This window comes from Lagenorhynchus albirostris, chromosome 1 (assembly GCF_949774975.1).
Source record: "Lagenorhynchus albirostris chromosome 1, mLagAlb1.1, whole genome shotgun sequence".
Taxonomy (NCBI): domain Eukaryota; kingdom Metazoa; phylum Chordata; class Mammalia; order Artiodactyla; family Delphinidae; genus Lagenorhynchus; species Lagenorhynchus albirostris.
Genome location: NC_083095.1, coordinates 148,415,519 through 148,559,697, shown reverse-complemented (window position 1 = coordinate 148,559,697; position 144,179 = coordinate 148,415,519). Strand labels below are relative to the sequence as shown.

At 41.5% G+C, this 144,179-nt stretch overlaps 1 long non-coding RNA gene across 4 annotated transcripts; it reads left to right on the top strand.

Moving 5' to 3' along the window:
- The first annotated feature begins 54,990 nt into the window (after nt 1-54,990).
- LOC132524132 (uncharacterized) lies at nt 54,991-135,130 on the top strand. 4 transcript variants are annotated; one of them, XR_009541803.1, is made up of 6 exons: nt 54,991-55,199; nt 74,713-74,938; nt 85,398-85,470; nt 120,214-120,386; nt 121,396-121,763; nt 125,695-127,726. It is a non-coding gene; the product is annotated as an uncharacterized LOC132524132 (long non-coding RNA). The 4 variants fall into 4 exon arrangements; XR_009541804.1 differs by lacking the exons at nt 85,398-85,470; nt 125,695-127,726 and adding an exon at nt 134,737-135,130 and having other exon boundaries at nt 121,396-121,438; XR_009541801.1 differs by lacking the exon at nt 85,398-85,470.
- Nucleotides 135,131-144,179: the final 9,049 nt, after the last annotated feature.

Genomic DNA, 144,179 nt, shown 5'->3' with positions numbered 1-144,179 from the left:
TGTAAGTTATAAACCAAACTAGCAAACTATTAAAACTCTATCCTACTTTAACAAATATACCTTCATGATGACCTGGAAGGCTAGGTTCAGGTTTAGAGTTCTCAGACTCTTTGTATTTGCATATCGGAACATGGTGGCACAGGGAATAATGGTCACTGGCCTAACTACCCCTTTTCCTCTCACCCTAATTTTCATCCTATGCTACAAGGAGCCTGAGTGTCCACATGTAGATGACCCAGCCCACAAACCCAAGCTTCATTCATACTTTCTTCTGATACTGTGAACACCCTCTGGGCCTATTGGCATGGTCACACTGGCAATGTGGTCTACACTTAGGACAACAGAACTGGGAAAGATGCTCACATTTGCCATGGATGTGAGTTTGGGGCTCTTTAGACAAGGAACTCAGGTTCCCAGGTACCCAGAGTATGGTCCAGAAACAGAATGGAGGGTTCAGGCTCCAGGCTGCATGTTGCCTTGGCCCCATAGACTCCTTGCTCTGGGCTACCTCCATCCATGTCCTTCCATGGGATTATGGATTTGTGTTCTGAATCCTCCATTTGTGTTGTTAGCAAAGCATCTAAATACTAAGATTCAGCTTATTTGTGGGAAGATTCATACCTGCCTTACCTTTCAGAGTTGCTCTGATGATCAATTCATTTATTACGTATGACAACACATTTTAAATCCTCCAGCTCTATACAGTCTGATGGGATTGTTATCCTTTATTAGCGCTTCGCTGGCTGTTGCACCAAGGAATGGTTTGTGGTGGGATTTGCTCATGCCCTGATATTCTCTCCAAAGGTAAGATACTTTTCCTAGCTTCCTGTGCTCTTCTACAGATCTATTTCTCAAATATTAAAAAAATCTACTAAAAACTATTGTCTTTCAGTATCTTCCAAACTGTTTGGGGGAACGAGTTTCATCCATCAGTTACCTATCCATTGTGTGTAAGGTTTCTAATCACCGGGATGTTGATAGGATCTTCCTGGTTACGATCTCTTCTCAACCTCAGAGGGAACCATGGTTAACTCAGGATTTGGTAGGGTCATCCAAAAGGATTAGTGGCGAATAAATGAACTCACACTCTAGATGGATTACATATATTTACTAATGGCTAATTAAATCAGATTACATAAAATATTGGTATAGTTACAGCATGGGTATAGTAAAACTGATGATTCTTCCTCAGAAGGTTGATAATGGAGCCACATGTGTCCAAGGGAATGTCTCTCTCATGGTCTGTTTTCTTTTGTCATTTTGTTCAATGTCTTTTTAAATTGGTGTTATAATTACATACAGCAAAATACAGTTTGATGAGTTTTGCTAAACCCATGTAACCAATCAAGATATAGAACATTTCCATCACCCCAGACAAAGATTTCTCAACCTCTGCACTACCGACATGTGGGGTTGGGTCATCCTTTGTTGTGGGTAGCTGTCCTGTGCATTGTAGGATAGTTAATAGCTTCTGTGCAATAGACGCCAGAACAGGACAATCAAAATAAAATGCCTCCAGACATTGATGAATGTTCCCTGGGAGACTAAATCACCCCGAGTTGGAACTGCCATAGAATGTTGCTTTCTGGTCCTTTTCAGTCAATCCCCCTCCCACCCAGAGGTATCTACTTTCTGATTTCTATCTCTATAGATTAGTTTTTCCTGTCTTTGAACCTAACGTAAATAAAAGCACACAGTATCTACTCTTTTGTATCTGGCATCTTTTGCTCAACATTACGTCCATGAGATTCATCTTTGTCGTTGTGCATATTAGTTCCATTAGATCAGTATACTGTGGGGTGTTATCTGTTCTGCTGTTAATGGACATTTGGGCTGTCTCCAGTGTTTTTTTTTTTTTTTTTCTTTTTTTTGCGGTATGCGGGCCTCTCACTGTTGTGGCCTCTCCCGTTGCGGAGCACAGGCTCCAGACGCGCAGGCTCAGCAGCCATGGCTCATGGACCCAGCCTCTCCGCGGCATGTGGGATCTTCCCGGACCGGAGCACGAACCCACGTCCCCTGCATCGGCAGGCGGATTCTCAACCACTGCGCCACCAGGGAAGCCCTTGTCTCCAGTGTTTGGCTGTTCTGAACAACACAGCTGTGAACATTCTTGTACAAGTTCTTTGTGTAAACATATGCTTTCATATCTCTTGGGTAAATACCCAAGTCATAGGGTAGGTGAATAACTCTGTGAGAAACCGCCAAACTGTTTTCCAAAATGGTTATATCATTTTACATTCCCACCACATCCTCCCCAGGACTTGGTGTCATCTGTCTTTGTAATGGTAGCCATTCTTGTGGGTGTGTAAATGTCATCACTGTGGTTCTAATTTGCATTTCCCTAATGACTAATGATACTGAGTGTCTTTTATTTTGTTTATTTCAAATACACATATCTGACAAAGGACTGGCACTTAGAATCTACAAACAACTCAGAAATAAATAATAAAAGGACAATGCACCCAATGAAAATGGGCAAAGGACCTGAACAGACACTTCACAAAAGCAGATAATATGAATATCATTATCTTTCTTTTGTATCTTTTTCCGACGCATGCTTGTCGCTTCTGCATTGGACGTTGCTCTATGTATAACAACAGTGCTTAGCACATGCCACACATGTTTCTATGCCCTTGACAATGTTAACTCACTTATTCCTCAATATTAACCTATTTAAATCTCAAAGTAACTTTATAAGGTATAATTATCCCCATTTTACAGAGAAGGAAACTGAGACATAGGGAGGCTAGGTTACTTGTCAAAAATGAGAGCTACTCAATAGACAATCCAGAGTCCAGCCCAGACAGCCTGGCTTCAAGCTCTTAACGACTACCTGTGCTTCTCTCTACAAAATGGATGCTACAAGGGATCTCAATCTCTCTGCTGCAATTTTTCAAAATAATTTTTCAAAATTTTATAAGTCCAGGGATATTGCTGATTGCTGTTATGTAAATTTTCATAGAGGTGGTACCTTGGGAGTTAGGACTTTGATGCCCCCAGTGAGTAAGAAGGCATTTTTCAAGTCCCTTCTAACTGAGTTGAATCTTGTGGTACTAAGAAAAACTTTGTAGTCTTGTTTCAGGAAAAAAAGAAAAAAAGAAAAAAAAAAAAAAAAAAAGAGGAGACCTTCTGGTCTGAGGGCTTCCCAGAAAATATTTGTCCACTCTTAACTCAGAACATTTTCCTCCATGGCATTTCCTATTATCCCTATAAATCCCTTTCCCCTCCTCCCACTGTGTCAGCAGTAGTGATCGAGGTTATAATCTACCTTGGTGTAGCAAAATTCTGGCTCACCTGGGCTTTCTGCCTTACTGTTGTTTCATACCTATTGCATGGCTGACCCAAGTACCATTTTACTTGAAATTACTGCCACTTCCCTAATTAACAGAAAAAGATGTCATAAGACTCATTAATATTCTTATTCTTTTGAATTTGCCTCATTTTTAATACAGCACTATTAAAAATTGCACTTAGGAAAGACTATTATAAATACACAGACATATGTTTGTGTATAATCACAACTAGTATTCATAAAAGTGCAGGGAAATTTATTTAGCCAACTAATCCAACAAACATTTATTATTTACTAGGTGCCAGGTACACCTAGTGTTTCACCTGGGGAGAAACGAATGGAGTATAATTTAGCTCCTGATATCAAGATGGTAGAAACATGTGGTCAGATATATTAAATGTCGATTACCATTGTGTTTCACATGTTCTTTAATGATGAGGGAGGTGGCAAGAAGAGCTTCCCAGTGGGTGTGGTGGCAGTAGCCCTTCATGACACAGATCTCCGGCTGGCCCACTCTGTGCCAGCAGAGGAACTGGACAATGAGGCCCTGGTTGGATTTAGAATGATGACAGATGGGCAGGTGTGAGGCAGCACCACCGGTACAGGGAAGAGCACAGTTAAAGACCAGGAGCGAGGTGCCCCATTTGTTTTACCACAGGGTGAGAGTTAGTGGGATCTGAGACTGGGGTTGAGTGTGTGGAGGGCCCTGAGTGTCCCTGGGCAAAGGGACATTCCAAGGTGAACATACGCAGACCACTTCTACTGTTTTCAGATGGAAGGGGGGTGAGAAGTGGAAATAGGTCTTGCACATCCTCCAGGGTCAACTTTTTCTGAGGCCACATGTGAATATTACAAACCCTTGAAAATTTCAAGGGTTTGTAATATTAAAATTAATATTAAATGTTAATTTAATATTAAATTAATTAAAATATTAAATTGTAACACCAGCTACAATACTTACAATGGAGAGCCTCTCCAAATAGTTATATTCTCTAGCAATCAAGAAAAAAAATGGAGAAGTTTTTCAGTGTCCTTCTGCTGACACAGTCTCTGGCCTAATTTTTGGTTTTTCTTTGAATATTTTGGAGAAAGTGTTGGCATCTAAGATTTTTCAAAAAACAGATGTTGCCTTGCCAATGGATATGGTCCAGGAATTGGTTTTGTGTTCAGGACCGCGTCCAAAAGTACCTAGATTTCCCAGGAGCCTGGGAAAGGCAAGTTGATTTGGTGGAAGATGTAAAAATTTAATAAAAGGAAGTGTACCTTGGAGTAATTGGTGATCCCAAATTATGCACTGAAACAATTCCCTCCGTCCTGAAGGGCCAGGTCTTGCCATGTCAAATAGCCTAGGTGTTGGCTTCATACACCATATCATTTTTAGTCACAGGCCACTGCAATCTAAAGGGACATTGAGGGAATTCCCTCAAGTATCATGATACAAAGAGAAGGATTATGGTGGCAAAACTGTACTCTCCAACCTCTACACGAAGAGGCTCAGTGGAGAACTTGGTGCCTCTTAAGACGAGACTCCTTGTTAAATACTCTGAGCTGCTTCTTCCAAGACTGTGTTGAGTGAAAGCACAATCTGGTAGGTGGCACTTTCCCTCTACCCAAGCAGAGAGTTCATTGGATAAAATGCTCCATTCTCCCCATTTATCCATGGAATGAGGCAACCCACACATTTCATTGACTCACAGCACAAGCACTCACCACTATGGGTAAAGCACTGTGGTGGTCACCGAGGGCTCAAAGACACATATAGCGTGAACTCTATTCATGGAGGTCACATTTTGGAGTTGTAGGAGAGACATGCATCCATAACCGCATACAAGACTTACCAACGTGGTGTGAACTAAGTGCTATGAGCCCAGAGGGCCTGAGACGATACAATTCAGCTGAGGGTGCTAGGAAATGCTTCCATGTTGAATTGACACTTGGGCTTGGATTTGGATTTGCCAGATGGAGAAGAAGGAAAGTTCTAGGTAGAGGGCACTTCCCATCTGTGAGAGGACGCAAAGGTATCCCCAAGTTTGGGTGACATGAATGGGGAGTCAGGGAGAGCTGAAAGATGAAGTTGGAAAGGTTGCCTGGGGCCAAATTGTCAGAGGTCTTGTCCTCTATGAAAGAGGATTTAGCCCCTATCTGGCGAGTCTTGGGGTGACGTTGAACATGCTATGCTGGGAAGTATGATGAGGGCAGTGTTTTGCATAGACTGGCAGCAGAGTGGAGGGGGCTTGGACTCATGGCAGGAGCTGGGGATAAGAAATTACTCTGGAAAGGTACTTAAGTAGTGATCCAATGTCCGTGTTACGTGGTGTGAAGAGCATGGGCTCTGACCTCTAGTTTCTTTGGTTTGAATCCCGGCTCTGCCACTTACTATCTGCATATTCTTGGGCAAGTTACCTAGCCTCTCTGTGCCTTGGTTTCTTTATCTATGAAATGGGGATAATAGCAGTGACTAGAGTAGCACTTCTCAAACTGGAACTTGAACTCACTGTCTTGTTAAAATACACATTCTGATTTTGTTGGCCCTCGGAGGAGCCCGAGATGCTTATTATCTCTCATGAGCTCCCAGATGGTGGTGATGCTGCTGATTCACAGATCACACTTTGAGTAGCAAGGCTTTCAACGGTTGTTTTGAAGATTATATGAGTAAATACATGTCAGGAACACAAGAGCAGCATCTAGTGTAATAAGAGGTAGCCATTATTATGATCCACAAGATGATGAAAAACCATGTCTCAGTTATTACTTTACAAGTGCTTTATCCACTAGAAAGTTCTCTAAAGACAATTATTTGGCATCTAGGCTCCCTTTCTGGCCAGCTCCCTGTAGAGGGCTGGAGAGGGAATCCAAGCCCCCAACAATGATGGGTGATACAATTCAGTGACAAGAAAACTTGCCCCATGGTTGACAAATACGTCACTACAGCTCCTCCAGGGTCCCTGTGAAGTTAGAGAGCCTTTCCTCTCTGAGTAGGATGTGGGATTTCTGTGTGCAAAGAGCTCCAGGAAGAGATGGGTTGATGGTTGAGGACCCCTCAAGCTCTAGGGTTTGGGCTCAAGAGACTGAGGACATTGAGTGGCTTCTACCCCTTTCCTTTGCAGGAATTTTTAGCTATAGCTTCCACTGGGTTTAGGAAGGTCTACCTGTTGGCTTTCTCTTAGAGTAGGGAGGACCACGGGTGAAAAAACACGTGCTTGAATTTTGCAGAGAGGTTAGAGAAATGGGCGAATGAGACTGGATAACAAAGAACAAACCAGTCAAAGAAACTTCATAAATATTTAAATTTTATTTTCAAAAATGAGGAGGTTTTGGCAAGCAAAAAAAAGTTCTAATTTGATGTCTCCCCACCTCCCCAAAGCATCTCCATCCCCATGCTCCCTGCTCTTCCTTTGGCTGTGAAGAGTAAGCTCCCTACGGGGAGGGAAGAGTGGTTCTCCAGTGATGAACTTCAACAAAGAGCTATCTCAAGCATTACTTTAAAAGCCCTTATATGAGGACAGACGTTTTACTTTACGTGGAAATTCTACAATGTGTAGACACTTGATTCTTTGTGAAAAGCCAGAGCAGCTGAAAAGAAAAGGAAAAATCTCACTAAAAAACCTACAAATGGGTCTAGAGATTCACGTCACGGTTCATTTCTGTATGGCATTTCTGATACATGTAAGGAAAAGGGAGATAGGAATTACCTGGGTTTGAAGCTTGGCTTATTTTTCAATATCTCATTGGACATCCGTGGTTTCTTAGCTGTGTTACTAATGTCCTAATGTGTTCCTAATGTGCCTGGCACCTTCTGGGCACTCCAAAAATGTTTGTTGAATGAATGGATGGATGAATAGTCAGAACTTCACAAGCAGCATCTTGTTTAGGGAAAACGCTGTTTACCTTTGAAGGATAATTTTTATTTCTGCTTTCTCTAAGAAGCCGTTTTCATTTTCTCTGAGCAACCTGGCTAGATTTGGTATGAACTCCAACCCCACATTGCAACCAGAGTAATTAAGGCAACTCTCCCCTGTATATACCAGCCACCGTGTCAAGTGCTTTAAACACGATTCCAGTCCTAATTAAAAAACGTGAAAAATTTTCCTGTTTTATAGGCCAAGAATCAGGCCCAGGGATTTTATGTTCCTTACTCAAGGCTAGCAATTGGCAGGTTCAGTGGACCACCCCCCACCCCAGTTCAGATCTGGATGATTCCAGAACTCAAGAAACGCTTGGAGCATTTGTGTGGAGTTATAGGTAGACTGCAAACTCCTGGAAGACAGGTGCTTTGCTGCTGATTTTGTTACTCCATTGCTCCTTATCCAGTCCTCTGAGCAGACTGCATAGAGAGGAAGAAGGGCCTTCAGTGCCCGGGAAGTTATCTTTTGTTCTGTGTATATAGTTTACACTTGCGATTTGAGGAAGGCAACTTTTCCATTTCAGCCTCATGTAGACTCTATGTTTCCTGTGCCCCGTGCAACCAGACACAGAGCCCAAGGGGGCATTTGTGTTCCAGCTTGTCCTTGTGAGAACACTTTCCATAATGGAATTTGTCTTTCTTGCCATTCTCCCACGAGATAAGTAACACACTTGAAGGAGAAAGTGCTAACGAAGAGTTTAAGGAAGACTTGGAGAAACTCAACTTCTTCTCTCCTGGCTGAAACTTGATTAGAGTGTGGAAAATAGTTCCCTATAGAAAGAAACATAACACGGCAAGAGGGCTGGCTAAGGCTGCCTTGCTTGTTTTTTGTTTAAAATATCTTTGCTACCTCTATTTTCCTCCTTGTGTTATTGCATTCCTCAGTTTATTTCCACACACTTCATTATTATAGGCAGAACTTGACCATCAGGTCCGCCCTCTTTTCCTCTGCCTTTGTTCTCCTCTCACCCACTTCGTCTCTCACAAAACCACTCTGTTAAGGATCCCGACTCAATTTCCAGCCTTTCCTTCTTGCAACTCCCTCCTCTTTTTTCTCCCATGATCTTTCTGGTTGTGCCTCTGCTTCTCTGCTCTTCTGTGTCAACCTCCTTGTCCTCTAAGAGATGGACTTCTCCAGAATTCCAGCCTCAGTGCCCTGGTCACCCTTTTCTCCTAGGCTTATCTCATACGTGCCCATGATGCTTATTAGCCAGTAAGCTGATTTCCCCAAACATATTCCTGACTGCTTGCCTGGGCCCTAGCCCTGTATCTCCAGGTGCTTTCCACCCAGCTGGACACTTTCAGTTGGCACATCAAACTCAGCGCCTCCCCCACCCTCCACCAAATCAATTAATGGTCTTCACCCTTCAAGTCTTCTTGTTTGTCTGAGTCCTTTAGTTCTGTGTGTGGTACCACTGCTTACTATTTCCCAAAGTCAATTACCTAATTAAAATATGTCTCAAATATTTGTTAGTCATCTACAGACCAGCAGTTTGAAAACGTGTGTGCTCTTTGGAGGGAGAGGGGTCCCACCATCCCTGCCCTCAAGGAACTCACAGTCTAGGAGGGGAGGCAAACATGCCAGCCCACATGGATGGAATTTCAGGACCTGCCTTGAGGACCAGAGCATGGCCTGACCAGGAAGGCAAAGGTTCACTTTGTCCAGGCAAAGCCTCTTGGAGGGTCATTGTACATGGACTGAGGGTTTCACGGCAGTTGGCTGGATTGAAGTTTGCGAGCCCAGTTTCCAGCGTTGGTGGAGACTCTACAGAATTTCAAGTGTCCCTTCCCACGCAGAGGTTTGTGTGATGGGCGACACCAGGGGACTGCGATTTGGCTCACCAAGAAAGGAATGAGTGGAGAGTAGAAAGAAAGAAAGAGCCAGTTTCATTTCTGAATTTTTTTCCCTCTTGATATAGATCTCCTGCTTCAGGAGGATAGTTTTTCGTTTTGTTTTGTTTTTTATTTTTTTTAAACTATTGAGCTCCTCTGAGCTCAGAGGGAGCTGCTGGGGGTCAAATTTACCACTTCTGGTAACCTAATGGCACCTTTGAAATAGACATTTCTGTGGGTGAAACTTTCGTGTACTTCTCTGTTTATTAGATCCAGAAGATCATGTATCTGATTTTCCTTAAAAAAAAAAAATCAGCTTCTTTTCCAAGGGAGGCCTCCAGAGGACTCGAAGACCAAGCCTCCCATTTTACAGACAAGGACGCTGAGGCCCGTTCACACGGTGTCCTTTGCTCGCATGTGGCCAGTGATAGGACAAAACCGGGGCTCGGAAGGCGGCTTCCGCAATTCCCCACCGAGATGACTTTTTGTGGCTGGGCAGGTCACTAAGTGCACCCAGCACCTGCTGTATGCCAGGCCCTGGACCTCTGGTGGTGGGTGGGATGGTCCACAGGGTGGGGCTCTCCTGCCTGGTCTAGCTAAGAGGGGAGGTGGGAAAGCACCTAAGTAACCAAAACCCAGGGCAGAGGGAGGTAGGGTCTGAGAGAAAATCAGCGCGGGTTATGTGTACCCAGAGGAGCAAATAGCTTCTCCTTGTAAGGGAAGCTTCTGGACCATTAAGAGGCCCCTTTGAGCCCTTACCGTAAACTCTGTGTAGGTCGAGCAAGGAACATATCTGATTCTTATACCACCCCTGTAAATTACAGAACACTTTTGCCTTACAGAAGAAGAAACTGAGACACAGAGTGCAGCCTTATGGTTAATTAGCTGCAAAACTGAGGTGCAAAACTGAGGTTCAATCCTAAAACCCACCCCTCCCCCTGTGAGCACTTTGCTCTCTCTGAAGGAGGGAGGACTGAGTGGGCCTGGTCTCCTACACCTCCCATCTTCCTTCTACTTCCCTCTTTCTCGAGAAAGTTCTCACACGTCACCTCAAGTCACCCCTTCCTTCCTGTTTTCACCTGGCTTCCGCCCAGGTGACTGGCCACACTATTTCTCCCTTTGCTACCTCTGCCTGCAATGATCAAAGACCACTGAGACTTCCCGTGGGCCAAATCTCTGAGGCCTTTCCTACATCCTCAGACTCTTTGATTTCTCACCAGCGCTCCATCCTGTTGGCTCCCCCTTTCTCGACGCCCTACCGGCGACTTCCGCGGCACCCCTCCACACTGCAGTCCTCGGTGGGCAGGGCACTCGGCAATCTCCAGGCTGCTTTCACCTCCATCACAATGCAGGTGAACTCCCATCTCTGAACTCCCTTCCTGGTTTCACCAGTTGGGCTACGTTACTGGATTCAGATCACCCGTTCTGTCCCGGACGGATCAGACTGGAGTGGACTTTTGATCCCAGGGGCGTCAGGAATCTGTCTGGTGGCCACAGGTGCCCAGAGCCTCTCACTGGATAATCTGATTTGAAGAATACAGAAGCTGTAGCCAAATACTGCTGTGTGCTGCAGAGACTGCACCCAGGGCAGAAAGAGTAGCCGTGAGTAAACACAGATTGGCCACACAGAAGGGAGTTGACATTCTGGGCAAAGGAGGAGCCCCTAAGAAGCCCTGCAAGCCCAGGGTGGGAAAGATGGAGCTGCGGAGACCGCTTTTCCAGTTTCTGTTCTCTGTTCTGTGATAGCCTCCTTTCTGCATAAAAGGAAGCCCTCTTTCACCAGTGGCTGGCTTTGTTTTCTTTTTACATTACTGAGCTAAACCCTAATAAAGGCACAGAGTGCCTTTGCCTGGTGATTCTTCCCAGCACACTGAATGCTCTGTATGCCCCAGCGCAGGGCAGGGCTGGCTGCTCCGTATTCTGCAGACCTCCCCATACGGAGACCCAGTATCATCAGAAAAGCGTCATCAGCACATAGTTACTTGGCCTGACTATTCCATGTAGGCATGAGGAGGCAATCGTGTCTCAGAGGGGACCTTCTTATTTTCCCCATCATTCTAGAAAAATGAGGCACAGTGTGTGCAAGACCCTTGTGCAGGGTGGCCGGCAGGAGGTCTTCCACCTGGATGGCCAGAGAGATGCTTTCCCAAAGTTTATTGTTGCTGAGCAGGGAGAGACCTGGCTGGGGTCTGGCCAGGCAGCCAGGGCAGCCAGGACAGGGCCTGCTGGCAGAGCCAGGAAGCTGGGCAAAAAAGCAGCCTCTAGGGACTGTTTTGTATCATTTGGAAATGAAGATAGGGAGGGAGATGGCTTCCAGATGCAGGCTCCTTACACTTTAGAGGAGATCAACCCTTGAGGCTCCACCCCATGCTCAGGGGTGACAGCCCACGCTTCACTCCGAGACAGCAGCCTTGTCTGACTGTTGTGTACTGAGAGGGGTGGGGGGAGGAGAGGAGAACCGCCCGCCCCCCCACCCACCCAGGAGCCCAGGCTGTGCCAGGGGCAGAGATGAGAGACCAAGCTGGTACTAGAGGCACACCACGCCTCTGGTAGTCGGGAAATCAGACTGAGGGGGAGGGTGGAGGGAGGAAGACCCTGGGAACGATTGCCAAGACAGCCAGGACAGTGAATTGGGAAAAAGTTCTAAGCGGAAAATATCCCAAGGGAGGACTGGTGACCAACATCTCTGTCCCAGTGAGGAGGTCAGAGCCCTTGAGTTTCCTGGAGGCTTGGATGGAGCAGACTAGAGGGAAACCCTTAAGGTACCGTTGGAAAAGTGGAACTGAGAAAGGGAGCACATGCAGCGTGGGGAGCTGGGAGGAGGTGGGGGGCAGGTCTTTGAACTTTCTGGCTCTATCTTCAGGATTCTGACGTAAACTTCCAACCTGTAACACCTTCGCTGGATGCCTCCATCCGAATTAAAAAAAACACAACAAAACAGGAAACACATTGAAAACTCTTGAGGTCTGTGATTCCTAGCCTGATAGGCATCCTTGAATGCTGGGCAGAAACCATCACGCTCGTGTGTCAGAATCATTTGGAACTGGCATCTCACGGTTTTAATCCAAATGAAGCAATGAAAGCCTTTGCTTGAATTTTTAAGATGCTGACATTCCCCTAGTATCATGTGAATTTGCTTCCTAAACCCTTTTCAGAGCTAGGGTTACAGTCCTTATAATTTTCTGCATAAACAGTCTTGTCCCCGTTGCAAAAGGCTGCAGCAAGTTGGAATGGTGCTTTAATGAGCTGGTTGCAACAAAGCCTGCATTGCTCAAACTTCCTTCGTTCCTCTCCTCGCTGCAAAGAGACAGCTGCTGATTGTACACTGTTCTGTACCTTAGAGAAGGCAAAAGGGGATTGAGTCCTTCAAATGTCTCTCACTATTAAATCTAACTTGTCTATCTCTGAAATATTCTGATCAGCCCAAACCTTAAGCCTTGAGCAGACACCTTTACGTAGCTCATAGCAAATAGCAGAGATTTGGGAAAGGGATGTTCATTCCTAAACCTCCCTCCCTGCCCTCCGGGATTATGGCTCCTCTTGCGTACCTGCTAATTCAGAGGGGGTTGCTGCTAACTGGGTTGAGTCAGCCCCCGTGAGATGGAGAGATTTTCCGTACATGATCCTGCTCCTGCCTCCATTCGTTCACCATCAGACTGTGAGTTACTTGGGGCCAGGGACCACGGTCAGATCCACTTCCCCTATCCCTACCCCAGGCCCCTGATGAGTACTCAATAAATGGTGGTGGAATAAAAATCCCACAGGGTTTGGGTTTGAAGCTCCGGTTTCTTGCTTCAGAGCATACACGTTTTTGAATCTACAGCTTTAAAGTGAAGAGCAGCCTTTGGCCTTGACCATGGGGCACGGAGATGCCATGCTCCGCCACCACGGTGTCTCTGAGGACCACCATGTGGGGAGGAGGAAGCCAGGCTGAGTCCCCATTTGGATGAGGTGATGGAAGGGTTCTCACTGGAGATGATCAAGACCCCCTACCCTGTAATTTACGTTAGAGGAAAAGGGACCCAGAGTTTGTGATTTTCTTTTTCTTTTTCCCTCAGGTACTCTGGCAAAGATCCCTAACTTCCCACACAGCGCGGAGTGCTTTTGTACCCTAAGCCTTGCATGCTGTACAGAGAAACATCCAGGCTGGAGAGTTCCTCCTTTTCCAAGCTCTTTTGTTTACACCTACGGTTTCATCACCTTCTTTCCTTCAGAGCAAGAAGAGAGACATGGGATCTTTGAGCACTCGTCGTCAGGCCCTGAGGGTTTGAGTGGATTCCTCCCTTTGGCCCATCTGGATGTAAAAACAATCCTGAGAGTCCTGTCTGGCAGAGTGCTCTGGGGGAAAGCAGCATGAGTTCTCTTCTAGAAAGGCTGCCACACGTGCCTGGCTCAAGAGGACCCCGAATCCGAAGGCTGACCTTTTTCCCTAGGGCTCAGACCTTGAGCTGAGCTCTGATTGTCTGCTACAGTTACCACAGCCTCTGCTGCTTGCTTTGAGGACTTCTTACCATTTGATAGGAAACACTTCTGTAGAGCCCTCCCTTTAAGTGGGCAGAAGGAAGGCTCTAGGTAGTGGGTGTTTTGTGACGAGATGCTGCAGGTGAGACCTCTAGCATTAGACCACAGAGATCCAGGCTTTATCAGAGGACCAATGCTCACCATCAAAGTCAAGTTCATAGGCAAAGACACATAAAGCCCCACTCTTATGATATTTTGCTTTGGAAAGAGCAGGTCATGAACAGAGACATAAGGATGGGGGTGCAGCAGCATTGGGGGTTGGGACTCCTCCTGAAGTCACTTCATTCTGCCTCTACCTTCCCCTGTCCTATTGTTGCCCCACCTTCAATTACCAAACAGTACCTCTGTCAATGACTTGGGTCCCAGGGTCATTGGACCTGGAGGCCATCCCAGAGTTGGGTGGCCAGAGCCAGAACCAGTCAGGAAGAGGAAGGGCTGGCTTCTTGGGAAAAGTGGAGGCCAGCGGAGACTCCACTTTCTTGGAGGAACCACTATGTCCGTATTACGACAAATCATGCCAGTGGATCAGCTCTGGGAGACGTGGGCCTGAAATATTCATGGACTGAAGAGCCCCTTTCTACTCCCATTACCCTCAAGGCAAAAACGAGAGCACTGATAAACCATGAGATGAAAACACAGAAACAAGTACAGGAAAGGCCACAGTACGTCCCCCCCACCCCTGCCTTCTGCCAGAGCATTCTGGATGGTAGGCGAAAATATTTATGGATTCAGTTTTATAGATATGATTCTTTATCCACTGCCCCCCTCATACACTTCCAAGTTAAAGTCCTCATACTTTCTATAATATAAAATGGTACTTAGTCCATACCACATACTCAGGAAACAAGCACTTGATTTGCTAAACTAAGCCCAGTTAAGGTTTAAGACTTAAAATGTGAGTACAGCCCCCATCCTTGCTCCTAATTCCAGAGTTTCTCTACTGGTGCGATGAGCAATTTGAATTCTCAGAAGGCCCTTCTGTAAATTCTCACAAGTAAGCATGATGCTTAATCAGTGTTTGTGGATGAAAGTGTGAGGAATTAAGGAGATTTTTTTTTTTCTGGAGTGACTAGAGGATTTATTTCAACTTGACCTTTAGAAGAATGTATCATTTAGATATATAAGAGAAACTGTATGAGAGACCCCATCTGATTACTAAAATTCCTGTTGTGTCCTGGGTTGCAAACACATAAATGGATTTTGAAAGATGACTGAGAAGGGAGAATGTCAAGAGCAAGGACCTGCAACCTTCTAGAAAGAATGGTTGGTCTGGGGCTCTGGCCCTGGCGGGAAATGTCACGATGCCTTTGGGAATGGTCCCTTGCCCAAGGCTGAGTGCTTCTCGGGGCAGTGGGGCCTGGGTGGGGTGTGGATCTATGCCAAGGAAAATAAGAGTATCGGAGTGATGAGCAGGGCCGATGTCAGCCTTCTTACTTCACATCTTATGAAAGAAGAAAGCAGAGAAAAGTGGAGAAGATGGGAGGGAAGGAAGGGGAGAGATTCACCCAAAAATGAGTAGGAAAAAGGAGTGAGGAATGGAACATGCAGCTTCAGAGGAAGGTTTCTGCGGAGTCCTCCACTGGAGGAAGGAGGCTCAAAGGATCCCTGAGAGAGAAAACTCTGGCCATTCGGGGCATGGGAGACAACATGCCCTCCGCTGGATTCTGAGGTCAGGGATGGTCTCTGTTATGAAAAGGATTTTATGGGGGGAAACGGGGTTGAGATCTGAAAGATCCGGTCCTCCACCTGGCGGGGGGACAGTGGGCAGAGGCTGGTGCCCAGACGTGCCTAGGCTGTGGTGCCAACTGACTGTTGTCCTGGGGATGCTGGGGAGGGGACAGCGCCCATCCCCCCCACCCCGCCTCCAGGAGCAGGACCTGACCTGCCCTTCCTTCCCCTCGCGCCCACTTCTCCCTGTTCGTTCCCCTCCCACCAGAGCTGCGGGCACCCTGGGCTCAGACGCAGTTCACCCCACAGTCTTATAAACGATGGGGAGAGAGGGAAGGAGAATAGGGAGGCTCAGGGAAGACAGCCATGGGGAGAGATGTGGCTGAGCCCTGCCCACGCCCAGCCTGGCCTCCAGGAGACTTTGCTGGGAGCGGAGACGCCCCAAAAGGCAGTGCAGCAGCCGGCCTCCTGCAGCCTCCCCAGGGGGACGTGGCCAGTGCAGAGGGACCTCTCTGATCAGCTGAGATTCTGTATTCCTTAAAAGAAGGCTGGGAGACATGCTTCATTTCCTTGAGCATCACAGCTGAGTCCAGTTCATTTTGGGGTAACATAGAGTGAGGCCAATCCCAGTTCGGAAAGGAGGAGGGACAGAGGAACAGAGAGCCACTGTCTCCTCATGAGAAGAGCTAAGTCTTTTCAACCTCTGTGCTCTCTTGCTCACAATTTCTAGGACTGAGAGCCCAGTCCGTGAATGCTTGCCCAGGGCCCGGGCTGGGAAGGGCTATGCCCTGGTTGCTTTAGGGGACCTCGGAGTTCAGCTGTGAATGGACACATGATATCCCAAGGAGTCTGTTTCCTTAGGATGTGGCAGCTTCTGGTATGTGTAAGCTGGGGAACATGAGCCGGATGCTTAGAGGAAGAGGAACGAGGTTCCATGGGTTAGATTTAGGGGTCAATGAGGTGAGGCTGTCAGAAGCTTACTATGATGTGTATGACCTTGGGCTGTGTGGGGCTAGGGCAGGGGAGCCACTGGAGAGCTTATCCTGAGATGCTCGGGGGATTATAGGGTAGGAAGTATTTTTAGGATGTCAGAGCCAACTGGTAAGTAGAAGCAAATAGGACAAGCAGGGGCAGGTGTCCTATCAAGCACTTGCATTCTCATCCACAAGCTGTCGTGTTTGCATTTCTCAGATTCTCTTTTCCAAACCATTGGTAATTCCCTCCATCTTTAATCCATTTCAATATGGGTTTCCCGTTGCCTGTTTTGCTATCAGGGAGTCCATTCTGTACTAGGTGAGACATGTTTGTCTTCCGGATGAATCTCACCGGAGTTTCTCAAGTTCTGAACAGCCAAGTAGGAGTATTAATTAGAATTACATAACCAAAGAGTATTTGGATGAGTTTCCATCATCATCATTGACTTCGTTACCTCTCCAATTACTCCTGCTTCTTTTTATGATTTTGAGAATTTCTTTGCTTTAAGCAAATCCCTTCGGTTTGGAGATGAGTAAATTATCTAGTATTTAACATCTTTATTTGCAAACTTATAGAGTAGAACTCAATATATTATCCAGCTGTTTCACAAGCTTATAGGAATGCATTTTGGGGGGTAAATTTATCTTATTTTACTTTCTTCTCATATATCAGTTCCAAGCCTTGCTGGGCCTATGTTATTTAGAGAAAGCATGCTGAGAGATGAGCTAGAAGGTAGTTTCTGGTCCGCATTCTGTCTCCTTCTCCCTTTGTGACTTTTGGGAAGCCATTTAATCGTCCTATGCCTCAGTTTTCCATTTGCGAAATGGGATAGCAATCTACGTCTTCTACCTCAACATATAGATATGGTTTGGAGAATTATGCACATATATATACATAAACACAACAAAACTGTGCCAAGGTCCCTCTGTCATCAGTGAAACCATGACTTAACCTTTAGTAAGTTTCTGTGCCTGAGATGCCTGACGTTTTCTTCTCCGTAATTGATGTCGAGCCAAGAGAAAGAACAGGGACTCTGGTAGTGATGGATTTGGTGCCTGACCCCCCCTGTGGCTTGGTATCCCCTATGAATACATATATACTCATCTTTGCCTACGATGTGCACATTGGACACGTCCTAACCTTCTGCATTTGGCCATTGTTGTGGTCTTGCCATTGGCTGCCTGTGCTTTTGCCTTCAGCATACTGACCAGAACAATTCAACACAAACTCCAAAAATAAACATTGGCCATGACCTCCAAGAGCATGTGTGATTCGATGCGTGCCTGCCTCTCCAGCCTCATTTCTTCCAGGTCTGTCTGAGCTCCTGACCCCTGGCCCACTGTTGGCATCTTAAATCTGCCAAGTTTTTTTCTGCACTTAAGCACTGCTTCTGCAGTTCCTTCTACCTAAAACACCATCGTCCTACCCATTGGGTAATTCTCACTCATCTTTCATTTTTCAGCTCCATCGGACTTAGAGAAGCTCTACACCTGGATCAGGATTTAAGCACTCACAGTGCCCTGCTGGGCTCCTTTAAAGCACCTATCATCACAGAGAAGTATTTTAGAGTTACTTGTCATCGCCATCCTTCTCTTCCCGATTACATTCCTAATGTCCAGCACATAATAGGTGCTCAATAAGTATTTGTTGAATGAATGAATGAATGAATGGGTTTAGTATTTGACACTTGATGCTAGAGGATGCACCTGGACTTGATTTTGTCCTGATTCACAGTGAACACCCTTTGCAAAACACCAGCTCGGAGACAGAGGCAGCCATGACTGCTGCCCATTGAGTGAAGAGTTTGGGAGCCTTTTCTCCAGGGCAGGCTCCCAGCAGATCCCAGAGAGGTCAATTTGACTTCTGGTCCACTGGCCATTTTGGGTCCTCACCCCTTCAGGTGCCCTTGCCCTTCAGCTCTTCTCTGATCCTCGTAGGCCCCTCTGTCTGCATCCCTGCTCTCCTGTCTGCAGGGCCTGTAGGGGCCTTCCCCTCTCTGAAATCCTTTCTGGGGTGTCTATGCCCTTCTCTGGTCTGTGAATCCTGCCCTGCCCTGAGCCTTTGCTTCAACTGTTGCCTTCAACTGCCATCAGACTGTTCTTTCCTTAAAATTCTAAGGGGTTGGTGCCCTGGTTCTGCAGCTGGGTGGATGAGACCTCGGGCTCAGGACGCAGGCTCTCACCCGCTGAGAAGGCTGGGTCTTTAGCAAGCAGTCGCCACACAGCAGCTCACGGCGATTGGATTTCCTAACCAAAGGCTTACTCAAGTTTTCCAGGCACTCAGGGCCACCTGCCTGGTCCCTCTGTGGCAGTTTTACAACCTTACTGGACTCTCCCTACCTGCTGAGAAGAACCCTCTTGTGGGTTCATTGACGGGCCCAGCGGAGGGAAGGTGGGAGCCAAAGGACTTCCTGCCACCTCACGTGGCCCAGCCCCGCAGGCAACTCTGATCCCAGCTGCGGCTGCCACTTGTTGTACTGCCCCAAAGTAGCTCCTGCCCCAAGTTTCCAACTAATCACTCCTGCTTCTTCACTCTCAGGATGGCCAGGCCGTGGAGGAGGAGGGCAGGCTAGCCTTGGGCTCAAAGAGATAGTGGAAAGGTGTTGCGTACCGTAGCTTCCCCTGGGGTCACAAATGCGTTCAGCTCTAAGAAATATGAACTTGTGCCTTCTCTCCTCACCACTGCTCTCTTCTGGGCTTCTGTCTCGAGTGGGAAAGTTGGGGCTCCATCTCTGATTTGATTTGTCTTTAATAAAGCCCTTATGTTTTGCTCCTGGGAGCTAGACGCCCATCCAAGCAGAGCTGGCTTTGGGCCGCAGGGCTTCTTCTGGCCATTTGTTGTACTCCTGGAACAAGTCACAATTTGTTCTTTCCTCATTCATTCGTTCATTCCTTCACCCATTTATTCATTTAATATCTATTGAATACCTATGTGCCAGGCATTAGCTATGTACTGGGGATACACAAAGTGTCAGGCAAACAGAAATGGACTTTGACTTGAGAGAGCTCCCAGTCTAAGGGGCCACCTGTGTGATGGGAACAGGATGTGTGGGGCACCTGGCTGGAGGGAGCTGTGTGAGCTAATGGTGTGAGCAGAGGCTGGGAAAGGATGCCTAAATGCTAATGAGAACTGGTAGACCAGGTTTAGAATTTTAGTTTTGATCATAGAAGCCTTGAAGTACCGTTGAAGGATTTTAAGCAGAGGAGAGAAATGATCACATTTGGGTTTTTTTTTTTTTCCAAAGAAGGCACTAGTTGTGTGGAACACAAGTTAGAAGAAGGCAGGAGTGGAGGTCAGTCATGAGGCCCATTGGGCAAGGCTGGTAGCTGGGATTGGAGGGGCTTGGGGAGCAAAGGTTGGAAATGTTACCCAGAGGTGGAAAGTGGCAGCCCATGGGTGTGGATTGCACATGGGGCTGGTGAATGGTGATCACTCAACAGTAAGCAAATACAGGAGGAGAGCTCATCTGAAGGAGATGATTGTGAGTGAGGTCTGGGGCATGCTGAGTTGAGGTGACCTTGAAAGGACAGGACATTCAGGTATGGAATTTGTGCGAGAGATCTGACATGTAGATAGAAATTGGTGAATATCTGCTTATAGGTAATACCTCCATGGGCATTGGGGAGCTTGCCAAGGTGAAAGACTAGAAAAGTACGGGGGCCTTAGGGGAATGCAAGAGGATCTCTCAAATGAGGCTGAGGAGGAATGGCCAGAGAAGGAGGGACCCCAGGAAAGAGTATCTTTGCTGCTCTCCACAACCATTCACCTTGGAAGATGATTTCATCACAAACACATCTCCATCATCCTGAATGTGAGATGTAGGAAGAAGAGTGGGAAACACTGCTCATGTCCTCTGGGAAAGGCAGGGAGGCACTCTTCAAGTACAGGGCAGGAGGACCAAGAAAGGCTCTGGCAAGCTCCATTAGATCTGGTGGCACAGTGAGAGGCATGAAGAAGCTGATGGAAGTTCGAGGTTGGGTGGCAGCATTTTCTCTATCTACAGGTCCATGGGCTGTGAGTCAGGGACATTATAAAGAAAGGAAACAAGGAGGCCAAGGGACAGGAGATGGGGAGGCTCTTTGGGGAGGTTGTCGGGATTAAGAAACTTAATTTGGGGAGGGTGGTCTGGAGGGAGAACAAGGCTAGCTCTGACCACCAGTCTCTAAGAAGTACCAGCTTCCATGGTCTGTTGGGTCTTAAGAGAGGCAGAAGGTCTTTTCTTTTCCTGGCATAGGCATGTTTCTTAGAGAAGCAAGAAACAGAAGCAGTTTGTCACTATAAAAGGTAAGAGAACAGTCAGAGGGGAGGAGAAGATAGAATATCCTCTTTTTGAGGTCCCGAGATCCCTGAAGGAAACAGGTCAGGGTCACAGGACTCTGATTTCAAATTTATGCAGGTTCCGAGAAAAATCTCTGAAGCCCACACAGGCTCTCTGTCCCTCTCCCTGCCTCACCCCTCTGCCTTTTTAGAGCTCCTCAGGACATTCATGGGGTCCAGAGAAAAGGGGTCATGGAGAGACAGGCCGCTCGAGAGGCTGGGAAGGGTCAAAGCTGGTCACAAGTCAAGACAACCTCAGCAAATAGAGGCAGCCCATCAGATCCCCTCCACCACTCCCTGGGCCAGCATGCCATGTCTCGGGGCATGCAGGCCCCCACTCAGACCATTGGGTCCAGCCGCCATTTTGTGCCTGGAATTCTAGACACTCCACAACTGAAGCCCCACCACGTGGAGGCAGGGAAGTCCTGCCAAGTTGCTGGCTTGAGGCCATGGCCTCAGAAGGAGGTGGGAACAGTGAGGGAGGGGGAAGAATGGGGTAGAAAGAACACTTTCAGACCCCCTTTGGGGTGTGGCTTCCTCATGCCCTCAAGGCAAGACATATGTGGGGGCAAAGAAATAGATTTTTAGGGGGGAACAGGAGACTCAACCTGTGACTCCATGCTGCTCAAAAAGTAGGTGTTGCAAGTTCATGATTGAATAGTATTGATAAGATTTGGTTTCAGGCTTACATGTGAGGATGAGTATGGAGAATTTTTTTCCCCAAGAATGCTTATTAGAGTGGGATGGATACAGAATTAGGAGTCAGAGGACCACAATTACATATTTGAGTCTTCCATATGCTGGGACCAGTGCTGGGGGCTGAGACTTCTTTGGCCATCAAGAGAGAGATGGTACCTGCATTAACAGAGCTGATGACAGTTGGGAGACAGGCAAAAAATTTTTTTTTAATAATTACAAAATATGATTAACACTGTGAAGGGGAAAAAAAAAACTTAATGGGAATAAATAAGATGAAGGTTACCTAACTTTAGGTCATGGAAATCTTCTCTGATAGGGTGACAATGAAGCCAGTTATTGGCCACCCAAAAACTGGGGTGTGGCTGTTTGGGAGATGGCGAGAACCTTCTGGGAAGAAAATGATTTCCTGTCCCAATTAGGTGATCTTAGGCACCTCTGTGAGCACTGATTTCTACCTTTGTAAAATGAGGATAATCCTACCTGTCCAGCTGACCACACAGAGCTGGGGTGGGAATGAAAGGAAATGATGTGAGAGAATTCTGTTAATCCCAGACAGATGGGCAAAAAAAAGTCTATGAGGAAAGAACTGACTGATAAATTTCTCTCACTTTTTCTATTCATTAAATTTGCTTCCCCTGTAGAACATGGCTGTAATATAGGGTGGTATCTCTGGGAGGGGCAGTGGCTGAATGTCATGTTGAGGAGAAATGACCTTGGAGTCATGAATAGCAGTGTGAGCAGGTGAGGTTGTCCAAGAGAGACAAAGTTGATTCTCTGGACAGGAGATGGCGGAGCTGAGGCTTGCATGATGTAGGGGAGATTCCAGGTTTTTGTAAAGCTGAAAGGCTGATGAAAATGTTAGTGTGGGAGCACTGGTACATACTTCAGTGTTCAGTAAACACCAACCCTTCTGGGACCCTTCCTGGGCGAAGGTCACGGTTAGTGTTAATCTTTGCCAAGCCCCTATTTAGTTTCAGAAGCAGAAAGGCAGACGTGCTTTTCCCTGGGTGCTCTGAAGGAGATGATTGTGAGTGAGGTGATTGTGAGTGAGATGATTGTGACTTCCATCTGGTAGATCATCATCAAGTGTCTGGTGAATTGAAGGACACGCCAAAGATGAGAAGCATCCGAGGAAAGGCCTGCCAGGCTGCCCTGCAATCCTTCGCCTGCAAAGGAGTATGTGGGGTCAAGATCAAAACTCTTCTGCTGGTTTGCAAAAACATCTTCCTTCACATGCACAGTGAAACAAGATAAGTGCTAGAAATGAATGAATCCAGGAATGGCCCTCCTCTGGGGAGAAGGCCAGTCTCCCTGGGTTGGACAGTGAGCCATTGGCCACTGCCATGATTCCTCTGTTTGGTCAGAAACCCATGGACCGTGCCACGCTGCTGATTATGTCAGAGAGTCACTGGGAACTTTGGTGACCACCCAGCCACCGCCTACAGTTTCTGAATGGTGTTCTCTGTGTGAGTGTTATTGTATTGGTGATTTTGAGAAACCTTAGGGAGAAAGAAACATCAGCTGGTTGGTGAGAGTGTTGCTTACAGCAGGATGGAGCAAAGGTCATATCCCAAGAAAGACATTTTCTCAGCTACATGTTCATCTCAAAAGACTGAAGAACTACAGGATTCTAGCCAAGGGGCTTTCAGGTGACCTTCAGGTGAGAGGGTAGAGAGGGACCCATTTGAAAGCAAGGAGGTGGGAAGACAGAAGGTTTGTTTCATCCAGGAGGGGAAGGTCAAAAGGAGAGGCGACTGACTTCTGCTATGCCATGGGGTTCAGGTTTTCTACTGTCTGTCTGGGGCTCTTTCCCTCCTGAGTCTGGGCCCCATGTCCAGGGGCACTTCCAAAGGGGTCCTTGGAAGGCACCTTCTCAAGATAAGCAGGCTTTTAACTTTGGGAATTGTAAATGTTAATTTTTATGAATGACCTAGCGCAGGTGAAGAGGAAGGGATACAGAAGTGTAGAAAGGCCCAAGGGAAACTAAGAGCTCTGAACAAGAGGGGGAGTTGAGTCAAGAGAGATGCAAGAGTCCGGAGGAGTAGATTCCCGATGTCAGGAAGAAGGAAGCCAAATGTATGAGCTGAATGACTTAGATTGGCAACAGTGATCACAAGGAGGTCCAGGGAAGAGTTTATCTCTGCCTCTTGCAGAGGTGGGGGAGGCCGGGGGCCAGCGGAGAGCTGTTTGGGCTTGTAGAGGAGCAGGGGAGGACAGTGGGCCCAGATGTGAAGGGGTTGGCCATTGCCTGTTTTTCACGTTTCTCCTTCCCCACCAACAGCGCCCGCCAGCAGTTGGTGGGTAGGCTCTGGACGCAGCAGGAACTGCTGTCGATAGAGGGATCCACTGCATCTCGTCGAAGGAAGACGTCCCATTGCCAAGTGGCCAGTTCTTCCCAAACGAATCGCATTTGACACAGTTCCAATCAGCATTGCAATGGGAGGTTTTTGAACTTGGAATGATATTTCCAATATTGATTTGGAAGAATTTATTTGGGAAGAACAAGTAAAATTCGCCCAGAAAAAAAGTACACGAGCACGTAAAAGCTTGTATTGTTAGATTTTAAAGCATATTTTGCATCTGAAATCATTTCAACAGTACAAAGCTGGTGGCCAAATGACAAGAAAGTCAAGATACGGGTTTATTTTTGCCTTACCTGCTTTTAGAGGAGTGGGTGTTGTCATTTAGAACTTTGAATGATAGAAGGTGCATCACTGTTGGGAACAAAGCAAGGAAGGTGCCCCATTCACTGCCACCATGGTGCAAAGGCTGGGACGAGGGGGGCACCAGCCAACGGCCACGTTGTTCCCTCTCCGGCCACTGGTTCCCCATAGTTTTATGTCCTGTCACACTGTGTTCAGCTGCTTAGCCATCTTCCTTTTGGTCTTGAATGCTTTTTCTACCTGGAACCCTGAGATGTGTCAGAGCTCTGTGCATACTTACTAGAAGGTGCTCTTGATCTCCTTTAAAGATATGAAGAAAAGGGGGAAGGAAGGTTGTGCGAAGCCTCTGACAGAAGGCAGTGCTGTGGGAGCGGATGCAGCTAATGGGGACGGCCTTCCTGTTTTCTGAGCATCATCTGTGCACATCTCCGAACACCACCGTGGTCACTCTGTAGACTACAGATGCAGGCCTTTGCCTTTGAGTATATCAAGCAAGTAATTTTCCTGAATCAATGTGGCATTCCAAGTCAGGAAGTAAAGCATAAATCATGCAATTATTCATCCAGAAATCACCCAATTATTGTTTTTTTCAATGGGTAATTACCGAGTGCCTGTGTTGGGGGTGCAGGCCAGGCATTGTTCTGGGTGGTAACAACCTGCATGTGAACAAAACAAATGAAGTCTTGGCTGTCCCGGGGAGCTGGGAGTTCCTGGGGAAGGGGAGACACATTGAGCAAACAGTATAGCACTTGACAGGGGGCTGCAGAAATGCACAAAAGCAAATCTGGCCAGGAAGCCCCAAACTGATGGATGTGGGTGTTGGTCACAGAAGACCTCTTGGATAAGCTGGCATTTGGGCAGTGGCCTGAAGAAGTGTGGGTCCATGCCCTGGGGCTATCGAGGGAAGAATGTTCCAGAACATGGGTGCAGCAAATGCAGAGGTGCAGCTGGCGGGCTGGCTACCCAAAGTGGATCAGTTTTTACGTGACCTCCTCTGTACAGCAAAATTATTGTCAGTAATAATGTAATAATTAGGAATCATCTTTTTTTAATTGAAGTATAGTTGAGTTACAATATTAGGTAAGTTTCAGGTGTACAGCAAAATGATTCTGTTATATATATCTGTATATATATGTAGACATCTATAGTCTTTTAAAAATTCTTTTCCATTATAGTTGATTACAAGATATTAAATATAGTTCCCCCTACTGTACAGTAAATCCTTATGTATTTTATATATAGTAGTGTGCATCTGTTAATTCCATACTCCCAATTTAAGGAATCATTTTCTCAATTCATTTTTGAATGAATGAATTCATTCATTCAGTTTAAGAGTATACATTTCAATTTTAAAGATAAAATTTGATTTCAGTGTAATATTGCATAATGAACTTACTGTATACATTGGTCCTTACAAAAACACTGCCCCTTAGAGAATCACACTGTGTTCATTGTTTACATTTTAAACACAAACGATTCCAAGTGGACAGAGAGAATGGACAGAATGTAGACACTGAGGTTCTAATTTTTGACTTGATAATCATTGTGTATTTTGAATCTACTGCTTAAAACTCAAACTTAGGGATATGCAGGGCTATAAGGAATGGAGACACGAACTGCACAAAAGCAAGCTCAGATGATTCTAAACCATTATGAACCCAACTCTCAAAACACACGTAGATGAGCCCATGTTGACATAGACTTAAAATATATTTCTTTTTGTGTGTGCATGTGTGTGTATGTATATGTACCTTCCTTCCTGTCTGCCTCCCCAACCTCAAAAAATGTGCTTAGTCCCAGCATTTGCCATTTTTATCCTGGCTTTCCCTTCTCCTCCTCAATACAGATGTATAGATTTTCCTCAATCAGTTCAGTAGCTGAAATTAGATTAAGTTAGGTAGCTCCCAGCTCACTTCCTAGCTTGTGGCAGGCCCTTTGATACTGCCATAAGATGTCCTCTCAGACCTGTATTTCTATTGCTCTGATTAGATGAATGAAAAATTGGTCTTCATCGTTAGCATCTGTCTGAGTTTTCTTGTGTTTGACTCTCCCATGGAATTTTACTGGTAGGGGATCTATTTCCATGCCACATTCTCCAGTCATTCACCCACCCTGCACTCTTGTGTACTGGGAATTTCAGTGGCCTGATGGAGTAGCAAGACGAACAGAGGTGATGGGGTTAGAGTACCACCGTGGTCACATCAAGGGCATCAACCATGCAGTGGAGAGACAGACTTCCAGTGTTCAGTTTGGATGGATCCCAGCTCTCTGACTGGGTAGCCCTGCAGGGAGGTGGGGGAGATGAAGTTGTTTCTACTTTCTTTAAAGAAGGTAGGCAGCGTTAGCTCATGTGGTTGAAAATGAGGCAGCTTTGGTTGTTTTCACTAAACTAATCTTGAGAGCTGGCAGAAATTTCTAAATGTCACTCAGTTGACCAAAAGATTGCTTCTCGGTCATAGTGTGTGTGTCTTCATGTTCATCTTTACTTGTTTTGGGAATCTAGTAGGTGAACAGGAGTGTATGCCTTTGCTGTTTTCAACAGAAGGTCTGGGGTACCTCACCAAATCATTTTCTTGAACCTTAGTTTAGTGCTTCTGCCAGGGAGAAGGTGGAGGAAGGTGAAGTGAAGAGGAACTTTATTGTCTCTTTATAGCATTGCAGTTGACAGAGAAGACGGCACCCAGGAGTGTCACCCCTCAGTTTGCTCACAGGGGGCGGTATGACTCCAATCCAGTGAGTCAACCTCCGGAATGGGGTGGCCTTTTCCAGGAGTATGACTGATAATGCCCACCTGTCCTTTAAACGCCCACCTGTCCCCCTAGTGTTGGCAGCCTGTGCCTCGAGACTGTTGTGATTGCTCTGTTCCTATAATGTGTCTAATTGTTGTTGGCTTTTCAACGAAGGGTTTATAGGCAAGGGGTCTGTTTGCTTAAGAGTTGAACGTTATCTGATTTGGGATAAGCCAACCAGGCTGACAGAACTTGCCTCGACCTCTAGGTGGATCCTTGCATTACCAGGTGTGTATACCCTGAGAAAATAGCCCCGAGTCTCCTGGTTTTCTGACCCAGCCTACTTAAAAAAAAAAATGTTTTGACTCTAGAAAAACGTGTTTATAAATGTGTGTTCTGAAAAGGAGACTTTGATAGCCAACGGAAGCCACTCTGTCCCAGGGCCTCAGACAGAGCGGCAGTGTGAAGTGAGCCTTAACTGAAGCGCTCCACTCCTGCCAAGCCAGGAGAGCTCAGCTTGTCTGTCAGCCCGAGGGAAAGCAGTCTTGTTTACTGCTCTTTATTTTTTACTCATGGCCTCTTGTCCACTGGGTGATAGGAAAGACACCAACTTGGGTTTGACGTTATTTACTTTTTAAGATCCTAATTATTCTCCATCTGGTGCTGTTTATGGAAGGGAAGAGGCCTCGGATAAGCACAGCTGGGGAAGAGATGTCCCTGCCCTGCTGCTCTGTTATTTTGCTCACTTTCTACCAGCAACAAGGACTCTCCTTGATCAGAAGAGTGAAAGGAAATGTGAAGACCAGATGTCTCTTCCCCCTTTCCAGTCAAGTCTTCAGATTTGGGTGGAGACAGATGAACGACAGGATCCAGATCTTCCCACCCTGAAAGATTCTGAAGGAGTCCCTAGAACTCACAGCCTCTCCTTTAAATGCCCACCTGTCCATCTCCTCCAGCTGCACGCCAATGCTAATCATGTCACATTGCCCAACTGAAGAATCAAAAGGAAAATTCAGGTATTTGTGATCTCAGATGGGGAAGGAAATCAGAGAAGTCCTTACACCCAATATCCTGTTTTTCACAGACTAATCTGAGGTCTGGTCACCTGCATGACATACCTGTGTCTTTTAAGTGATCAACATAGGTCTATAGGTAATGTGTAGGAAACACGTCTTGTTGCAAAGGACAATGATTTCTTTTCTTCATGGCCAGGGATATATGAAGTTAGGATCAGAAGTCTCTGGGCCTTTAAAAACCATTCTGTTTTAAAAAAAATAGATGTGGTGTATATATATTTACATATAATGGAATAATACTCAGCCATAAAAAAGAATGAAATAATGCCATTCGCAGCAACATGGTTGGACCTAGAGATTATCATACTAAGTGAAGTGAGTCAGACAAAGATAAATGATGTCACTTTTATGTGGAATCTACAATATGATACAAATGAACTTACTTACAGAACAGACAGACTCACAGACACAGAAAACAAACATACCAAACGGGGAGCGGAGGGTGGGATAAATTGGGAGTATGGGATTAACAGATGCACGCTACCATATATAAAACAGATAAACAACGAGGTCCTACTGTATAGCACAGGGAGCTATAGTCAATATCTTGTAATAACCTATAAGGGGAAAGAATCTGAAGTTGTGGTCATGAGTGTTTCTCTGCGGGAGAAGCCACTTATGTGGCAAGTTGGGAGGAAAGTACCATTGAAATGAAGGTCATTTGGTGATGAAGCTGGACATCTGTTTCCACTAGGAGAGGCTTATAAAATGCTAAGGAACCTCTTTCATGAGGAATGCAGGAATTCCAGAGGCAGGCTTCCCTAACAGTCTTACAAAGGTGAGGGTAAGGGGAAACGGTCTGTTGCAACGGGAGCCAGTGGGGGACATAGGAAGGACGTAACACTGTGGAGGTGGGGGGAGTATGGCAGCCCCACAGGTGCTGGGGTCAGGAGTTTTCTGAGAAAGCACATTTGAGGCTGTTGTATTGGGAGCCTGGGGTTTCTCAGAACAGGTACAGTTACAGTTTTAAGTGCTCTGCACCTCAGCCTGAGCACCAAACGCATGACTCTCAAAGGGACTGTTTGACGTATGTGCTTCTCACCTCACTTCCTGACCTGGTCTAACACAACTTTCAAGGGGCCTCCTCTAGCTCATGGTCAAGGATGAAGACAATGGGTACGTCACGCCTGAAGAGACCACCACGAAAAAGTGGGGAAACGGCTGATCTACAACCGGTTAGGTGACTCTTAACCCTCTCATCTATATCAAGGGTATAAATGAGTCAGCACAGAGATTTTGAAGACAAGTTTTTTGAGAAGGAGATTTTGGAAAAGAACTTTGCTGTGAACCCTGTATTGCCTCATGTAGAGCAAGGAGTGTGTATGTGTCTGTGTGTGAGTGTGTGTGTCTATATGTATGCGTGTGTGTCTGTGAGTGTGTGTGCCTGTGTGTGTGTGTCTGTGTGTGAGTGTATGTATCTGTGTGTGTGTGTGCATGGGATGGGTGGTGTTGATTCTTCTTCTTTTACTTCAAGTCAACAAAACCATGTAGAAAACTTGGCATCTGTCACTTTCAGTAAGGAGCATAGTGGCCTGGTGCCTGGCTCCTTCTCAACCAAAGGACAAGAACTGAGCTAGTCAGGTGTGGCTGGATGAGCTGACAGCAAGAGGGCTGCTTTGTATGCGTGGTGCTTCTAGAGACAAAGCAAGTGTTTCTCTGGACCAGAGGTGGACCCTGTGTGAAACCGAATGCAAGGTTATCTAAGGACCTGTTCAAAAGGACCTACTGTGAAGGTAACTGGAACTCAATGGAGAGAAGCTGAAGGTGTTCATTGCTGGATTCTTGGGAATTACAGAATGAATAAGTGGTCATCTGGAAAAGCCAAGTATCTGAACCCATAAAACAAAGTGAAAGATTCCTAGCGATGGTTCAGAGATGGATTCTAAAGGACCATGAAAGCGTCCCATCAGAGAAAGCATCGGGTAAATACATCTGCCAAGTTCGGAACACAAGGCCAGCTTCTAACAGTGCCAGGTAAGTGAGAACTTCCCTTACTTCTCTCTCTGTTTCATCCAACCAACCCTGGAAGTGTCAGCACTGCATCTATTTGCAGAGGGAGAGGTGGACAGGAAAGAGGGAAAGAGGCTTCTGCCTAGGGCTGAGAGGGGACAGGCGTTAATATGAAGAATGAAATGTAAATTCTTATATGAAACGACAATCAAATTTCAGAATTTCTGGGTATTTATCCAAAGAAAACAAAAAAACTAATTTGAAAAGATGTATAAACTCTCATATTCATTTCAGCATGGTTTATAATAGCCCAGATATGGAAACAACTTAAATGTCCATGAACCGATGAAGAAGATGTGGTACATATATACAATGGAATATCACTCAGCCATAAAAAAGATTGAACTCTTACCATTTGTGACAACATGGACAGACCTCAAGGGCATTATGCTAAGAGAAATAAGTCAGACAGAGGAAGACAAATACCGTACGATCTCACTTATACGTGGAATCTAAAACAAGACAAAACAACCGCCTCCCCCCCCCCAAAAAAAAACCCTTCAAGCTCATAGATACAGAGCACAGATCAGTGGTTTTACAGGCAGAGTGTTGGGGTGGGAGAAATGGGTGAAGGAGGTCAAAGGTTAAAAACAAATGGGATGGGATTCTGGCGTCAGTGTCTGGTTATTGAATTCTAAGTCATGGAAGAGTGCTCTTTCATATATATATATATATATATATATATATATATATATTATATATGTATCAGGGGCAGAGGTTTTTCCCTCTTCCCCTGATATATTAGGCTGTTAGGAAATGTATAACAGCTTTCCTGCCTTTTCACAGTTTATTGCATTTTGTGTGTTTTGACTGGAAAACAAGGTAACTTGTTACCTTGTTTATGTATGAGCTAAGGGTAAATTGCCAAGGAGGGCCTGCTTAAAGTAAGGGACTAGATTTTCTCTCCAATCTTTTCCAGGTAACACTTTCTAGTTTTATCTGAACAAAGTATATTAACATCTAACGTGTGATTTTGCAGAGAAGTTAAGGGACCTCTGCCTGTGCTCAAATCCTATGACTCTGGACAATTTTTTACTTACCTTTCCCTTTGCTTCAGTCTCCTCACCTCTAAAATGGGAATGATAATGATCCCTAACCACTTAGTAGGACTGTTATCAAGATTAGACGAGCTAGTGCATATCAAGCACTTAGAACACTTGGAGATCTAAAATTCTACGAATTAATCATTTGTCATGGAAAGCCAGGGGTGTGATTACCTGTGTATGATAATCTATGAAGACGTTCTTGATCTATAATGTTGCTGAACTGCAGCACCAGCTGTGGAATAAAATTTCACCATGCATCCGTGATACTGTGTCTAGGGGAGAATGTGCCTGAGGTTGCAGTTTGTTGCTTTAGGGACATCCCTGCATCACGTGGACAGCAGAATCTCGAACTCCTTCCAGCAGCCTATGGAAAGGAGCTTCAGAATGGTGCTGGGCATTACTTTGGACAGGAACGTGGAGCCTTCACCGCAGTCAGCCTGGGTGAGAATCTGGGCCCTGGAATTGGGCACATAATTGTTTGCTTCTTCGAATCATAGTTTTCTTACTTATTCCTCTTGTGTTGGACAGAGAGTGAGACCCTGGGGCATAAGACACAGATGGTGCCTGCAACCTGTTGATAGTCTATCAGGGGAGACAGATACTTTAAAAAAATTATCATACATAGAGGTTATCATATTAAGTGGAGTAGGTCAGACAAAGACAAGTATCATATGATATCACTTGTATGTGGAATCTAAAAAATGACACAAATGAACTTATTTACAAAACAGAAATAGACTCAACAGATTTCAAAAACAAACTTGTGGTTAACAGAGGGGAAAATGTGGTGGGGAGGGATAAATTAGGAGTTTAGGATTAACATATACACACTACTAGATATAAACTAGGTAAATAACAAGGACCTCCTGTATAGCACAGGGAACTATACTCAATATCTTGTAATAACCTGTAAGGGAAAAGAATCTGAAAAAGAATATATTTATGTATAACTGAATCACTTTGCTGTACACTTGAAATTAACATGACATTGTTAATTAACTATACTTCAATTAAAAAGCAAATAAACAGATACATGGCATATCTTCTTAAATAAGCGAACAAACAAAAAGTTATAGTACATGACTGTAAGAATAAAAAGGAAACACCGTCAAGGAGGCGGAGTACAGAGGGGAGTTTGACTCTGTCTCGGCCACTTGGAAGAGGTGGCCACGAAGCTGCGTTTTGAAATCTCAGTGGAAGCTGAGCAAGGTGGAACCAAGGACCACCTCTTTGGGAGGTGAAACTGGTGGTGTTTGCTGACTGCTGGCCACAAGAGTGGGGAAGGAAGACTGCCAGGCAAATCTTGGGTTTACAGTTTGAGACTTGGAGTCAACAGGGAGAGAAAAACTACCCCCTAGGCAATGTATGGATTCTATGAGGTGATGTCTGGGAAGGGCCAGGCACACGGTAGGATCTCAATAAACGTGAGTCCTCCCTTTCTCTCGGGAGGTGTGAGTAAGCTCTACATTTATTATTGTTGGGAAATAAAATGAAGACATGTGGGTTTATGAAATGGCCAAGTTTTCTGTTACAGTTGGGTTGGATTGCATCTGTGCTGCCTTTGGCTGACGAAGCTGGGTCCTGCTGAAGGAGCTCGTGCCAGGGATTTAGCTCTGCTCAGCCATCTTTTGTAAGTGACCACGCTGACTGACAAGTCGATTAGCATAAGGAAATTGGGGGAAATGGTAAGATGCCAGCACCGCATCTGATGATGCAATGTCTTTTGACTGTTGTGTAAAAGACGCAAACAGAGGTTCTGGTTTTCTTTGGTGCAACCCTCTCTGACCCTCAGGGTTCCTTTGTCTGCCTATTATCAGCGCTATGGAGATCCTGAGCTACGCCTGAGACTACATTTAGGACCCTAACGCCCCGTAATAGTTCTGGTCTCTCTCCCCACCCTCATTACCATTCTTGGGGGCAGGAAAATGGCTCTGTTTGCTCAGCCTCCTGCTTCATTTAGATTCCCAGCTCTGAGGACCTCCTTTAACCCTGCCCAGATCTCTGTCACTGAAGGGGATGTCACTGTTACCCTCACCCCTCCTCCTGGGCATTTCCACCGCAGCATCCCAGGGACTGAGGAAAGGGAATTGCCCGCAGGTCCCTCTGGTTCCCGCTCCCAGCCTGCCCAGAGCTCTCAGAGCTGTCTGTCCGAGTGGAAGATAGTGTGTAACTCAGACAGGCAGGCTGGTTCACATTCGCAGGTGCTCTTGGCTGTAGGGTGAGCTCCTGGCCCTTTGGCACTGACACTGTCTCTAAGAGGGGCTGGGGGTCTGGGCTGGGAGAGGGAAACTCAATCACAGTGCAGGAGCGGGGAGGAGGCTTTTAGTCGAAGTGCCAGTCACTGGGGGCAGCTGATACCATCGCCCACCCGCTCTGGTTACATCTCCCTGCCTCCCTGGAGTGCTCACGAGAAGCCAGCAGTGGATACCAGAGAATGCAGTCCCCCCGAAAAAGCGGGAAGGGGGAAGGGGCGGCTGAGAGGAGGCAGGGGGAGTAAAGTGGCAGTATGACTCCAGCAAAAGCATTTTGTAGTTTTGTCTCAAATCATTCCGTTAACAGAGATGGAGATCGCTTTCTCCACGGGAAATTGGTAGCGCCTGAGAAATTAAGAATCTCTTTTAAAAACCACGAAGCTCTATCCTTCTGGGACAGATCATACCAGTTTTCATGGCAGGAGCCCTTCTCATCTGCACCGATGATCGTTGCTCTATTTGTCCTGCAATTGCTAGAAAACGTGTGGGACCTTCTCCTGCCTCAGTCAGCGGTAGGTTACTGAGGGTATCTTGTAGCCAAGCTCCGGCCACAGGCAGGACGCCCAACCCTGCTTCAAACCCCTCTCTCCGGGGTGGCAAAGGAGATGGGGCTGTAGAATTCCGGATGCGTCAGTTTGATTCTCTGTTCATTAATGTGGAACTAGAGCAAAACTCCTCTAACTGGCCACAGTGTCATCTTTCCTTTTTAAAAAAGGATGCCTTCTTTAAAAAATGTTTTCTCCAAGCCTGGTGCCGGTTAAATGCTTTGCATGTATATCTCATTGAGCCTCACAATAAGCCCACCTTATCGTGGGCTTTGTTTTTCAACTCCCCTCCCATTTTACAGATAAGGCAACCGAGGATTAGAGAGGTGAAGTCACAGGCATAAGTTCATGACATAACTGAGGTGTGAGGTCACTTGAAGCCTTTTGACCTAACATCAAAGTGCCCTCTACTTAGTAGTCGTTACCTGTCACCACTCGAGACAGCTCACCACTGCCTTTTCTTCATTCCTTCATCTGCCTGAAGAAGCTCTTCTGTCCCGTGGTGCTGGGTACAAAACTGTGTAAGGGGAAGGCTCGGTGCTTGAGGAATGGCAGGAGGTGAACCCAGCACCACCACAGAGGAAAAGCCCAGGGCTGTAGGAAGAACGATGAAGGAACCCTGAGCGCCCAGGAAGGTGGCTCAGGGTGGCCTCAGGGAACTTTCCAGAGAGAAGGCACAGCATGGGCAAAGGCCTGGCCAAGGGGGTTAGAGATCTGCAAGGGCTGGAGCCTCACGGGAGCCAAGTCAGGAAGGACCTCACTTGCCAGGGCGCTTTCCTCCAAGGATGAAAGGAGATCCCCGGCAGCTCCAAGACCCGCTGGAGGGATGCATGCTCTGTGGAGGGACAAGAGCATGGATAACCCCCAGGCTGACTCTAGCCCACGGGTCTGATGAAGTACAGATGCTTCTGGAGAACTCTGGTTGAGGTGTCCCTTGCCACTCCTGAACTGTATTTCATTTTCCTCGCAGGGAACTTTTCTTTTTCGGTCACCGTTTGCAAATGCTTCATACATGTTTAGAAAAATCCAGTTCAGGCACAGAAAAGACTTGGGGATTTGATCTCAAGACCCTGCCTGGGGGTTTGGCCATGTGGTTTCCACTAGACAAACTGTCATAATTGTGCATGGGGATCATTTTTTTAGAGCCTTGGAAATTCTCTTCTTCATGAGTCCCATTAAGTTTGGGAGGCACCAAGGCCCTGCTTAGAATTTCAATTATAAAACGTCCTATTATTTATTTTTTATTTTTTTTTCTGTATGCGGGCCGCTCACTGCTGTGGCCTCTCCCATTGCGGAGCACAGGCTCTGGACGCGCGGGCCCAGCGGCCATGGCCCACGGGCCCAGCCCCTCCGCAGCATGTGGGATCTTCCCGGACCGGGGCACGAGCCCGTGTCCCCTGCATCGGCAGGCGGACTCTCAGCCACTGAGCCACCAGGGAAGCCCTAAAACGTCCTATTATTTTGAATAATTTTTTTATTGTGCCCAACCTCACAGCCTCACGAGCTATGAGTCAGTCTAACCCATGGTTCCTCAACCACAACCTACTGACATTTGGGGCCAGATAATTCTTTGCTGTGGGCAGCTGTCTTACACATTGTGGGATGTTTAACAGCATCCCTGGACTCTACCTCTCAGACCCTAGCAGCAGCACCCCAGCTGTTCCCACCAAAAATTTCTCCAGGCAAATTCCCCAGGGACCAAATCACCCAGGCGGAGCACCGCTGGTCTCATCTATGTTCGAATCCTAGCTTCTTTACTTCTGAGTTGCATCATCTTTGGCAAGTTGATGAAACCCCAAGAGCCCCAGTTTACTCACTTGCAAACTGGTGATCTTTGTTTTTCCCTTTCAGGGGTGCTGTGAGATAATGCTTGTTAAGTGCTGACCATTTCACTCAATTCTCAGAAAATCGGAGTCTACTTTCCCCATCAGCAACCCAATGTTCATGATATAGAAATCCTTTCCACCATTCACATGGGTCTAGGTTTCCTCCGACGCCTATCTGCCCATGAAATCGACAAATTCAGCTACATAAAGGTGCAAAGGGATGGACTCTCTCTCCTTGATGGACAAATGATTTGCTGGCTGGGTCGGCTTTTTGCGCCTCCATAGCTGAGCATCCTATTTGAGGCAAGCGGCTTATGAGCTGGCCACTGTCCCCAGCCATGGAGCAGAGTCTGGTCGAAGTTGATTTCTGCATTCCAAGTTGCTGCCATTCTCATTCTTCCTTGTCTACTTTCCACAGATCCTGTCCTAGAAGTTATTTTTCTCTTTTTCTTTTTTGGGAAACTTCTTTCTAGATCCTTCTTTCCCTCCATCTCAGACTTGCACAGTGCACAAACAGTTAAGGGCACTCAGCTTGGCTGCCTCCCCAGTCCCTGTAGACTGCCCTGGAAGGATTGAATGAAATTGATAGGACTAACATTACATTGCTCAAATCCCCAAAGAAAGAGTATCTGGGCGGAGAGAAAGAATGACCCCGAAGAAAACAGCTGTCAAGGGCAGCTATTGGTGTATCTTTCATGGAATGGGAGACATAATGAATTCTAAATTAAGATGAACCAGAGGCAGAGCAGTTTATCAGTCTGGCAAGGCTGCTACAGCATGAGCTGGCTCTCTAGCTGTACCCACTGGTGTCTTGCTTACACTGAACCCTGGGACCGTCTGTCTAGCCAGCCACGTCTGAGGAAGGGTGTTTGTGTTTCTTGCAGAAGAACAGCTTTTAAAGGCCTGGGAGCCTGCATGGTGGGAGTGCTGACACTGCCAGTTTGGGCCGGCAGTCGGATGTGGGCCACACGCAGGTGAGGCCTGCATGCAGGCTGGGCCCACGCCTGGGGATCAATTTCACAGGGCTCGGCCCCAGAGGACCAGGCAGGCCTCCTCTGGCTCCTTTACTGCCATTCTTTTTGCCTCTGCTCTGTGCACTTATGTTTCCTCAGAACAGGCACTGGCAGGCGCTTTATAAGGGAGGCTGTGAATTTGAGCAGGAGGTTGGCCTTTGGAGGGAAACTGACCCTACTTTGAAACTTGACTCATTTACCTTTTATTTTTTGACACTGTTTGGAGTTTTATTTATTTATTTATTTAAAAAATTTATTGGGGTAGAGTTGAGGTTTTTTTCTTTTTTCTTTTTTTTTTTTTTCGGTACGCGGGCCTCTCACTGTTGTGGCCTCTCCCGCTGGGGAGCACAGACTCCAGACACACAGGCTCAGTGGCCATGGCTCACGGGCCCAGCTGCTCTGCGGCATGCGGGATCCCCCCGGACTGGGGCACGAACCTGTGTCCCCTGCATCGGCAGGCGGACTCTCAATCACTGCGCCACCAGGGAAGCCCAAGAGTTGAGTTTTAATGTTGTGTTAGTTTCAGGTGTACAGCAGAATGAATCTGTTATACCTATACATAGATGCACTAATTTTTAGATTCTTTTCCCATATAGGCCATTACAGAGTATTGAGTAGAGTTCCCTGTGCTACACAGTAGGTCCTTATTAGTTATCTATTTTATATATAGTACTGTGTATGTGTCAGTCCCAATCTTCCAATTTATCCCTCCCCCTACCCTCTTCCCTCCGGTAACCATAAGTTTATTTTCTACATCTGTAACTCTATTTCTGGTTTGTAGATAAGTTCATTTGTAGCCTTTTTTTTTAAGATTGCATATATAAGTGATATCACATGATATTTGTCTTTGTCTGACATCACTCAGCGTGACAATCTCTAGTTCTGCCCATGTTGCTACAAATGGCATGATTTCATTCTTTTTTATGGCTGAGTAATTTTCCATTGTATATATGTACTACATCTTCTTTATCCATTCCTCTGTTGATGGACATTTAGGTTGCTTCCATATCCTGGCTATTGTAAATAGTACTGCAATGAAACTTGAAGTGCATGTATCTTTTTGAATTATGGTTTTCTCTAGATATATGTCCAGGAGTGGTATTGCTGGATCATATGGTAGCTCTATTTTCAGTGTTTTAAGGAATCTCCATACTGTTCTCCATAGTGGCTGTACCAGATTACATTCCCAATAACAGTGTCGGAACGTTCCCTTTTCTCCATACTCTCTCCAGCATTTATTGTTTGTAAATTTTTTGATGATGGCCTTTCTGAACACGTGAGGTGACACCTCATTGTAGTTTTAATTTGCATTTCTGTAATAATTAGTGATGTTGAGCAGCTTTTCATGTGCTTCTTGGCCATCTGTGTGTCTTCTTTGGAGAAATGTCTATTTAGGTCTTCTGCCCATTCTTGGACTGGATTGTTTGTTTTTTTGACATTGAGCTGCATAAGCTGTTTGTATATTTTGGAGATTAATCCCTTGTCAGTTGCTTTGTTTGCAAGTATTTTCTCCCATTCTGAGGGTTGTCTTTTCATCTTGTTTATAGTTTCCTTTGCTGTGCAAAAGCTTTTAAGTTTCATTAGGTCTCATTTGTTTATTTTTGTTTTAATCTTCATTACTCCAGGAGGTGGATTGAAAAAGATCTTGCTACGATTTATGTCAGAGAGTGTTCTGCCTATGTTTTCCTCTAAGAGTTTTATAGTGTCTGGCCTTACATTTCGGTCTTTAATCCATTTTGAGTTTATTTTTGTGTATCGTGTTAGGGAGTGTTCCAATTTCATTCTTTTACATGCAACCGTCCAGTTGGAGTTTTATTTAAATTTCTCTTACAATACCTAAATATAAAGTAAAACAGTGGGCCTGCTGTGAAAGGAACAGCACTATTTAATCCTCAGTTTGTTAATGCAAGACCTGACCTTCAAATAATTCATTTTTAAAAAACAAATTTTATTGGAATACAGTTGATTTACAATGTTGTGTTAGCTTCAGGTATACAGCAAAGTGAATCAGTTATACATATTCATATGTATACCCTTTTTTAGATTATTTTCCCATATAGGCCATTATAGAGTACTAAGTAGAGTTCCCTGTGCTATACAGTAGGTCCTTATTAGTTATCTATTTTATATATAGTAGTGTGTATATGTCAATCCCAATCTCTCAGTTTATCCCTCCCTCCCTCCGCCTTCCCCCCTGGTAACCATAAGTTTGTTTTCTACATCTGTGACTTCTCATTACCTTTTAAATATGTACCCTTTCGTAAGTTACTTCATCTCTTGGAGACTCAGTTTCTTTTTTAATTTAATTGTTTTTTTTTACTTTTACGTATTTATTTTAGTGAGGTATAATTGACATTTAACATTATATTAGTTCCAAGTGTACAACATAATGATTCGTTATTTGAATATGTTGCAAAATGAAGCAGGGGGTGAGGGGTAGGCCAGATGGGTGAAGACGGTCAAAAGGTACAAACCTCCAGCTGTAAATAAATAAGTCCTGGGGATGTCATGCACAGCATGGTGACTATAGCTAATAATATTATATTGTATATTTGAAAGTTGCTGAGAGAGTAAATCTTAAAAGTTCTTATCATTAAAGACTCAGTTTCTTAATGTTTAAAATGGGGGCAAAATAACACATTTGCCTATGAGAGTTTTTATAAAGATTAGATGTAATGTATAGAAGCTAGCCTAGAATGTGGCTCATAGCATTGGCCCAAAGACAGAAGCTGGTACTATTTGTGGGTGAGAATTTAGGCTCAGTGCATCAAAGAGACTTGGATGTTGTCACCAAGCTAGGGAGCGGCAGAGCAGGAACACGAGCTCATGTGTGTTGAGTCCAAGAATTGCACTCTTTCTCTTCTATTGCAGCTGCTAAACCTTAGGATTCAAACTTTAGGACACCAGGTAAATTGGAGTATTGTGATGAGAACAACGAATCCCATCTTCGAATGAGGCTCCTGCATCCCCACTCATTACACATATGCGTCTGCATCCTTGCCCATTACATGTATGTATCACCACCGGTTGCTTACTTTATTCCAGATCATAAGCACCTGGCCAGGTAGCACCTCATATGGAGGATGGTGAGTTTTCCTTCCATCAATCTTCAGGAAGCATACTTGGGTTGGAACCACAGTGGTGAGGGAGGTATGATCCCTCATCAAGGCAGACTGATTGACAGACAAATGATGCATTTTGGTAGGTGTAAATGCTAAGAAAGAACTACGTCTTCTGCAAACCACATCAGCAATTGTGTTAAATTATTGATCCAGTTTGGGTAATGAAAGATTAAAGGAAAGTGAGTTTCAAAGTGGATTAAAAAATCATTGTTTTGTCTCCAACAATTCTTCAGTTGCTTTAAGGCACTTGGATCTGAAAAGGCATTGGGGGTGGGGAGGAACCTCGCCATTGCCAGTGTGTTGCCAGAGGCCAATGTTGGGAGGTGGAATGGCTTGATCAGAGCGAGGGAGGGGAGTGGGATCATTAGGGTGTGGTGTCAAAGCTTGTGGCTGGGCAGAAAGAACAAGAGCTTTGTAGCTACAAACTTGCTTGGATGATAGAACGTTGACTTTGCTACTAGGAGGGCTGTGTGGTTTTGATCTGTAACTCAACCTATTTAAGCCTCAGTGTTCTTGTCTGTAAAATGGGAAAGCACCACCCATCTCCTAAGACTTCTTAGCAGTAACCAGTTACTTCGTAGCAGTAACTATTTCCTTTGAAAGTATTAAATGAGAGGGCACCTGTCGAGTGATTGGGCTGGAGCAGGTGCTGCTGAAACGAGTGAGAATCACAACAGCTCAGGAAGCGGTCAGATGCGTAGATATCGCCTGGCTCTTCGCTTCCCTGGGGGGACAATGTGTGCAGCACTTTATGATTGTTACTTACTTGGTCCTGCAAAAGGAGTAGGTAAAGCCTTCTCTGGGAGATGGTCTTTCAGGTATAGGAAGGTAGCTGTTGTGGATGTCCTGGGGACCCAAGCCTTTATTTTATCTGGCCCGCATCCACAGATGGCTCCCTTCTCTCCCTCCTCCAGCAGTGCTGGTCCTCTTTCTTCCTGGGACATAGGAAGCTGGTTCTTGCCCCAGGGTCTTTGCACCTACGATCCTTTCTGCCTGGAGCGCTCTGCCTTTGATTTGCTCATATATTTGAGTCTTAGGCTTTAGCCTGACATGTCCCAAGGGTGATCTTCTTTTATTTTTTTTTTGCGGTACGCAGGCCTCTCACTGTTGTGGCCTCTCCCATCGCGGAGCACAGGCTCCGGACGCGCAGGCCCAGCGGCCATGGCCCACGGGCCCAGCCGCTCCGTGGCACGTGGGATCCTCCCGGATCAGGGCACGAACCCGCGTCCCCTGCATCGGCAGGCGGACTCTCAACCACTGCGCCACCAGGGAAGCCCCAAGGGTGATCTTTTGACAACTCTCATCCCCACTCTCACCCAACCTCCACCCCTGCATCACTTTATTGCATCACTTTGGTTTATTTTCTGTATCATTTACCCCTTCAGGCAATGTCTTGTTTATTTATTCATTGCACTTTTTCCCCAATTAGATTTTAAGCTCCATGTGAGCTGGGATCTTGTCTGTCTTGTCCATATTTTCATCTCCAATGACGTTGTCGAAGAAACGAGTGAAGGAAAGAAGGAATGCCAGAGCTGGTGGCTTGTTGTGCCTCAGCTGTCGAAAGGCCTTGCCGTGGGAGCTGGTTTCAGGCTTCCAGAGAAGAGAAGCAAGGAGGGCAATGTAGCAGTTCAGGGGTAGGTGTGTGCTGGATACGAGCCATGGGGCATCCTGCTGGGAGCCCAGGTCCAGTGCCAGGCCCTGCGATGGAGCCCACCAGTACGGTAGCTGTGAGGGGAAGCAGCCCCCAGAAGCTGTGCTCTTCTGCAGCTTTCAGTTCTCTTGCTGGGATTTGCCCGATCAGGGTGTCATTTCAACCCTCCTTCCCCTGGGTCACGTGACCATCTAGTTCTTGCTCTTTCTTGCTGTTGCCTCTGCCCCCCTTGCCACCCCCGTACCTCCTCTTGAAGCCCTGATTCTCTCGGAAACCAGTTTTCTCAAATTCAGCGCATTCTTCTTTCTGCTCTCCTCAGATTTGACTCAATATTTGTGTTTCATACTTAGACTTTTCCTAAGTGGAGAGGAGGAAAGAATGAGCCCTCCTTCCACCTATAGCCCACCGCTGTGTGACAAGCAAGGGCACCTTGGACGAATAGCTGGAGTGAGGTGAGACTTTTCCAGAGCCCCTGGCTTGGCCCCCTTCATCCCAACTCTGAACCCTGGCATCTGACATCCCCGTCCCACTCTCCTCCCTTCACACCGAACCAACTTTGCTGTTCCAGTGCTTTGCTGGTTAGCACTCAGGGCCATGGGGGCTTTGTGGAGAGAGTCATGCAGGAGAACGCTACTGATGGGAGTCAGTCTGGCCAAGGAGAAGAAAATAGTTCTCATCTGACCCTGGTGTTAGTCTCTGCCTGGTTCCATTCCGGGTAGTAACATTAGCAGGTTCCCCTCCAGCAGCCAGTCAGTTTTTAAGGCCAGTGCTGGCTGCCTTGACTGATCTAGTGAACACCAGGTGAGAGCTGGAGCCTTCGGGTCTCAGCGGCTGGTCCCTCACGTCTCAGGAGGTCACGTTTCCTCTCAGCCTTGGCGACCCAGGCCTTGGACTGGAGTCCAACCTGCTAAGGATGAAATCAGCACCTCCACAGGCCACACAACTATGCCATGTGCTCTAAAAGCAAAAATCTCATCTAGCGGAAGATATCCTTGGTGCTCTATTCCTCTGAAGCAGATACACACTTTGTCGGGCCCAGTGCAAATGAGAATGCGGGGCCCATGTGTAAAAAGTATTAAGGATTTCAAAGACAGAGATAGTAGAGCACGGAGCCAAACACGGGGCCTTCTGAGTGTGGTGTCCTGAGTGCATGAACGTGTCACACGCCTGTTGGAGTCCGCAGTAGCTGTGACCCCTTTATAGGGTTTCAAGGTCACGTGCCTCTTTGTATTCTTGCACAAACACTGTGACTCTCTTTATTTTCAAAAATAATAGTCTCTCCAGGTTTGATTCCTTGGGAGTCTCAGGTTCCTTCCCCATGGAGGGGTGCATGGCTAACATTCACTCCAAAAGGAAGAAGTAAGATTGATGTGTTAAGAACCAAGGTGTGAGACTCCCAGACTTCTCTCTGCTGGTTGATCTGTCCCTGGCGTTTCTTCCCGTGTGCAGATCTGTTGCATGAAGAGGAGAGCCGAGCTCAACATTTCACATCCACGTTCTTTGTTTTCGTAGCAGTAACTATTTCCTTCGGTTAAAGGGCACCCTCATTCTCTTGTTACTCTCCTTGTATGTTGAATAGGGACCACTCAGAGGGTTTTATCAATGATGGAAAGAAGTAGCTGCTGTAATGTTTGGGTGCTCAGTAATTGTTCACATGTTGTCTTCCTGTCCTAGGTCCCTAATCACAGTGGAACAGGACACTGGATCTTATAATTGACCAGGAGCTGAGCATCAGAACAATGTTGGGAAACGGAGGGATTTTGCCCAGCAGCTGTGTGTGTGTGTGTGTGTGTGTGTGTGTGTGTGTGTGTGTGTATGTGTGTGTTTACACACAGAAGGAATTCTCTATGACATCAATTTGTTCTTGTTCAGACTTAACATCTTTAGGGTAATGTCAGACACTTACCTGACCCTGCTCTAAGAAAGCCGCCTTCTCGATAACTGGTGAAGTTCATCCTGATTTGCAGGTCCCAGGACCAACCTGGGAAGAAGTGAAGTGAGGCACTGAGGACTTTTATGGGCAGGAGAGATAGACTCATAGGACACTGCACATGGATGGCACTCAGAGCTCATCCTCCCTTTCGTTCTTACCATATCAGAATCCCCTGGAGAGAGTTTTCAAGAAACAGGTGCTAAGACCCCAGCCCCAGAAGTGCTAGATCGTGATATTCTGAATAACATCTGTCTTGAGACTGGACAGTATATTCAGGAAATTCTCATTCATATTCTTTTTTTTTTTACATCTTTATTGGAGTATAATTGCTTTACAATGGTGTGTTGGTTTCTGCTTTATAACAAAGTGAATCACTTATACATATGTTCCCATATCTTTTCCCTCTTGCGTCTCCCTCCCTCCCACCCTCCCTATCCTACCCCTCCAGGCGGTCACAAAGCACCGAGCTGATCTCCCTGTGCTATGCGGCTGCTTCCCACTAGCTATCTACCTTACGTTTGGTAGTGTATCTATGTCCATGCCTCTCTCTCGCTTTGTCACAGCTTACCCTTCCCCCTCCCCATATCCTCAAGTCCATTCTCTAGTAGGTCTGTGTCTTTATTCCTGTCTTACCCCAAGGTTCTTCATGACATTTTTTTTCTTAAATTCCATATATATGTGTTAGCATACGGTATTTGTCTTTCTCTTTCTGACATACTTCACTCTGTATGACAGACTCTAGGTCTATCATTCATATTCTTAATTAAGTACCACTGGACTAGTCCAACCCTTTCATTTTACATAGAATGGAGCTAATAGCAGGAATCATACCCTCCTAAGTTTAGAGAACGATTTTAGTTAGGGACAAGATAAACATCCCAAATTTGAGGATTTTTAAAATAAATCAAGGCAAATAGAAATAGCCACAAGCTTTGGGCCCTGTTCATCATCTTCCAGCAGACTTAGTGAGAGAATTAACTAATGTTACACACTTCTGGTAAATGATAGAAACAGGGCTAGAACCTGGATTACCTGATCCCTGAAGCAATTTTTCTTTCCAGCACACTCTCTTGTCCCCTGTTTTGCTTAGAGCTAAGTCTAGTCAATGAACTGAATTAACTCCAGTAATATCAATACTATTTCCCTTAATGATCAGGTCAATTGGTTATACCTCCCCAGTTAATGTGTACTTTGTTTAGAAGTTTAGATTTTTTTCATTTTCCTTTATTGGGGAGTTTCAAAATTTAATACCCACTGGGCTCAGAGCACTAGTTTTCTGGGGAGCACAGAAGGCATAGCTCCCCAAAGCAATTGTGAGATTCTGTCACTGCTCTATGTGTTGGGTGTCTTTCTTGGGTATGCCCCAGTGGAAACTGAAGCCCATCTTCCTGGTCATGCCATCACGATTATGATTGGCTCTCTCTGTGTAGCCCAAACATGTTTGATTTCTGAGTAAAAGGAGCATTCGCTGATTCCTTGACGATACATACTCCCTGTTTTAAGCCAGGTTCACACACTTTCACCTCTTTTATGTCTTTAATTAAAAACTGAAAAGGTCCTTTGACCTGAGAGATGAATGGGGCTAAATGCCTTATTATTAGCACACACCACCTTTGGAGTGCAATGATTCAAGCTGAGATTAAATGCAAATTGGTACTTAAGAATAATTAGCCCAGGTGGCCTGCAAACCCAGTGAGCACCCTCATCCAGTTGCTCCTTTCCTACAGGTTCAGTACCTGATGGATCACGCTTCTTGGCTTTGGAAGAGCTGGAATCCCACCCTCCTAAGTTCAGAGATAGACTTTAAATTGGATCAAAATAAATATTCATAATTTAAAAGATTAAAAAAACATCCTATCAAGGCAGATGGAAATGGACACAAGCTTTGGGTCCATGTAATTATTTTCCTGTCGTGACAAATTAGCTTTAGGGGCAAGTCGTCAGAATAACTTTCCTTGAAAAAGGCACGGTGATGGGGTTGAGGTACCCGAAAACTCAGCGAACCTGGCTTGGTTGGGAGTATCATTACAGAACCTGCTCTCATTCCTTAACCCGTGGCTTACCCGTCAAACTAACGGCTCAGATAGTTTACGGTCCTCTTAATGTTCTTAATGATAATAGCTACTTCTGCAAAGCCCTTATGGGTCAGACCCTTTATGAGGTGCTTTGCATGTTTTATTTCGTTTGATTCTCACAACCACTCTATGAGAAAGGTACAATTATCACCATTTTATGCACGAGGAAACAGAGGTACAGAGAGGTTAAATACCCAAGGTCACCAAGCTAATAAACGGACTTCTTAAAAATCCACAGTGTCTGTCAAAAAACGCTGGATAACAGAATAGGGGTGTATCAAGATAAACTCTAAAACAACCAGAAAAACCTTTCAATGATTGCCTTGCTCTTGCTGAGTCAGTAGCATCTTTCAAAAGGAACAGTACCTAACAGCATATGTGTCGATGCCTGTGTTCTGAGCAGCTATGTCTTAAAGGGTTGGTCACTTTCCTCCCCCACTTCATATGTGTCTCTGAACCAGAATAAAGTTCACATCCTTCAGATATTTAGGGTTTGGGGAAAAGTTAAATGACTGTTTGTGGAATAAAGGAACTAAAATATTTTTCAAGCAGGCTGTAATGAATACTGTTAATTAGAGATTATTTGAAAAGAGAGACAAAAGGAGGAAAATGTTTTGTCATCTGACTACTATTCCTCTGTTTGCATTTTGGTGTATTTTCCTGTAATATTTTTCTGTATTATATGTATCAGTTATCCTTTCTGTGTAAGAAATTATCCTCAATTTAGTGGCTTAAAACAGCAAACACTATTATTTCACAGATTTTTTTCTGGGTCGAGCCTCCCAGAACAGTTTAGGTGGGTGATTTGACAGTCTGTCCATGGTGATGTTGCCATCAAGCTTTTGGCCGGGGTGAAGGTCATCTCAAGGTTTGTCTGGGGAAGGATGCTCTTCTGAGCGGCCTCACGTGGTTGCTGGCTGGCCTCTGTTGATTTCTCATCACCTGGGCCTCTCCATAGTCTGCCTCAGTGTCTCTTCAGGACAGGTGCCTTCCCTCTTTGCAGTGTTGCCTTTCGTCCTGGTTTCCGCCAGATCAAGTGATGAGAGAGGGAAAAAGAGGGAGGGAGAGACTGAACCCCGACACGGAAACTGCAGTCAATCTTAAGAATTAACATTCTATCACTTCTACCATATTCTGTTCACTAGAAGCAAGTCATTAAATTGCACTCACATTCAAAAGAAGGAAAATTAAGCTCCCTTCCTCAAAAGGAAGACACAGCAAAGAGTCTGTGGGCATATCTTGAAAACCATCACACTGTACCCTTAAAAGTGTTGTGATTGGGCTTCCCTGGTGGCGCAGTGGTTGAGAGTCCGCCTGCCGATAAAGGGGACGCGGGTTCGTGCCCCGGTCCGGGAGGATCCCACATGCCGCGGGGCGGCTGGGCCCGTGAGCCATGGCCGCTGGGCCTGCGTGTCCGGAGCCTGTGCTCCGCAACAGGGGAGGCCACAACCGTGAGAGGCCCGCGTACCGCAAAAAAAAAAAAAAAGGAAAAAAAAAGTGTTGTGATTATAGTACATATGCAGTTGCTCTTTATCTTTTCTTTTAACATAATAAAAATTATCATAGCTGCATAATACACCTTAAAGTGGATTTCCACAATTTTCCCAAATACATATCTGTACGTACATACGTATATACATACCTGGGTGGTTTTCTAAAGTCTGTGTACCAGTAGTGATGCTGAACGGACATTTCTGGTCATAGTTCTTTGCTTTATTTCATTGGGATAGGTTTCTCCAAGTGTGACAACAGTCTAAAGGATATGATATCATTAGAATTTTTATACCTATTGCCATTTTCCTTTCTTTTTTGTAGATATCATTGTTCTTTTTATTTTTTTATATTTTATTGATGTATAGTTGATTTACAATGTTGTGTTAATTTCTGCTGTACAGTAGTGATTCAGTTACACATGTATACATTTTTTTTCATACTCTTTTCCATTATGGTTTATCACAGGATATTGAATAGAGTTCCTTGTGCTATACAGTAGGACCTTGTTGTTTATCCATCCTATATATGCTAGTTTGCATTTGCTAATCCCAAACACCCAATCCTTCTCTCCTCCACCCCCCTCCCCCTTGGCAACCACAAGTCTGTTCTCTATGTTTGTGAGTCTGTTTCTGTTTTGTAGATATGCTCATTTGTGTCCTATTTTAGATTCCACATATAAGTGATATCATATGGTATTTTTCTTTCTCTGACTTATTTCACTTAGTAAGATAATCTCTAGGTCCATCTATGTTGCTGCAAATGGCATTATTTCATTCTTTTTTATGGTTGAGTAGTGTTCCATTGTATATATGTACCACATCTTCTTTATCCATTCATCTGTCGATGGACATTTAGGTTGCTTCCATGTCTTGGCTCTTGTGAATTGTGCTGCAATGAACATCTAGGTGCATGTATTTTTTTCAAATTCTGGTGTTGTTTAGGTATATGCCCAGGAGTGGGATTGCTGGATCACATGGTAACTCTATTTTTAGCTTCTTCAGGAATCTCCATACAGTTTTTCATAGTGACTGCACCAATTTACATTCCCACCAACAGTGTAGCAGGGCTCCCTTCTCTCCATACCCTCTCCTATTTTCCTTTCTTAAAGCATTGGGCCAGTTTACTTCCCCATCTTCCATATATGATGGAGCCAGTGCAGAGTTAAGTCATGTTTTGAGCCTCCCTGATGATGGAGCAGGGACATATACCACGTGCAATGACTCCTTTCACCCAAAAGGGGCAGTGGCTGATCCTTCGCATCTGGGTCTCATGGGCACATACTGACCTCGTTAACACAAAGGGTAACTTTCTCACTTAGATTATAGTGAGCATGTAGGCGTGGCTAAATAAAATCACAATAATACTATAACAATCTAGTGTTACATAATTATGTACCCATATAAATTTTATTCTTTGTTTCGGTGAACATTTTTTTTTTTTGGCGATATGCGGGCCTCTCACCGTTGTGGCCTCTCCCGTTGTGGAGCACAGGCTCTGGACGCGCAGGCTCAGAGGCCATGGCTCACAGGCCCAGCCGCTCCGCGGCATGTGGGATCTTCCTGAACCAGGGCACGAACCCGCGTCCCCTGCATCGGCCGGCGGACTCTCAACCATTGCACCACCAGGGAATCCCCCCTCGGTGAACATTTTTGAAAGATTATTGCTGAGGTAGTCAAATTGCTGTTATTATCTTTCCAAATATTTTCTTCCCAAACTGTAGTGATATTGTGAAAGTGCTTGCTTGCATTGTTTAACTCTTAAAAATAGTTGTATGACAAACTATCGTGACTTAATTCTTTTTGTTAATACAACAACTTTACTGAGATATAATTCACATACCATATAACTTCCATAGTTCTTAGCACAGTCACAGAATTGTGAACACATAATTCTAGAACATTTTCATCACCCTAAAGAGAAACCCCGTACCCATATGCACTGTGACTTAATCTTTTTATTCTAAAAAAATCACAAATACCTCCACTTTATGGGAGCCTGGGACAATTTTTCTACATCCTTTTTTTTTTTTTTTTATTACAGATATGGAGAGAGAGAGTAACTTGCCCAACACTCTCAAAATGTTGTCTTTTGGAGACAGGACTAAAAGTCAGCCCTCTGAAGCCATTGCCAGTGTTCAAGGTCTAAACATGAGATATATAGATGGGATATTAGACCTCACTTCAAGGACAATCCCTTTAATTCCATTTCCCTCAGACTGGGGAGTTGAGGGATTAACAAAAATCTCTCTAAGAATATATATTTCAAATATGTGGAGCGTATTCTGACAAACATCTTGATGAAATCTTTAATAGGAAGTGAGGCCACTTACTGAAAAAGAGTTGCAGCAATCAACAACATGCCAGGCATCTCTTTACTGACCATAATTTAGACATGTTTTCAATAATCTTTTCTTCTGAAAAAGACAGTTCCGGTGACTTCACTTTCAGGTCAATGAAATCACTGCCTACTGGTGTCAATAGCAAAATGATGAAAAAAGGAACCATTTTGCCCACAAACAGAATGGAATTTCAGCTATGACCCAGGGTCTTGGGGGCATAATTCACTTCCTCTGGAAGCAGAGGACACCAGTTCCTCCCTAAGAGGTCAGGAGCGTGAGGTGTAGGGTTACCGCGGAGGCTAGATTCCAAGAGAAGCTCAAAATTTAATTGCCCTATGGGTTTTGTTCAGCTGCAAGATTATCCTTAGATATAAGCAATAATGAGGGAATAATAGCTGAAATGGTCTTGGGTTGACCCATGCAGAGGAAGAACTTTTTTTTTTTTAATGTGAGGAGGGTGGTCATTATGACTGCCATTTCTTCCAAACGCAGTTGGCGTTGTCAACTGAATGAGTCTACTGAATGAGACAAGAATTCTTAGGTCAGTTCATTGTCTTGAATCATGAGACATAAATCAACGCTGAACATCAAAACTTCAGACTGTCTGTGACTCTGCTCCTCTGTAAATGGGGAAGAGGGTGTCCCCTCCGGCCCTTGGGCAGAAGGTTGCTTATTTGTATTCAGTGATTGAATTGGGCTGCTGGCGCATAAGCTTTGCTGACTTTGCAGCGGTAAATAATTCTAACAAAAAGACTACAATAAAGACCAAAGCCATAGATATTTCTATAATGTTAGCCAAGCTGGAAAGACCCTTTGAAGCCAGTTCAAGATACCCACACACATCTTGTTGAAGACCAGGTATTTTCTGCCTGTAATTCTTTCTAGTACAGTGAAAGCAGAAACCTTCCTGCTCCCTTATAGATTCTGCACCTGAACTTGAACCCACATGGAAACACTTGAAAGTTTTGGGAAAAAAAACCACCTTTCTCTGTCTCAAAATAGAAATGCAGATTTTTGAAAGCCAGAAAGTTTCTAATGAGTTCTTCTGGAAAAACAGCTCTTGTCAGAGTAAAATGCCTCTGTTCAAAGTATCTAGAAGGCTATACAGCACTGCAGAATTTTACCACCTGTCTAAAAGGTCAAAAGACTCTCTCTTAAATTAGATTACTGTTCATGTTTATTGGTTCAGTCTAAGGTGAACATTTTGAATTTCTGGAAAGACCTTGTGAAATGTCAAAGTATTGCTGCCTATATTCAAGAACACCTGCATTTAAGTACATTCAGATATTCTTTTGGTCAATATCTCATTTTGATTTTTAAAATAAATTAAAAAAAATTAGCCTCTAACATTTCTATAATAATGGAGACGTTTCAATTTTATGAAATCTGCACATTCTATTTTAGGATTAATTTTGATCAGGAAACAGCCCTTTTGGTTTGCGAAGGCAGTTTGATAATAATAAGGCTAGCCCTGCTCAACTAAAAATGCCATTCTGAAGAGCAAAGGATAACAAATGTGGAAAATGTTAGATACAGTCAGTGTTTTCTTCTGTCTTAGTCTTTACACTATTAAAGAACACACTGTTAAATGTGTTCTTCTGCCACCCTGTTTTTTTTAGGGAGCTTTAGTATTTTGGAAGAAGCCATTTACAATGTCTTCAAGTGTCTTCTGAGTGGTCTTTGAGGGTTCAGCAAGGATATTTAGACTAGCGTCTTCGGTCTTGCTTTTCATCTTTCATTTGATATCTTAATAGATGTGAAAGGCACATCTTCCCCCTGTGTGTGCAGATGTGCTGGTTGTCAGAAAGATTCAAGAGCATTATTACTATTTTCCCAGCACTTCCTCCATGGAGCTGTGATATTTCTTACCAAACATGTGCAATTTCCTTGTGGCTGGCTGCTACATGGCCAAGTACTGAAGAAGTAGAAGGACTTCTAAGAAATGTTTGCCTCTATAGGATTTCCCCAGGAGAAGGTATCCAAAGCCATCAGTATTTGTGGACAGCACCCAGTTGACTCTAGATCAGCCCTTCTGGTCCTTAAGTCCATTAAGCTGAGTGGTAACGAGGAGGCCAGCCAACATGAAGAAGAACCTGGCAGAGGGACCATCACTATAGATGCTGTTAGCCTGGGTCCAACAGTCTGGCCAGCAGAGTCCAACTTTATATCTATTTGCTGTTTTCTTAGCTCGTGCTTCCCTATTAGTATATCCAACTAACCATCCTCCATCCAGTCTTCTAGCAGGAGGGACTAGCACATTGGTCAGAAAATAGTTACATGTTGAGTCCTTTTGACATTGCAAGTTTCTCTTCTTAGACAGACTTCCCAGTTTACACACAGAGATACCGAGGGGAACTTGCACCCAGGATTATAGCTCAAACTGGGACTCTCAGACACTGATGATGGGAGTGTAAGTGGGCACTATTGCTTTGTAAAACTGTTTGGTGGTACCCACTAAAATGACATATGCTTGTATCCTTTGACAGGGTAATTCTACTCTTAGTAATATAACTAAGAGGAATGAGCACATATGTAACAGGCATAAGAATGTTCAAATTGACTTTATGCATGGTATCTCCAATTGAACACAACCCAAATATCCACCAGCAGTAGAACAGACAGATAAATTGTGGTATATGGAGCACACCACAAAAATAAAAACAAGCTATTGTGGTGTGCAGAGAAACATAGGTGAATCTCACAGACGTGAAAATGAGCAAAAGAAACCAGACACGAAAAACTATATTCTGTGTGATTTCATTTACATGAGATTCAAGGACAGGCAAAACGAATCCATGGTTATGAGAATAAGAACGCTGTTTTCTTAAGAGCTCGAGAATTCAGAATTTGACAGAATTTAAAAGCAGGCATTTAGGAGTCCATACAGAAAAACAAACATCAGCAGAATGTTGGTTTATTTTCTTAGTGACAAGGAAATCTCAATTTACATGTTATAATTTGACTCAAGATGATAGTTTATAATAAACAAATCATGCAACAACAACAGAACGGTGATTTTTTCCAGGGAGTAGGTAGTCACTGAGACAGGCATGAGGGAGCCTTGTGGGTGCCGGGAATGTCCTGAGTCATGTTTTAGGTAGTGCTTACTCGGCATTATACTTATGGAAAAAATTCATTGAGCTTTACACTTAAAATGTGCTTACTTTAAATATATATGTTATAATTCAATGAAAGATGAAAGACTATGCCTCACTGACAGATGCCTGTAAGAGTAAATTGCTTGGCATTCCAGCCTCTTCGGGCTGTACCAGGAAAGGAAGGAATAGCACAGTTTCTCAAGGGACAAGGAAAGCGTTTGCATGTGACCAAATTATTGGGTGGGAGCATATTGGGTTCCTAAAGAGCTTTTGCCATTGTCCTAGGTCTTCCTTCCAGATGACCTCTCCTCGTCCCCTAGGTACTTAGGGTCCCATCCCAATATACCTGGACAGTCCAGGGCATCTCAGGGGTCCTTGTCACCTCCTGGTGTTACTATCTACTTCCTTGTGCATCCCGCTCACTTAGGCTGGGAGCTCCAAGGGCAGGATATTGTATTGTTATTTTTATTTCTCCAGGACCTGGAGCCCAATATTGACTCCATGAAAAATTATTCAATTCATGAAACTCTTATGGTTCTGATCCTGCTTATTTGTCACATGCTTTTGTCATTAACAATTATAAAATGCAAATGGAAAAACAAATGTATGCGTCAGCATGAGCATATGCTTCCCCATGAACATGGTTCGTTTGCTCCTAACTACTTGCTGTGCCTCGTATTTTCCTTGTTTCCCTATGAGGACCAATCTATTAAAATATTTGAAAAACTTCTTGTGGAAGGAGAATAATAGAAAACAAGGAATTTACAAAGTCTTTGACTCCTAGGGAAATGTCTTTTTTAGTTTTCCAAGTCTAAGAGGAAGGCATCAGTTCCATTTTCCCAGGCATTCAGAGAAGCTTTTTCCTATCCTACTTAAGATAGAGCTAGATGGTGCCTTTAAGAGGACCCCTGGTACTCACTGAAAAACACATCCCATTTGCCTTTTAAAGCAGCCTGAGCTGGCTAGCAGGGAGGCCTTGGATGTCCCCAAAGCTCCTTTTCAAACCTCTCTCCCAGCAAAGGTTGAAGTTTGACTCTGATCTCGGAATGCTGCCTGTCATTTGTTGGTGACTTTCTATGACCTTTGAACTTAGCTTACCCCCTCAGCTTGGCTCTTGCCTCTCAGCCCAGTTGTGATGCGTCAGCTACTCTCTGTGTGGACTCTTGGGATAGGTTGCTTTTTTTTTCTGGCTTCATAGGCTGCATGCTACAATTCATGCCTAACCTACTGACCTTGGGCAAGAAATTATTCCTCTTTGGTTGGATTTACCTAGTAAGAATCAAGGCCACTGGTTTACTTTAAGCTCCTAAGCCTGACTTAGAGAAATTGGGTCCAATAACGTAGCAGCAAGGAGAAAGGGTTACTGATCCATCAGGAGTGGGAAGGTTCAGCAGGTAGGACTGGGTTGCTTCAGAGGGCAGTTAGACTTTTGGGGATGTAGTCCTCATTTGTTTATTTATTATTATTATTTTTTGTTTGGGAGTTGGAGCTAAAGGGGTTGGTGATCTCTGTAATGAGTTAATTTTCAGAATTATGGGGAAAAAAACAGTTTCTTTATATTTTCCAGCTAACTCTCACTATGGGTGCTTCAAATAGTACAGAAAGACTGTTATAGGTTGAAATGTGTCTGCTCCCCACAAATATGTTGAAATCCTCACCCTTAGTACCTCTGAATATGACTTTATTTGGAGATAAGGTCTTTAGGCCCTAAGGCAATGTGACTGGTGTCTTTATGAAAAGGGGAAATTTGGACACAGAGACAGATGTGTATAGAGGGAAGGCAATGTGAAGACACAGGGAGAAGGCTGCTGTCCTCGTGCCAGGGAGAGAGGCCTCAGAAGGAACCAACCCTTGCAATCAGACTTCTGGCCTCCAGAACTGTGAGCGATTATATTTTTGTTGTTTCAGCCACCAAGTCTGTGGTACTTTGTTACAGCAGCCTAAGAAAATGAATACAAAGGCCTATGAAGGATTTTGATTACAGGACATGAAGAAGACTTGTGAATATTGAAAACTTTGGTGTAAACTAATTAAAGCCTTTTTTAAATTTAATTTTTATTTTATATTGGAGTACAGTTGATTTGCAATGTTGTGTTAGATAGGAAAAGAATCTAAAAATTAAAATCTTTAAAAAGTAGGAGGTGAATAGGTAAAAGAAGATTGAAAACATGATTGTTTTCCAAGTAAGAGATAGACCTGTAGGGAAGATCAATGGGTCAAAACAAGCCCAAGCAAAACCACCACCTTGAATAAAGAGGATGACTAAGTTAACAATAGCCCCTCCTCCACCAGCCTCCCTGGGATGGGCAATTGTGAGTTGTTGCATCTCTACCAGTGGGTTTGCTGAGCCTGGGGCCATGTAAACGAGTTCTCTTTCTGTCTTCCTGGTCACGGGAGTTTATTCTTTTTCACAGTCAATTGGAAAAGAACAGTTGTAAAGGCATTTTGAAGAATACATGCTTGGGGTGTTGGGCTACCTCTTCTTGGCCTGAAAATGCAGCAGTGGAATCAGGAATCACAAAGAAAACCATATAGCCTAGCTTTTATTTTTCAGCAAACACTTCTTGAATGCCTGCTCTGCTCCAGGTGCTGGCTGGGAGCTGGGGCCAATGCATGGTTGACTAAAAAGCACACAGTCCCTGCCCACATGGCACTTGGACCCATTGTTTAAGAAGCAAGCTTAGACTTGAGCCACACAGGACGAAAGTAGTGGCAGGAAAAGAAAATGGTTTAATAATTTGAGTGGCAGCAGGTTTGGGAGGGTTTAGTGAGGGCAAGGAATGGGGAAGGTTTGGCAGGCTGACAAGACAAAGGTCCCTAACCTAAATCTATGAGTCAATTAGTGCTCTTTTTTTTTTTTTCTTGGGGTACGCGGGCCTCTCACTGCTGTGGCCTCTCCCATTGCGGAGCGCAGGTTCAGCGGCCACGGCTCACGGGCCCAGCCGCTCCGCGGCATGTGGGATCTTCCCGGACCGGGGCACGAACCCATGTCCCCTGCATCGGCAGGCGGACTCTCAACCACTGCGCCACCAGGGAAGCCCAACTAGTGCTCTTCTGAATCCACTTCCTGCCACTGTCAGCTTCCCCCAGTCAGAAAATTGCATGGTCTCCTGTCAAAAGTAAGTTCTAAAAGAAAAGGATGGGCTTTGAATAGCAATGTCTGTGTTTCTATGACTGATTCTTCCCTGGCAGTGAGAAGGAAATGAGTGAGCCCCAAGACTGGCGGAAAAGCAAGTTCTTTTTTGGCATGTTTCAATTTAAAAGGCAAATTTTGTTTTTAGATTGTTCTTGCCACCCACCTTGAAAAAAATTAATTTTTGAAAGTATATTTCCCCTCAGCATCTATTTGTCTGGAAACAAAAACCAGCTCTTAAAATTGTGTTGCAATATGTATACTCTGAGGTGTGAAAATAGAGTCTTCGAGAATCTTGTAGATATTTGAAAGATTCAAGAAAAGTTCATGGCTCAGCATTGCATCGTGTTCTGTGAGAGCCCAGAGGGGCCAATTCTCAATGCAGGTGGAAGATAATTATGCAACTTCTCTCAGGTTTCTCCTGCTCTCAGACAGGGTCTATTTTTATTCTTCTGGAGGTTGCTGGGAAAATCTTCAGAAGCCACCAAGAGGCCCAATAGCCGTCAGGAACTTTGTAAAGAAGCTGGGAGAGGCTGAATCACATCCAACTCAGGCCCTTGATTTCCCCTGGGCTGTTGTACTCGGTCAGTTTCCTTCTCTCTCTTCCACTATCCACCTTTGCCTGCCCTCCTCTTCTGCCTATACACTTGAGCTTTCCAGCAATACACCTCGGTTGTAAGCATCTGCTTGATTTAGCCCTTTAGGCTAAAGAAATTCAGACCTCTGTTAAATTAATTAAACAAGTGTCAACTAAAAAAAATGCACAACGTGAGAGTTTTAAGTTAAGTTTTATTAGGGGCAAAATGAGGATTATAGCCCGGGAGACAGCATCTCAGATAGCCCTAGAAACTGCTCCAAAGAGGTAGGGAGGCTGGTCGGTGTTATACATGATTTCAGTGAAGGGGGTGTACCTGCAGTTGAGCACATATTTTGGCAAAGGCTTGCTGCGAGTCACGAGGAGCAGATGTCACTGTTAATGATTTCAGTGCTTTTCTAGATATGAGGTGATGCAAGACTTGGGCTCATAAAATCTTCTGAAAATATCTAACTATCTAAGGCCCTGTTCTGCCAGTTTTTCCCGGAGCACAGAGGGCCTCATTCCTGCTCTGCATCTTGAAGTCCTTTCAGGGGGTGTTGAAGGTCAGCGGCTGCAGCAGTTCGTGCTTAGTCCTTGTAGAAGCAGATGGCAAGTGCCAATTTGTAGTTGGCACAGGAACGATTAGACTGAGGCGTCTCTAATCCCATGGCAGCCTACGTAAGCAAGCCCAAATCTAAGCCCGTAAACGCCTCAAGTTTACAAGATCAAACAGATCAAACACTAAGGACAATCGATCACAAGCAGCCGGCTAGGATTCAAGCTATAGCCAATCAAATCACTTCGTTTCTTTGTTTCCGTACTTTCTCTCTCTGAGCCTTTTCTCTAGCTTCTGTCCCGGGACTGCTCCTAACCACTTCCGGTTTGGTGTTGCCCAACTGGAATCCATTTTGCTCAAACAAACTCAAACTTTTTAGTTGCCCTGGTATATCTTTTTTTTTTTTTTTCTGGTACGCGGGCCTCTCACTGTTGTGGCCTCTCGCATTGTGGAGCACAGGCTCCGGACGCGCAGGCTCAGCGGCCATGGCTCACGGGCCCACCAGCTCCACGGCATGTGGGATCTTCCCGGACCGGGGCATGAACCCATGTCCCCTGCATCGGCAGGCGGACTCTCAACCACTGCGCCACCAGGGAAGCCCCCTGCTTTATCTTTTAACACTCCTAATCAACTGTCTGGGAATTACAGACTGTCATACAGGATGGAACCTCTGACAGAAGAGCTCTTTTTCAGCATTTGATCAGGTTTTCATTACCTATTTGAAATATTAAAATGATCTATAAAGGTGAAGGAAACCAGGGAACTGTTAAACCTGAGAAAAAAACCACCTGATTTTATTTTGTGTTCATTTGCTAGTTGCAGAGTGCCATCACATATGCCCAGCCCTGAGCTAGGCATGGAGATAAGTAAGACTCTATTTTTGTCCTGAGACCACAGCCGTTTCGTAGGGAAGAGAAACATCCAAGTGGTCATAATGAAGTGTAGCACAGTATCACAGTGGTTCTCGTAAGATGCGAGAGGGACCTCTGCGGGGGGTGGGGTGGGGTGGGGAGCAATCAACAGGGAAGGATTCAGGCAGGAGCTGGTGTTGGAGCACAATGGGGTAAGCCAGTAGTTGTCAGCCAGTTGAGAAAGGAGTTTCAGGCAGAGAAGAGCAGAGAAAATGTTTGAAGACATGGAGAGCATGGTGCGTCCAGCAAACTGCAAGGGGTAGAGGTGGGGAAAGTGTGGTCGGCAGGTAAGGTATGATGGAGGTGGGAGGGTGGGCAGGATAGGTGGATGGAGCACAGATCAAGAAGACCCTAACATGGTCTGGAGTTTATCATGCTGGGAACCATAGGGTCGGACTTGGATCCTGCTGGTAGGAGGTTGGAGGTGGGTTGGAGCATGGTGAGCCTGGAGGCAGGGAGGCAGGAACAAAGCTGTTAAGAGTGCAGTTTCTGGTCCCAGAAACCGGGGGTAGGAACAATCGCACCTCCGGTGAATCTGTTACTATGATGTCAGGAGCATTTGTCCTGTAATCTCACCCCAGCACACTGAGAACATCGGATGGGATGCACTCTACTTCCTTAAAGATTGACTAGACCAACTGTTTAATAAGCATACTAGCAGCTTCCCTTAACTGTGACAATCTTCCCAGCTTTCCAGCCCAGAGAAAATGGGCGAATTATTGGGACTGTCTCTGGCACTGGGTACACAGCAGTGAATGAAATGGACTGAAGTCGCTTCCCTGGAGGAGCTTACGTTCTAGTCGGGGGTAGAAAACATAAATAAGTCATCACATTAGATGCTAGGTAACAAGGAAGGTGCTGGCCAAAATAAACATGGGAGGAAAACAGGGAGTGCCGGGGGAAGGCGGCTTGCAATTTTCACTAGGCACCAGGACAGCTTCAATGAGGTGATATTTTAACAGATAGGATCCCTGAGGACCTTTGTGTCAAGGGTTGAGTTGTCTAAAGAGAGGCCACCTGTGATCCAACAGTGTTTGCGGAGGTGGGAGACCAGGTGGACCATAGGAGACCTGGTGATCATTCTGGAAGGAGGTTCTAATCTGTTCCTCGGCTTGGAGCTGCTCCTGAATATTCCAAACAACTCACCAATCCCTCCTTTCCTTGACCCTCAATTTATTTACTAAAAAAAAGAAGTGTGCAACTCAGCTGTAGCATCTGTTTTGCAGGGAGGCCGTTGTCTCTGACTCAATTTTCCAGCTGGTTTGACTATCAGGACACAAGCAGGTCATCTGACTGGCCCAAGGCCACACAGTGAGCAAAGGGTTCAGCCAAACATGAACCCAACCTTATTATTATTATTTAATTGCACAGTTTCTGGGAACTTTGTAGCTTTGTAGCAGATGGGATGCTAATCACATTCACTGAAAACTTAAAGGAGGAGCCTCAGTGCAGAGCTCTGCATCTGGCTCAAGAAATGTGTATGAATCATTTCCCTCGTGGAGAAGACAAAGCTGGGAAATACCCCCTGCCCCCCATTAAAAGGCCATTTTGCATACGATGGCTGTTCTAGTGCAGCAGCAGTTTGGTTTCGCATCTTCTTCAAAGAAGTCACTGCAGGGCCTCAGCTTTGCCCAATTAAGTTACCTTTTCTCTTTTTGCCCCCTTCTTCTTGCCTCTTCCCCAACCACCACCCCTCCCCGAGCAATTTCAAGTTCATACCCAAACTACTACAGTGTGAGGGAATTTCTGGGTGCAAACCGCATGCAGTTGTGGGTGAAATCTTTGGGATAATTGCAGTGAGGTTGAATCTGACACAAGTTGAGACAATTTGAAAGTCACCTTTTGGGCATTCTCATCTGTGACTGTCCTTTATGTTTATATTAATATGTTTGGGTTAAGTTTTTCAAGCTAATACATTCAGCTTTAGTTCTCTCAGTTTGGGATTTTTGTGTCTTTTTAAGCTACAGAACGCTATTTTCAAATGAAGATTGATGCAAAAACTTGGTGTTGCTTTCATGGAAGTTCCATTGGATCCTTGCCCAATAGGCTTCTCCACTCTCCTCCTTACCCATCAACAACGCTCTGTGACTCATGGAACCTCAGGCAAAGGTCTTCAGCTCCCTGCACCTCAGTGTTCTCATCTGTCATTCGGGTCCATGATGAAGAAGTATAGTGAGGTGATGCATGAGGATGTCTGTTTTTTTTTTTTTTTTTCCATACCACCAAGCAATTCTCTGACACCGGCTGGGTGTCCTACGATTCAACTCAATTCTGACACTATCTACTCAGAGATAGCATCAGATCCCACAGACTAAGGGCTCAGTTGTAAAAGACTGCCCCCCACGTCAGATGCCAACTGCAAACCTAGGTTATCATCTGGGCTTCTGACCAACCAGCTATACGTTGGAGGTTTCCATGACCTCTTCCTTGGGTTTGATTAATTTAGTAGGGCATCTCACAGAACTCAGAGAAGCATCTTACTTCCTAGATTACCAGTTTATTGTAAAAGGATATAACTCAGGAACAACCAGATGGAAGAGATGCATAAGACAAGGTATGGAGAAGGGGCCTGGAGCTTCCGTGTTCTTTCTGAGAGCACCGTTCTCCCAGGCACCCCAGTGTGTTTACCAACCCAGAGGCTCTAAGAAGTCCATCCTTTTGGGGTTTAGCGATACCTTCATTACAAAGCTTGGTTGATTGAGTCATTGGCCATTGGTGATTGACCTCAATCTCCAGCTCCTCTTCCAACCCCAAGTTGGGGGGTGAGGCTGAAAGTTCCAATCCTCTAAGTTTCCCCTGTCAACCAGCTCCCATCCTTAGGCTACCTAACGTCTTTTCAAAAGTCACCTCATGAACATAAATTCCAAGGGTTTTAGGAGCTTGGTGCCAGAAATGGGGACGAAGACCAAATATATATTTCTTATAAATCACAATATCACATGCACACACAGTGACTTGCATGCTAGATGTTCAATTAGCCTTCCATTCCTTGACTCATTCTTATTTGGGCTCTAATTCGTCCTCTTTATTTTTTTGGTTTAGTATCGCTGCTTCTGTGATCCACAGGGCTGAAGCTTTACTTACCCCATTCCCATTCCCTGACTCCACTCCAGGCTAAGCCCCTTCACCCCAGGGAGTTTATTTCTTGTTTTCATCCTTTTCACTGCCTTTCTAGGTGCCCCCAACATTTTCCCTCCAGATCATTTCATTCTGCTCTCTCTTCTCCCACCCCCTCCTCTCTAAACCCCTCAGCCACCAACAAATTATTTTCCTTTTATTACAAAAAAATTGGAACACACATAAAAGTAGAATGGATATATGCCTTACAAAAATAAGGGTATTTTATTAAATATTATTATATATTCACAGGAACATTATCATACCTTACAAAACACAATCCAGATACTTTGTTAATGTTATTTAATACCCAGTCCCTATTCAATGTCTTTTTATGTTTAGTTTGTTAGGATCTGAATGCAAATAAGGTGCACAGGTTGTGTTTGGTCCTCTTGATCATTCGTACCCTTTTCCCCAATTAATTCTCCCGAGACAAGTCCTGACCACTGGGTTTATAGTCTCCTCTTTTTATCCTCCTTTTGGAAGTGATTAGAAGGCAACGTCAAAGATTAAAGACAAGCCCCATCTTGATAGGGTCTTTTGAGCATTCTCCATTGCATATTTTAAAGTCTAAAGCCCTGCATTTATAGTTTAACACGTAAACTTTCCGTTCTTTTGGGAAAGAGACATTTTGTTAATGACACTCTCTGAGGAAAATGGAGGTGGTTCAAGTAGAATGCTTAACACTGCCCAGCACATAGAAAATACTCAAGAAGTTTATGGATTCTCAATTGGCAATGATGGTCATTATAATTATTGCATCTCAGAAAGCAAGACTTAGGGTCAGCTGACCTATGTCGGAAATCTTGGTTTTCTACTTGTGATTAGGCATGTTATAGAAAGAATATCTCTAAATCTCCCTTTCATTAATTATGAAATGAGAATGATAACATCGCCTAGCACTTCAAGGAAAAGAGATAGTGTGGATAAGACGCATATAATATTACTGGGTACACAACAGGCCTTCAACTAAGGGTACTGTATATACCATATATGTAAAATAAAAATATTAAGTCATTCATTACCATCCACCTTATTTCTGTTTCTTCCCTATCTTTCAATTCACATGTGGACAGGAATCTATATACGTTTCAATGTATATGTGGTATAATAGAATATTTATTTAGGATTCTAGGTCTGTACTCATTTTTTGGTAGCAACCTAGCCTTAAGCAATTCTCTCTACCAGCTTGAGCACAGTTTATTCATTTGTAAAATAGGAAGACTCACATCTGTTGTGAGAACCTTACAAAGTCAGTATAATATTCACATAGCTTCCACAAGGGAGAAAGGACTTTCAGCAAGAGTGCCTACTGACAGGCTGAGTCCAAAGAACACAGAATGGATTTTTAAATAAATGAATACAAATTCCAATGCTATGATTACATTCAGGAAGTAATTCATAAGTACTGTCTTTTTAAAAAAAAATCACATTAATCTTCCTGGGTTTACTTGCTTTTCTTTGCCATTGAATCATTCCACCAGGATTTCCTATGTTTTGAAGATTAAGAACTACAAAATGCTAAAGATAAGTTGACTCTTGGAGGTCATGTGTTAAGTGGGAAATCACCTTGATGCAGTGGTACCCTCGAAGTGTATTACCACGTCACCTACCACAGTGGTCAGGAACATAAAGACTCAAGTGCCAGATTAAGATGTTTGAACCATGTGGTTTAATAAACACACAGTGAGAAGCAAGGGGGAAGAGACGGATGATTGACACACCAAAGCTGGCTACAAACAGGGTTAAAGGACCATACTCCTTGAATCCTGTATTAGGCAATGCCTATAGTCTCTCTCTGTCTCTGTCTCTGTTGCTTCTTCTATCTCTCACTCTCTCTTTGTTTCTCTGACACACCAGCCTTCCCTGCTGGGGTTATGAGGTGGACCAGAATTCATAATGAACAAGGGGGTCTGGAAGGGGCTTGAGGCAAACACAGACTTGCTTTTACGAGACAGACAGACAAGTTTTCTTGGTCACAGCTGTAGCTTGCCAGTTGGCCTGCTGGCTTTTACCTGTGTGCTGTAGGCAGAAAATTGGTAGAGCCAAAATAGGTGTTCCCAATGAATGGCCAACTTTCGGCCTGGTGAATTCTGAGTACCTTAGTGTCTTAATGTAACTCTGAATATTTCGTCTTTCCCACCTACCACCAGTACTCATGCTCAACTTACGTTATCTATGTTTAATGTGTCTCACCAGCCACTTACATCTCTTAATTTCCTCTATCCTCATTGGTCTGTTTTTCTTAGTTTACAGAGTCGAATCAAACATCCTTAAACAATACAGCAAACATATATCATCATGCACTACAATTCTGTGTGAAACAAGCCTGGACTTCCACTATCCCTTAATCTTCCTCCTGTTCTCAGATTGAGACATAGAAGCTTGAGGGAAGGAATGGAGACCAGCTTCAGACATTAGAAGCAGACAAACATCCCAGCAACCGCACTGGGTCTTTCTGGAATACATTTGGAGGCAAAAGGACTATCAATGCATGTCAACCTTCTGCAGGCCACGTGAGACAGTGGAAGAAAGGCCAGGTGGGCCTGGGTTGAAACCCCAGTGCTTCCAATTGACTGAATAACATGACCCTGGGAGAACTGCTTAAATTTTCTAAGCCTTCTTTCCCTAGCTTATGAAATAAGAATAGAATCATTTTCTGGAATTATATGAGAAAAGGCATGCAAAGAGCTAATTGTCTAGGGGGGCTTACGATGAGACGCATATAAATGTGAGTTCTGCTGTTCTTCCACACACGTCTTCCGATGTCTCTTCATTCTAGGCTTCAAACTGTCCCCAAGCCCATGGCGTTTACTGTACCCATCAGACTCAGGCTGCATTTTTGACTCAGGATGGTAACAGGGAGTGCCTCTGCTGGGTTTCGGGGCTCCCAGCAGTGAGGGGGCTTTGCCTTTTGGTGGGAACTCTCCTGCCGTGGGCACCATTAGCTGCTCTCAGTGAGGTCTCTTCGGCGGATGCTTCATTCTAGACCAAAAGTGATTCAAAGAAGACACAATAAATTGTGCTCAGGGCTGACAACCACGGCTGCCAAGGACAGAGCTGCACAGAGCAGGCCTTCTTGTTCTGTTAGAAGCACTTGGAGCCCCTGGGGTAAAGTTTCCTGTAAGTGTGGGTGTTAAAACCGTTTGTTTTGGTGTTGTTTTTGATATGCACAACTCTGTCCAGAGGCTACGACATGCAAAGCCTTGCCAGAAAGTCATCACAGAGGCATAAATAATAGCGTAACCACAACCTGAAGCCCAGCAGTCATTCTCCACGCTCTCAGTCCCCGACGCCCCTTCTCTGGTCTCCAGCTCCAAACTTGTAGAGGTTTCTGCAAAGAGGCGCTAGGTGGAAAAATACTACAAATCTCTCTTGGCTCACCAGGGCCCGCCCATGCTGGGATGGGGAGAATTCCAAGGTGAACAGGCTGCGTTATCACCCCAGACTTTCTTGGCACAAACAGTCCATTTCCAGCCCTGAAACGTATTTTCAGAGGGTAATGGACAACCAGTCCCAGAGTAAACACAACACAGCCAGTTTGCAGGTGTTACGTTCCTTTGTGTTTGCCAACCAGATGTTCCTCTCTGGGACTTGGTCTTTGGCTCGTTGGGCTCCCTGAGCTGAACAGAAATGTCACTCTTTCTTGCCCTTTTCAATAAAATAAAGCAAGGTCTTCAAAGGACAGGGCTCAAAATGAGCTGTAGATTTCACTTGCAAACTATTAATCTATTTGTGTCAAGTTCGTTCTTTCTTTTTTTTCTTCCCCCACCCCAATCTGGATTAGGCCAAGAAACACAAGTCATAATAAACATGTGAATCTTGACCTTTAAAAAAAAAGTAACTACTATAGCACAGCTATAAAATTTACCCTGGGGGATTTAGGCTGCAAAATTCACGCCCGTGTCCCTGTGCTCTGGTTTGGCACGGGGTGCAGCGGACACCAGCACACACTCCAAGGCCAAAGCGGGAAGGTGCCAGTGCTATTTCTACCGCTCCCGGTCAAGACAACCGGCGTGCTGTGGACACTTGGGGATATTTGGACGGCATACTCCCTCTCTCTGTTTAGCCAACTGTGCTGAGCAACAGTGGGTCAGCTTGGAGAAGGCTGAGTGCTTCTAGAATGTCTGACAGATTGAGGGAGGTGGTGAAGTAGATGAACTTGGATTTAGGACCTGAGACTTTCAAAAGCCACTCCGAAGTTCAATCTCGTGTCAATAGCCTAGAAAAGTTCCACCTGGTTCTTGTTGAACAAATCTTGGTCTGAGCATTGAACTGGTGTGATCATAGCTAAGTGGAGATGTACAGGAGGCCCCTTTTACTATTAAACCTTAGAATTTGGGGGCAGAAAGGAGCTCCTCATTCTTTCATCCAGTTTGGGAGTAGCATCAGGTCATCACTCCTCAGTCACTGACTTAGCGCTATTCGTTCTCCCTGGGATAATCCCAGAGCACAGCAACCTGGGCTGCCCGGGGATTCCTGCCACTTGGGACCCCCCCTCCCAGTCTTTTCCCAGCCCATGACAAAAGGAGGTAACCCTAAAATGTCCTAAAGCTTAAAGTTTGATTGTGGAAAATGCACACAGCATGGTTGACTGCATAAGAAATTCAATGTCACACGTACTGTGTGTTCCTCAAAGCCCTAGAGTTATAAGATCTATCTTCTTTGTGAACTTGTTTGATTCTAATTAATAATACCTTATGCAGCCATAAGTGGTTATGGTTTGTAAAACACTTTGGCTTACTTGATTCAGGACAAATGTATAAGGCAGGTGGAATTAGGGCCCCTTTGCAGGTGAATTAACTTGGTGACTGTATGTGATTTCCCCAAAGTAATTTACCAGTCAGACCAGACTCCAACTTTAACCTCTTAACTCTAAATCCAGGGTTTTTCCAAGCAGGCTGGGAGTTCACTGCGGTAGGTGCCACTGTTCATGCGGTATAGATGAGGACATTGAACAGGGATTAAACAACTTTGCCTACAAAAAGTAGTTTGTGACAGAGCCTGAGAAACCTGCTTTTCTTGACTCCTAGTCCGATGTTCCTTCCGGGTCTTCGGGAAGCTGCGAAGGGGGGAATCTGAAAGTGGCAGAGATTTTGTGATCAGATGAAAAGAAATCCAATATGTAAATCCTATTTTCGAAGTGCTTATAAATTTGTAGTGTGTATGTCATCACAATTCATAAAATAAAATAGCAAAAAACTCTTTAGTACGCATCTCTTCTATTTATGGAATCTATTGTCCAACTCTCCTTTTATATTATTACAATGTTTGTGTGTGGAATGTGTCACCTGTTAAATCAGTAATTTTGTATTCAAGACATGGTGGGTAATTCTATGCAGGCGTTGCACTTGAATTTCCCATCTGCTGACAGAAGTGATGGAGTCAGTCACAGCCTTGCGATTTCTTTTCAATGAAATGCATTTGTTTTCCTTTTTCATCCTAGTTTTATGAACAAGATTCAGGGGTTCGCTCTAGACTGACAGAGAAGATGGAGACCTGGGAATTAGTTCTGTCACCTGCAGAAGGATTTGCTTTCCTTCCTGTCCATGTGTATTCAGACAGAAAAGCACATTCAAGGGAGGCGCAGCAACTCCAGGGGACGGGACCTGCTGGTGGAATGTCAACTATTAGGTTTGCTTGGACATCATCCAGTGGGCTTTCCCGGTGAAATACCACAGGGCAATTCTCTATGACATTTCAATTCTAAGGTATGGACCCCTCCACCCCAGGCCAGGTCAAGGGTCCCTGATATGGGCTTTCTCTGATGCCCTGCACTTATATTGTTTGGCCAACTCCACTATTAAACCCTTATATGTCTATTTTCATTATTATTATTAATTTATTAATTTATTTTTTGGCCACGCTATGCAGCTTGCAGGATATTGGTTCCCTCACCAGGGATCGAACCCAGGCCCTGGTAGTGAAAGTGCTGGGTCCTAACCGCTAGACAGCCAGGAAATTCACTATTTTCATTATTAATTAGAGTCAAAGGGTCTAATACAGTGCTTGGCATCCTGCAGGGGCTGATGTGAAGCAGTTGAATAAAGGCATGGAGGAATGACCAACGAACCTTAAATATGGCCTAATAGTGATCTCCCCTTTCTCTATAGGCTAAACGTTTCAATATCCACTCAAAATTTAGCCCAGCCAGGAGGACCGTCGTGTTTTATTCTCTAAGCAAAACGAAATAGCTCTTTGTGTGTTGATAGACTTGCTCTTGGGTTTAAATTTTCTAAGCCTTGCTTGATGAAGTTAGGATGTAGGTATCTGAAAGCACCCCCTGGTCGTGACGGAATTAAGTCCAAATTCCTTGCCGAGCCCCCAAGATCTTCCTGCTTGTGCCTGACTCTGCAGTGTGGAGTCGTCAGCCCCAAGCTTGTGGCTGTCCAGCTCTCCTGGCCTTACTGTCCACACACTCTTGTTCCTCTGCCTCTTTGCATGTCCTGCTCTCAATCAGGAATGCCCTTCCTCCATCACCTTTGCCTGGAAAGCTCCTACACATATTGGGGAACCCAAATCAAATGCCACCTCCCTTTTTTCCTTAAAACTTTAAAAATCCCTCTTCACCCTCCCCACCTCTTGCTGGTACCTTTTATAGCATTTTGTTTATGTAGTAATTATTGTGCCTATCACATTTAACCAGAATTACTAGAAATCCTTGCCTCTTTATATGGGCAGGTACTGTATTCTATTAATTTGGGTATCCCTTGAACCTAGGAAAATATCTGGTACAGATTAAATGCTTAAATCTTTGTCAGATAAGCAACTGACTGGCTGAATGAATGAATGAGAGGGAAATAGAATGTAGAATGACGACACACTTTTAACTTATGAAAAAGGATGAGATGGTTTATTCATAATTTTAGATCAATAGACATTTCTAGTGTGAACTACTGGATGACAAGCTTCTGGGTGACAAGCCACCCAGCTCAGTACCTGGCAATATTAGGGGTTAAGTAAAGTTTTGTTGATTGAATGAAATAGTTGTATGAACAAGTGGTCTGAGATTCTCCTGCAATTATGTAGGTTGACCTCTGGCTTCGTTTAGCTTACGTTTGGTGATCTTTTATTACAAGCCTGCCCCTATGCATTTCTTCTCTCTGTTCCTGTTTAATTCCTAAGCATTGGGGACGCTAATGCCCCCTTATGATACACTGCAAAAGATGATACAGGGAAGTTTAGAAACTTTGTGAAATATGGTATTGAATACCAAGTAAAGGCTCACTGGTTATTTTCAAATTTGACTTTCCTTCCTTGGGTTTCTAGCATCCGAGATCATTAAAAATAGATAGCATTTTAGGCCATTTTAAACACCTATCTTACTTTATTTCCACCATTATTTTTGCTTTCTCTTCCTGTGGTTCTCTGAGGTTGAAGAGAGAAACCTCAAGGTTACTTTCAATATCAGACGGTTTCATTGCTCAGGGCCCACGTTCCTAGGTTAATTTATTCTCAACATTCTGCAGCTTTTTATAAAAAGATGGTTTGCAAAACCGTACTTTATAGTCAAAGTGTAGGATTCGAAAACTTGAAACTCAGATTAATGTGACCACTCTAGTGTCATCTGGATTTAAGTTTTGAGGAGAAACCGGGAATGATGCTCTTAGCTACCTAAGGAAATTAGGTGTCCCTCTTCTCACAGGACAAAAATTTTTGAGCACGTGCCATGTGCCAAGTACATAGTCATGGTCAAATGCTTCAGGATGACAAAAAAATTAATGCCTTTTATTACAGATTTTTAACATTTCACCTTAAGTTTAGGTCATGCTTTATAACTGTTTACAGAAGTTTTATGTGTGTACAACTAATCATGAACATGTTTATTGTTTTTATTAGTTACACTGTGCTTAATCAATATCTGTTGAATGAATACATGATTGACAAGTAAAAAAATAAGTAAAATGTGGAGAGTATATTCAGCTAGATGATCTATCTGATGTGGAGGTCACATTCAAGGCTTTTATTGATATTGACATTTCACCAGCAACTAAAGAGCAGACAACAGTTTCACTTTTGATCCTAATGTTCTCTCGTTTTTAATAATCCATCTGGGACAAGGCTGAAAATCCTTACTTACCCCACCATCAATGCAGCTCAGATCCATCTCCGATTTTTTATTTCCTCACCCCCTTTGATTTCCTTCCTTGTAGCATTTGTATCCATATCCATTTCCTTCCTAGATTACAGGTTTCTTTGAGGCAGGGACTTCCTTATTGATTTCCTTCTCCCCACCCCAAAATCTACTGTAACGTGTAATAAATGTCTGTTGAATAAAATATGGACTTGCTCAAAGGAACAACAGACCCCCAAAAGTACAAAAGATAGAGGCACCTGAGCATGTTGACATTTTTTATTCTGCTTGAATTTTGTCCACACCAATGACTGAAGGTCTTCTGTTTTCCCCTCCCTTTTCTCCTAGTTGGAGGACTTTATGTACACTTGTTAAAAGAATGCAAATGTTGACTGGTGAGTCATTGATTGAATCTCAGAGAGTGAGGAAACAGGCCTCGGAGGGCCTGGCTCCACTTTCCCAGGCACCAGGCACAAGGCTGCTGGTGCAAAGTCCCTTGTGAAAGTCAGGCCCGAGTTCTTGACAAGCTGCAAAGGCACACGCTTTCAATTTTGCTCTGAAACAGTGTCTGAAATCAATACCCATCACACAGAACATGGCGGAGGCTGGGAGGCTGGCAGGGCTGCTTCTGACATTTCAGGAGCATCTCAGCTGTCCCTAAGGGTGGTGGTCTGGCCTTGTTCAAGCCCACGTGGTGCTGGGCAGGGGGAGCCTGAGCTGTTCTCTCCAGATACCCTGGAGCAGTTTTGAGCCCTGAGAGCGAGTGGGAGGAAAGAAGATCTGATACCCTTGGCTTGTGTCTGGTCCAGCAGGGCCCGTTTTAATTCATTGAATTGATCTGTAGGGCTGATGTCAAAAGAAAAAGTGATTCATTTTGTTGCTGGCAAGAGAAATGGAGAGAAATGAGCCATTCTGGGTGGATTGCTAAGGCGGATCCATGAAGAGGTAGATGTCTGGCCCACCAGTGGGTCAGGATATGGGTGAGCTCCTGACATACAGTCTTTGAGACAATGTGTGCAGTGTCCAGCATGGTGCCTGGTGGATCGTCCATGTTCCTGAGTCTTGGAGCTTTTCTCCGATATGTTACACCTAAGTCTTTTCTTGGAATTAATATAGGTGCGTACCCATTTTAAGCAAGATATACCATAAGGGCCATGTATACTTCTGAAGTAGGGAGCTATTTCTGGCACTTCTCATTGGGTCAGTTAGCATCTAGTTACCCTCGTGGGGTACCCCCTTTTCTCCCTGATCTCCTTCTTCCTGCAACTCCCAGCACCGCCAATTGTTTATCTGATGTGCCCTGAGGCTCATCTCTCTCCTGAATTATGGTAACAGGGCATCCTAATTGATCATTCTGTCCCCAGATTCTCCTGTCTCCAATTAAGTACATCCTCTGCATTCGGAGTACTCATTCTCACACAGATAGATCATCTTCATTTCCAGGTATATTCTCCAAAGCTTCTCATTATCATCGGTAGAGTATTGCCAAAATTATCTGAATTGGGTTATTGCATCTTTACCTCAGCCCACATACCAAACCCTGTCTCTGGCCTCTCCTTTCTGTACATTTCTAGGAATGTAGGACAGTTTGTCTCCTCTCAGACATGACCACTGTACTGTCAACTAACTCTGTTGTATGACAAGCTCCTCTTCACCTGCAAGACTCTGCTCAAACACCATTTCTTTTCTGTAACTCTTCATGTTTTCCTGACACAAAGAATTAATCATTCTACCCTGTTCTGATCCCTTATAATGTTTCACGTACCTTTATAGCAACATTAACCATTCAGTGTTATTTTGCTATTGATACTTATTTTCAAAAAATCTTCCATAATAAGCTATGAAGGCAGAAATTTTAATTTGTGTTTGAACGTTTTGTGCCCATCATGGTTCCTGCTAGTTGTCTAGTAGGTGCTTTGACAAAAGTCTGGATTTCATTCTTTTTAAATAAATTTATTTTTGGCTGTGTTGGGTCTTTGTTGCTGCACGCGGGTTTTCTCTAGTTTCGTTGTGGTGTGCAGGCTTCTCATTACTGTGGCTTGTCTTGCTGCGGAGCACGGGCTCTAGGCGCATGGGGTTCGGGCTCAGTAGTTGTGGCACATGGGCTTAGTTGCGCTGCAGCATGTGGGATCTTCCACCCGTGTCCCCTGCGTTAGCAGGCGGATTCTTAACCGCTGCGCCACCAGGGAAGTCCAGAAGTCTGGATTGAATCTTCAAATTTGAGGCACATGAGTCCCTTGGGTTTGACCACTCATGAATATGACATATTGATATTTATTGGTTGTTGCTACTACTTTAGGAGTTGGCTATAGATATTATGCCATCTTAAAATCAGATCCTATTGGATCTCAGCACTAAAAGTTTCTTAATAGGCTTCTGATCCATGTACATCTTTTGGTTTAGCACAGCGCTTCTTAAATTTTTTGTTCTAAAAATTCTGGGCTCTGATGCATGCAAAATATCTGCATATATTGATAAAGTGTCCATGGATTTTCCAAAATCTACTCAAGAGATAGACACTTAGAAGTCTCTGGTGGAGAAGAATCTTTTAGAAAGAGGACTCTTTTTTTTTCATTGATATTCTTTTTTTAAAATTAATTATTATTGGAGTATAGTTGTTTTATGAGGGCTCTGTCTTGATTTTTCTGCTAGGTGACTTATCTATGGGAAAGATGGGCTTATGAATGGGGAAGCCAGTTTTCATGATTTGTATTTTCATTACCTGGGAACAGCCTGAGACTAATTTGTGAGGCACGGAAATCAGCATGATCTTCAGGTGGTCATATGTTTTAATAGGACTGGTTTAAGTCATTGCTTCCATGGTAACTTGGCGGCAAGAGAAACCCACACTCTCTTCATATCCATTACCCATTTGTACTGAAGCGTAATTCCTGATGGATAGAAGCCCAGCTAAAGTGCCTGGGTTTCAATCCTGGCTCCATTAAGGGGCATGACCTTGGGCAAGTCACTCAGATACTTTCAGCTTCGGTTTCCTCATCTGTAACATGGGAATAATAAAAATTGCCATGGGGGATAAGATCACAATATGACACATCGTAGAACATCAAAGATTTATGTAGAGGGCTTGGCTTGGTGCCTGGTGCAGGCTGAAAAAGTAGCCATTTATAATGATTACTTTTATTTGATGCTTTCTTTTATTTGATGCATTGAGCTGGTTCTCCTAGGCTTGGTTTTTTCAATTTATTTTAAAATTGAAGTATAGTTGATTTACAACATTGTGTTAATTTCCACTGTACAGCAAAATGATTCAGTTATACACATATAGATATTCCTTACCAGATTTGGTTTTGATTTATATTTCATACATTTGACAAGTGTTAATATTTGGTGAAAGGGAATACTGTGATTTTGAATATTTAAAATTGCCATTCTTTACAACAACACACATCCTGTATGCCAAATGGTTTTTGGAATGAAATATCAGTAGGAAGAAAAGGCCAACCACTTACTTAGAGAGCAATGCTTGTTAAATTTTAAGAAGTTAGGATTAGAAAGTTACTTTATATGAAACTTTTGTCTGATGTCTTTTGTGTTTTCTTGAAACACAAAAGTAACTACATACATTAGTAAATGATTAGTGTCCTAATTCTTTTAGTTTTTCTTAACCCTTTGGTTGTTCAGTAGGCAACAGGAGGTGAAAACAAATTCTAGTCTTAGTTCTCATATGATATCAGAGAAACTGGCTGAGAAAATATATTCGAATTGGTATTTAAACACTTTTGAATACATGTCATGTGCCAGCTACTTACTGCCTTTGTATGTAATGTCTCAATTTTCATAAATCTGTTAGACAGATCTTATTACTTGATTTCAGAGGTGAGGAAATGAAGGCCTGGGGAGGTTATAAAAAGATTATCTTGTAAAAAGATGCTTTTTCTATTGAATTAACATTAATTTGGCCTTTTGTCTGGTTTTGCTGATTTCAGGTGAACTGGATTGAAGGAGGGCTGAGTCACTGACATGGTAGATCAGTTCTCTCATTTGAACAGCAGGGTTTTTACAGCCTGCTTTGTCAGGAAAAACATTCCTTAGAGTATCGTTTTTTGTTTAAAACAGAAATCATTGTGTTGAATGCTTCTGATTTGGCTGTAGAGCAAGCAAGCACATGCCCTCCAGAAATATCAAGAAAGGAGAAGCTTACCGCATGGCAAACTGCCTCCACTTCTCATCCAAAATAGACCTCTGGCTGAGGTAATGTCAAAGTCTGTTTCACATTCCTTTGGTGGGGCTTACAGATGATCTCTTTAGGATAATCTCTTTGGAGCAACATCATTTGCCTAAATATTAATTTTATACTGTTCTACATTTTGTCATTGTTAAATCATTTGAAAAGGTAGCTTTCTATAATGGAGCTAGAAGCATTTTTATTTTTGTGTGATGGGTTAGAGCAGTGGTTCTCAACAAGGGGTCCATTTAGCCCCTTGGGACATTTGCCAATGTCTGGAGACATTTTTGCTTGTCCACAGCTGGGGGTTGCTACTGGCATCTAGTGAGTAGAGGCATGAGATTCTGCTAAGCATCCTCCAGTGCACAGGACAACACCCTCTGACCCCCTCCCCTGCCCCCCCCCCGCCCACCACCCTCAACAGAAAATTATCTGGTCCAAAGTGTCAATAGTGCCAAGAAACAATGCCTTAAAATGCCTTAAAATCGCTCCCATATTTCTAATCTGAGCCCATTTAAAAATATTTATCTCTTCCAGCACAAGCAGAGTTAATGTGGTGTTGAATTCTGTGGCTTTATCTCAACTCCCAAGTCTGAGATGATCAATGCCTCGAATTCTTTCCTTGCTGTCAGTTATCGACTTTTTCTCAGTCTCTGGTATCCCAGCTCTTGTTGCTGGGGGATGCTCGTAGGATGGTGCAGGAGCTGAAGGAGAGCTTGCACCATGTCCTACCTCCCTGAAACGTGCCTTTAACTAGATAGAGAAAAATTATCTAATAAAATAAATTTACCACTAAGCCAATGAAGAAATTCTGGAGACAGGAGTAGATGATCTTGCTGATAAGAATTAGAAATATGACTTGAATATCTTTGAGGAAATAATTTATTTATGCAGTGGATAAATTCCTGTCAAGTCATTTAAAAATATGATTGTTACATTCTTAAGACGAAGAATCCCCCATTTACCTGCCAAACATTCTGGGTGTTTCCACTGGTATTCCATCTTCAATAAATGAAATATGATACTTGTGTGGTTATTTTTTGTCAAATTTCAGTCTGATTTCTCAAACCTTGTCTACATTCATGTATTTAATTAACAAACTAATTTTTAAAACCATGTTTTGATGCCTAATATCAATACATTTCAGCACTCTCTCAGCTCCTGAGCAAGGCAAATGTGAACAGAATATGGTTCTTGTGCTTGAAAAACTGATTAAGCTTAGTGGAAAAAAAAAAGACTTTTAAGCAGATATTTACAATTAATGGGGTCAGTGCTATACAAGGAGAAATGCAAAGTGCTCTGGGAACACACATAGGACAAATTATGTTTTGGGAATTGAGAAAAAATTTAGGCACAAGGTAATAAATGTGTTGGGTATTGAAGAATGAATAGGAGTTTTCTGGACAGAGGAGTGACAGTCAGAAGCAAGAAGATATTAAAGAGCATGGACTGATTGATGTTCTGTGGCAGGAATATGACATGAATAGGAATGAAGAGCATGAGATGAAGCTGGAGATTTTTCACCTAAATATGATGAGCTCTTTTGGGGAAGGGGATCTGCCCTATTCTTTGTATCCCTGGTGCTTGGGACAGTGCCAGGAACATAGCATCTCACAGCATCAGCAGCAGTAGCAACATCAACACAGCAAGGGATTGTAGATTGTGTGCTCCAAGTCTCTAAGCAGAGAAACAATACCATTAGAGTTGGAGGTACAGGGACAGGGTAGATAGGAACAGAAGTAGGAAGTCTCATCCTAAGGAAACTGTAATCAGGGCAAGTTGTCATAAGGACCACGGCAAAAGAAAAAGAATGAAAGAGAAGGGATTCTAGAGATACTTGGTAGGTAAATCTAGTAGAACTTGGTGAACAAATGAAATTGAAGAGTGATATAAGTGGTAGTTGGAGGTGCTGTCATTCATAGTGTATGCAGAGTATACTCAGAACAATCTAGTTTTCAGAATGTCATATTTGAGGGAGCACCTTCAGATGCCTTGGATAAGCAATGCTCCGGTTGAGAAATATTGGCCTGAAGATTTGCTGGCTCACGTGGTGATTGTCTCCCGTGCTTTGTCTTCAGGAACCTTGGCTACTGGCTTCTGAACCATCTTGCTTGGCGCTGGCATCTCTGTGACCTCCCAGGATGGGTCTTGGCCTTACCATCCCTTTGCCATCCTGGGCCACCACTCCCAACTTTAACCACAGACTCAGACAGTTGCCCGATCTCTAGATTCTGGTGACAGCCTGCCTACTTGCTCTTCTTGCCCTCACCAAACTCACTGACCAAGCACATCGCACAAGAAGAGGTGAGTGAATCTTTTCCTTACTTTGATGGTAAAGTCAGCATTCCTTTTACATTCCAATGACCACAGGAAAGTGTATAGTCTTTCTCGGTATCCATGGAGGATTGGTTCCAGGACTGTCAGCCGAGGATTCCAAAGTCTGTGGATGTTCAAGTCCCTTATATAAAATGATGGTAGTACAGTTGGCCCTCCAACTCTGTGGTACCACATCTGTGGAGATGGTGGGCCGGCTGTATTTTAACACAATAACCCTAATATATTCCCCTCCTTAATAAGATATACAACAATTTCTTAACATGTTTATTTCTACCAAATTAAGTTTTGAGAACCATTCTTGTTAGTAACACTGATCTAGGATATTTTTGTGATATGAAATTAACTTTGGCATGCACAACAGAAAGAATAACAAATTCTACATAGACCACCTTTGCTGTGAGATTTACATTTCTGAGTCTCTCAAGAAATAGAGCACAGCAGCTCTGACTGTCTTCACATCTTTATGTTTGATGGTGACAGTAGATTTTCTCAACATTTATTCTAAAAGGGACATACTTAGTGAGTTCCTTAAATGCAGATGATTCTGATTTTATTTGTGGAACAGCTCCTCCTTTAGCATGGCTTAGTACAACAGAATGCATCTGAGGCCTGCTATACTGTCTAAAATTAGGAAGTTTCATGCAGCATATTGCCAAATGAACTGCATCATTTGGGAAAGTACACAGTCCAGTGAGATCTAGCTTTGACTTCCTGGTCTACCACTTTCTTGATGCAAGATACTTAACTTCCTTATGCCTCAGTTTATAAAATTAGCATCCCAGAGTTGGTGTGAGTATAAAACAAGGGAGTGTATTGAAAGTATCAGCAGGTAGATAGGTCCTTCAACAGAAGTTAGAGGTTCTGGCTCAAGGTCTGGCTCACATTCAAGGAACACCAAACCACAGAAATGCCCTCAATGCATCAAAAATTTAAGCTAGTCAGAGAATCTGGCACAAAGTGGTCATAAAGATATATATTTTCCAATTTTAGTCTTTTTATACATGGAAATTGGGTAGACATGGAACCCATGGACTTACAGTTAATAATAAATAGTTCAGTCCATGGCTTACAAGGCAGAGTTGGGGCCAGGTTGTGAAGAAGGGGCAACGGAAGACTGGACATATTCGAACATAGTCCATATACTGTTAACCAACCGCTGCACAGAACCAGGTTCCTTCCATTTGCTCTTTATGACCACCCTGCAAGGATATACTGATTCAGTTTACATATGAAATAACACAAGCTTAAAGAAGTTAAGTAACTTTCCAAGATCACTTGGCCAGTGAGGATGGATAGCTGGGTTTGGTTTCAAATCTCATGCCTTTCCAATGCTCCATGCTGTTTCCCAGGGACTGGAAATGAGCCCATTTGTAGATACTGAAAACAGGAGGGAGTTTTGAAATCTCTGCTCTCAGGAGGTAGGCTGTCTGCGTTGACTATGTCGATAGAAAGCAGGACAGATTCAACCATGGGGCAGTCAATCTAAGTCTCCTGGAAGGCTCTGCCTGTCATCCCCAGGAGTCCTGCTCAGTCTCTTTCATCCTTGTCCCTATGGGCCCTGCCCTGCTCCCGGCTGAGGAAGGGTCTTGTCTTTATAGGGTGGGTCAATGGTACTTAGTCACCAAGGTAGGGACATTACACAACTGGGTTGCTGATTCTTAATGCTAACGTTTGGTTTACAGTAACTAGAGTTTTCTATGAGCATTCTAGGCTGGTCTGGTTAATATTTACCTATTTGCCTCATTTTAAGAAGGGACTTAGGCAGTTTTTAGAATGTAGTAATAGCAGTAGCAGCAGATTAAATGACTATAATGGGAAAATAAAATGAAGGCGGGATTAAATCAACACACAAAATGCGCACCTCGAAGACACATCATTGAGTACCATGAATGTTGGCATAAAAAGGTCCCAGGGAGCCTGTTGCTGAGATTTCTGATCTAAGCTGATACCAGATGAGGCTCTGACCTGGAGACTCTACCTGCTTGTCACATCCTTGGAACAGGTCATGCCTTATCTGCTGGTACATGGTCTGGATGTTGGACTATGCAGAATTCTGCCAGGTCATCATTTCCAAATGGCTTTATGGGAGAGGATGTGTTGAAGGAGAATAACAACTAAGAAAGCCTAGGTACAGGGCATTGTGAGGGCAGTCATAGGTTGTATTGCTGTGTCAGAATTCTGGGTCAGAAGCAAACTATCCTGCTGCCTCATAGCATGGCACTGCAGCCATGAACGAGTGTCCTATTTATAGGGAGCTAGTCTATCCTAGTGGTTAGGAACATAGATTCTAAGGAAAGTAAGACAGGTTGAATCTACTTAGTAGTTGAGTCACCTTAGGTAAGTTGTTTGATTTCACCTCTCAAAGATAGAGCTGTTTTCCATGTTACATACCTTACTGTAAAGTTCCATACAAACGCAGTTTAGAGCAAAAACACTTATACTGGCTATTTTTAAACACAAGTTAATGTTAGAAAGTGTAGATACATTTCCAGACACCCATTATCCAAGAGTTTGATTCATCAACACTGCCCAGAAATGATTAAATGTTATTTAATAAGCTTAACGTAAGTCATAAAGAAACAACAAGAGGCTTTGTCAATCACTCGTAGCTAAAAAATGTTAACTCTCGATCTGATGCAGGAATTATGGCACTCAGACCACCTGGATAAAAGTACAACCTAGAGAAAGAAGTGAATTAGGGAGGAGAGTGAAGAGGAAGGCGGAGTGGTAGAGGATCCCTATATTCACCTCCCCCAACCTCTTGGCATCCAGGAAGGCAGATGCAGATGGGGGGCAGGTGACAAATTTTATTCAGTCTGAAGATTGCTTCCTTTTGAAGCTTTTCTTAGAGACAGAAAATAATGAATGTCACTTCAACTTCCTTTGATTATGAGTGTTACTGTCCCTGGGATATTGTTTTTAAAATATACTATGCCAATGTATTTTATTCTCCTTAAATTATGTCCAAAGGGCAACTCATCGACCTAAAACATTAATTTGCTCAGGGTACACTTAGACCAAAGAGATCAGTGCTCACTTTTGAGTTTCAGAACAGATTTTCTTGAGTCTTCATTGAAAGCTAGGGTCTGTTGACAGAGAAAATGGTTATTTACATTCCACTCTACTTCATAATCATACCAAGAGCCAAGACACAGTACAGAGAGGAGCAAATAAAAGGTTTAAGGGAATGTCTTACTAGAGAGGAAATGGTAGAAAGTTCTTTTACCATGGGAAAGAGGAGCTTAGTTAATGGAGGCAAGAATCAGAAGGCAAAAGCTAGGGTGAAAATTCTTGTGGGGTTGCTCAGAGGGACCTAGTGGCTCTATCACTTGGAAGAAGGTGGGAAAGACAGATTGAGGAGGGGAGCCAAAAGTAAAGGATTGGGAGAAAAGAGGACACTGGTGTCCTACTACCTCTTCCCCTCTTCCTATTTGAATTCTGGGAAGGACACTTAGCCGAATGCCCCAGGCCAGTGTGCCGACGTGGTCATGGGTGAATACTAATGGCTTTGGGAAGGTTAGGCAGAGAGAATCTGAGCTAGTTCCCATGACCTGTGTCGGGTATGTACGAAATCCATATCTGAGGTCCTCAGAGTCAGGAGGCCTACAAGGTAGTTGAGAATTATGATTTTGTATCCCATACAAACAGTATGAGTTCCAAACAAGTGTTGGCGTCATAACCTGGATTCCCTGAACTAACTTCTTTCCAGGTAACTGTAAAGACTACCTTAGAGGCTGTGTGTATATGTGTAAGGACTACTTTATATACTGTATGCAGTGTGTTCAGAATAGATCTAGTATTGAGCAAGGAGTCAGTCAATGATATCTGATATTATCGTTGCTAATGCAGAATGGGCGTTGGTTTGCAGGAGGAGGCAGATTTGGAAAGCACCAGTGTGGTTTCTCATCCAGGAACATCTGCAAATATCTTAGGTTAAGATATTCTTGCTTGGTTGTGCAGTAGGCATAAAAAGATGTGGTTGTGTGAAGGATGCCTTCATAGGTGCAGCCATGAGAGTGGCATCACATCCTGAGACAGGCCAGGCCAGTGTAAACTCGTGGACATTGTTGGCCCCAGATTGCATATTATGGCATCCTGGGAGTCAGTGGGACTGCACCTTGGAAAAGAGACTGAGGGGAATGGATATTGGATATTGCAATGGATATTGCAGGAGAATGATTCTCCTGCAAGGAAGAATTTGTGGACCAAAAAAGCAAGTTAGACGAAGTCAGGGTAAGATTGTATTTCTATAGTCTGAGATTAACTGAGGGGAGAGACCATGTTTATTTGGTCTTCTGGTCCCCCAAAGCTCACACAGTACCTGGTATATATCAGGCCCTCAATTAATGTCTGTTGAAAGACATTATGTCCCATGTATGTATTACATGAATAAGAAACTTGAGGAATGTCGGGAGATTTCCACCAAAATTCAAGGGTGATTTTTAATGTATTTCTTGGTCTAGGGCCATGTTCTGCAGAATAAAATCCCAACACCTGACTCTCTGCTACTGATAGATGTGATTTTAAAAAGAACGTAGAGATTTTTAAAGTCTCACTGAGAAGAAAAGAAGAAAGCTTTTAAAATGAAAGATTAATTCATAGAATATGTGCATTATTTGTTCGGTTCATCTCAGTGCCTGGGAAGTTGTAAGTTTTTAATAAGTATTCATTGAATTTAAATCATTTAATAGGGGCTTCCCTGGTGGCTCAGTGGTTAAGAATCCGCCTGCCAATACAGGGGACATGGGTTCGAGCCCTGGTCCGGGAAGATCCCACGTGCGGCGGAGCAACTAAGCCCATGTGCCACAACTGCTGAAGCCCATGCGCTTAGAGACCGTGCTCTGAAACAAGAGAAGCCACCGCAATGAGAAGCCCGCGCACCATGACGAAGAGCAGCCCCCGCTCACCGCAACTAGAGAAAGCCCGCGTGGAGCAACAAAGACCCAACGGAGCCAAAAATAAAATAATAAAATTTAAAAAGTAAAATAAATCATTTAATAGATGATTCTGTAGCACGTGGTGTGTGTCAGACCATAGTGCCAGGTGCAGACATACTCCCTTCAACAGGGAGCTCAGGGTCTAGTGAAAGAAACAGGCAAATAAACAGATAATGATTGTATGATAAGGTAAGTGTCATGACAGAGCAATAAATGGGATTTTTATGAGAGTGGTACTCTTCTTCCATGTCAGAGACCGTCAAATGTGGCTGAATGCTACCTACATGTGTCTTATTAGGTCCTTTTAGTGTTGGTCAAATCAGCATTAATTTTTTTTTTCTTCAGTCGTCCTCATTTACAAATAAGTTTTATTTTCCTGTAAAAATCTGAATTACTGGCTTTCTTTGAAAATGTGGCCGCTCTGCCAATCCTGGCTCCATGTTTCCATGTGGCAATGATTTGGCTGCCGAGTGATGGAGGCTCCATTTAGATGGGGCATGTGCTCCCCAAACCATACTCTACTGGCCTCTCAACACTGAGGCCGTCAGTGGGCCCTCACAGTCATACCTGCAGTGTGGTTTTCATGGCATAGAGTTAAGAGGTAGTTGAAGTTTTTTCTGTATCTATTCAAACTGGAATAATGGAAGATACCTTGAGAGGGTATTATGTTTCAGGCAAGAAAGAAAAAAGCAAATTCCTTTGTAGATAGGAAACACATTCCTAGGTGTTTAAGGTACAAATCAATTGTATCTATACAAAGTGATGTAATTTAAGAATCCTTTATGAAATAACCACATTGAGAACCATGGGCCAAACTGAAAATAAAACTACTGAAATTTCAACAGGTTTTACATTTCAATGAAAATAAATTAAGATGTTGTAAATTCAGTAAGAATGAAGATACTTTGGAGGCATTGAAGTTTTTATGAGATAGCAAGTTTATCACAAAGGATTTTCTGGGGGCAGTAGAAATCATGTGTCATGAACAGACATAAACATGTACAACCAGAAACATTGCTACTTAGTGTGCTGAATGTTTGAGAACCAGGACCAACTTCACAGGCAGGGCTCCATGCTTAGGGTTTAATGTCCTATGGTTACTGTCTTAAAATTCTTAATAATTTTATCTTTGAATTTGTGCTCTGTTCATGAAGTCTGATGGGACAATGGAGTGTGCCCCAGGTCTGAAGCCTCAACTCATGTGCGGTTCCATGCACCTCACTGCCTGTATTCCTGGGAAGGATGCTCAGCCACCTACTTCCCCACTTCCTGGTGCCCCAGACCTTGCCTGGACCCTGCTCCTCATTGCCACCTCATGACTACTGCCACCGTCCGCCCCTAGCGAGGATCTGGGCATTGATGTGTGGACAGTCAGTGCTGGACAGGCATGTCCTCCTCCTATCTTGGAGCCGGGCATGGTGGTGGCTCTCTCCACCCTGGGCTAGCAGTGCCAGGCTGTTGTTGGTGGGTGACTTGGCAGGAGTGACCCTCTCATCTATCCTTAGTCTGTCATGTCCTGGACAAGAGATTGCAATGCCCCTGGGGGTTGCCCATCTGCCATGACTTGGGGTGGTAAGCTCCCGGTAAGAGAAGATACCTTCCGTGCTTATGGTTGGGGCGTGGTGTGCTGGTCCAGCAGCGTGTGGGAGGGGATCCTGGCAGTTGGTGGATCACATACCAGCATGTACACATATGCCTGCTCATGACGTCACAGGGCAGGGTCTGTGAGAGTCTATTTCGATTGCCTCTTCTTCACTCTGTTGGCAAGGGTGAGAGTCATGCCCTGGGATTATGGGGGTGGCTGAACACATGACACTTGACACAAGACAAATGAGATTGACAGCAGTTATTAGTCACCTGTACTCACAGCTCCAGGGAGGAAGAAGTCACGTGCCACACAAGGCCACAGAGGAGGTGCACTTGGGAAGAGAGTAAATAAGCAGAGGCTGTGAGAGCAGGCTTTGTAGTAACAAGAGGTAGAGGTGACCCCTGATTTCCACGGGAGGATGGAATTGGCTTGTTTGAATAATTCTGTTGGCCGGCAGGGGGCTGAAACCTGCTGCCCAGGAACAAGCAGGCCCTGTGTTGGGGCCCCATGATAAGGAGGGGTGTTTGGCTAGGAGACCTTATCTGCAGGAGCAGAGTGGGGAGGGGAACTTGTCATTATGCCATTTGAGGGCCTCTTGGCTTCAGATGTCAAGACAGCATGTAATGTTGAATCTTAATTTTTGGTCTTACACCATACGGTCTGCACTCGCCTCATGAGTCTCCCTGTGCCTGAGAAAAAGCAGCGTTAAATAGCAAATAAAATCATCTTGACAGGACACGCAGAGGGAGTTGTAGGGAAAGAGAGACAGAGACAGCGACAGCATGAGACTGGGCAGAAATGAAAAAGCTTCATACTTTAATACCTTTAATGTCTCTTCTTTGCTGCTTTGAGAACAAGGGGCCTTGCATTTTCATTAGGCATTGGACTCCACAAATTGTGTAGCTAGTCCTGCTGAGAATTTAGAGAAGTTGTGTGAACTAGTACATGGGGTCCATGTTGCTTACTCCCATTACCTATTTGACCCTGCAGGTATTTGAGTTTGGGGCTGTGACACAGAGGATGCACCTTGAAATGAACTGTTCAATGTGCAGTAAAGGTCCCTGATGATCCATTTGCGGTCTGTGAAACCCCAGAAGTTAGGTAATGTTCTATTTCTCCTGGAGTACAGTGTCTCCATTCCCAGCAATAATTCTGATTCTCCTTTTGATCATTAACATGTAAATGTCAGTCATAAAGCACTGAAATGAATCCCTGGTTATTGCCATTTTCAGCTATCTAGGCTATGGACCATCTGATCATAAAACTGCTTTCCTTTTTTGCCAGAATTGGTAATCTGGTCCACAATTCTTCACCTGGTTGTCCCCGTGTGAGTTTAAAGTCATTATTCTGACTTTGCTGATTATTGACTTTTATTATTGAAGAGCTGAAAAACAGCAAGTAATGTAACATGCTGTGAAATAGTTTTCCTCTTGCTAAGAAAATATGTTGGTTGCTGGCAAGGGACTTGTATTCAAGGGAATCCTCCAGGAGCTGAGCTGGCTTTGGCTCTCTGTACCTCTGGCTCTATTTATATTGTGAGGCTTCTTGGGTTTGGTAGCACAGCAAGCTGTGTTACTTTCCACTTGCAAGTTGACAGGGTCTCAATATTATTTAAACAGAGGAAGAAGCTTGAATAAAATCTTAAAGACTCATTGTTATGTGGGAGAATATCAACCTGATTTATAGACTCCCCTTCCTTTTAAATGAAAATCTTTTTATTGCTTTCAATTACAGAGAACATTTCTAACCAACAGCTAAAAATAAAGAAGTAGGTACTGCCAAAGAGAAGTCCTACTGGGCCTAGTTAAGGGATAAAAAATGTTCACTTGTAATTAAAGTTGTTCCTCAGAGGCAAATTAACACATATGTTCTTAACCTAATTTCTCCGTGTGTGCATGCACTCAGGTTAAACAACTACTGTGTTTGGTTACAGTATGGACTTGCATAGGGAACCCTCTTTTTTAATAAGCAAAGGCAAAATCCACCCAAACTTAGGAGCACATATTCTAAAATAGTGATGTCAGATCATAGAGTGGGCCCAATCTTCCCCATTTGGGTTCTGAACCAACTGAGAAATAAGATAAAGGAATAAGGTAGGTGGAAAACAAAACATTACCCTTATTAGTGGCAAAATTAGTTAGCATGAAATGTGGCCTAAGAATGAGAGCCAAATGTAAAGATTTAAGTATAAGACATGACTCCATAAAACTCAGGAAAACATTCTCTGACATAAATCATACCAATGTTTTCTTTGGTCAGGCTTCCAAGGCAGTAGAAATAAAAACAAAAATAAACAAATGGGACCTAATCAAACTTATAAGCTTTTGCACAGCAAAGGAAACCATAAACAAAACAAAAAGGTAACCTATGGACTGAGAGAAAATATTTGCAAATGATGTAACTGACAATGGCTTAATTTCCAAAATATACAAACAACCCTTACAACTTAATAACAACAACAACAAAAAAATCCCAAACAACCCAATCAAAAAATAGGCAGAAGACCTAAGTAGGCGTTTCTCCAAATAAGACATACAGATGGCCAATAGGCCCATGAAAAGATGCCCATCATTACTAATTACTAGAGAAATGCAGATCAAAACTACAATGAGATATCTCCTCACACTGATCAGAATGGCCATCATTAAAAAGTCTACAAATAACAAATGCTGGAGAGGGTGTGGCGAAAAGGGAACCCTTCTACACTGTTGGTGGGAATGTAAGTTGGTGCAGCCACTATGGAAAACAGTATGGAGGTTCCTTAAAAAACTAAAAATTGAGTTGCCATATGATCCAGCAATCTCACTCCTGGGCATATATCCGGACAAAACCATAACTTGAAAAGATACGTGCACCTCTATGTCCATAGCAGGACTATTTACAATAGCCAAGACATGGAAAGAACCTAAATGTCCACCAATAGATGAATGGATAAAGAAGATGTGGTACATATGTACAGTGGAATATTACGCAGCCATAAAAAAGAATGAAATAATGCAATTTGCAGCAACATGGATGGACCTAGAGATTATCATACTGAGTGAAGTAAGTCAGACAGAGAAAGACAAATACCATATGATATCATTTATCATTTATATGTCAAATCTAAAATATGACACAAATGAACTTATTTACAAAACAGAAACAGACTCATGGACATAGAGAACAGATTTGTGGTTGCCAAGGGGGGTGGGGGAGGGATGGATTAGGAGTTCGGGATTAGCAGATACAAGCTATTATGTATAGAATGGATAAACAGCAAGGTCCTACTGTATAGCACAGGGAACTATATTCAATATCCTGTTAGAAAACCACAATGGAAAAGAATATGGAAAAAAAAAAAACAATGAGAGCCAAATTGACTTCTCAATAGTAAACGTCCAGAGTTAGCTGACATCTTACTTCTGTCACAGTAGCTGGATGGGTCAGGCCTCTACACTTTGGGAACTAGGTGCTGAAGTTATTAAGGAGAGTGAAAGTCTTGGAAAGTGATAACACAGTTCTGTTGAGAGATGTAGAGAGTGGAAAGGAAGTAGTAGGTAGAACACAAGACACAGGCAGGTGGACTGAGGTTAGAATTTTAGCTCTATCACTTATTGCTGAGTGAGCTTGAGCTTAATCTCTCTGGCTATTTGTGTTCTCAGTTTAAAAAGCAAGATCTTCTTTGCATGATTCTTGTGAGGCTTGGCCTGGAGTATACACATGTCTAGTGAGTGCCAGGGTTCAAGAAGGCATTCAAGAAGTAGTAGTGATTGTTACAGAGTTGGAAGGTGTGATAAAATAGATATTTTATTCAAAATTTAAATGACAAAAGTCTACTAGAGAAAAGTGACTTGAAGGATAAATTGGAAGAAGAATTGAATTCATGTCTTTGTACGTCTGTGTTTGAACAACTTCACAGGTGTCATCACCAAGAAGAGGGTCTCTATATCAACTATTAGGAATGTCTCTGTGCAGAGCTAGGAGGATGAGAGGTAGGTAGAAGAATTTCAGATCTTTCTTTAAGGAGGAGTCATTATTAACATGAAGTTGGTCATTGTCAGACAGGCAAGGAACAATAAGATTAATATGACTGGATAATGTACGTACGGTCTACTGTCCTGGTTTAGTGAGCTATGTGCTTTGATTAAACAGAATGGGTAAAAATGCCATAGTGCATAGTGATTTGAAGTAATGTGTTTTTATCTTCCATGTAGGGTAGATTTCTAAACCAAAATCTTTTGTTTAACTGATTCTAGGATAATGATTTGGTGACATTATACTTTGGAACTCAGTTTCTATCTGCTACTTATAATAGAGATCTCTGTTTAAAATCATATAAATCTGATAGTCCTAAGTTTTGTGGTATATTCCAGTTTTATGTCTGGGTGTATTTGAGCAGGAAACTTTCAAAGTAATTGTTGGGTTTGTGGTGTTCTCAGTAAAGGTACTGATTTATTACAATTGCATAGAATAGATTAAGAACAACCTAAGAAATATTGAAAGAATTTTTCAGTGGAAGGGAGGCACACATATATTTATAAGTAGAACCTTAGAGGAATTAACAGTTTTAGAAAATCCTTAAACTTTTGAAAATACAAACCAGAACATTTAGAGACATTGATTTCTCCAATTCCCCTTTCTCTCCCAAAATGGATTTAACTTTCTCCTATTCATCAGAAATGCCAATATTCTGTGCAGAACATGGGACAAATAGTTTATATTATCCCCAGAAGGATACAGTTATTTCTGATCATCCAGAAATAAAAGTAGAAATAGTGTTTTAAAGACATTTCCCAGGGTAACCTCAGACTGAGGCTTTGGAGTTTTGCCATGATGGCTGAGTGAGAGATGATTGGTATAGAAAAACATAGAAATTCAGTTTCTGAAAAATCTCAGTGAAGGGTAATGATCCCCTTCACCTCGAAATTATGTTGGGGGACTCTTAGACAGTCTTGCCTCAGGAGGCCAAGACCTTGATCATTGGCTTTGTGTCAGTTCCTCCTTTATCAGTTAATGTATGGACCTAGTAAAACTATCACTAACTAAGACAGCATGGTAGAACAGGCTTGAGTCATTCTACTGAGTAAAATCTATCCCCATGATGTTGTTTATGGCTTGGAAAGGGAATAAAAGTATAAGAAATTCCCTTTACATCTTGTATTATGTGAGGAGAATACATATGCATGCTAACCTTATTTTTAAATATTTTATTATAGAAAATTTCAAATGTATATAAAGGTAGAATAACCTCCTCATTACGTATTGCCAAAAGATAAAGACTTTAAAATACATAATCATATACCATTATCATGCTAACAAAATTAACAGCAATACCTCAGTGTCATTCATTATCTGTCATTCACATTTTTCCTTGTATCTTTTATGTTTTATGATGTGTTTTTTATAAGGAGGTAAATAATGTCACACAGTACAATTGTTACTATGACTGTTAATTATCTTTTAATCTATAGAGAACTCCATCATTTTAAATTACTTTCAGCTTTATTGAGGTGTGAGTAATTGTGAATTATATTATAACATACAATAAACTGCACACATATTTGGACATATGTATACAGCTACAAAACCATCACCACAATCAAGATAATGAGCGCATCCATGACTCCCTAAAGCTTCCTGTGCCCTTTGGTAATCCCCCTCCCCTGTATACCCTCCTATCTCAAGACAACCACTGATCTGCTCTCTGTCCCTATAGATGAATATTCATCTCTATAATTTTATACAAAAGAAATCATTCACTATGTAGTCTCGTTTTCTTTTGTTGAGGCAAAATTCCCATAACATAAAATGCACCATTTTAAAGTAGACGATTCAGTGGCATTTAGTACATGTACAGTATTGTGTAGCCATCACCTTTATCTAGTTCCAATACATTTTGATTGCCCCCAAAAGAAACCTCGTACTCATTAAGCAGTCACTTTTCTTTTCTCTCCTTTACCCAGCCCCTGGCAACAACTAATCTGCTTTTTGTCTCTCTGGTTTTACCTATTCTGGGTATTTCATATAAAAGGAATCATGTACTGTGTGGCCTTTTATGTCTGGCTTCTTTCACTTAGCATAATGTTTTTCAGGTACATCCGTGTTGTAGCATGTATTAGTAAGACATTGCTATTTTATGTCTGAAAAATATTTCACTGTATGGATGGATATACCTCAATTTGTTTACTCATTCATCTCTTGATATACATTTGAGTTGTTTACACCCTTTGGCTCTTGTGAATTGTTCTGCTTTGAACATTCATGGACAAATCATGGTTTTGTTTGACTGCGTGTTTTCAATATTTTGGGGCATATACTTAAGAGAGTGGTTGGTCACATTTTAACAGTATGTTTAACAGTTTTCCATGGTGGCTGCACCGTTTTGCATTCTCACCAGCAATGTGTGAGGATTCCAATCTCTCCACATCCTCAGCAACATTTGTTATTTCCCATTAAAAAAATTATAGCCAACCTAGTGGTGTGAATTAGTATTTCATTTCAGTCTTCATTTGCATTTCCCTAATGGCTAATTATGTTGAGCATCTCTTCAACATTTTGAAATTGTTCATCTTCAGGGAAATGTGTGTTCAAGTCCTTCACCCATTTTCTAATTGGATTTTTTGTCTTTCTGTTGTTGAGTTGTAAGTGTTCCCTGTATATTCTGGATTCTAGACCCTTATCAGACATATGGCTTGCAAATATTTTCTCCCATTCCGTAAGTTGTCTTTTCACTTCCTTGCTGGTGTCCTTTGATGTACAAAACTTTTTAATTTGGATCAAGGACAATTTATTTTTTCTTTAGTTGCTTGTGTTTTTGGTGTCACATCTAAGAATCCATTTCTTTTCTTTTTTTTTTTTTTTTTTGCAGTACGTGGGCCTCTCACCGCTGCAGAGCACAGGCTCTGGACGGGCCCAGCCTCTCCACGGCATGCGGGATCCTCCCGGACTGGGGCACGAACCCGTGTCCCCTGCATCCGCAGGCGGACTCTCAACCACTGTGCCACCAGGGAAGCCCAGAATCCATTTCTTAATTCAAGGTCACGAAGGACCCCTCTGTTTTCTTCTAAGAATGTTATAGTTTTATCTCTTACACTTAGGTGTTTGATCCAGTTTGAGTTTATTTTTGTATGTGGAGTGAGGTAGAGGTTCAACTTCATTCTTTTGCATGTGGCTATCCAGTTGTCCTAGCACTATTTGTTAAAAAGATAGTCCTTCCCCATTAAATGCTCTTGGCACCCTTGCTAAAAATCAATGCAGCGTAGCTGCATGGGTTTATTTCTGGACTCTCAATTCTATGCCAGTAAACTATTTGTCTTTATGCCAGCACCACACTGGTTTGTTTAGTGTGTCTTTGTAGTAAATTTGAAGTCAGGAAATATAAACCCTCAACCTATTTTTTTTTTATTTTTCAAGACTGTTTTGGCTATTTGGGGATCCCTTGAAATTCCAAACGAATTTTAGTGTCATTTTTTTCATTTCTGCAAATACAATTTGCCTGGAATTTTAATAGAGATCACTGTGAAACTGTGTACTCTTTTTGTCTTGTTTCTTTCACTCAGTATAATTATATTGAGATTCATCAAAGTTTTATGTATGAACAGTTCTTTCTTATTGATGAATAGTATTCCTTTATATGGATATACCACAATTTGTTTATCCATTCATCTGTTCATGAACATTCAGTTTGCTTTTAGTCTTTGACTATTAAAAATGAAGCTACTATCGGGCTTCCCTGGTGGCGCAGTGGTTGAGAGTCCGCCTGCCGATGCAGGGGACACGGGTTCGTGCCCCGGTCCCGGAAGATCCCACATGCCACGGAGCGGCTGGGCCCGTGAGCCATGGCCGCTGAGTCTGCGCGTCCGGAGCCTGTGCTCCACAATGGGAGAGGCCACAACAGTGAGAGGCCTGCATACCGCAAAAAAAAAAAAAAAAAAGAAGCTGTTCTGAACATTTATTTACAAGTCTGTGTATAGAAGATTTATGCTTTCATTTTTTGGGGTTAAATGCCTTTGAATGGAATGGCTGGTTCTTATGGTAGGTGTATGTTTAAACTGTTTTCAAAAGTAACAGTTTATATTCTCACCAGCAGTGTATAGAATAGAAGTTCCAGTTGTTTCATATCCTTGCAAACACTTACATAAATGGTAGACACGCACTACCCACACTTTTTTTCCCTTTGCATCTTTTACGTTCTACTATATTTACTATATCTTGCAATTAACCCATAGTAATATATGGAGAGGCACCTCATTCCCTTTGACAGCTTTATACTACTTCAATGCTTGGATTTATTATAATTTTTCAATCTGTTCCTTATTGATGTACATTTGGGTTATTGCCAGTCTTTTGTTATTACATTTGTGTTTCAATTAATAGGCTTGTGCATGCATCATTTTAGATTTTTGCCAGTGTATCTTTGGGATAGATTCCAGAAGTAGTACCTCAGGATCTAAGAGTAAATCTATGTATGGTTTCACTCGATGTGAATCAAATTATTCTCCATAAGTATCACAGTATTTTTAAATTTCCTTAACAATATATGATTAGGCCTGTGTTCCCACAGCTTTCATCCAACATAAAAATATATTTTTATATATCAGATATTCACTGATTCTACCTCAGTGAACTTTTAATATGCCTTTCTCTTATTCTGAGTAAGGCATCAATCAGAGTTCAATCTAAAAGTCAGAAACAGTGGGAAATATTGATAATAAGCCATGGTTTTATGTATTTGACCTTACACAATTGTGAGAACTGGTTAAACAATTTATATGTGGCTGTTGCTTCTGTTGTGTGATGTTGGAGCCTAAAGTCAGCAGGGCAGGGAGTTAGCAGGGGAAACAAAGAGAAGCAGGAACCTGGGAGGATGAGCCAGAATCCAGAGGTTGGACTGGAAACTGAGTTCATCTGTTAGTTCTTCTAAGCCTCAGACTTTAATGGTGGTGGTGCGGAGGTGGCAGGTTAGCTGCAAGAGAAACTGTTGCTCTTTGACAAAGAGCTAAGACGCACCAGGTCTGGGAGAGTGAAAAGCCAAAAGTGGAGATTGGGCAGGAGTGGGAGTTGATGCAGGCTGGCTGTAGGTTCCCTGCAAGTTAAGCCAGCAGGTAGGCATGTGTGAGTAGCAGCAGCACGTGGTATCTTGCACTGACCTGAGTATAAAACTCCTGCTTTTCTTCCATTTTCCAAATCCTTGTACCAGGTCTCTTTTGGTGCACATGAACCTGGAGCTATGTAGTGAAGGGAGTTCTGGGAAACATAGTTCTTCCTTACCTAAGTTAGTGCAAGAAAATGCCACCGCAAGCAAGGTTGAGCATCTTTCTGTGCAGTTCAGGACCTCTCACATTTTCACCTCATGGGCTGTCTCTCTTATCAGCAAACAATTTTAAAAAAGTAAATCTATTGCTTTTTCTTCTCCATTGTAGAAGCTCTTGGGATAATAATGCTTTATTTGTCTGTGAGATAAACTGCAACACCTACTTTTACAAACATCTCTCACAAGGGAAACAAAGAAGCCAAATCCTTAATGTCCCAAATAAAAGGAACAAACCCAAACAGAATTGGATTATTGTCCATTATCTTAATGATTAGAGAAACACTAAGATTTCTCTAATGAAGAGGAATGATGACCAATTTGTGTCTGAAGAGTTGATCATGGATGGACGGCAACTTGTCTCCTCCTAAGATGGGGCTTGAGTGCGGATAGATTGTGAATGCTGATTGACCCTTTAAAATACAATAGTTCGAGGGCCTTCCCCGGCGGTCCAGTGGTTAAGACGCCGCACTTCCAGTGCAGGGGGCTCGGGTTCAATCCCGGGTCGGGGAGCTTGGATCCTGTATGCCGTGTGGCACGGCCAAAAAATAAAATACAATAGTTCAAGAATGAAGACTGGGTGCCAACAGAATGCCAAGAAACTAGTGTGGGCACAGGATGAGTGTCATTTGCTATTATCTAAACTAGTAAATAATAGTAATTTGCTGAAAAAAACTTTCTCATCGTGCCTATCTCATTTAACAATGTCTTGTAGCTAGCCTTCTGGGTGAATTGGTTTGGCTCTAATCCATTCTTTGTAATGGAGTGTAATGCCCTGTGATACAGAAACACCATAATTAATTCAACCGTTTTCTTATTGACGGACCTTGACTTCATTTCTATTCCTTTGCCACTATGTGCGTGTTTATGTGCATAAACATATCGGTGTTTTGATTTCTCTAGAATAGACAACCAGGAGTGGGATTTCTAGGTCAGAGATAAACATATTTTTCCTTTTAATAGATTTTTCTTCGTGGTTGCTTTTCGAAAAAGTCTGCATAATTTATATTTCAACCAGCAAAGTATGAGAGCTTGGTCCCCTCCAAATATTTGCCATCAATATATGTTAACTTTTAAAAATAAATTTTGCCAATTTGATGAGTGTCACTGTTATCTCACTGTTACTTTAATTGGCATTTTCTTGATCTTTAATGAGTTTATTCATCTTTTAATACAAACAACATTTGAATTTGCCCTTCTGTGACTTGCTATTCAATTTCCTTGAAAATTTTCCTATTCGGTTGGCTTTTTTTTTTTGCTTTTCAGTCTTCAAAAGCTTTTTGCATTATATAGATATTACTTCTTTATCTGTCATTTGCATGGAGATATTTTTTCCAACTCTATCATTTGTATATTGGTATATATATTTATGACACACAAAAGTTTTCAATTTCTCATATAGTAAAAAAAAAAAGTATAATTTCTTTTACAGTTTCTTAGGTTACTTGCCTTAGTTAACATGTTCCCCCCATCCTTAAATTGTACAGGCAGCCTCCTGGATTTTCTTCTAAGGTTTTTGTTATTGTATTTGCTCTTCCTGTTTTTGTATTTAATCTTTAATTCATTGGGAATTTATATTTTGTATATGGCATCAGATGGGGAGGCCATATGTTTTCCTTCTAATGAATAACTAGCCTTTTCAATACTATTTATTAAATTAACCTTTCTATTTATATTCACTTGTTATAACAAGATGTGAGAGATGCTATTGGTTTTGCATTTCATTAACGAGGAAGTTGATAGATTAAGTAACCTTTCAAGGTCATCCAGCTGATAAGTGATACAGCCACGACTATCTCCAGATCTGGTGTTTTAACAGTTCTGCTGTAAGCTCTTTCCATGCCACTACACAGCCTCTCAGTTAAAGAAATAAAAATGCAAAAAGAAAAAAAAAAAAGATCTGTTCTGTGCACAAGTCACTCTGGGAAAGTCTGGTTGAAACCAAAGCAAAGAGGTCTCTTCACTGTATGAATGTTCATAGTCTTTAAGGCTGACCTGTTATCACCCCTTGCTCCCCAAATTGTGTCTCATGCATCAATCTCTAGTTTTAAATTGTTCTTATGGGGAAAAGATCACAAACTAAGTATTCTGAAATATAGCTTTTGTGGCTTATGCAAATCTTCATGCAGGGAGAAGAGAAGGGGGCATCCATCAGCTAGAAGTTGAATTAGTGCACACCCCAGTTCCTTGAAAATCAGTTTTACAGTTTTCTATTATACATGAATACAGGCCTCTCCCCCTAACCCCTTCAGTATAAATACCTACACCGCTTTTAGGAATTTCTTGTGTTAATGGGGGCGGGTGGAGACCTGGTACTCACAAGTTTTAAAAAAAAACCTCAAAGGGCTATTTGAGAGGAAAAACTGATAGCACAAGTTTGGAAAGAAAAAAAACATACATATTTGAAAAGATGTCGTATAGACATCTGAAAACAAAAGCAGTCACAGTATTTATTTAGAGGAAAAAAGAAGAGACTGACATCCAAGCTCTGTAAAGGCTGAGTAACCAAATAAATTATCATGCAAACTTTTGAGAGTGACAGGAATCGCTGTCAATAGTTACGCCAGGATGACAGGTGAAAGCCAGAATTATGCTCTATAAAGGGGTCATGGTATTTGTTGAAGACGGTTTAACTTTCAAAATAAATGAGGTGAAATTATGTTGATGGTGGAAGGGCTGATTTCCTAGTTACTGTGAATCCAAGCAAGTGTATGACACTCATTAATTTTGGTATATTTTATCTTTGTATTCCCATTTGCATAGTTTTAGCATTGTACACTAAAAATAAAGCTTCTGAGTTAGGTTCTATTTATTATTGCCTTCATTTTACAGAGACTTGGAAAGGTTAATTATCTTGCCCTAGTAACAGTTTCTAAGTGGTAGCATGAGGTTTTGAACAAGGTAATCAGACTACAGAGTCATAGGTATTAACCATTACGCAATACTCAAGAGTTGCATTAGTACTCACTTTCTCTCTAGTAATTATTATGTAATTAAAATTAGATTTTCTATTTGTATTGTAAATAAAATATATATGCATGCTTGAATGCATGCACACACATTAATATATGTTTATGTACACAAAAATTACTGAACTAATAAGTATTTTAACATCTTTATTGGAGTATAATTGCTTTACAGTGTTGTGTTAGTTTCTGCTGTAATACAAAGTGAATCAGCTATATGTATACATATATCCCCATATCCCCTCCCTCTTGCATCTCCCTCTCACCCTCCCTATCCCACCCCTCTAGGTGGTCACAAAGCACCGAGCTGATCTCCCTGTGCTATGCGGCTGCTTCCCACTAGCTATTTTACATTTGGTAGTGTATATATGTCCATGCCACTCTCTCACTTTGTCCCAGCTTACCCTTCCCCCTCCCCATGTCTTCAAGTCCATTCTCTAAGTCTGCGTCTTTATTCCTGTCCTGCCTCTAGGTTCTTCAGAACCATTTTTTTTTTAGATTCCATATATATGTGTTAGGATACGGTATTTGTTTTACCCTTTCTGACTTACTTCACTCTGTATGACAGACTCTAGGTCCATCCATCTCACTACAAAAAACTCAATTTCATTTCTTTTTATGGTTGAGTAATATTCCATTGTATATATGTGCCACATCTTCTTTATCTACTCATCTGTTGATGGACACTTAGGTTGCTTCTATGTCCTGGCTATTGTAAATAGTGCTGCAATGAACATTGTGGTACATGTCTCTTTTTGAATTATGGTTTTCTCAGGGTATATGCCCAGTAGAGGGATTGCTGTGTCGTATGGTAGTTCTATTTTTAGTTTCTTAAGGAACCTCCATACTGTTCTCCATAGTGGCTGTATCAATTTACATTCCCACCAACAGTGCAAGAGGGTTTCCTTTTCTCCACACCCTCTCCAGCATTTATTGTTTGTAGGTTTTTTGATGATGGCCATTCTGACCAGTGTGAGGTGATACCTCATTGTAGTTTTGATTTGCATTTCTCTAATGATTAGTGATGTTGAGCGTCCTTTCATGTGTTTGTTGGCAATCTGTGTATCTTCTTTGGAGAAATGTCTGTTTAGGTCTTCTGCCCAATTTTGGATTGGGTTGTTTTTGTGATATTGAGTCACACGAACTGCTTGTATATTTTGGAGATTAATTCTCTGTCAGTTGCTTCACTTGCAACTATTTTCTCCCATTCTGAGGGTTGTCTTTTCGTCTAGTTTATGGTTTCCTTTGCTGTGCAAAAGCTTTGAAGTTTCATTAGGTCCCATTTGTTTATTTTTGTTTTCATTTCCCTTTCTCTAGGAGGTAGGTCAAAAAGGATCTTGCTGTGACTTATGTCATAGAGTGTTCTGCCTATGTTTTCCTCTAAGAGTTTTATAGTGTCTGGCCTTATATTTAGGTCTTTAATCCATTTTTCTAAAAACATCTTTATTGGAGTATAACTGCTTTACAATGGTGTGTTAGTTTCTGCTGTATCACAAAGTGAATCAGCTATACATATACATATATCCCCATATCCCCTCCCTCTTGCATCTCCCTCCAACCCTCCCTATCCCACCCCTCTCGGTAGTCACCAAGCACCGAGCTGATCTCCCTGTGCTATGCGGCTGCTTCCCACTAGCTATCTATTTTACATTTGGTAGTGTGTATATGTCCATGCCACTCTCTCACTTCGTTCCAGCTTACCCTTCCCCCTTCCAGTGTCCTCAAGTCCATTCTCTATGTCTGCATCTTTATTCCTGTCCTGCACCTAGGTTCTCCAGAAACATTTTTTTTTATATTCCATATATACATGTTAGCATACGGTATTTGTTTTTCTCTTTCTGACTTACTTCACTCTGTATGACAGACTCTAGGTGCATCCACCTCACTACACATAACTCAATTTCATTTCTTTTTATGGCTGAGTAATATTCCATTGTATATATGTACCACATCTTCTTCATCTGTCGATTGGACACTTAGGTTGCTTCCATGTCCTGGCTATTGTAAATAGAGCTGCAATGAACATTGTGGTACATGACTCTTTTTGAATTATGGTTTTCTCAGGGTATATGCCCAGTAGTGGGATTGCTGGGTCATATGGTAGTCCTATTTTTAATTTTTTAAGGAACGTCCATACTGTTCTCCATAGTGGCTGTATCAATTTACATTCCCACCAACAGTGCAAGAGGGTTCCCTTTTCTCCACACCCTCTCCAGCATTTATTGTGTCTAGATTTTTTGATGATGGCCATTCTGACTGGTGTGAGGTGATATCTCATTGTAGTTTTGATTTTCATTTCTCTAATGATTAGTGATGTTGAGCGTCCTTTCATGTGTTTGTTGGCAATCTGTATATCTTCTTTGGAGAAATGTCTATTTAGGGAACAGACCAATTTTTGCAAACCAGGCACCTCATTCAGCCAGTCTTCAGGGGGTGCCTGCCCCTTGGTCCAAGGGTCAAATGATACAACACAAGCTTCTGGTCAGTTCTTTGGGAAGAAAGTGTGGGTTCTCAGACATTGTAAAGCTCCATTTCTTTAAAAACTGCTTCCATGAATTTCAAGGAGCTTTAGCATTGGGAATGATAGTGGTGGAGTGGAGCAAAAGCAACCATTTATAAATAGAGAAATTTTAAAAATTGGGTCTTTCAGGGCACCCTTTCTCTTGTGAGTTTTTTTAAAAAATTAATATGAATGTGATTTTTCAAGACTATTTCAACTTCTCTACTGGCACTATGTACAGCATTAATGCCCTAAAAGTGGCTCTAAATCCTGAGATTAGGATTGAAAAATAATTCACTCTCAAAGACAAGTTTGAAAATCTCTAGACCAGAATTTCCTTTTATGTATTCATAAATCTTTCCATTCAGTATTTCTCAGAAAGTCTAGTTTTAAGCTTTACTTTGAGGAGCAAGGCCAAACATGCACTGGTTTCATAGATAACCCGTTTGTTTGCTTACTAATTAATTTACTTATACCACGTCTTTAGATTTGCTCTGGAGAAGCATTAAATGTTGTTCAATAAGTAAGTTGTGTCTCATTCTAGAACACAGCAGTTAAGTTTGCCCATCTGACAAGTAAACACAATTACAAATCATGCCTAACATTTGGTACATCCTGTGACTTTGTTTGGAAGCTGATGTTTAAAACCATTGGAATTTTTGGTTTAGTTTTTGCTTTGTTTTATTTTTGCTTTGTTCATAGTTTCTTAATACATATGATGAGTTTCTGCATATGTATAACCATGTGAGTCTGTACATCAGAATCCACTGCTCTAGGATTATGTAATTGAATTGTCATTGAATCAGCTGCTCTGGGGTATGTCTTAAAACTACATCCTCTCTCAAGACCCTTCAGCATGAATTTTCACGTATACACTAGAATCTTCACTTTAATACATAGAGCCTCAATCTCACCCTTCACATATTTTGAGAATATGTACAGCAGTTTTCATCTGACAAGTTAATTTTAAAAAGATAAAAATTTAAATTTGCTTTCATATAAATTATTTATTCATTTATTTATTGATTTATCAATCATACCCTCTTGCCCCAGTTGCAAGTAAGACTTGAGCAGAATGCAACATATTAGAACATATAAGACAAGGCAAAAATAGATGTACAAATACAATTTTAAAAAGCCAGAAAACATAAATACTTGGGAACCAGTATACAATAGAGATGGTATATACTGTGTGTAGGCACTTAGCTTAGACAGATTCCTGGGGGTCAGGCAAAAATGAAAAATGTGTTGTATATGTTGTATTATATAACTTTCATTATCAAAGGAAGTACACACATTTGCATGGAGGGGTGGACCTTCCCTTGGCATTGGCTTTCAGGTAAAATTTATTATTTAGATTCTTATATATAAGACATTTGATAACACAGCAGATGGAATTTTAGAATATAACTTTCTAAATATTTAGAAACTTTCTCAAATGAATTTTCCTTATATGCATCTATTTAAAAATCTGTGATGATGGTGGTGGTAGGGATGGGGGAAGGGTAGTGGTGAGCATTGACTTTATTCAGAGGAATTATTGCTATAGAAATCTAAGGAAATATAGAACATTCATGGCATTTCCTGAGGCTAACTTGTGTTCCATGATATGCTAGTACTATGAGAAGCCCATTGACAAGCATTTAACATGTCTGAGAAACTGTGTGTTTACGCCTTCTAGAGTACATATGAACCTTAAGTTAAACGAGAAATCCTGGAACAGAGAAACTTGATTGATTTTGCTTTACCTACTGTCTTCCAAACTCTCTTGTTGATGAAGCATTTTTTAATTTGTTTATTTTTACTAGGATTATTCTTTTTATCGGTATTATTTATTTTATTAAGATATTATGATTATAGATTTCTTAAGAGCCTAGAGTGATGCATAATGAACACTTCCAACTTCAAGAATGCCTAAATCTTGTCAGAAACAACCACTGGTAGTTGCAAATACAAAATGCAAAAGTGAAATGTGAATTTTCATGGTTGAATTTGCTGAGGAGTTCCTGAATGTCATGTAATTGATTAAAGTGTAAAACATATACTTTAGGAACCAGACCCGTCAACCGTTTAACAGATAATCTCTTGAGAAAATTCAGAAGTTGATTTATACTTTTTTCCAAAAGGAAGGTCACTCCGTAGCCCAGTCATGGAGAGTCATGAGGGTACCTTTAGGAAAGATACAGCTTTTCTCAGAAGCGATATAAGGCTCTTCGAACACTTAGGCCTATCAGTACAGCTTTAGTCTGGATTGAAAATATGACTTTACCTTTTGCTGACTGTGGAGATTTGAGCATGTTTCCTAACTTGTTTGAATCATGATGGTAGGTAAAATGGAGGTAATACCACCTGTCTCTCACAGGATTATCATGAGAATTCAAAGAGGAAAAACTTACTTAAAAATACCTACCATGGGACCAAGAGGAGAGTGGGAGTTCCATGATTCTTAAGTCCATTTTCCTTTTTATTTGGTTAAAAATCCTGAGATTTTCCCAATAATATATGAAAGGGATGATAGTGACCTGAAAAAAATATGGATTACTGATTCTTTTATTTCGTTTTAATAATATTTTTTCTAATGCTCATGGTTTACAGATTCAACAGAATCTTTAACAAAATATCAGCTGTGTTCTTTGCAGAAATTGACAAGTTGATCCGAAAATTCATATGGAAATTCAAGGGACCTAGAATAACCAAGACAATCTTGAAAAAGAAAAAGTTGGAGAGGTCATACTTCACGATTTCAAAACTTACTACAGAAGCTACAGTAGTCAAGACTGTCCAGTTCTGGCAACAAAATAGACATATAGATCAATGAAATAGAATTGAGTCCAAACATAAGCCCATACATCTATGACCAATTGATCTTTTACCAGGATGCCAAGACCATCTAATGGGAAAGAATAAATATTCCTTTCAACAAATGGTGTTTAGACAATTGGGTATACACATGTAAAAGAATGAAGTTGGACTCCCACTTCACACCATTTACAAAAATTAACTCAAATGAATCAAAAACCTAAATGTAGGAAATAATATTATTAAAATCTTAGAAAAAACAAACACAACATCTTTGTGACCTTGACTTAAGCAACAGGTTCTTAGATATGATCCCCAAATTATAAGCAACAAGAGCAACAACAAAAATAAATAAATTTTACTTGATCAAAATTTAAACTTTTAGGCGTCAAAGGACACTACCAAGAAAGCAGAAAGATAGCCTACAGATTGGGATAAAATATTTGCAAATGATATATCTGATAAGCGTCTAGTATCCAGAATATATAAAGAAATTTTACAACTCAGAAATAAAAAGACAAATAACTCAATTAAAAATGGGCAAAGGATCTGAATAGATATTTCTCCAAAGAAAATGTTAAAATAGCCAATAAGCACATGAAAATAAGCTCATGTCATTAGCCATCAGGGAAATAAAAATCAAAACCACACTGAGATATCACTTCACAACAACTACGATAGTTATAATAAAACAGACAGACATTAACAAGTGTTGGAAAGGATATGGAGAAATTGGTACCCTCATACATTCTGAGTGGGAATGTAAAATGATGTAGCCCCTTTGAAAGGAAGCCTGACTAAAGAAAATCTGGTTAAACATAGTTACCATTTGACTCAGCAATTCCATTTTTAATATCCAAGAGAAATGGAAAGATGTAAAAACTTGAACATACTGTTCTTAGAAGTATTATTTATAATAACAAAAAGAAGAAACATCTAAAATGTTTATCAAATGGTGAATGGAAAAACAAAATACACTATATCCATACAATAGAATATTTTTCAGCTGTAAGAAGAAATGAAGTACTGATAACATGCTACAGCATGTATGAACCTTGAAAACATGTTAAGTGAAAGAAGTCAGTCACAAAAATTACATACTCTATGATTTCATGTATATGAAATGTCTAGAAGAGGTAAATCTATAGAGCAAGAAAGTAGATTAACGTTTGTCTATGATCAGGTATTGGGGGAGAGGGGGCTTAGGAGTGATTGTGAATGGGTATGGGATTTCCTTTTGAGGTGATGAAAATATTCTAAAATGTATTGTGGTGGTGGTTGCACAATTCCATGAATATACTAAAAATCATTGACATGTACACTTTCAATATGTACACTTGTTGATATGCAAATTCAATAACTTCATATATATATATAAGTATATATATATATATATATATATTTTTTTTTTTTTTTGGCTGCGTTGGGTCTTCATTGCTGCATGTGGGCTTTCCCTAGTTGCTGCGAGTGGAGACTACTCTTCATTGCAGTGCACGGGCTTCTCACTGTGGTGGCTTCTCTTTTTTTTTTTTACTAATTATATTTTTGTTCTTAATTTTTGAATTTTTTATTATTTTTTTATACAACAGGTTCTTATTAGTTATCCATTTTATACATATTACTGTATATATGTCAATCTGAATCTCCCAGTTAATCACACCCCTACCCCCCCACCCCACCCCTTTCTGCCCTTGGTGTCCATACCTTTGTTCTCTACATCTATGTCTCAATTTCTGCCCTGCAAACTGGTTCATCTGTACCATTTTTCTAGGTTCCACATTTATGCATTAATATACAATAGTTGTTTTTCTCTTTCTGACTTGCTTCACTCTGTCATCTCTACAAATGACCCAATTTTGTTCCCTTTCATGGCTGTGTAATATTCCATTGTATAGATATACCACATCTTCTTTATCCATTTGTCTGTTGATGGGCATTTAGGTTGCTTCCATGTCCTGGCTATTGTAAATAGTGCTGCAATGAACATTGGGGTGCATGTATCTTTCTGAATTATGGTTTATCTGGGTATGTGCCCAGTAGTGGGATTGCTGGGTCATATGGTAATTCTATTTTTAGTTTTTTAAGAAACTTCCATACTGTTCTCCATAGTGGCTGTATAAATTTACATTCCCACCAACAGTGCAAGAGGGTTCCCTTTTCTCCACACCCTCTCCAGCATTTGTTGCTTCTAGATTTTCTGATGATGCCCATTCTAACTGGTGTGAGGTGATACCTCATTGTAGTTTTGATTTGCATTTCTCTAATAATTAGTGATGTAGAGCAGCTTTTCATGTACTTCTTGGCCATCTGTATGTCTTCTTTGGAGAAATGTCTATTCAGGTCTTCTGCCCATTTTTGGATTGAGTTGTTTGTTTTTTTAAATATTGAGCTGCATGAGCTGTTTATATATTTTGGAGATTAACCCTTTGTTGATTCATTTGCAAATATTTTCTTCCATTCTGATTGCTGTCATTTCATCTTGTTTGTAGTTTCCTTTGCTGTGCAAAGGTTTGTAAGTTTCATTAGGTCACATTTGTTGATTTTTGTTTTTATTTCCATTACCCTAGGAGGTGGGTCATAAAAGATCTTGCTGTGATTTATGTCAAAGGGTGGTTTTCCTATGTTTTCCTCTAAGAGTTTTATAGTATCTGGTCTTACACTTAGGTCTCTAATCCATTTTGAGTTTATTTTTGTGTATGGTGTTAGGAAGTGTTCTAATTTCCTTCTTTTACATGTAGCTGTCCAGTTTTCCCAGCACCACTTATTGAAGAGACTGTCTTTTCTCCATTGTATATCCTTGCCTCATTTGTCATAGATTAGTTGACCATAGGTGTGTGGGTTTATCTCTGGGCTTTCTATCTTGTTCCATTGATCTATATTTCTGCTTTTGTGCCAGTACCATATTGTCTTGATTACTATAGCTTTGTAGTAGAGTCTGAAGTCAGGGAGTCTGGTTCCTCAAGCTCCATTTTTTTCCCTCAAGACTGCTTCGGCTATTTGGGGTCTTTTATGACTCCATACAAATTTTAAGATTTTTTGTTCTAGTTCTGTAAAAATACCATTGGTAATTTGATAGGGATTGCATTGAATCTGTAGATAGCTTTGGATAGTATAGTCATTTTCACAATATTGATTCTTCCAATCCAAGAACATGGTAAATCTCTCCATCTGTTTTTATCAACTTTAATTTCTTTCATCAGTGTCTTATAGTTTTCTACATACAGGTCTTTTGTCTCCTTAGGTAGGTTTCTTCCTGGGTATTTTATTCTTCTTGTTGCAACGGTAAATGGGAGTGTTTCCTTAATTTCTCATTCAGATTTTTCATCATTAGTGTATAGGAATGCAAGAGATTTCTGTGAATTAATTTTGTATCCTGCAACTTTACCAAATTTCTCAATTAGCTCTAGTAGTTTCCTGGTGGCATCTTTAGGATTCTCTATGTATAGTATCATGTCATCTGCAAACAGTGACAGTTTTACTTCTTCTTTTCCAGTTTGTATTCCTTTTATTTCTTTTTCTTCTCTGATTGCTGTGGCTAGGACTTCCAAAACTATGTTGACTAATATAGGGAGAGTGGATATGCTTGTCTTATTCCTGATCTTAGAGGAAATGCTTTCAGTTTTTCACCATTGAAAATGATGTTTGCTGTGGGTTTGTCTTATATGGCCTTTATTATGTTGAGGTAGGTTCCCTCTATGCCCACTTTCTGGAGAGTTTTTATCATAAATGGGTGTTGAATTTTGTCAAAAGCTTTTTCTGCATCTATTGAGATGATCATATGGTTTTTATTCTTTAATTTGTTAATATGGTGTATCACATTGATTGCTTTGTGAATATTGAAGAATCCTTGCATCCTTGGGATAAATCCCACTTGATCATGGTGTATGATCCTTTTAATGTGTTGTTGGATTCTGTTTGCTAGTAGTTTGTTGAGGATTTTTGCATCTTTATTCATCAGTGATATTGGTCTGTAATTTTCTTTTTTTTGTAGTATGTTTGTCTGGTTTTGGTATCAGGGTGATGGTGGTCTCATAGAATGAGTATGGGAGTGTTACATCCTCTGCAATTTTATGTAAGAGTTTTAGAAGGATGGGTGTTAGCTCTTCTCTAAATGTTTGATAGAATTAACCTGTGAAGCCATCTGGTCATAGACTTTTGTTTGTTTGAAGATTTTTAATCACAGTTTCAATTTCATTACTTGTGATTGGCCTGTTCATATTTTGTATTTCTTCCTGGTTCAATCTTGGAAGGTTATACCTTTCTACGAATTTGTCCATTTCTTCCAGGTTGTCCATTTTATCGGCATAGAGGTGCTTGTAGTAGTCTCTTAGGATGCTTTGTATTTCTGCGATGTCTTTTGTAACTTCTTCTCCTTCTCATTTCTAATTTTATTGACTTGAGTCTTCTCCCTCTTTTTCTTGGCGAGTCTGGCTAACAGTTTATCAATTTTGTTTATCTTCTCAAAGAACCAGCTTTTAGTTTTATTGATCTTTGTTATTGTTTTCTTTCTTTCTATTTCATTTATTTCTGCTCTGATCTTTATGATTTCTTTCCTTCTATTAACTTTGGGTTTTGTTTCTTCCTCTTTCTCTACTTCCTTTAGTGTAAGGTTAGATTGCTTATTTTAAATGTTTGTTGTTTCTTTAGGTAGGATTGTATTGCTATAAACTTCCCTCTTAGAACTGCTTTGGTTGCATCCCATAGGTTTTGGATCATCATGTTTTCATTCTTATTTGTCTCTAGGTATTTTTTGATTTCCTCTTTGTCTTCTTCAGTGATCTCTTGGTTATTTAGTAATGTATTGTTTAGCTTCCATGTGTTTTTGTTCTTTTACATTTTTTCCCCTGTAATTGATTTCTAATCTCATAGCATTGTGGTCAGAAAAGATGCTTGATATGATTTCAATTTTCTTAAATTTATTGAGGCTTGATGTGTGGCCCAAGATGGGATCTATCCTGGAGAATGTTCCGTGTGCACTTAAGAAGAGAGTGTAATCTGTTGTTTTTGGATGGAATATCCTATAAATATCAATTAAATCTATCTGGTCTATTGTGTCATTTAAAGCTTGTGTTTCCTTATAAATTTTCTGTTTGGATGATCTGTCCATTGGTGTGAGTGAGGTGTTAAAGTCCACTATTATTGTGTTACTGTCGATTTCCTCTTTTGTAGCTTTTAGCAGTTGCCTTATGTATTGAGGTGCTCCTATGTTGGGTGCATATATATTTATAATTGTTATATCTTCTTCTCGGATTGATCCTTTCATCATTATGTAGTGTCCTTCCTTGTCTCTTGTAACATTCTTTAAAGTCTATTTTATCTGATATGACTATTGCTACTCCAGCTTTCTTTTGATTTCCATTTTCATGGAATATCTTTTTCCATCCCCTCACTTTGAGTCTGTATGTGTCCCTAGATGTGAAGTGGGTCTCTTGCAGACAGCATATATATGGATCTTCTTTTTGTATCCATTCAGCAAGCCTGTGTCTTTTGGTTGGAGCATTTAATCCATTCACATTTAAGGTAATTATCGATATGTATGTTCCTATTACCATTTTCTTAATTGTTATGAGTTTGTTTTTGTAGGTCCTTTTCTTCTCTTGTGTTTTCCTCTTAGAGAAGTTCCTTTAGCATTTGTTGTAGAGCTGGTTTGGTTGTGCTGAATTCTCTTAGCTTTTGCTTGTCTGTAAAACTTTTGATTTCTCCATCGAATCTGAATGAGATCCTTGCTGGGTAATGTAATCTTGGTTGTCAGTTCTTCCCTTTCATCACTTTAAATCTCTCATGCCACCGCCTTCTGGCTTGTAGAGTTTCTGCTGAAAAATCAGGTGTTAACCTTATGGGAGTTCCCTTGTATGTTATTTGTCGTTTTTCTGCTGTTTTCAATAATTTTTCTTTGTCTTTAATTTTGGCAATTTGATTACTGTGTGTCTCAGCATGTTTCTCCTTGGGTTTATCCTGTATGGGACTCTCTGTACTTCCTGGACTTGGGTGGCTATTTCCTTTCCCATGTTAGGGAATTTTTCGACTATAATCTCTTCAAATATTTTCTCGGGTCCTTTCTCTCTCTCTTCTCCTTCTGGGACCTCTATAATGCAAATGTTGTTGTGTTTAATGTTCTCAGAAGTCTCTTAGGCTGTCTTCATTTCTTTTCATTCTTTTTTCTTTATTCTGTTCTGCAGCAGTGAATTCCACCATTCTGTCTTCCAGGTCACTTATCCATTCTTCTGCCTCAGTTAGTCTGCTATTGATTCCTTCGAGTGTATGTTTCATTTCAGTTATTGTATTTTTCATCTCTGTGTGATTGTTCTTAATTCTTCTAGGTTTTTGTTCTTTAATTTTTCTAGGTTTTTGTTCTTTAATTCTCTAGGTCTTTGTTAAACATTTCTTTCATCTACTTGATTTTTACCTCCATTCTTTTTCTGAGGTCCTGGATCATCTTCACTATTATTTTTCTGAATTCTTTTTCTGGAATGTTGCCTATCTCCACTTTATTTAGTTGTTTTTCTTGGGTTTTATATTGTTCCTTCATCTGGTACATAGCCCTCTTCCTTTTCATCTTGTCTATCTTTCTGTGAATGTGGTTTTTGTTCCACAGGCTGCAGGATTGTAGTTTCTCTTGCTCCTGCTCTCTGCCCTCTGGTGGATGAGGCTATCTAAGAGGCTTGTGTAAGTTTTCTGATGGGAAGGACTGGTGGTGGGTAGAGCTGGCTCTTGCTCTGGTGGGGAGAGCTCAGTAAAACTTAATCTGCTTTTCTGCTGATGGGTAGGGCTGGGTTCCTTCCCGGTTGGTTGTTTGGCCTGAGGCGACCCAACACTGGAGCCTACCTGGCTCTTTGGTGGGGCTAATTGTGGACTCTGGAAGTGCTCACGCTAAGGGGTACTTCCCAGAACTTCTGCTGCCAGTGTCCTTGTCCTCACAGTGAGCAACAGCCACCCCCTGCCTCTGTAGGAGACTCTCCAACACTAGCAGGTAGGTCTGGTTCAGTCTCTTATAGGGTCACTGCTCCTTCCCCTGGGTCCTGATGCGTACACTACTTCGTGTGTGCCCTCCAAGAGTCGAGTCTCTGTTTCTGCCAGTCCTGTCAAAGTTCTGCAATCAAATCCCACTAGGCTTCAAAGTCTGATTCTCTAGGAATTTCTCCTCGCATTGCCCTACCCCCAGATTGGGAAACCTGACGTGAGGCTCAGAACCTTCATTCCAGTGGGTGGACTTCTGTGGTACAAGTGTTCTCTAGTTTGTGAGTCACCCACACAGCCATTATGGGATTTGATTTTATTGTGATTGTGTCCCTCTTACCATCTCATTGTGGCATCTCCTTTGTCTTTGGATGTGGGATATCATTTTTGGTCAGTTCCAGTGTCTTCCTGTTGATGATTGTTCAGCAGTTAGTTGTGATTCCGGTGCTCTCATGAGAGGGAGTGAGAGCATGTCCTTCTACTCCACCATCTTCAACCAAATCCCCATGGTGGCCTCTCTTGTTATGGAGCGTGGGCTCTACACACCCGGGCTTCAGTAGTTGCAGCACGTGCACTCAGTAGTCATGACGTGCAGTCTCTAGGGCATGCAACCTCCAGTAGTTGTGGCTTGTGAGCTCTAGAGTGCAGGCTCAGTATTTGTGGTGCACGGGCTTAGTTGCTCTGCGACATGTGGGATCTTTCTGGACCAGTGATTGAACCCGTGTCCCCTGCATCGGTAGGCAGGTTCTTAACAACTGCACCACCAGGGAAGTCCCCACTTTATGTATATTTGTATGTAAGTATTTATGAAAAGTTCATGTTCATCTTTGATGCAATGGGTTACATAGTTTGGGAAGGAGATTGGAGCATCACATCTCAGGTAATGGGGAGACCTGCATTGTTTCTAAACATAATTTTTCATGGACTTAGTTTGATACTAAGCAGGTCACTTCTCTCTTTTATGTCTCATTTATTCAACAAATGTCCAGCATTAGAAGGTTGGACTCGATCACAAGTTTTATTCCCTCAAGAATCTTCACTGCTAATTTTGTAGCTCACAGTGTACTGGATGTGTTTCCATCTCCTGCCTTGATTTTCCAGTAGATCTCTGAAGTGAGCTAGAGATAGAGACAGACATTGCCTCAGCAAAATGTATTTGGCTTTCCTTGCCATGTGCTTTGTCATCCCTGGCACTCAAGTGGTTTTATGTAACTATGTGCTGACTTTGTCATTATACCAAAATAGAACCTGTATCATTGTGTCAGAAACACTGCTCTGTGCCCAAGCCTTACTGCAAGCTCACGTCAAGCTCACAAGATGCTCCGGTTTCTACTTCTGGTCTTATCATCTTCTTCAACTTCTACATTTTGGAAATAGGGGAAGGGTCACCCGTTTCCTCCCTCTTGGCCCTTGAAAGGCTGCCTTACTCTGGAAGTTCCAGTCCAAGGCACGTCATGATTCATCTCTGTCTTTTATCCCACACAGAAAAGGGCTACTTTGCTCTAGACTCGTGTTCCATTTGCTCACACCTATTTCCTGCCAAAGTAACTATTTCTCCCAAAGAAAATAAAAGATGTCTGAGCCATTCATTAATTTTTGCATGTGGAATGAATGAGGAATTGATGTGAGGAGCCCAGCAGTAATGAGGTGATGGCCAAGATGGGATGGGATGACCCAAAAGCAATTCCTTGCAATGAACAATTAATTATTAAAAATTGGAGTCCAAGTACATTATATTACTAAATCAATCAGCTGCAGCTTAGAGTTTGATTAAAATTAGTGAGTTTAAAGCCAATTTATTAGAAATATATTACTATTTTCCATTTAAAGCATATATTTTTGTTTGTTTGTTTTTTCTTTTGCGGTACACAGGCCTCTCACTGCTGTGGCCTCTCCCGTTGCTGAGCACAGTCTCCGGACACGCAGGCTCAGCGGCCATGGCTCACGGGCCTAGCCACTCTGCGGCCTGTAGGATCTTCCTGGACCGGGGCACAAACCCATGTCCCCTGCATCGGCAGGCAGACTCTCAACCACTGTGCCACCAGGGAAGCCCTAAAGCATGTATGTTTCTTGCTCTAGAATTATGATTTGAGCAATCATATCCTCTCCAGATTATAAATATCTAACCATTGGTAGATTATTTATGGAAAATTTATTTGTACGCATGGCTGTACCTATCCTTTTCATTTCCAAAAGTGCAGAATAGATTGCCTGGATAGACAATCTATTAGTAGGAGGGATACACAAGCATATGATGGTTGTTTTCCCCCCAAATACTCTTTCCTTTGTATCCCCTTCTCCCTGCTGCACTCTCTCTATCAAAAAAGAGCAGACATATTTGTAAGGAAAACATGTCTTTCTTCAAAGGTTTGAAGATCAGATGTCCTGAAATGAATAAACAATGACTAAATAGTTATTTTGTATTTGGCTAATAAACAATATTCTTTGAGGAAAAGAAGGAAGACAAATTGGTATATGAGAGTTTGAGAACTATATAGGTGGTTCAGCAGACTTGTACCTGAAAAATATTTGGAGTCAGAATAGTTCTGACTCTTGCTGATAATTTATTCTCTTGGCCTTGCATCCATCTTTCTCTGCTTTTCCCCCACCCTTGCCTAGTTTCTCTTTTGATTTAGTACCCTTGTGAAGAGTGCCTTTCTCTTTTATATTCATTTTAATCCACACCATATACCAAACATAGTTGTCAGAACAGGGATTGTGTGGAAGCAAAAAGCAGTGTTTATATGCAAATAACTGCAGTAAATATGCCATTTTGGCATGAAAACAGCAAAAGAGACAATGTCAATGGTTTCTGGAAATTACCTCCATTCTTTCCTGAAATAGAGCTTTGCTATTCTACAAGGAGCCAAGGTCAAAACTTTCCTATTCTAAAATCTTAAGGGAGTGACTTTGAGAATCTTATATATTCACACATAGGGCTTATTTTCAGGCTTACATTTTACATGTTTATAAATGCAATATTTAATTTTAGACAGCATTTAGAATAGTATAGATTTGTTTGAGTCCTCCAAAGGACTTAAGCATGAAGATGTTAGTCCTCACTAAAAAATGTGAGCTCCCTGAAGGCAGGGATTTTTGCTTGTTTTGGTCACACTGGTGTTTCCTGTGCCCAGAGTAATGCTTGACACATAGCAGGCACTCAATAAATATTTCTTAAATGAAAAGAGCAGGTTAAGGCATGAGTCCAGGGGGAAAATCCTAAGATATTGATTTTAGAGTCTCTTGGCGTGAGTTCTAATTGGTTCCCTTTAATACAAAACCCTTCCTTTCAGGAGGTGAGTTTTTGAACAGGTAATAAAATTTCCACTGAAAATTAGGAAATGTTTCACCAACATCTACTTCCTTTCTCAAGTTTTAAAATGCAGGTGTCTTATTTATGTATTATTTATTTAGTTTTAGAGTAGCATTAAGAAAAAAAGAAGATGTAATGTGGTAATAATGTCACTTCTCCGTAAACTGATTATAGGTTTCACACACTCCATGAAAGAATTGTGTAGAAATGTACAACCTGATTCTAAAATTTATATGAAAGTCAAAGGACCCATAATAGCCAGAACAACTTTCAAAGAGAAGAACAATGTTGAAGGATTTACACTACCTCACTTCAAGACACTATAAAGAAACAGACATCAAGAATGCAGTATTGGCATATGAATAGAAAGATCTATAGAACAGAATAGAAAGCCCAGAAAAAGACTCAAACTTATATGGTCAATTGATTTTTGACAAACGTGCTATGCCAAAGCTATTTATTAAGAAAGGAAATTCTTTTCAAGAAATGATGCAGGATACCGAGTGAAGTAAGTCAGAAAGAGAAAAACAAATACCGTATGCTAACACATATATATGGAATCTAAAAAAAAAAAAAAAAGGTTCTGAAGAACCTAGGGGCAGGACAGGAATAAAGACACAGACGTAGAGAATGGACTTGAGGACATGGGGAAGGGGAAGCTGGTACGAAGTTAGAGAGTGGCATGGACATATATACACTACCAAATGTAAAATAGCCAGTGGGAAGCAGCCACATAGCTCAGGAGATCAGCTCTGTGCTTTGTGTCCACCTAGAGGGAAGGGATAGGGAGGGTGGGAGGGAGGAGATATGGGGATATATGTTTATGTATAGTTGATTCACTTTGTTATAAAGCAGAAACTAACACACCATTGTAAAGCAATTATACTCCAATAAAGATGTTAAAGAAAAAAAAGAAATGTTGCAGGAATAACTGGATCTCCATGTGGAAAAGAGAAAATGTTTGATCTCTTCTTCACAACATATACAAAAAATAAATTTAGATGACTCACAGACCTAAACATAAAAGCTAAAACTCTAAATTTTCTAGAAGAAAACAAATGAAAAGAATAATCTTTGTGATTTTGGGGTAGACAAAAATTCTTAGGATACAGAAAGCATCAACCATACAAGAAAAAATAGAATTTGGATTTCATCAAAACTAAACATTTGGTAGCGTATATATGTCCATGCCACTCTCTCTACTTTGTCCCAGGTTACCCTTCCCCGTCCCCGTGTCCTTAAGTTCATTCTCTAGTAGGTCCAAATGTAAAACCGATAGCTAGTGGAAAGTGGCTGGATAGCACAGGGAGATCAGCTTGGTGCTTTGTTGACCACCTAGAGGGGTGGGATAGGGAGGGTGGGAGGGAGGGAGACGCAAGAGGGAAGAGATATGGGGATATATGTATATGTATAGCTGATTCACTTTGTTATAAGGCAGAAACTAACACACCATTGTAAAGCAATTATACTCCAATAAAGATGTTAAAAAAACAAACAACTAGGGCTTCCCTGGTGGCGCAGTGGTTGAGAGTCTGCCTGCCGATGCAGGGGACGTGGGTTCGTGCCCCGGTCCGGGAAGATCCCACATGCCGCGGAGCGGCTGGGCCCGTGAGCCATGGCCACTGAGCCTGCGCGTCCGGAGCCTGTGCTCCGCAACGGGAGAGGCCACAACAGTGAGAGGCCCGCGTACCGCAAAAAAACAAAAAACAAACAACAAAAAAACCCCAAAACAAACAACTAAACATTTTTCTCTGTGAAACACAGTTAAAGAGAATGAAAAGACAATTCATAGAGTGGGAGAAAATGTTTGCAGATCACATATCTGACAAAGAACTTGTAGCCAGAATATATAAAGAATTCCTACAGTTCAACAATAAAAAGATAGAAAACCTAATTAAAAACGGGCAAAAGACTTGAACACTTTACAAAAATTGGCCATCAAGCACAAGAAAAAGAGCTCATATCAGTGTCATCAGGGAAATGCAATTTAAAACCTTATGAGACAGAGACGTAGAGAACAAACATATGGATACCAAGGGGCAAGCAGGAGTGGGGTGATGGGATGAATTGGGAGATTGGGATTGACATATATACACTATTGATACTATGTATAAAATAGATAACTACTTAGAACCTACTGTATAGCACGGGGAACTCTACTCAATGTTCTTTGGTGACCTAAATGGGAAGGAAATCCAAAAAAGAGGGACTATATGTATATGTACAGTTGATTCACTTTGCTGTACAGTAGAAACTAACACAACATTGCAAAGCAACTATACTCCAATAAAAATTAATTAAAAAAATAACCCTATGAGGCGGGTAGGGGAGGGGTAGGGGTTGTGTGGAGGGGTGCAAAATGGGTAAAGGGGGTCAAAATGTACAAAATTCAAGTTATAAAATAAATGTCATGGGATATAATGTACGGCATGGTGACTATAATTAATAATACCATATTGTATATCAGAAAGCCAGGAGAGTACATCTTAAAAGTTCTCCTCACATGCACACAACTTTGTAACTATGTGTGGTGATGAATGTTGATTAGATTTATTGTGCCGACCACTTGTCAATATCTAATCATTTATGTTGTACACCTGAAACTAATATGATGTTATATGTCAAGTCTATCTCAACCCTCCCCTCCCCACTGTGGTATAGCACTATATACCCACTAGAAAATTTAAAATTAAAATGACCGACAGTATGAAGTGTTGGTGAGGATGTGAAGCCACTAGGCCTCTACTGCTGGTGGGACTTTAAAATGGTACAAAGTAATACTGTTTGGGAAATTATTATCTAGTTTAATATATATCTACACTACGATCCAGGTAATTTTCCCAAGAGAAACAAAGATGGGTGTCCATGAAAAGAATATTCAGAGCAGCATTATTCATAATAGCATCCAAACGGAAACAACCAGAATGCCTGTCCACAAGAGAATGGATGAAAAATTGTGGTATAATCATCTAATGAAAGCTGCTTTATGATATGCAAACCAATGCAGAGGAACCTCAAAAACAATATGCCAAGTAAAAGAAGCCAAACACAAAACAGTACATACGGTGTGGTTCCGTTTATGAAATTCTAGAACAGAAAAACTACATTACGAAGAAAGGCTTTTTCAATGTTAGGATTCATGCCTTTCTCCAATTCTGAAAAACTCTCAGAAGTTTTCTCTCCAAATATTGTCTTTCTCTCCCTTTACTCTGACCTTTTGGCGTTCCTATTGGACACATACTTGTTTAAGTTTATAAAAGGTAATAAATCTTATAGCCTAGGCTTGGCGTAGACTTGGTCCACTCCTTCAAAGAAACATCAGTTCCCAAACAAAAACAAGCTTTCAACGATACAACAAAATAATGGAGAGGTGCTGACCCCCATGTCAGATCCCCTCACTAAGTTTCTCTTTTGTTCTCATACACCACTCCATTCCAGGGCTAGCTGAGTTTTTGACAAAGAAGCTCAATATTCTATTTCTAGTTTTTATAAGTTTGCAATTTGGATTTGAACAGTGAAGTTTCTTGGTTTTATCCCCCTCTAACTAGTCCTACTCTCAAATGACAGAATAATGGCACTGCTGACATCTTCTGGCTCCTGGGACTCTCAGAACTGCCGTGGGCTTGGCCACTGGTGGGTGTCCAGGCAGCTTCTCTGGCTCCTGTCATGCAGATGGGGCCACCATGACCAAGGGCGCTGGCTACTCTTTTACAAAAGATAGCAGACGAGTGTGCGTGCATGCATACACGCACACACACACACACACACACAGCCAAAAAAGAATATGAGTAATTCTTAAAACCTAAAGAAATTTGTGTATTCCTAAACCCCTTTCAAATAAAAAAATGTGTGTGTGTGTGTGTGTGTGTGTGTATGTGTGTGTGTGTGTGTCTATATAACTTCTGTGGTCAACCTCAAATTCCAAGATTAGACTTTTTTTGGGTGATTAGGTGATTATAAGTTTTAAGTGCAAATGAGAAATTGGTAGTGAATTCAGTGCAAACCACAATTTCAAAGCTAGAGAAAGAGCAGGGCAATGACCTCAGTAATGACAAAGGAATATTTTCACAGTCAGTCCTCCTGGAAAGTCATCAGATTAAAACAACAAAAGGCAAACCATGCATAGAGCCCCTCTGTACCCAGCCCCCTCCACCGCTCCACTGGGGACACTGTTTAGATTTGTAAGAGCCCCTAGAAATAGAGGCTTGGATAACAAGCTAATACTAAAGACTTGTAACAGCTCTCTTCCAGAGGGGGAAAAGCCCTCATAACGAGCTGTTGACTGGATGTTTATGGCTATAAACATCCCTATAATTTGACTCTGTTACCCTATATTTGTTACCCTATAATTTGTTACCCTATAATTTGACTCCTGAAGGCCACATTCTTCCTTGGAACAGAAGCCACAGGTCAATTATCGCGGTTGGTAAGCTTTCCTTTTGGGCGTGAGTCAGGGTCAATCTTGCATGAAAGAAGGGTTTCCCTTCTGGCACTGGCTCACACTACAGTTATGGAATCATATCATGGGGTTGCAGAAAACAGTATTCTCCAGGGAGCCCCTGTGGGATCCTGTGAAGTTACCTGTGGGACGCTGTGCACTGGAAACCATTTCCTACAGCAGCACCCAGCAGCTCCTCTCCACGGCTGTCTCTTTGAATTTCTCTTTCTCTTCCAAGATTTTGGGTTCTAGAATCATAAATCATCCCTTACTAAATCCATAGCTGTGATTATTTACTCATCCTTGGAATCAAGGACAAATCTGGCCCGAGTTACTTTTGCTTATATGTACCTCTCTCTACCTATAAGAATATGTCTCCCTCCTTCCCTCCCTCCTTCCTTTTCCCTACAATTATTGATAAACCTGTGATGTGAAAGACATTCTACAACGCTGTGTTACACTCACATCATGCATTCAGAGTAATTTTCATCGTTTCTCTGATGTGATTCTCATGACTCCCCAGGAGGAGGAAGAATAATTTTTCTGGAAAGGGAATGTTACTCTTGGAGAGACCATAAGTTTGAGAGACATATGTGGAATTCAAATCCTTTTCCCACAAGTACTACATATACAACATGGACAGATTTTTCCATCTTTTTGAGCCTCAATTTCCACATTTGTGAGTTGCAACAGTAACGCTTCCTTCATAACATTGTTTTGGAAATAGAGGAGATGCTTCAAAAAAGTGCCCTGTGCGTTGCCTGACACGTATGATTACACAGTGCCTTATTGTTATTACCATCCTTTTTAAGATTAGTCTGAATTTGATTATAATGAAACCAAGCCTCAGAGAGAGGAAGTAACAAGTGGCAGAGCCAGCACTTTATCTATGGCCTTTGGACCACCCCAGTCATCATTCATTGTCCCTCCTTATATGGGATGAGCAATGCTGCCCTCTCCTATAAGGATGGTCAGGCAGTGCTGGTGTGCCCATTGTGTCCTTTCTTCAAAACGCCTTCATGAAGAGATGCTTTTCTTTGTGTTATGAATTGGAAGGTAATTCACTTTTCGGGTCTGTGTCTTCTTCTCCAAGGCTTTTGTGACTTAAGGTGCATGAAAATGTTTTCAGTTTCCAGAGAAAACACTGGGAATATGGTGGTTCTATAGGAGGTGAGAGAACCCACAGGACAGAAGAGCCCTGCCACTGTGGGTTATCATTCTCAGGGAGGTGGGCCATGCCCCATGCTGTCTGAACAAGCAGGTTGATGAAGGACTCAGGTTTATATATACTCTCTACTGCCCCCTCTTCCTCACTTGCTTGGGGTGTATCAAAGAGATTTTACCTGGAATACCAACACTGTGGTGTTCAAAGTAACTGTACATATTTTCTCTCCTGAACAGAAGTCAGATAAATAACAAAAATGATTTATTGCAGGCTTTCTGCTTCAACGATAACAACAAATAGAAGGTAACTTCAAAGCAAAGCTGGAAACTTTATACGGCATGGTTTGAAGTTGCTCCTTTGAAATACTGCATTCAGAAGGATGGCCGGTAGTTTTCAACACTAATGATACCTACTGCATGCTAGGGCCATTTCTACCTGTGGTGTATCTACTTCAGATATCGTGTGGGAGGCAAGAAAATATCCTGTGTATTTGAAAATTCTAGAATTACCCACTGCTTGAACTAAGTTTGATGTCTTTGCAATCGAAAAGAAAATCCCTGGGTGTATAACTTTAGCACAAAAAAACGTAGAAAAACTGCTTTGGGATCTGCCTCTTTCATAACAGGCTGTAATTTGAAAGCTCATCCAATTATAGTCCTTGAGTTAGGTCATGAGGGTTTTATTTTACTCTACCTCTCCCTCTGCTCCCTCACCTTTCACACTCCCAACGCTCTCTAGCAACTTCTTTTGACTTCCTGAAACCTGTGTTAGGAAAAGGGTATTAGAGCAGTACTGAGAACTCCATGCTGTTTCAAAAAGTGATTTTTCAGGATGGCTTAGAAATTTCTAGAAAAAAAATTACATGGGGGTACATTTGGGATTTTGGATGAATCATTTCTTCCATCTTTGTAACCCTGGAAAAAAGAGTTGGAGTTTCAGTTTAGTGAAAAGATAAAGAACTGAAGAAAGAAAATTACATGGGGGTACATTTGGGATTTTGGATGAATCACTTCTTCCATGTTTGTAACCCTGGAAGAAAGACTTGGAGTTTCAGTTTAGTGAAAAGATAAAGAACTGAAGTCATGGAAATCATAATGCATCCTCATAAACATATTGTCATACTGACCATGGGTACTAAGCCAAACAAATGGGACATTTTGAGTAATATTAAATTTTTTTTCTTGTGCCAAATAATATGAGAAGAGTAATTGAGAGGACTTTGCTGAAATTCTCAGTCACTAACAAACTGCATTTATAGAAAAACATATTTACCTGTTAAAACTTTTCTTACATATTTCTTTGGATGATCTGAATAGTACTATAAAAGGCCAACTGAATAGTACTATAAAAATCAGTCAAGAAAACAGAAGAAAATATCATATATTAGTGTGAACATAGTCATTATCATGTGGAGAATTCCCTCCAAGCTTCATGGCAGCTCAGTGGGGTAGGCATTGTCCTCAACTTATAGATGAGAAAAATGATAGACAGAAAGGAACATCAAATGCCGATATTTATTTCTTTGTAAGTGGCAGGCTATTGAAGCAAGTTTACATCTGATTTCAGAGCTCAAGCTAATGGCCACTACACTAAATGTACCACTTCCTCAGGTAAAGACTTTTTTCTGATAAGAAATAGTAAAGCAAAATTCTCACTTGTCCAGGGCTGTAAAAAAGACCAATGTCCCAGCTTAGCAGTTAGACAGGAAGAATTCTGTCTTACTCAGTCTTTTTGTTCTATTCAATCCTTCAGCTAATTGGTGAGGCCCACCCACATTGGGGAGGGCAGTCTGTTTTACGTAGTCTACTGACTCAAATGTCATTCTCATCCAGAAACGCCCTCACAGCACATCTAGAATAATGTTTCACAAATGTCCGGGTACCTGATAGCTCAGTCAAGTTGACCCCTAAGATTAACTGTCAGAAGTGAATGTTAGGGACTGAATGTTTCTGCTCTCTACCCCCTCAATTCATATGGTGAAGTCCTGGCCCCCAAACTGATGGTATTAGAGATGGAGCCCTTGAGAAGTACTTAGGTTTAGATGAGGTCATGAGAGTAGAGCTCTCATGGTGGGATTTTTGCACTTATAAGAAGAGACATGAGGGCATTCTCTCTCTCTCTCTCTCTCTCTCTCTCTCTCTCTCTCAGCCACTTGAGAACACAGTGAGAAGGTGGCCATCCGTAAGCCAAGAAGAGCGCCTTTACCAGAGCTGGATGATGCTAGCACCCTGATGGATTTCCAGCCTCCACAACTCTGAGGAAATCAATTTCTGATGTTCAAGCCACCCAGTCTGGGGTAGTTTGTTATGGCAGCCTGACCTAAAACACTGTATCAGTTAGGAATACATTTAGCTGCAAGGTGTAGAAAACCTGACCATGGGTCAAATAATCAAATGGGTTAATGCTTCTCATGTGGCAAGGATTCTGGAGTGAGGTGGCAGTCCAGGACTCAAGAATGAATACCAACCACCGCCCCCATCCCAGGAATGCCTCCTTGAATTTTATTGGCAATACCCAAGTTACCTGAACATCCTTACCTGCAAAAGAGGCTGGGATTTGAATATTTTGCTTTATAACTTCTAGAGAAGGGGAATTTGGATATGTCTTAAGCGAGGTAACATATAATATCTGCCACAATATCAGTGAAAGAATTGGAACAAGAAGAGATAAACAAAATCTAAAATATTTAGGTTTAAATTAAAAAGGAACATTGATTTTATTTTTACTCCTTCCTTGCTTGATATTTGATTAGGAGAGGGTAGACTGTGAGGTAAGATTCATTTGGTCAGATATGTCCTTTCTAACAGATACTAAATTAATTGATAAATCTTTAATGAATACTTAATACCTTTATGTACCAAATCCAGTCCCTTCTATAAGATGCTCATAGCCATTCTCTTCGGCCATTTGTCTTCAATGAACAAAACCCCTTTATTCCAGTATATTTGTCAGAATATAAATTGTATTCAACTAGATTCAAAGGCTAGCTATGTTCAGTGTAGGCTAGATTTAAAAAGTGATTCTTTCATGCTACAGCCCCCGGTTTACTTTCTAAATCTAGCTCTTTCCACCAGACCCTGTCCCTCTCCACCCAATTATCTTAAACAGAAGACATTCTTGAAAAACTTTAAAAAAATTTATTGAAGTATAGATAATTTACAATGTTGTGTTAGCTTCTGGTGTACAACAAAGTGATTTAGGTATAATCATATATGTGATATGTATTTTTTTCCATTATGGTTTATTACAGGATATTGAATATAGTTCCCTGTGTTATACGGTAGGACCTTGTTGTTTATTCATTTTATATATAATAGTTTGTATCTGCTAATTCCAAATTCTTTTTTTTTTTTTTTTTTTTTTTTTTGCAGTACACAGGCCTCGCACTGTTGTGGCCTCTCCCGTTGCGGAGCACAGGCTCCGGACGCGCAGGCTCAGCGGCCATGGCTCACGGGCCCAGCCGCTCCGCGGCATGTGGGATCTTCCCGGACCGGGGCACGAACCCGCGTCCCCTGCATCGGCAGGCGGACTCTCAACCACTGCGCCACCAGGGAAGCCCCCAAATTCTTAATTCTTAATAAAGAAATTCTTAATTTTATCCACGCTCTATCCTCATCCTGGGATAGACCGACCTTGACCATAATGTCCCTACTGTTGTTCCCCAGCTTCTCCTAGTTCAGGTTGAACCACACCTAGTGTGGATTGTTCACAGACAATAAACCCCAGGCTTCTGTTCCCATTTCTCCAAAGCGTTCATCAAAATTAGCCCATCTGTTTGAACAGCTCTCCAAATCTGTTCTCACAGGGACTCTGCTCTGTCTTCTATTCAAGTTAATCCTGGGAATTTCCCTGCTCTCTAACTTGTAGATTCCCATGTGTTTCATTTTCACCCTGTTTAACTTAAAGTCAACACCCCGACACCCCGCCCCCAGCTCACTCCTTTCAAATTTACACTGCATGCAGGTCCATCTGCTTGGGGAAAGTTTGGCAGGTGGGTGGGTGGCAGTGGTAAGCAAACTTCTGGAGGAAGTCTGCAATGCAACCTTTTTTTTTTTTTTTAGTTTTTATTGGAGTATTGTTGATTTACTGTTGTGTTAGTTTCTTCTGTACAGCAAAGTGAATCAGTTACGCATATACATATAGCCACTCTTTTTTAGATTCTTTTCCATATGAGTCATTACAGAGGATTGAGTGGAGTTCCCTGTACTATACAGTAGGTCGTTATTAGTTACCTATTTTATGTATAGTAGTGTGTATACATCAGTCCCAATCTTCTAGCCTTCGCCCTTTGACATAACCACGACAAGTCCTGAAAGTGAAACAGATAGACAGCTCCATTTTGTAAAAAACAACTTTTTTTATGCTTGCCAGCGATTATTAACTGGGGACCAAATGTTTGCCAACAAGCCCTTTCGCAGCTCTGGCTTCGTGTTGTGTCAGCCCATGAATTCAGATGCTGGTACTTGTGATAATTTAAAGTCAAACTGGATAGAAATTCTGGTGGTGGGGTCGGGGTACCTTAGCGATCCACTCTGGTAGCTATAAATCAGCTGCCAGTCACAGCACCAGTGCTTGAAATAATTCCTCCCTTCAACAAAATGTACTTGTCCTGAAGCCAATTCCATTATATCACTGCAAGGTGGCTTATTAACTAATTCAGTTCAGAACCACTTATGTAAATCAACTGATTGCAGAAGATTAGACTGTCAATGGAGAAGCCCATTTGTAAATTTATGGAGCTGTCACTGAGCATCAGTGCTTGTTAATCCTCTCTTCTCTCTACTTTGATGACAAGAAGATACTTGTACCTTCTAGATAACGGTCCTTAAAGTGGGGTACAGGAACTTCTTGAAGCTACATGCACAACTGAGATGTTGCCATATCTGACACATTGTAGATGTTCTCAATAGATATTTGCTAAAGGAATGAGCATGTGAACAAACAGAAACTCAGTTTGTCAACAGGAAATGGGGCAGCATCATTTGGGGAAATAGAATCATGTACTTTTATAGACCTACCTCCTTTCTGTAATCCAACGCTTGAAAACATGTCACTTCTTTTAATATGTTTGTTTCTCAGTCTATCCCACACATCAGTAGTTGAAATCTACGAGGTAGACCCCACTTCAACTGGCATAGGCTGCGGTGTGTCATTACCAGAAGCTGTGATTTATATGATTAAGTCTCTTGAATGAGGAGAGGTGGAACTATGTCTTACTCCTTCTGTCTTTGCTATTCTTTGTCCCATAATGCGCTGGTTCTCCAAATGACACATTTTTTTTCATCAGGCTGACCACACTCCATGTCCCAAGACTCTTTTGAGGGTGATAAATGAGGGAAACGCTGCACATGGATGACTGGGGCTTGAGTGCCAACCATATCAAGGACACGTGACTTACAGGGAAGCACAGCTTCTAGTACGCCAAGTCTTACCAAGGATGAAGCATAGTAGTGATACCTGGTAAGGATAGAACGGACAGTAAATAAGTCATCACATAGGAAAGCACATTGTAAAGTGCAAAGTGTTTTGTTTTGAAGAACTAACGTTATGAGTTTTATTATTATCAGCAGAAAACTTATCACTCGCAGGAACTACTGTGGATGGCCGAGGAAGGGCTTCTGGCCAGCTGTCAGAGAAGGAGGTGACTAGTTTGCAGCACAGGCTCCTTTCTGACTGATAGTCTAAGCTGAGGCTCCGCAGTGATGGCCCTGATCTCTGCACCCATGTCTGCCCTGAATAGCAGGCACCCGCAGCTCCTTGGTAGAAAGCACGACCCAGTGTAGAAGTTCACATGGTCATAATTTTCCTACGATATCCATTTTACTTTCTGTGTCTCCTTTGCTATTTCTACATGCTGTCCTGCTACTCCAAGGCCAATTCAGTTTAACAAACATTTACTGAGGACTGAGAGAAAATCAAAAATACTTGTGACCTAAATACTACTACTAAGTTGCTTTTCTATTCTGGTGGGAGGGGGCGTGTGAATAAATCACAGTTTTATTTATAACAGAAAAAGGCAAGGATGATAAGAGCAAAGTTATAAACAAATAACTTTAGAGGAGGGAATAATTATTTTTAGCTTGAGGTTTCAAGGAGATGGTGGAAGATTTTAGAAGTAGGCATTGAAAAGTGAGCGCTCTTTTGTCAGGCTGAGCTGAGAGGGAATAGCATTAGGGGCTGTGGGAACATCATGAACAAAGACATAAAATAGGGAAGACTTACCTGAAGCCTGGGAAAGGTAGTTTGATAGTGGAGTATATTTGGAAAATATACTGAACAGAGATTGATACAAGACTATAAATGGTATTCAATGCAATTTACTGAAATTCAGATTTGATTTGGCTGGAAATAATTTAGATAGTACAAATAAAATTAAAAATGCAGCTATTCTTCCATCCTGGTGCAATGACAGTGTTTCGGCATGTTTCTTTCTAATCTTTTTCTCCTTATATATTTATCTTTTACACAGCATATTGACAGATTACTCTTCTTTCCTTACCTAATGCTTTTCAGTAAGTATTATTAAAAGTTGCTCCAGGGCTTCCCTGGTGGCGCAGTGGTTGAGAGTCCGCCTGCCGATACAGGGTACATGGGTTCGTGCCCCGGTCCGGGAAGATCCCACATGCCGTGGAGCGGCTGGGCCCGTGAGCCATGGCCGCTGAGCCTGCGCGTCCAGAGCCTGTGCTCCGCAACGGGAGAAGCCACAACAGCGAGAGGCCCGCGTACCGCAAAAAAAAAAAAAAAAAAAAAAAGTTGCTCCATCATCTTCATAATCAGCTTATTTATATAAAAGTCCATCTAATATTGAATACATGGAACAGGTTCAGTGTTCCCAAGGTGAGGACTTGGCAAGGCTGGAGATGCAATTTTTCTGAAGGAGTCAGTCATCCTGACTTTCCCTGGTAAATAGGGAAATAGGTGCTCATGAGTTCAGATTACTTTTATTAGAAATTATATCACAGGGACATCTAAGAAATGAGTGTCAACTTCCTGATGGGCACTGCAATGGTACTTGTTTTGTTAGGTTTTATCTACCTCTCTGCTATCTCTGAAATGTTCTGTCTTCTGCTGCATTCTGAGATGCTGCCTAAGGCTTCCTTGTTGGGAAAGCTAAACATTTACCTGAAAAAGGACAGATGGGATGGCTGGAGAGACCATGTAGCTGCACCAGGAAATCAAACTTTCTGGAAAATAACCTAACTATATACAATCTACTTCAAAAAATCATTGCATGGATTATGAAATGTTTTCTTAGATATGACACCAAAAACACAAGCAACAAAGAAAAATATAGATAAATTGGGCATCATCAAAATCACAAACTTTTGTGTTTCAAAGGGTATCATCAAGAAGGTGAAAAGGTTGCATACAGAATGGAGGAGAGTATTTGCAAATACATATCTGATAAGGGACATGTAAAGAGTTCTTACAACTCAGTCATAAAAAGTCAAATAACCCAATTAAAGAATGGGAAAGCTCTTAATAGATACCTCCAAAGAAGGTATAAGAATGGCCAACAAGGACATGAAAAAATGCTGAACATCATTAGCCATCAGGGAAACGCAAATCAAAACCACAATGAAATACTACTTCACAACCACTAGGATGAGTATAATTTTTTAAAAGGCAGATGATAACATATCTTGGTTAGAATGTAGAGAAACTAGGAATTTCTAATTCTTAATTAGAAATCATACACTGCTGATGGGAATATAAAATGGTGCAACCAGTGTGGAAAACAGATTGACCATTCCTGAAAATGTTAAATATAGAGTTACCACATGACCTGAAAATTCCACTCCTAGAGGAATGATACCCAAAATAAATGAAAACATATGTTCACACAAAAACCTGTACATGAATGTTTATAGCAACATTATTCATAATATCCAAAATAGGAAATAACCCAAATGTCCATCAACTGAGGAAGTGATTAACATAATGTGACACATCCCTATAATGATATATTATTTAGCAATAAAAAGAAACAAAATATTGATACACGCTACAACATGAATGAACCTTGAATATGTTACACTAAGTGAAAGACGCCAGTCATAAAGGATCACATATTATAAGATTCCATTTATACAAAATGCCTAGAATAGCAAATGTATGGAGACAGAAAGTAGATTAGTGATTGCAGGGCTGGGAGGGTGGGACTCAGATGTGACAGCTAAGGGATGCAGGTTTTCTTTTTTGGAGTGATGAAATATTCTAATGAGATGATGATTGCCCAACTCTGCATATATTAAAAGTCACTGAATATCAATAAAGCTGTTAAAAATCAAGGCAGAATAGGTATACTATAGTTTATGCAAAATAGCCCCTTCTTATTGAACAATTCCTCTTACTATACATACTATAGAATAAGCTTTCCCACTATTTTGTGTTGTTTCCTTAAGATAGACTACCAGGGAAGGAATTACTTTCATGGGCATTTTTATGACTATAAAGTCATATTGATAAATCTCTTGGCACTACAGTATCACCTCAAATTACAATTCTGCCCACAATGAATCTCTTATTCACCAGAATTGCATATTATTACCTTTTAAAAATTATTTGTTAATTTAATAGGTGTTTTGCCATTCATTTCTTTGATTACTAAAGTGGATCAATTTCTAAATTTTTTGATAGTTGTAATTCTTTGTTGTGAAAAATCTCATTGTGTCTCTCAGAGCCTAGTCACTTTTCTCATTACATTACAAAAATATTTCTGTAAATTAATGCATAAAAGCACATTTGCTATGAATTCTTTTCCAATTCTATCCTTTTATTTTGTGATGTAAACATTAAAAATTTTTGCATCCGACATCTGTCCATCTCTTCTCTTATGATTTCTTCCTTTTCTTCTAGAATAGAAAATTCTCCCTATCCTTCAGAGGTCTGATGTATATCACATACAGTTTTCTTTTTTTAAATATGGTTTTAAATTTTATCTGTAACTTTCACATTTAATAAATACTGAGTGGACTTCCCTGGCAGTCCAGTAGTTAAGACTCTGAGCTTCCAATGCAGGGGCTGCGGGTTCAATCCCCAGTAGGGGAAGTAAGATCCCACATGCCATGAGACACAGCTAAATAAATAAATAAGTAAATAAATAAATGAATAAATAAATATTGAGTGTCAACTATGTGCTTGGTAGAGTGCTGTATTTATTTTGGTTCAAGGTATGATATGAAAGTCTATTTGTCCAAATCATTATCAGACTCTAAATCTCTTATTGAGTAAATGTGTGCATGCATGTATGTGGGTATAAATTGTTAACCATTTCTCTACATTACTAAGTGACTCTTCTGTTTAGTTTCCCCATATGCCTAGCTGGTGCCAGTATGAAGCCATTTTTGTACTGTTCCTCTGTAATATGCATTGCTATCTGATAAGATTGCTCCTCCTTCTTCAAATATTTTAAAAATTATATTTAGACATTTTTTTTTCTGGTGACATTTACAGCAATTTTTCCAAGTGAAAAAATAGGTTGGGGTTTCGATTAGACTTATATGAAATATAAATTGATTTGGGAAAATTGTACTTTTAAAATGTTGTCTACCATCTCAGATCATGATGTTCTTTTTCATTTATTCAAGTCTTTATTTATGTCTTTCAGTAAAATATTGCTGAGTTATTTTCTCATTAAAGCTATTTCTTATAATTGCATATTTCCATGGACATTGTGAAAGGAGATTTTTTTCCTTATATCTTCAGCCACACTATGAGAATTGGGGGGTATGTATGTGTGTGTATATGTGTGTGTGTGTGTGTGTGTGTGTGTGTGTGTGTGTGTGTATGTGCTTTATTTTCTACCAGACTACCTATCAAACGTTTATTAATTAAAATAGTTTCTTAGCTTATTCTCTTGAGTTATCTAACTATGAAATTATACTGCCAGAAATTTTTTATCACTTATTTTTCAATATTTCTAACCCTTACTGCTATCTCATTTTTGCTTTCAGTGAATAGAATTTCTAGAATATTAATAATAGTGAAACTGAACAAATTTATTTTATCATGAATATGGCTTTTAGATAGAAACAGATGGCCTTTATTGTGGTAAAGCAGTTTTCCTCTACTCCTGTATTTTAGTACTTTATAAAAGGACGTAATCTTTTTTGAGCATTTTTGTTCTTTAATCCACTTATGCTAAATACTATGTATCCTTAGATCATATTTTTCTTCTTTAATCTACTTCTGTCAAATATTATATTAATAGATGTCCTTATCTATTTATAGCACTTTTGCTTGAAAAGAAAAAACAAAACTTGGAGATACTGCATGTTGGTAAAAGAGTTTTGTCTCATACCAAGCAACCATAGAAGTGTCACTGATGTTTGGGTGTGTGTTCCTAGGTCCAGCTTCTCATCAGGGCTTCCATATTGAAAATAAATTTGTGGTTTTCAACTCTAACTAGAGTAAGGAACTCCTTTTGAGGAAACTATGGACCAGGGGTCCACCTCAGAGTCAGCAAGCCTTGCCTTGTGATATTGGTTCCAGTTCATTTTGGACCTTTGAGGGCAGCCAGTATTACTCTTCTTTCTTCCTCCACTCCTGGAAATTAGCTTGGAGAACAGAAAGATTGGGGGAGTTTCTTGGCTTTGCTGTAAATTGTTACCCCGGTGATCTAATCCAACTGGCATGATTTTCCAGACTGAGCTCCATGTCATTTTGTAGAATGGAATTATTAACACACAACTAAAGGGTTTGGGTGTTTTCCTTTTCTCTTTCTCCCTGGTGTGTAACTCTCCATATTCTCTTTTGTCTATTTCAGTATTGTTGGACAATTGTCTGCTAAGATGGCAGGATTGGTGGCCACAAGACCACATAACATTCCAAGTGCTGAAAGCTACAGGATTTCACAAATCTCCATTGCCACCCCTGATACAGTTCAGTGGTGCTCTTTCAACCATGGCTGGATTTCAGAATCCCCGGGGATCCTCTCAAACCAGGCTAATGCCTGGTCCCACCGTGCACCCATTAAATCAGTGTGGTGTCTACCACTCCATCCAGAGATGGCCACATGTAGTGAGGTCTCAACCAGGGCCTCCAATGCTTGCTTGGTGGCTCCACAGGAGCTGTCTTTCCAGGGAAGCCAGTCATCTCCCTGCTAGTTCTTTCTCTTCCCTTCTCAGGATAACTGTAACTTCTTCAGGTCCTACCTTTCAGTCGTGTAAGTGTTAGTTGACTTGTTTGATTCGTTGCCTTGGGGGCAGAGGGTTGAGTTAGCCATTCTCCTCAATTCATGGCACACTGTTATTGTGGTTAATGTTCATCCCTCCTCCCTCCTTACCCTTTTCTCCACATTTCCTTAGTTTTTACCTAATGTCCCCTTTCTGTTCCAGGATCCCATCTAGGATATCAGGTTATATTTATTCATCATGTTTCCTTTGGATCCTCTTGGCTGTGGTTGTTTCTCAGACCGTCCTTGTTTTTGAAGATTTTGACAGTGTTGAAGATGACTGGTCAGGTGTATTTTGTAGACTGTCTTCAGTTGGGATTGGTCTGATATTCTTCTCATGATTAGACCTTGGTTATGAGTTTTAGGGAGGAAGACCACAGAGGTAGAGTCATTTTCATCACATGATGTCAAGGGTGAATACTATCAACATGACTTGTCACTGTTGATGCTGATTTGGATCACCTGGCTGAGGTCATGTTTGTCAGATTTCCCCCCATGAAGTTATTTTTTTCCTTTTTTCCACACTGTTGTCTGTGGCAGAATGTCACTGAATAGAAAGTTGTACTCCACCTTCTTGAGGGTGGACCATATGTATAAACTATTTGAAATTCTTTTCGGGGGAGATTATCTCTTCTCCCTAACCTTATTTATGTATTTAATCATTTATTTATGTCAGTATAAACTCATGAATGTTTATTTTATACTTTGGGTTATAATCCAATACTACTTAATTTCTTTTGTTGCTCAAATGAAGTTTCAACTCTGGCCTCTGATAATGCTCCCTTGGCTTCTGTGTCCTTTTGACATACTATGTCTCTCTCTCTCTCTCTCTTTTCTTTTTAAAACCATATTCTTCCTCTCTGTCACTGTAAGATGCTCCAGATTTTTCTTGAGAGTTTCTTGCCCCACTCTTAGAATCAGCCATTTCTCCAAGGATCCTTGTTTTCTTTTTACTGAAAATATCATTAAACACCAAGATCTTGGCACTAGGTGTGCTTGCTGTTACTGGGATACTATTCCTTCAGGCTCCCTCAGCTGTCAGAACAAGGAAATATATGTGTGTATATACACATAGCTATATGTAACCGTCTGTGTCTCTATTAAGCTAAATATGGGTTTATACTAATATCTCCAACTATAATCTGTTATCACATGGATCATTCACACCTCCTTCTCTTGCTTATCTGTCACCTTTTACTCAACAGTGAGAAACTTGCCCCTCCATCCACTTATTTAACTGCCCTAATCCAATATACATGTATAACAGTATCAGAATTATTAACACCTACCCCCCCATAGAAAATAACTCTATCAACTAGACTACATGCTTGTGTATAGTTTCTGTTGCCTTTACTCTTACAGATTTTACTGAATTCCAAAGTTACTTAGATCACGACCTTTCTCTCCCACCCCCTTCAGTGAGCTTGTTTCATACATTTGTAATGCAGTTAGATTCATTTGTCCCAATCTGCATTCCATCCTGGGATCCCCTGACCTCCCAAATGATTTTTCAACTTTATGTATACTATGATTCACTGTGCTGTAAAGTTCTATGAGTTTTTGACAAATGTATAGTGTCTCTCTCAGAGACAACCACACTTGGAATATTGTTTTACAATAAAAATTTAATATATGTTCATCTTCACTTAAAAGTTTGTTATTCTGGATTCATATATGATTTCCCTTATAAAGAATAATAATGTACTTTTTAAATTTAACAAGCCCATATATAGCTCTTACCATGTCCCAGGCACTATTTTAAGTGCTTTATAAGTATTCATTTATTTAATCCTCTTAACTTTCCTATGAGATAGGTGCTATTATTATCCTTATATTACAGATAAGGAAACTGAGGCAAAGAAAGGTTAAACAACTTGTCAAGATCACACAGCTGGAATGTGTTTATCATCCAAGGCAAACACAGCAAACATGGCCTTTTGATTAGATGTTCATGTCACATTGATGATTGGCTGAATCTGAATGGATCTCAGAGGCTTCCTGCATGTAAAACTCATAGCAAAGTTGTGCTTTGTGGTAGAGGGCTACAGGTATACAGCAAGCAGGAGTCAAGAAAAACGCTTTGAACAGCTTCCTTCAGCAGTTGTAAAATTGATGAAATAGAATAATTTATGGTTGCTTTACTGAATAATTTACCAATCAAATCATTCAGCAAAGCAGTAAGATGTGAAATGGGAAAACAAGGGAGGCATGAATTTGGACCAGGGAAGGATCAATAAGACCCAGCAAGGCTGAACATTGCCTATCAGGGTCAGGCATGTTGAAGGAAGGCAGGTCTCTCTGGCCTTACTTCTGATTTCAGGAGGCAAAATACGGTAGCCTGGCCAGCTTGCTGCTTCCCACACTGAGTGCTGCTGGAGAGCCTGCATCCGCTTTCAGTGGACTCTTGAGCGTGTCTTTTTCTTGCTTGTCTATTCTTTCTGCATGAATGACTAACATCATCGACTAGGGCGTGGAGCAGACCTTGGTATCAGGATTCCTATCTCAGATTCCACTAGATCCTTGTTGAAAATTTCAAGGATGTTTGCAAAATTGGATCATAAAAATGATCACTTGAGAAATGCTTTGCAATTGATAAAGTAATTTGCATGTTGTCTCATTTAGTTTAATCCGTACAACTACTGTTAAGGTCAATGTCACAATCTGTACCTCATAGGTGAGGACCAGTACACAAGGAGGGTAAACTCTCCTGCTCAGTCTCCACAGTTCAGACTTCTGATTCTAAATCCCCCTTTCTTTCCACTGTTCTCCAGTTGCCTTTGTCTCATATGACACAGAGAAAGAAAACTCAGATCCAAAGTCAAAGAGCTGGCTCTCTGTGATAACTACTCCATTAATTTTAGTCATTTCTGCATTCTTTATCCCATCTATTATCCCACATAGACATTTGTGTAATATCACTTGGGAATCAAAGACATTTTCCTTCAGTATAACTTCAAGATTAAACGGCCGTTTTGAATGCTCTTTTTTCTAATCTTGTTTAGTGCCTGTACCGCAAGCACTTTTGCTACTCTCCAGGCTTTTTCAGTAACTTATCATAATTAACTGAGAAGAAACCAGAGTGACCGGGCAAAGAGAAATGATGCCAGCTTTAGTATCAACTCAGACAAATAAATAGAATGAACAGAATTTTCTGGAATGGTCTTGCAGATAGTATCATAGTTTTGTTTAGAGAATCTCTAGAGAATTGTACTAAGGAAATAGTCCAGCCTACTTTTCCATTTCTCACAGTTGAGATTCCAGATAATTTCTATACAATAACTGTAATTACATTTACAAGTCAAAAGTCCTTGAGTCAGGATCTGAGAGTTGGTTAGACATCCCCAAACTTCCTTGGAATCATTATGGCATGTACTGAGAGCTAGAATTTCTAGTGTCTTTTTACCTAAATAAATGGGCTATGAGTAAATACATCAGTTTTCTTTGCCAATTTTAGCAGCTGAATAGCGTTCACCTCCAGTTGCTCTGTGTGTTGTAGCAATATCTGAACATCATAAAATTCCCTATCAGTGTGCTATGGTTAGTTCACTTATATTGCAAAGACCATCTATCTGGATTTTAAACAAATTGGTTTGAGACCAATAGCTTTGAGATATTAAAATTGAGAAGCTAAAGAATAATCTAATGGGAGACATTAGAAAGAGAGATTTCGTTCTAAGATAACTGGGCCCACTGCGCAAATTATGGGCCATGATTTGTTCATAGTTTCAACTAATGAGATTAGTGTTGAAGAGGAGAACTCTGATTTCTGTTACTCATGTACAGAATTCTGCTAACAAGTTCCAGCAATTGTCAGAGGTCAGACCCATCATGAGCCATTTTTTCTTTTGGGGTTTTCATGGATAACTGGCCATTATTATCAACCCACTGCCTTTAACTTTTGTTCCAAAGATGAAAGCATAGCAAAGAAAAAGTTGTTCATAATTGTTTCCATTGCTTACTTGAAACACCATAGATGAGGCAGCAGTTCTGTGTGTTTTACATCCTTTCCCATCACTGCCGGGCAGTTAATATCTGTCTATTAAATTTCCTAGATATTAAAAAGTTTGGAAGGGAAGTAGGACGATTGCTTGTTTTCTTTTAGGATAAGAGATTCTTAGGAAGTTATTCTCTCAATCTCTCAGATTGTCAAAATCCCTAATTTCTGTAAAGCACTGTTTTATTGTAAACTACATTGTGAGAAATTAAACTCAGAAGAATGAATTATTACAACAACATGAAAATAGCTTCCTCCCAATGCCTTCTTTTTGTTGCTATTAATTAACTTTTAGTAAGATTTTTAATTCAAATTTTAGAAGGAATGTCTGAGTACATTTTTCTGAAATATTGAGTACTATAAGAACTCGAAAAGGTAAAAGACCTCTTTTTCTCTCAGTCTAGGCTAGCTTATGTCATAGTAAAATCCAAGTCTTTTTAATTTTCTATTTTTAAAATTAATTATTTTTTTTATGTGGGATCTTATTTCCCTGACCAGGGATTGAACTTGGGACCAGAGGAAGCACTGAGTCCTAACCACTGGACCACCAGGGAATTCCCAGCCCAAGTCTTACTGGTATATAAATCAAAGGTGCATTTCTCCCTTATGTTACATATCCACTGTGGACTGGCTGAGGGTTCTGCTCTATTCTTGCTCAGGCATCAGGAGTATCAGAGCTGCTGCTGACAGTCATGATATCAGAAGGAAAGAGGGCATGGGTTTTAAAGCTTTTACCTGAAAAGAACACAAGTTGAAACGTACTTTGGACATTTCACTGTCCAGAGCAAGTCACATGATCGTACCTAACTTCAAGCGGGGGGGGGGGGGGGGTGAGGCGGGATGGTATAATGCACTGATACCCTACACAGTATTTGCTAGATAGCACTAATGACTTTTTTATGTTTGTTTGTTTTCTTGCGGTAAGCGGGCCCCTCACCGCTGCGGGCCCCTCACCGCTGCGGCCCCATCCCGTTGCGGAGCACAGGTCCCGGATGCGCAAGCTCAGCGGCCACGGCCCACGGGCCACGGGCCCAGCCGCTCCGCGGCACGTGGGACCCTCCTGGACCGGGGCACGAACCCGTGTCCCCTGCAATGGCAGGCAGACTCCCAACCACTGCGCAACCAGGGAAGCCCACTAATGACTATTGTATTGACTTTAATACTTGTAACGGCAGCTCTCCTTTCTCTATTTATAGGTTTGTTTGCTCTTGAACCCATACAACATTGTTTCAATTACTAGGACTTTTTGGCACTGTCTGCCCCCTGATGAAGCAAGGCCCTTTTCATCATTTTAAAATGTTGGGGAGATACTTGAATATGATACAAATTAGAATAATTTTCTTAGATTACATAAAAATAATCTTTTGAGAATCATGATTGAGATTGCTTTAAATTTATAGATTAATTTAAGGAGAATTGATATTTTTCTAAAATTGGATCTTCAAAAACAGGAGGTCTCTGCACTTTTTTCGTTCTTATTTAGGTACAAAAGTGAATTTGTAGTATCTATGACTATAAATTTCCCTGTAATTTAGCTTGGTGAGCATTTGTACTAGCACTGTATTCTAAATATTTCTTAACTTCCTTTTTCAACAGGAGTTATTTTGTTACTAAGTTACTGAACATAGAGGATCTTTTTAGTTCTCATTTTGTTATTTTAACAATTTTTATTGAATAAGATCAGAGAACAGCATATATGATATCTATTCTTTTGAATTATCTGAGGCTTCTGTTTCTGACTTATTACGTGTTCTATTTCTGCTACTGATCTATATATGCTCAAGAAGACATGTGCTGTCTGTTTCTTTACTTTTATTAATAGTATTTTTCAGCTCTTTGAAGTTTCTTATTTTTCTTCTACTTGTTTGAAGATGGTTGAGTTAAAATCTCTACCTACATCTGATAATTTATTTACCCCTCTACTTTTGTAATTTATTGATTTTTATATTTTGAGACTATTTTGTTAGTAACATATCTGAAAAAGTAGATTTTAAAGCAAACATGATCTTCTGGCTCTATTTTTTCCTTAATAATATTACATATTTATTGATCACTTGTATTTGTCTTAAAATCTAGGGTTTTTTTTTTTTCTTTTTGCTTCTTCAGATATTAGGAAAGGGACTCCAGGTCCTTTTTGCTTTAGATTTGCCCAATATACTTTTTGATAGCCCTTTTTTTTTGAATCTGTGTGTTTTCTGTTTGGAGTGTGTCTCCTCTAGATGGTAATTTTTCAACCTTGTTTTTGTTATCTAATTCAAGAGTGTCTGTAACTGGTGAGTTTAACCTATTTACATTTATTGTAAATTGTATTGTATCAGGATTTATTTCTGTCATTTTATCTTATACCCTCCATTTATTGTACACTCTTCCTTCTTTCTCTGTCTCTCCATATACATATATGTTTCTATTGAATAGATTTTATTGTCTTTTACTGGTTTAAAAATTGTATATATTTGTGAAAATCTATAAAGGAAATCTGATTTAAAATGGAGTTGGGAGTCATGAAGGGAGAGCTCTCACATATGTACCACTCATCTCAAATTGCACAGGCAGTAGGAAGAAAGGAGATTTCAGCATTCCTTAGTAACAGGAAACTGCCCATCACCTTCAACCAATGTGAAACCATCAAAACCCTGAACTCTCATCCTCCAGTGAACTTTTGTTCAAAATAAGTCCCCCCAATTTCCTCCCAGAAACTAATAAAAGCTAATCTTTCCTTTGTTTCCTCAGACTTGCCATGGTTTGCCATAGTTTGCTTGTCTCAAATTGCAATTCATCTACAATTCCTGAATAAACTCACCTTTGCTTAATAAATAATTGCTGTTCATTTTGTTTAAGGTTGACACATTTTTGTTCTTATGATGGTTGTCTCTAAGACCAATCTAAGACTAATATCATGTATTTTTAGCCCAGGATTTTTCTAAAATTAGGGATTTTATGGGTCTATGGAATGTACTGAGGGCCTTCTAATCTTTTTTAAAATATAATCTGTTAGCTTATATAATATTGGAAGTATCCCTTCTTTGCAGGTTTTATAAAATTTTTATTAAAACTCTGATCTTAGTGTTATTTTTCAGGAGAATTTCAATTACAATTTTACTTTAAAAATATGATTGTTGGGAATTCCCTGGCAGTCCAGTGGTTAGGACTCTGCACTTTCACTGCCAAGGGCCCAGGTTCAACCCATGGTTGGCGAATTAAGATCCTGCAAGCCGCATGGCCAAACAAACAAACAAACAAACAAAGAAACAAATAAAAATATGATTGTAAGTCTACTCATGTTTTCTAGCATCCTGAATCAGTACGATATAATATATATACCCTAGGAAATAGATGATTTTATTTAGATTTTAAATTTATTGTTAGAATGTTGGAAAAAGGACCTGGAGTAAGGACCTGGAGTCCCATTCCTAATATCTGAAGAAACAAAAAAAAAAAACCCTACTCTTTTCACATAATTAAAAAGGTCTTCAGATTTTTTTGTATGTACAGTATTTTTCTCACATTCAGTGTTATTACTTGGATCATTTTTACTAAACACATAATGCCAAAGATTTATTCATATTTTTGGAGGGAAGTTCTTTTCAAAGAATTAGCTCTTGGTTTTATTAACCCAGTATTTGCTTGTTTCCTATATCAAGTTAAATTTTTAATAATTATTAATTTATTTCTTTTACTTTCTTTGGGTTCATTTTACTGTTTATTTTTTAGCTACTGGTGTTTAATATGTAATTCTTATTTTAGTCTTACTTGTTTTATAAGCACATTACTCATTACTTTGAATAACATTTTGGTCACATGAGACAAGTTGATAAATGCAATGTTTTCCCTGTCATTCATTTTTAAATGGGTTATTTTAGTCCTGTCATCCTCTTTTACCAAAAAGCATATTGAAAGTTGCTTTCATTTGCTTGTTTCTAATTTCTAAATGACTTGATAAATTTTTGGTTATCCCATTGTATTATTAATTTGGATCCAGTAAATGCAGCTTTTTGGCCCTTTTGAGATTCTTCTTTGTGCCCTAATAGTCAGGATTCTGGAATGTTCATATTATTATAAAACAAGCGTGTTTTGTTTATTAGGTACAGAGATTTATAAACAATTCTGTCTCATGCACACACATGTGCACAGATGCACACACACCTATACACACACTTTTAGATTAAGCTTCTTTATTGAGTTATTAAACTCTTTTATAATTCAACTAATTTTAATCTATTTTTACTGAGGGAAGAATTTTCAAATCCAGATCTGTCAATTTCTTTTTTTTTCAAAAAATTTTGCATAAATATTTTGATTCTATGTTGTTAATTACATAATGTTCATGAATATTATAACATAACTTTGATTTCACTTTTTTATTATCACAAAATATATCTCTTTGTCCTAGTTTTTGCTGTGAACTTTGTATCATTTTTGTCCCATATGAAGTTTTGCCATGTCTATTTTCTTTCTTTCTTCAGTTTTACTTCGTTCATCCTTTCCCATCTTTATAAATTTTTAACCTTTGTGTGTCATTCTATTTTAGATATCATGCTCATTAATAACAAAATACTGGATTTTTTATTTATTCCTTTTAAAATCTTATTCTGGCACTATTTTTCCTCTCCTCTGGGTTGTGGTTCCTTCCATGGTTCAAGATGTTGCAGAGAGATGGAAGTTAACACCAAGATGTTGAACAAAGTGCTGCCCCGACTGGGATTCACTGACCAGTGGTGCTTCGAGGATGTGCTGGGGCTGGAGGAGGAAAAAAGTATCTTATTCTGATAGTCACCTTTTAATAAGGAAATTTAACCCATTTACATTTATTAACACTGGCTCATATTTTATGCATTTTTCTATATGATGTATTATTGTTTCCTTTCCCCCCTTTATTGGACTTTGTGTGTGTGTGTGTGTGTGTGTGTGTGTGTGTGTGTGTGTGTGTATGCATGTATATGGTGGAATTGAATGAGTTTTCTTAGTCCAGCTTTTTCATCTGGTTTGGAATTATGGTTCAATACCTGTTTTTGGTACTTGATATGTTTAAATGTTTAGTGCATATTTTAAAACACTTATTTTCTATAATCATTTAAAGTTAGTCATTGTATTTTTCTCTGATCACTGAAAGAAATTTAGGATACCATCTCTCTTATTCTCCTTATCATGTCATAATTATTATATTTTCATTAATTTATAAAGATTATACATCAACTGTTGTTTAGGAATAACCATAAGTTATTTTTTGGGTGGCCCATCATATTCCATATCATGCAATTAATTTTTCTGCAGTGTAACCTTGAATGATTTACAGAATGTTTGGTTTAATAGGACATCTGTATTCTTGCATCACCAAAATATTTTTTCTTTTATATATATATATATATATATATATATAATAGATAGAGAAAAAAAATCTATCTATATATATAGATAATAGATTTTTTTTTTGCCCTTACACTAATATGTTAGTTTTACTGTGCATAGAATTCTAGGGTCCAACAGTTTAGCCTTGAAACTTCAAATATTGCTTCTGATTTTGTAATAATTATTTAGTGATGCTGATGAAAAGCCAAGTGTAGATTTTTTTTAAAAGGGGCCTCTGTCCATTTCTTTGAAAATTTTATGCTTTTGTAGCTATCCACAGAATTCCAAAATTTTACTAGGGTATGTTTTATATGAGTCATTTATGAATTTTGTTGTTCAGTGCACTTTTAACTATGAAGAACCATGACTTCACATCAAGGATGTTTTATTTTTCTTGTATTAATTGATTAATTAATCTCTTTGTTTCATGTCTCTATGCTTTTGACCTCTTACTAAATGGAATTGTGCTTTCTAGATTAATCCTCCAATATTTAACATAGTGCCTTTAATGTATTAAGTATATTATAAAATCACTTAAATAAAAAATGCCTCCAGCAAAGAACAGAATGCCTAATTCTTGATGGGTTCATTTATTAAGAGTTCACAGCACACTACGTATACCTTGGAGACAGAGCTAAATTATGATATGATAGTTGGAAAAATATTTTATGTAAAAGTAATGGCTTCAGTTAAGGTGTGGAGCTAGACAGGCACAAGAGAGGTTCAAGCAGCAGAAATAGCTTTGCTGGAATAAAGGGTATGGGATGAGAAGTAGTAAGTATGAAGCTGGAAAAATGAGTGTCAGAATGTAGAGGGTTTTGAACAGTAAATAAAGAAATGTATGTGCTTCATACATTTCTTTATTTACTTCATACATTTACTGTTTTGAACAGTAAATAAAGAAATGTATGTGAGAAGCCACAGGAGGGACACCATTCATGTGACATTACAGGAAGTTTAATGTGACTGAGTCGTAGGGATGACTGGATTTGGAAGAGAAATGTTAAAGGGAGATCAGATAGGAGGTTCTGAAGTTGTCCTGATGAGAAGTGATAGAGGTCAGAACCAGGGCAATGGCATTAATCATTAAAAGAGAGAATGACTATGAGAGATACGAAGGAAGAGGAAAAAAGAGTTAATGTCACCTGTGGCTGCGGGCAGGTTAACACAAGGAAAAGTCAGAGCTTCAGAGAATTAGAGGCAGTCAAAAAGAGGACTTCATTTTGGTAGAAAGATGATCCCAACTTTAGCTGTATTGAGGTTCTGGTTCTTGTAGACTGTCCACCAGGGGAAATCCAATAGGCAGACAGAAATAGGGTATTAGTTATCATGGGAGAGGAATAACCCTTGATAACGGTGTGAAGGATGCTGATGGCCTTATAAGGTATAGTTTTTCCTCAGGGGGCTTAAAATCTATTTGTGAGGTCAAGGTAACACTTTATAAGCAACAACAATAAAAAGAATGTAAGTTAGGGCTAAATTGCACATGGCACATTTTCTTTGTTGTAAGAATTTAGGGGAAAAGAGAAAGACTTCTAAGGGACATGGAGGACTTGAGCTGGCTTTGCATGGGTGGAAAGTGTTTAGTCAGGTGCAAGAGCAGGGAAGATTGACACGTTCTAAAGAATTAATATATATCCGTGTGATATGGTCACTATGAGTAAAAGTCTTGATAACTAATTAGTCCTGCTGAAGGACAGGCATGGGGTTCCCATGTACTTCTGCATTTCTGTACTCTGTGCCCCAGTTTGCTGTTGCATGTACTGTCATCCACACTAAATCTGAAGTAGGTCTGTGTCTCCTTAGGACTGTAGCTGGCACAGGTAGCTAATGTAATGACAGATGCAAGCTGTGGACCTGGAGGGATTTATGCCCTTGTAAACAAGATGGTGCTTCATCCATTGGAAGGCAATGCAAGGTAAGATTTCACAGTCTTCAGGAGATTTTGTTTCCCAGGAAAACTTAACATAAATTATGCAGCTGTACTCCCTCATGCCTGGCATCAACAGACCAAAGAATGGACTGTAACCTCACCTAATTTGTCCCACAGTATTCTCTGCTCTCTAGGAAGATGGCAGTGTGTGTGTGTGTGTGTGTGTGTGTGTGTGTGTGTGTGTGTGAGTGAATGAGATGTGGCATTTACTAAGAGTTCTACAGAGCAACTTTGGGGGGCCGGTTTTTTCCGGGCATTCTCACGGATTCCGGTGTGAAATATTTGGCCTAATGTTCCCCAGCCCCAGCTTCCTCTGGCGATCCTGTAAGGGGATATTCTGGAACCACTTATTCTGCAGCTGGAGAATTGCCCGCCTCTGCCTGGACAGTTCCTGCTCCTCTTTCATGGCTCGGCTCAAGTGTCATGACTTCAAGGGAGCGTCAGCTCTCTGTCCCTCCTTGCCCCAGCCCAGGCTCTGCTCAGTACACATCCATTCTGTTCCTTTAGCTGCATTTAAAGCACTGACCTCTCTGTCTATTAATGGTTGGTTGAACTGTCTGTGGACTTTGAACTTCCTGAATGTGTGAGGCCTGGTAGGGTCATCTCTGAACACCATTCTAAGACTCATACTTGGCCATTGCAGGCTCTCTACAAAGGCTTGCTGAGTGGATGGATGAATGAATGGATAGCATTTAAGTGTGGGCTCTGATATATCTTGTGCCCACATTTTGTCTGTATCCACATTCATGAATAAGCTGACTATTGTCACTCTGTGATGTCTAAATCAGTCTTTGAAACCATTGCACAAAAAGAAAAGTATTCCAGCCTGTCAACAGGTTGCCTGACATTATAATCAGGCAATGGGGATGAGTCCAGCTTTAGTAACTGTGTGGCATCTATGGTCTCCCCGGACATGGCCTGAGGACAATGCCAGGACACAGTTGTGACATGATCTACCATCTGGGTCTCTGGAATATCTATGCAGCTCTCTGGGTTTTATAAAGACTTAGGCTAGCAGCCATAAGGGGTGTTGCCTTTCTTTGCCAGAAGGCATTGGAACTAGAGTCTCCTTTCCAGTAGAGACTTGAATGGATGGAGATGCAAGTGCCGAGGATATTTGTCATTCCAATTCCTTATGCAGAGGATACAGAACTCACTTGGCCATAAAAGTGAGAACTGAATTCTCTGTGTATTTGAGTAACCTCCCAACTTTTCAATCCATTACAGTTAGAGAAAATTTCACCGTACAGATGGAGGTTGTGTACACCCTTCATCACTTTTCCCTTTCTTCTTGCCTTGGAGAGAACACCAGGTGAAACTGGGAAATGTCATTGGCTCTCCTGCTCTAAATAGGCTGAATGCTGCCTCCAATATCAAAGGTTTGGCACACTTGCTGTATCTTTGCCTGCAAATTACCCCATTGCTGTTGTTTTGTTGTCCTTGAGAAATTCCTGTTTTGCTCTCCTGGGAATGGATGTTTATGAAATGGAAATGTGGAGCCTTGTGAAAATGTCCTTGGTACAAATCCTGTAACAAACTGCTGTCTGTGGGGTTCCATTCTGGAAAATGGTTACACAGCGTTGTTATCTCCACAGGCTGTGTTGCAGTAAGTCTAGTCACATACTGACACCACCAACAAAAACAATATGTATCTCTATAAACGTCCAGGGAAATATTATGGATTACTAATTTTGTATTTTAGCGGGGTGGTAGAAGGGATGAATAAATTGAAGCTGAATTAAAAGAATTTTCATGTAAGGGTAGAACAAGCAAGATCTCTGAATGGATTGGGGCTTTGGACCAGAAACAGAAGTTGTATGTTAATTTGAAGGTCTCTAGTACTCCTCAGCCTTTCAGACAGCTTTTTCTTGACTAGCATAGATTTGTGAGCAAATCCAGCTGTATTTTATGCTGTAGAATTAACCTTTCAAAAAGGATAATGTGTCATTAGCTTGAGATGATGATACATAGTAAATGCTCGGTGCTGCGCAACACGTGGGAATGATGACAAGGATCGTGATAATGATGGTGGTGGTGATGGTGATGATGACAATGATGGTAATGGTGATGAGGAAGATGATGATGATGATGTTGATGGTGATAATGATGGTGGTGATGGTGATGATGACGGTGGTGGTGGTGATGACGATGATGATTTGTCAGCAGAAATTCTGGCCCAGAGGTATTTTTCCCAAATAAGCTCAGTGGGCAAAAGAAAGTCTAAGGTAACATAAATCATAACAAATCAATCCCCTGAGTCCCAGAAAAGGAGACAAAGGTGTGGATTTCCAAGTGTAGATCAGATTCAGAAGGAGCTCCAGGGGATTGAATATTGAGAGCAGGACCATCTCGAGGAGAGGACACCCAGGGCAGGGCAGCTGAGGCAAAAGAAAGGCTTAGTTTGCTTTTCAGAGGATCTCATACATCACGTTGATTGCACAGACACACCACCCTGCTTTTACACACAGGACCTGCACGCAGTTCCTAGGCACATACCCTCACCTTGTACGTGTACCTCAGATGCGTATACATCAGCTCCACGTGCACATTTCCTGCCTCATATACACACACCCACACTTACCACCCTAACAAACAGAACCCCCTCCATAGTCTCTAAGTATCACCTACATAAGCTCAGACACACTCTCTTTTCTAATCTCCATCCATACCCACAGCCCCACACCCCTTATTCAAGTACCCTTATACACATCCTTCAGATACACACCCTGCACACCCATACACACTCAAACCCCTCCACCTTATGCACTCTCAGTTTTCCCTTCCCTCATATACACACCACATATACAGAGACCCATACAGATACACCCAGACACACTCATTTTCATAGTCATCCACACATACCAATGGTCACACAGTGTGTTTGGGGCTGAAAAGAGGAACTGGGTTAGGGGAACAAATTAATCTTGTTATACTTATTACACTTCCTCTGTCTTTCTCTTCCCCTACTTTTGCTCCCCCCCCCCGCCTCCTTCCATAACTATTCCTTGCAGGATCATTATTTTCAATTTTCATATGCATCATTTGCTTTGCTTAAAATGGAGGTATAGTGCCCAAATTACCATTTATCTACTTTTTGATTAACTCATATGAAGAAAGAGCTTCTTAAGAAAACTTGATTTGGGAATATTTTTGTGTTTATCCAGCTGCTTTCATTAACAGACCATCCAACCATCCTATAAATCCTATAATCTTCAAGTCCATTCAGATGAGATTAATTGCTTTGGATGTTCAGGTGGAGCATGGAATGACTCTAGCAAGTAGTGTCCTGTAACCTGCCCATCAGCTTTTTCCTTGGTACCCTCCTTAGACAGAAAAGCAAAGCCAGGCCCAAGCATGCTGAAACTAATCAGCCATGGCCAGGAAGGAATCCACAGCTGCAGATGGAGCCAGGTAATTGACTGTTTTCATGTTCTCTTAGCTGAAGAAATATTTGGTTCAGAGACAATGACTTTGTCTGCTTAAGTGGCATAAGGAACATACATTTTGCAATTTCTCTCTTGCAGCTCAGCCAAATGAGATGACATTTCAGCTCGGTGCTTTGTGACCACCTAGAGGGGTGGGATAGGGAGGGTGGGGGGGAGATGCAAGAGCGAGGGGATATGGAGATATATGTATATGTATAGCTGATTCACTTTGTTATACAGCAGAAACTAACACACCATTGTAAAGCAATTATACTCCGGTAAAGATGTTAAAAAAATAAAATAAAAATAAAAATAATTAAATAAAAACCTTGTGGCTTCCCTTCTGTCATATATGAGAGTTCTTTGATTTTTGCACAGCCATGAAATGTTGAGTAGCTCGTCTTCTTTTGCCATCCAGATCTGAAGTGCTCTGAGAATAGAAAAGGGTCCCTACTTCCTGTAGATTTTGCAATGGAGAGCTTAAGCCTGTATTGATTATGGTGGATGCCCACGGAACCACTTTGGATTTCCCACAATGAATGTGAACTCCCAGCTTTAGAACTCACAGTAAAGGCTTGGAAGTAAAGGCTTTTACTGAAAAAGAAAAATGTCTGATTTATTTTCCTAGGGTATTTGCAATGAGGAACATTTTCTCAGAATCGTGGGCTTGTTATTTCACACCAGGAATATGGGCCCAAGGGCACTCTCCTTTGTCGACTGAACCAGGGTTGCCAGACACACAGGGATAAGAGAGATGGAAGGAGAGAGAAGGGTGATCAGGCTACAAATGGGGTTATGAAGACAAAAGAACAAACTTCAAGTTCATAGTCTTTTGCTTCTTGTTATTTTTTTTCTTTCTAATTTTGTACCATCATTCTAGTTTTCCCATTAATTTGGAGAGGTTAATGGAAGAGTGGGCATATCTGGTCAATGATGCCACCTCAGCTGTAGTGGAATAAAACTGTTGGCAAGGACCTGGGTTTGAGCCCCATTAACAATATTTCTGACACCACTGGGTTTGTGGTAAGAATTAAATAAGGTTGAGTAAGATAAAAAAGAATGTGAAAGCTCATTGTAAATTGTGAGGAGTCATACAACTGCTAGTTATTTCTAATTTATAAATAACTTTACTTAAAATATGGCATTCTTTTTCTGGAAATTTTATAAAAAGAATGTGATTTTATTTTATTTAAATTTTTTTAAAAAAATTGAAGTATAGTTGATTTATAATGTGTTTATTTCTGCTGTACAGCAAAGTGACTCGGTTATACATAAATATATACACACATTCTTTTTTTAATATTCTTTTCCATTATGTTTTGTCATAGGTTTTTTTTTTTTGATGCTGTATTTTTATTAGATGTTGTCTTTTATTTTATTGGAGTAAAATTGCTTTACAATGATGGGTTAGTTTCTGCTGTACAATGAAGTGAATCAGCTATATGTATACCTATATCCCCTACCTCTTGGACCTCCCTCCCACCCACTATCCCACCCATCTAGGTCATCACAGAGCACCAAGCTGCACTCCCTGTGCTGTACAGCATGTTCCCACTAGCTATCTATTTTACACATGGTAGTGTATTTATATCAAACCTAATCTCCCAATTCGTCCCACCCTCCCCTTCCTCAACCTGTGTCCACATATCCGTTCTCTATGTCTATGTCTCTATTCCTGCCCTACAAATAGGTTCATCTGTACCATTTTTCTAGAGTCCACATATATGCGTTAATATACGGTATTTGTTTTTCTCTTTCTGGCTTACTTCATTCTGTATGACAGACTCTAGGTCCATACACATCTCTACAAATGACCTAATTTCATTCCTTTTTATGGCTGAGTAATATTCCATTGTATATTTGTGCCACGTCTTTTTTATCCATTCATTTATCGTTGGACGTTTAGGTTGTTGAATATAGTTCCCTATGCTATACAGTAGGACCTTGTTGTCTGTCCATTCTATATATAATCACTTACATCTGCTAACCCCAACCTCCCACTCCATCCTTCCCCCAACCCCTTCCCTTTTGGGAACTACAAGTCTATGTCCTTGAATCTGTTTCTCTTTTGTAGGTAGGTTCATATAAAGTGAATATGATTGTATGAACCTGTAATTAATCCGAGGCATCTTTGAAAGTAGGGGAAGTAAATTTGCCTTCTAAACTTCTCCAAGATGACAACAGTCCAGTAGATGATTAGAAAATCAGAAATTAATTGGTTTCCAAGCCTAGCAGAGTCATTAACAGGGGTCCTCTTCCTGGAAGCAGGTCCAGCCAGGTGAACATTTTTAGTCCCCTTGGCATTTGAGCCCAGAAAAGGCGGGGTGCAGGGAAGCCCTCAGAGTGAGCAAAACAAGAAATGAGTGAAAAGTGACAGAGGAGAGGCCTGAAATAGGTAGAAGGCCCTGGGTCAGATGCTTCACGGACTTTCATTCACTTAATTCTTGCTGCCACCCTGAGGAGTGTCACCCACATGTCCTCAAGTCCTCCACCCTTCCATATCCACAGCTCTCACTGCGCAGGCAGTCAAGGGCCCTTCTCAATGCCTCCAGAGATTTTCTGTGTTTGTTTTGGCGGTGGTTGTTTCTCCAAACTCAGTCACTTCCAGCTCTGTTATTACTTATTTTTTCGCTCCAGCTATTTCTCCTTTTCTTTCTTTTTCTGGAACTTGGATCACAGCAATTACTCCTCATCCTCTGGGCTGCCATCTTTTATTCTGCTTCATCGCATGGTGGTTACCATCTACTTTCTTGTAATCCCCACAACCTCACTGATAACAAAGCATTTACTGGAAGTATGTTGAGTACGCAGGGGCAGGTATGTGTGAGGACGGCGTGAAATACCTTCAAACTTGACATTTGATTTGATAGGGACTCGTCATTTGGGCTGTTTCTCTTTGTAGACCCCTGTCCAGGGCTGTGGCAACATTTAGTGCCTTTGCCTGAAGGAAAAGGTAGCCTTAACCCTGGGCATGTGGCTGGCTTGACTTGCACAGAATTCCAGCCCCCATGGCCTCACTTCCCCTTGCTGGCCATCCTTGTGCAGACTCATGTGCTCAAGCTTCCTTAGAGGGAAGACTGCCCCTGCCTTCCACACAACTTTGGGGCTCTCCTCATTGACCTCCTTCCATCCCTGTTTTCTCTCTGTTTCTGAAACCCTTCTCCCTAATCTAGGGTTTCCTGTAGAATCTTAGCATTCCTCACATGTTTTGGGGCATAGAAATCTGCTTCTTCCCATGTCTCCATCCATTTAGGCTCTGCCCAAGTGGTATCATATTTTTTAACCCCAAATGACTCATCAAGACCAAACTGAGGCATTTTTCTAAACACCTCAGAAAGCTGTTCTGCCAGCTACACAAAGAAGAAATGTCTGCAGTTTT